Source organism: Phoxinus phoxinus, assembly GCF_949152265.1.
Source record: "Phoxinus phoxinus genome assembly, chromosome: 15".
NCBI lineage: Eukaryota > Metazoa > Chordata > Actinopteri > Cypriniformes > Leuciscidae > Phoxinus > Phoxinus phoxinus.
The window spans coordinates 14,291,918-14,414,655 of NC_136890.1; the positions used below are offsets into that span (position 1 = coordinate 14,291,918).

Below are 122,738 nucleotides of genomic sequence, written 5' to 3' on the forward strand. Positions count from 1 at the left end.
TTAAAGTTAAATAACTGAACATAAACATATGAGCTTGATCAAAATGATCATTCTAGAAGAAAATTTCAGATGGCACTTAGAGGCTTTACATACATACATACATACATACATACATACATACATACATACATACATACATACATACATAAAAAATGTTAAATGATTATGTTTGAGGTCGTCAGTTTCAATCAGACCTAATGGGAATCTCATGTTTCAGGGGTTTTGTGCCAAACATAACAAACCAAGCTTTCAAAAAGAAGTTTCAAATGAAAAATAACGTGCTTATTTCATCCTGCCAATCACAACACACTTTTCTTCACTCCTTCCGGCATCCCTTCAGCAACCCAGCTGCACCTGTATTTCGTTAATTAGGTCCAGGGGGAAAGAACGCTTGTGTCCATCCATTAGAGACTGCAAGAGAAAAAAAAACAGTGAATTCTCTCTTTTTATTTGATCTTAAATAGGCTATATAAACATGTGGACCCGAGAAAAGGCTTTGCTAAATCATGTCATCGTGCTGAGCATTTTAATGATTTTACTGTTTGGTCAGGTATGCAAATCCAGAAATACAACCACACTCAAATGCCTCCGTGTGAAACAGCAGCAGGTGCTGAGCTACAACAGTGTTGGAGTGTGTATTCAGGACCGTTATAAACCATTAACCTTGTCACAGAGTTAGATTATGATATACATGCATGTATGTGTCCCAGCTGCTAAGCTTCATAATAAAGAGCAGAAGTGCATACCCTCTGTCACCACTACTCAAACTCGCTCACATCCCCCAGTCCTCGACAGGTGTGTTTCCTCACTTGATTTTGCAGTCACTTGGGCATCCTGTGTCATGCCTTCAAACTTACACTAAACAACTGTCCAAATGCACGAAGATGGACAGCTCTCATGAGGCTTGGGTGCACTTTATCTGACCGTAGTCTCATTCCTGACAAAATGATGTTAATTGAATGATGTACTGCAATCCAAGGTCATTATATTCAGTTTTGTCTTCATGTTTTATATTAAAATGTTTCCAACAAGTGTTGCAACAAGAATTAATGCTGGAATACACATTTTTGCTCTGATTTACAGTCTGAAGGAGTTGACACTAGTTGCCAAAAGTCAAAGCCAGTCTGCAGATTTTGGTCAGTCACATGCTCTGATTTTTTAACTTCACACAATGATTCCATCAAGTCAAAGCACATACCATGTTTGAAAGTTTGAGTACATTTTTGAACACATATTTTTCATTTGTCATGCATCTCTTAGCCTCAGACGGACCGTGGGCTGAACATCTGCAATTCACAGACAGCAAAATGGTGTCGGTCCAGATCCGGCACACATCTGATACACGTGGATTTCACCCGGTCCAGATGTGGGCAGGATCTGGGCAGACACTATGTTGCTGTCTGTGAATTTAATATTTAATATAATAACCAATTTAATATTGGTTAAATTCTACAGGATTTTAGGGAGACGTGTGTGTCTCGCGTTCTTTAACAGTCCGCCTGGAAACAAAGATGCCGTGTCTGCAACCCTCTCTACATACAAATGTATGATTTTTAATCATAATTTTATATAGCGCATTATACTGTACACTGTAAAAAATTTACCGTAAAATTTACAGTAACTTACTGGCAACAATTAGCCAGTAAGTTACTGTGAATACTTTTTACAGTAAAGTTACTGTACTTCCATTTACAGTATTTTCTGTATATACTGTGAAATCAAAAACAATTAAATACTGTGATTTTAGTTGTATTTACAGTAACTTACTGGCTAATTGTTGCCAGTAAGTTACTGTGAATACGTTTTACAGTAAGGGTACTGTACTTCCATTTACAGTATTTTGTGTATTCACTGTAAAAATAAAAAACAATTAAACACTGTGATTTCAGTTGTATTTACAGTATTGATTGTTTTACTGTAGAATAAAAAAATAATTAAATACTGTGATTTCAATTGCATTTACAGTGCTGTTTGTTTACTGTACAAAAAAACAGTTAAACACTTATGTATTGTATGCAATACAGTACAATTAACAGTAGGTAAAAGTTAATCACTGTAAATTCAGTTTCTTACTGTACAATTTAAATACTGTATCACTGTGATTTAATATCAGCCATCATTAAAAGAATCAACCATATTCTAAAATATTGCAATCAACTGCAGACAATAAGAAAATTGTTAAAAGTTATTTATTTAAAACATTTGGTGAACAGGAATGACAAAACAGGTACAACAGTAAGGGATAATGGACATTGGACAGCGGAGTGTGTTAACTTTGGATAGTCTAATGGCGTGAAGTCCATTATCCCGCTTATTCTACTGTTGCTACATTTTAAAATTTACGACTGAAGCAAATTTTACAAAACGAGGCTAATTCATTACAAGATTTGTAAAGTTACAGAGCAAACTGTTACTAGTTCATTCACTAGTTCCGCATGAATGGTTTCTATGATGGAACAATAATGCAAATTGATACAATACGGTCAAAAAATGGAACTACTTTGAAGCCGTGCAAATAACTGACGCTTTATTACCACGTTCTAAAGAGCAATAAAAAACACTGTGGCAATATTGAAATAAAATAAAACATTGAACAATAAAAAGTGAAATATTATACATTTGCATGAACATTTAAAACAGAAATGAAAAGAAACTAATTCCCATGCCACTTGACAAAGGTCTATGACCTCTTGCATGCCCTGACCTTGGAGACCTAGAATCCCAGTTGGAGGAGATATATCCAGCTGCAGACCCGCAGCACCACCAGTTTCAGAACCCCAGCGCCAGAACCCCAGCGCCAGAACCGGAAGTGAGGGGCGGAGTTATTTACAATGAGACAAGCATTTTGGCTGTTGTTCAGCTAAAGTCAGTTTAGTGTCGATTCAGTTCCGTTGTAAAAATCATCCATTAATAAATTTGTTAATTTCATTTATAAAGCAGTTCTGCAAAAAAAAAAATGTCGTCGTCCACCTCAGATCAGTTCTCATTCAACAGGGTCAGTACAGTCAGATCAATAATATTGTTGAATATTAAGTGTCCCCAACTAAGCAAGTCACAGGTGACAGTAGCAATGAACCTTGGGAGAAACCAGGCTCAGTCCTCCCAGTTCTCCTCTGACCAACAAACGAACACGGTGTCATTATGAAAACTAGAGGTATCTTGCATTTCGTGGATCGAAAGTATCATTGCATACAGAAAGGCCGTAAAAACATGCATATTTGTGTGTGTGTGTGTGTGTGTGTGTGTGTGTGTGTGTGTGTGTGTGTGTGTGTGTGTGTGTGTGTGTGTGTGTGTGTGTGTGTGTGTGTTGAGAAATCTGCTGTGGTTGTCTCACAACATAAGTTTGTATTGCACAATTGTGACTTTTTATTTCACAATTGTAACTATTTCCCATTTAAATTCTCATTAAACACTCGTTTTCTCTGATTTTGCTGTTGTTATTGGCAGGCCTAATACTGCTGTCAAACTGAGTTTTCTTTACTCTTAAGGACAGGCAGACATCAGCTGCTTTAATCACGCACCCGCACACATTCACATATAGAACAACAGACACATCGAGTGTCAAGTCAATAACGCAATGTGTCTGGGCTAGCTTGACAATGGAGCCTCTCATCTATCAAAACACAGAGGCCATCTTTGAGCAGAGGTTTGCTGAAAGACATACTCACACAGGAGAACATACTCATGTGCGAAAAACAATGACGGGAGAGTTGTGGGGTCTCCTGTTACTGTGATGGAGCGCAGAGCTCTCCGAGAATGTGTAACACATTAGCTTCTGGATTTGCCTTGAGTGTGAATGTTATGCAACTGTCCATATGACAGATGAGAGTAATGTCTACACTGGGAATTCCTACATTTTCAATTGTGGTTTCTCACGGATAAATCACATATGACGTTTGGCATCAGATCAAGTGTCTAAACTAAGCCAGATGGGTCTTATTGCAATCTATTTTTTGTATATCGCAGGTTCATCATTTGTGTACAGTCAAAAGAAATCATAATTTTTGCCTCCCTGTCATGACATTTTCTCATTTATTAGAGTTGAATCTTCTTTCCATTCTGAAACCCAGTCTGCTGTTGGATTTGTTCCTTTAATCATGATCTCTATGCTTTGTAACTCCTGTGAAACTTTTTATCCACCTTTCTCTCATCTCCTATTTTTCCCTCTTTGTTCAACCCTGTGGTTTGGGCTCTTTTGATGTTTAATGTGATTTCTCCTCCTCTGTTTAAGCTGTAATGAGCTCTGGGAGAAAAAGAAAGTTTTAGCCTGAGGATAAACACAACTTTACCACAAAGAGGTTATATGTCCAGGATTAGTTGTTTTATAGCACCTGTCTATTACTATGAAAGTCACGGCCAATGAGTTTGGCTTTATATTTCAGATCCTTAAAGTCAAGATGAAAATGTTAATGCAAACCTCTAGAGTTATTGTAAATACTTCATTGAAGCACATTATTATTAATATTATTATTAGAACAGGTTATTTTAAATAAGTTTGACATGAGACCAGATCAGAAAATCTGTGACATTTACAACAAAGTGATTCAAATTCTGAATCATTCTGCTGGCACATGTTCAGTATGTCTAGTCAGCCTGAGGGGTTTTTGTACTGTTTGTTTAAGTTGTTATACTTAACATAAATAATCTACAAAAGCCGTGTGTGATTTAAGCCTGAAATGTGATCATTTTCCAGCTATTAAATGGTGTTTATGCCTAAGGGTACGTTTACACGACAATGATGTAATAATGCGTTTTTCGCATAAAGACAAACAATGTTGTCCAAACGATTCCCATCCACACGGGAAATGACTAAAAAACACTGTATTATGCATGCCAGGCCAGTAGATGGCAATGTCACTTTGTAAAGAAACACTTAGCGGCTACTGAACACTTTCACAAATTCGCATTTTTGTAGTTTACACAGAGACGATAATGGTATCGTTTTCAAAAACCTTTGCGTTTTCAGGCACTCAAAGCGCTGTTGTCGTGTAAATGAAGGGCCAAAACTCAAAACAAGTTTTCCATTTTTAGTTGAAAATGGTGTCTTTTAAACACCCCCTAAATGTCCTGGAAATTTTTATTCAGAGGAATCTAGTGTATGACTTGAGCAATGAAAAACGTCTTGCGTGTGAGCTTGCAGTATTGTGTGACACGGGATGTTTATCAAACATTTTTTTAAACAGACGACATATACATTCAAGCCAGAAACACACACGCACTCTCTCTTTACACAGGTGTCTGTGATCTCTCATTCATGAATAGCTACATATTTGGTTCCAGCTGCAGATGCTGTTTACTATCTAAGCTTGTATGGCAAGTCTAAGGGGTCAGACCTGCTTTTAGGACATTTCTCTGGGTGAGACTGCTTTTCCTTTCTGCAATATCGTATTTTGAGTGCCCACTACAGCTATTCAGACAAATCTTGCAGTTGAAGAAATAGATGAGTGATATCCATAATAATGGAGGAGACAAGCAATACACACAGATGATGGTGATGATCCTGTTACACAATCTCAAAACCAAAGTAAAAGCACGTTGTTGAATGTGTTTATTCTTTACAACTCCCAGTGACCACACCCAGAGAGGACCGAACCTGTCCATGTGTGAATTCAGATCAGACAAAGACTGAAGTGGCCTCTCCATTCAAGTGCTGACAAAAGCCAACTAAACTTGTTTGCACTGACTTCCATTCAAGTTCAGTGCAGTTTTCCAGGCAACATTTGAGGGTCTCATTGTTTGTGCTTGTACGTTTGTATGTTTGGCTAATAAAAGATAATATATAGCACAGCAAACAGAACAATAACCATGTTGTACACCAAAATCACCATCCCTCATCCAGTTCCTTTTGTGTTGCATGGAAACAAAAAATCATATTGGTGTGACATAAATTGAGGCATACTTTTTGTAATATTAACATATTGCTCCAAGCAGTATCATTTTTTGTATTAATATATTATGTGTATTTTTTTGTAGCTTAAGTTAAATTTCTTTCAATAAACATTTTTATTTTTCATTATTCAACAAAACCGCTAAATATACACATTTCAATAAAATGTATCCAAAAAGTGATATACAGATGTAAAATACTGTAAAAAAAAAAATGTTGGTTTAACTTAAAAAAGCAAGTTACCTTGTTGCTTTAAAAATTTTGAGTTCATTGTAATTAAAAATTTGAGTTAATACAATGAAGAAGAATGGTTTAATAAACAGAAACTGAAAATAGTATGTTATCTTCACAAATTAGTTATCGAAGTTGATTTGACAAAAGATAAAAAGTTGTGATAACAAATCATGAAAATATATTTGTTTTTAAAATAACTTCACTGCTAATATTGTTTGCTCCTTTTTATGAAACTGCATATGTATTTCTTCATTTAGCATTTGCTACATGAACAATAACCATATTCTACACCACAATCAGCAACAACAAAAAAATAGTTGAACAAATAATAGAAATATATAGCCTAAGGTTAAATTGCTTTCAATAAAAAGTGTGATTTTTCATTATTCAACAAATTGATAAAACTATATATGTATATATATATATATAGTTTTATCTTTTTACAGTTATTAAAAAAACTACAGTAAACAAAATAAATATTATATATATATATATATATATAATATTTATTTTGTTTACTGTAGTTTTTTAAATAACTTCACTGCTAATATTGTTAGCAGTTTTATATTAAACTGCATGTGTATTTCTTCATTTGTAAAATGCATTTGCCTGAATTGATGTATTTTCTTATTATTTATTAAAAGAAAAAGGATAAAATTGTGCACAATATAAGAACACATCAGCTTCCATGAATGATGTTTGCGGGCTCCGTGTGTGAATACGTGTCTCTGTGTGTGTGATAAGACCAAGAGGGGTGAATCTCTGACTGCCCCGAGACCAAGCAGGTCTTCCTCTCACATTGTGCTTCTTAATGGATAAAACATGCTGTTTCCCCAGGATGCTATACAACTGGGTCAGGATTTCACCATTTGAGGTTAAAGTGCAAGAAATGCACACGCAGCACTACTGCAACATCATAACACCACTATACCACAACGAGATTTCGCACAGTATTAATAATTGGACAATATTACAACATGAAATATTAAACACAAGGTGCATGAACCAGAGTCTGTCTGTCTGTCTTTCACTCGAGGGAGATGTGTCTGCATTCGATGGAGATTTTTGGCGGGAGGATGTGGTGTGTTTATATGAGTGTGTCTGTATGAGTGCCCAGCTGGACTGGCAGTGAGAGCAGAATCGTTTAGCTTTCTAACGGGCAGCCAGGGATGGACGGCCCGCACAATGCCATCCTCTCACGAGCACCTAAACGGACTCTTTGTAGCTCCAGGAGGAAGGATGAGTCGTCTCTGCATCCAGATCCGGCCTAACACACTTCAACACACATACAGGTGTTCAAACAGACTAAATTTGTGCTGTTGCATTTCCTAGTCTCCTTTTTGTTCACTAACAAAATTGGGTCAACACCTTTATTAAGCTCTCTAAAAAATAAAGGTGCCAAAGGGAGGTTTTCACACTGATGCTACATTTTGGGTTCCCCGCAGTACCTTTCAACCCAATTTGAACTATTTATTTTCTTAGTGTGCGAACAGTACGTTTTGCACTAAAAAAACTCTGTTCCAATTCCACTGATGTTAAAGGTTCTTCATGACCATCAATGCCCATAAAGAACTTTTATCTTTAAGAGTAGACAAACAGTAAGGCTGTGGGGGATGTATATTATTGTATTGCAATTTATTTTGTCACCAAAAATACTGATATGCTCATACCAATACGAATATTTAAATTTTTTCGCATTTCGTTTGAACTCTTAAATACGTGAATGTTTCACCAATCATTATTACATTTTCGGGTCTATAGAGACCCGGATCTATATCTAACACGGATGGATCGCAATAATATAAAACTCTCCTGATATTGGAGTAACAATTACAGAAGAATAAAATAAAGCATATTTTGTTACCTTTTGGAGCTTGAAAGGGTTCAGTTTGAGCAGATGTTTTATACTATGATCACTGTCCTCATCAGAGCTCATTTCAGTACATTCAGCATTTGGCTCATATTCGCAATCTCAAACATATTCTCAAAACTTAATTTTCAACACCTTCAAAATTAATATTTTGATCGCTGACAGCTTCTTCACCAGATCCACCATCAAGTGACAGTGACACTAATATTTGATTGCGTTCAGTACTTGCTCTGCAGTAAATCACTGAGCCATTTCAAGTTTGCTGATGATACTTCCTATTCTTTTGTTTTCTGCCTGCGGTAACTATGAGTGAAACGTCACTTCATCATTGTGTATCAGACATTGCCACCTTGTGGAATAAATGTGAATTGCACGTTGTCAAAGATTAAATTATTGTTGTGCTGAAAAAATATATACTTACACTGTTACACACCTCTGGTCGTTAGTGACCCTATACAATTTTTCCAAAAAATGAATGGGAAAACGTTGATTCTTTTAGATTTTTTTTCCTTTTTTTTTCTTGTTATATTGTTTACAATTAATTGATTGAGAAATACTAAGAAGATTTATGTCTAACTTAAAAATATATATATGAGGAGGAGGATGTTGAATGACCTCCCAGGTTACATGATTACGTCATTCTCACAATGGCAGTAAGTCATTCATAACTTATTGATTCTCCCTATTCTTCTTTTTCATGTTTGAGAAATTGCACGCCTAGACCAGCCACTGTGTGTGTGTGTCAAAATTGCAAACAAATCCAAATTGGCTGGAGCTCTTTAGCAGTCTTAAACCCCTTTACTTCTCACCTCTCTTTCTTCGTGTCACCTAGCAGACATCTCTCTTTCCCTTCACACACGCACAAATAGACACACACACGTCTGGCTCATCTGGCCATTGCAGCCTGTAACAACAAACCGCCATTCCCCACTTCCTCCTGACAGGTGCTCCCAATGAAAAGACCTCCAGTGTGAGAGATACATGGCACCCCATCAAAGCTATAGAGTGACAGGAAGTGAGCAGAAACAGAGCGAGAGACAGATAAAGAAAGGGGGAGAGAGAGAGAGAGAGAGATGACCCTCTCTGAATGTCTCGAGAAGCAAAGCAGCATACCAACACAGTCATGCTTTAGTTAACAGAGACATCACTGATCAACCCGAGCATCATTTAAGGGTCTGTACGCAACTGAGCGACTACAATGAAGCAGTCATGAACTCAGGCTCACCTGCACTTCCGAAAGATCACAGGAGCCAGAGAAGAGGCTACATGAAAAAATGTGCATGTAAGAAGAAGCAAAGACGCTACTTCATGATTATGTGATAACAGAACAAGGCTGTTGGAGATAAAGCCAATTCATTATATCATCCATAAAACATATTGATACAGAGGAAGGTTACAGCTAACTATTAGGCCTAAGTATTATGAGGTTTTCCAGCTTTTATAATAAGCTATAGCTCAAATTATTCAATAAATTAGGCACTGAGGTCTTTTCCAGGTCTTGACCTGAGCCAGATCAACACTGCCATCTGCTGACCCTGGCAATGTACTACAAGTTGACTAGTATATGAATATCAATTGGACTGGTTGTGTTATGCAAACCTGGCAACCCTGATACTTTCATCTTGAACTAGCTAGGCTACATTATGATAGTTCATCATTGGACACTGATCCTCACTCGTCTCCATACCCGTGTGACTCTGATCTTCAACCAGATGCAACTGGATAATATTCTGATATTCAATCCAATCTGACTTCTGACCTGTAATGCTGCCTGAATCATAATCATAACTGTTCGCTCGTTGGCCAGAGGATTACCGCACCGTTTTGTGTCTGTCCCTTTAAATGCAAATGAGCTGCTGCTCCCGACACAGGGGGCGGAGCTTCAACAGCTTGTGTCCTTTTACCCATACTGTCTATGTTTTTACCTCACACAGACATGCACTGAAAATGTCAAAAGGCTTGTTCTTGAACTTGCGCGGCACAGAACAGACCGATCGGTGTATATGACATCAAAGTAACTACCGCAGAGCATAGAGTCAATGATGGAGAGACTCAAGAAGAAGTGACAACATGTAGAATGCAAGAGGACATTTCTGAATGGTTAGTTGATGAATTTGTGTAGCTGAGGTGTAGTTAACTTCTAGTCGTCGATTAGCATATTCTGTCTTGATAATCTATAAATCGTGTTCAGGGGACGGGGATTATGTAAATTCTAGGGTTGGTGATGTCACTAACCCGGGAGGAATGTTGTGTAGCCTAGTCCCTACCAGCCGTTTGTTGTAGTCCTTAAAAAACGAAATCTTTTTAAAAGCAAATATCTCCCTTTGCTTTGAACATTGTAACTTTGAATATTGTTTATACTCAAGCAGCAACATTACACACTAACTAAAGTTAAAAAAGTGAAATCATAATCAACCACCCCTTTAAGGAACTGTTACAACTATCCCCACCCCAAACAGCCAGCATGGGAGAAATAGAGAAATAGCTACTTTAGATTATGAAGTCAAATAACTCTATCTACAATATAATGAGCAAGGCCATTTGTTTTTTACTTTCCTTCCAGAAAATCAGTTTTTTTTTTTTTTTTTTTTTATGAAATGTACAATGTTGCTCACAGTATCAGGCTACTCATGTGAGCTCAAAAAAAGTAATGCGAGTGTATGATATTGATGGCATCACCACAGCTCTTTTCTGACTTGTTGAACTAATAATGTTACAACTGACCCTGTGTTACACTCCCCCGTCCAGTTATATGCTGAGAGTAAAGTAGTTATTTTAGTAGGCTATTTAGTTTGTTAATATTTTGAATTATTTGATTTTGAAAATAAATAAAAGGCATCAAATACAATCGAGGATAAAAACACAATAAAGTCCAGGACTTATTTCCATTGTGGTCATCAACATATAACATCAGGACAAGACACTTACAGAATTTGTGATAATCAATAAAACACATAATAATAATGAAAAAAAATAATAATTATAACTGGACCCTAATTCTATTCCGCTACCCTCTCTAGTAACCAGGCCTTAATTTTCTTTTTAAAAGAGTTTATGCTGTAAATAACTTTAATTTGACGGTCCAACTTATTCCACTGAACTGCCCCTATATAGGCAAAAGTTGCTTTCCCTAACACTGTCTTAAAAGTATAAGGACAAAGGTCTGATATGCTGCCACGAGTGTTGATATTGTGTGTATCTTTTACCTTAGTAATTAGACACAACAAAAATTTTGGGACATTGCCAAACAGTATTTTATGGATCATGGTCAGCCTTGTCATAACAACCCGAGACTCAACAGGGAGCCAGTTGAGCTCAACAAATTGTGCCCTACCTACATGAGACCTATGGCTCAGATTCAGAATAACTCTTATTAATTTATTCTGTGCTGTTTGCAGCCTCCCTTTAAGTCGGTTCGTTAGGCCTTCAAACCAAGAAGTACATGCAAATTCAAACTGATTTAAAATTAAAGCATTGGCTAAAATGATCATTGTTGACCTATCTAAAAATTTAGAGTTTCTAGCTAAAAACTTTGTAAGTCCAGTGACTTTACTCAGAACCTTGTTGGCCATATTCCTGCCGTCCAAGTTGTTTTCTAAAATACAACCAAGGTATTTTACTGATGCTTTTGTATCAACCACACTACTATGCAAAATAACCCTGAATTCCGGGCATCTATTCAATCTGTGTTTTGAGCCAAACAAGATGGCTTCTGTCTTATCAAAATGTAGAGACAGCCTATTGTCAATCAGCCAGTTGTTTACAGAAGCTAGCTCCGAGCTCAGTTTACTCTCTAGGATGGATTGTTGTTTATCAGACATTAAAAGTGCAGAGTCATCAGCGTACAGAAATAGTTCACATGAGCAGGAGTCTGCCATATCATTAATATATGTTAAGAATAACGACGGTCCAAGTATACTTCCTTGTGGAACGCCACATTCTACTATACGAGGGTCTGATAATACTCCCACTAAGACCACCAATTGTTCCCTCCCTGATAGGTAAGATCTAAACCACCTACAGGTGGAGCTGTCTGCCCCCAACGCCTCAAGTTTGGCAATCAGTCTGTCATGATTCACCGTATCGAATGCCTTTTGAAGATCCAATAACACCATTCCGCAGAGATTTCCATTATCTATTTCCCTGCGTATGGTGTCGGATAAATATAGTAGGCATGATTCAGTAGAATGTGACTTCCTGAATCCGGATTGGAATTTAAATATGAAGTTGTTATTATTCATATATTCATTAAATTGCTCATTGACCAACCTTTCAAAAAATTTTGAGACTGTGCCTAAAATAGAGACCGGCCTATAATTACCAGGATCGTGGCTATTTCCCTTTTTAAAAAGGGGAACTATCTTTGCCCTCTTGAGGTCATTGGGAAAAACACCATTTTCAACAGACAGGTTAAAAATATGGGAGATGTATGGGGCTATTTGAGCAGCAGCATCGTGAAAAAACCGAGGGGATAACCCATCTAACCCAGGGCCCTTAGACTCTTAGAAGAAAAGGTTCTATATAGAACCTTAAAAGGTTCTATAGGCGCTTCGTATTTGGAACCCCTAAAAGGTTCTACACTCTTAGAAAAAAAGGGTTCATTGGGGTTCTATATAGAACCATAGGGTTCTTTACTCAACTCCAAAGAACCTTTTATGCTAAAAAGGTTCTATAATGAAAAGAAAGAACCCTTTCTTGGGTTCTGTATAGAACCTTTTAGGGGTTCCAAATACGAAGCGCCTATAGAACCTTAAAAGAACCTTTTCTTCTAAGAGTATATCTGTAATAGCTTTTTTTTCCATTTCCTCTACCTCAACCTTCCGTAAGGAGAATGAGTTAGGTTGTGCTCCAAGTTTATTGTAATATGCCTTCACCCTATCAATGTTAAATAACCCATGAGAGGTTTGGAGATTTGAGACCAGCTGTTTTGCAATAGAAGTGAAGTAAGTATTAAAATGATTAGCAACCTCTTTCTTATTAAAAATTTATGTCACCCTTCATTGTTAGTCCTATATTTCTTGGTTTCATGGTATTTGTCTTAGTGGCTCCCAATTCCTTTGAAATATTCAAAAGTTTTTTGGGGTTATTTTTATCATTTGATATATCATTCTTATAGTGGGTTGATTTAGCATCTCGAATAAGTTCCTGAGTCTTATTTCTTGCTTGTTTATATATATAAAAATCATCATGATTTTTAGTTCTATGAAACGTTTTAAGTGCTTTTTCCCTGGTTTTTATAGCATCATGTATAACTTCATCAAACCATACACTTGAACGCTGTTTTACTCTAATCTGTCTAAGAGGGGTAATTTTGTTGATGATTTTTAAAAATGTATCTTTAAATTGTGACCATGCTAAATTAACACATGAGCAATTTACAACAGGAGACCAGTCCACCTCATCAACCATCCTCTTGAAAGTTTCCTGAGAGTAATGTTTAAATGATCTGGATAATACAGTCTTGTGAGAGTAAAAGTTTTTTTTACCATTTTTTCTTGTGCAAAAAGTTATATTATGGTCACTTATACCATAAGTAATAGTACCACTTTGAGATATTTTAGTTTTGTCTGCTACTAAGATCAGGTCAATAATACTTTCACAAGTCTTGCTTATCCTCGTGGGCTGTTTTACCAGCTGTTCAAGACCAAACGAGTGACACATATCCTCCAGTATTTTCCTCGAAGGATGAGCACAGTCCGATACATTTGTGTTCATGTCTCCCATTAAAATCAGTTCAGAGCTCTCTTTTTCTGACAGGCTCAAGAGAACTTGCTCTAACTTGTCATAAAAGGTGGCATGGCCTGGTGGTCTGAAACAAGACCCCAATAAAATGGGATTGGTTTTTGGTAAACATATGTCCATCCAAACAATCTCTAAATCACTAGTAATATCATCTCTACAATTAAAAGCTATATCTGAGCGCACATATACACATACCCCACCCCCCTTTCTATTCCGGTCCTTCCTAACTATACAGTAATTATTAACGGCAATTTCCTCGTCACTTATAGTTTAATCTAACCAACTTTCCGTGAAACAAATAATCCCGACCTCGGATTGTTTGACCAGTTGTCTAATTTCCTCAATTTTAGGTAGCAGACTTCTAACATTAAGATGTAGGAAATGTAAACCTTTCTTACTAAAAATTTATTTAAAATCTGTGACCTTATCCGCCGTTATCGGTCCATCTGTTGCCTCGCTGTTAACAGACGCTGCCATGTGCATGCCGTCCCTGTCCTCACCACTCCGGGGTATATTCACAGTTACATTACGGTGAAGGACACCACATGAGCCTGGCCTGGTGGTCGCTGGACTGCTGCTGCTGAGGCCTGAGCCTGGCCTGGTGGTAGCTGGACTGCTGCTGCTGAGGCCTGAGCCTGGCCTGGTGGTCGCTGGACTGCCGCTGTTGAAGCCTGAGCCTGGCCTGGTGGTCGCTGGACTGCCGCTGTTGAAGCCTGAGCCTGGCCTGGTGGTCGCTGGACTGCCGCTGTTGAAGCCTGAGCCTGGCCTGGTGGTCGCTGGACTGCCGCTGTTGAAGCCTGAGCCTGGCCTGGTGGTCGCTGAACTGCTACTGCTGAGGCCTGAGCCTGGCCTGGTGGTAGCTGGACTGCTACTGCTGAGGCCTGAGCCTGGCCTGGTGGTCGCTGGACTGCCGCTGTTGAAGCCTGAGCCTGGCCCGATGATTGCTAGTCTGCTGCTGCTGAGACCTGGATTTTGCTGTTTAGTAGCCATCAGTCCCAGGGGGAATATATCTGTTGGTTCCTTCCTTCCAATTGAATCATTCCAAACCAACACTGCTTTCTGAAGACAGTGTTTGGACAAATCACTGTTTAGATCTGGGTTAAGATTTACAGATGGGCCAGGATTTAATTGTATATCCCCACTTAGTAGCAGCAAAACTAGTAGAATCTTGTAATCATGCCATATGCTTCTCTTTGTGTATTGTTTTCTATCTTTAGTAGCAATTCCAGTATACAGATCTTTCTGCCAGAAGATAGAATAAACAATATGGTGTCCATGACCAAATACATTTTGTCTTGATATATCATTAAAAGGTACATAATGTGCAGGAACAACTGGTTGATTTCTAGCCAAAGAAAGGCCTTGAGCTGGTGGAACAAGCAGGAACCACATACAAAGCAGCATTGTCCAAATACATCCATTTTCTCTGTACCTTTTGGTTGATTCTTGTCTTTGATGCACGCATTTCTTTGAGTTGAGGTATCTTTGTTGAAAAGCATTGGCTAAAACTGTTACAATCTGATATAAAATGTTGAATAAAAGAATAGGTGTGGAGCCTAAAAAAACACACCTGTTCTCAGCGGCCATCTTGGAAATGTGAGAAATTGGAAATTAGGTTTTATTTTAATTTTAAAATGGTTAAGTTGTTTTTATTATTTGTATAGTTCTTTTTTATGTCTAAATAGTAGGGGTGTAACAATATATCGCAATACAAAAATATAACAATATGTATCGTGGATAGTGACAATATGTATTGTGTATAATTTTTTGTGAGAAAAAAATTAAGTTAACGGAGTTTAGTGCCAGTACTACTACAATAAACTACTATTTATAATGTTGAATATAATGTATAATAATGCAATGGGGGAATATTTGTGGGTCCAGATAATGCCAAATGTCTGATGTTACAAAGTGGCCTACATTATTTTGAATATAGTCAGTGGCAGGGTTCAAGCATATTTGTCTAAAATAATTTGGTATTTTCAGCTTCATAATCATGAATATTGACATCATGTCTTGTACATTCGGTTACCACTACCAAGTCACCTTGTTAATCTTTTCCCATTATGTCTTGGAGTATTGCAATAATATTGTATCATTAGTTCAGTATCGTGATATGTATCGAATCGTGACATGAGGGGTATCGTTACACCCCTAATATATAGTAAATTAACTTTTAGCTTTTAGTTTATTTAGTTTTTGTTATTGTAGTAGGCCTACTTCAACTTAAACAAAAATGAGTAATGTTGGCAAGTAGCTGGAATAAAATAATTTAGGTTTGATACATTTTATTTCAGTAAATGTCAATTCATTGTCAAGTATAAAAATGTGGTTTTAGTTCTAATTAACGATAAAGTAGTGGAGATTTGTATATCTTGATTTCGTTCTGGCACGAAGAATAGAAATGATCATTATAATTTAAAAACAACAACAAAAAACGTCTCAGGTTACAACTGTAACCTTTGTTCCCTGAGAACAGGGAACGAGACAATACGTCATCGACGCTTTGGGGAACGCCTCAGGCGTGACAGGTGTCTGAAATCACAATCAAATCACGGCAATCACATTGACCGGCGACAGCCCGTGAATCATTACGTGAATGATTAACGTGCGACCTGGAAGTATATAAGGGCGCCTTGCAAACATGACAAATCATCCTTCGTCTGAAGGGACTGTTTGGTAGGCAGGCCCCGAGGCATGGCAGGGAGACGTATTGTCTCGTTCCCTGTTCTCAGGGAACAAAGGTTACAGTTGTAACCTGAGACGTTCCCTTTCGAAGGGAACTCGACAATACGTCATCGACGCTTTGGGGAACGAAATACCCACTCCGCCATGCTGAGGGGAGTGCATGCCAGGAGGCAGTGACAACTGTCAGAACCAGCAAATTCAAATGAAATGCAAGAACCACTCACCCTCAGGTCACACTGGGCTGTCAGTGACAGCATTCCCTACGGTCATAGCCCAAGCTATAAGCCTAACAGGAGGAACTCCAAATATGTAATCCGAAGGCCTACCTGGGCCTGCTCAAAGGCCTAGGACCACAACTTCAATTTAGAAGGGGTCCCTTCTAGGGAATGTGGCTAGGGAACCCGAGGGAACCCCAGCCAGTCACTATTCGGGGGAATATACCACCCGAAATGCCACCAGGACGGCCTGACCTGGTGTCACTACGTCGGACACTTCAGTCTGGCCAAATTCCTGTCTGTCTGGAGACAGAGCCTCTGGACATTTGCCTTAGGTAAGGCATCCAACCCGAGGGACTGCGAAGCTGGCAGTGAACCCTCAGCCCGGATCTCAGAGACGGGATATCCCGGAGAGTATGACTCAGCATAGTGCTTTACAACCCTTGCTAGAGAGGGGAGTTTCTCTACTCGATCCATGGATCTACCCAGTGTTTGTGTTTGAAACACTGAGGAGGCCTGTGAAGGCCTAGGGGCTGATCTAACTGGGAGGCCTCACGAGAGGCCTACGACCGTCTGACCAGACTCAGGAGTCCAAACACTCATAGAGACCCTTAGTGAGGGGAGCAATGGACCGACTGGTAGGAACCAGGCTGTAGGCAGAGTAAGAAGTTCCCGGAGGGAACCAGAAGCAGAGGATGAACACTTTAGTTGAGCCAGGGCACGAGCTCGCTTTTAGCAACGGCCTAATAAGGCCAGCTGAACTGATAGCAGGCGGCCACTAGCTTCCAGAACCCAGCATGGTTGGGGAACCACTCACAGGGAGGCCTGGAGGCCTACTACCTGATAACCACAGTATGTGGGAGCTCATAACCAGGAAGGCCTGGTGAGGCCTGTAACCTGATAACCACAGTATGTGGGAGCTCATAACCAGGAAGGCCTGGTGAGGCCTGTAACCTGATAACCCCAGTATGTGGGAGCTCATAACCAGGAAGGCCTGGTGAGGCCTGTAACCTGATAACTCCAGTATGTGGGAGCTCTCATGACCAGGAAGGCCTAGTGAGGCCTGTAACCTGATAACCACAGTATGTGGGAGCTCATAACCAGGAAGGCCTGGTGAGGCCTGTAACCTGATAACCACAGTATGTGGGAGCTCATAACCAGGAAGGCCTGGTGAGGCCTGTCACCTGATAACCCCAGTATGTGGGAGCTCTCATGACCAGGAAGGCCTGGTGAGGCCTGTAACCTAGCGACCACAGTGTGTGGGAGCTCAAAACCAGGAAGGCCGGATGAGGCCTGTAACCTAATAACCACAATATGTGGGAGCCCACATTCAGGAAGGCCGAGTGAGGCCCGTAACCTGACATGTGGAGACTCATAACCAGGAAGGCCTGGTGAGGCCTGTAACCTGATAACCACAGTATGAGGGAACTCACCTTCAGGGAGGCCTGGTGAGGCCTACTACCTGATAACCCCAGCATGTGGGAGCTCATGACCAGGAAGGCCTGGTGAGGCCTGTAACCTGATAACCACAGTATGTGGGAACTACCTTCAGGGAGGCCTGGTGAGGCCTACTACCTGACAGCCACAATACTTGGGAGCTCACATTCAGGGAGGCCCGGTTAGCGGCCTACCACCTGATAATCACATTACGTGAGAACATGCCTTCAGGGAGGCCCGGTGAGGCCTACTACCTGATAGTAGGTCAGGCTAGCTGTCCAGTTGCCTGTCCTTTGGGCTTGCCTACAGGGAGGCCTGGTAAGGCCTACTACCTGATAGCCACCGTAAGTGGGAATTCACCTTCAGGGAGGCCTGAGGAGGCCTACTACCTGAAAGTAATCTTAAACAACTGGTAGCTAAGAGCCCTGAATCTGGGTGACGGTTCGAAGGCGGCCTGCTAAGGCCAGCCCACTGGGGACTCGCCTATCAGGGAGGCCTGGTTGGGCCTACTAGCTGACAGCAAGTCAATCTGCTCCAAAGGTACACTGTTGGGAATCATACCACACCAACAAGTAAGTCCCACAATGTTGGGACTCACTTCCGAGGAGGCCTGTTTAGGGCCTACTACCCATCAGTGAGTCAACTGCCCGAACCACCAAGGCCAGCAACACTTTTTTGAAGTGAGCTGGCCTACAGCGCCCACTTGGGGGCTGCCCATACAGGAGGCCTGCTGAGGCCTACTACCTAATGGCGCAGCCTTCGTTGGCAGATAAGCTGTTTACACAGCGCCTACAGCATTCTGGTACCTAATCACATTGCCCATGGCAGTGTACTCAGCAAAAGCGCTAGCACCCTTTGAGCAAGGGGAGTACAACATACGCCACTCTGCCTCAATGGAGGCCCCAGAGCCAGGGGCCTACCATCTGTAAGCATGGGCGTCAGCTCATGGCAATGCTCTGGCTTCAGGGGAGCGTACTTCGACCAAAAAAGACGTGAAGGCTAGAACTTTCCGCTCAACCCGAGCCATAGTGGTGCGAGGTAGGATAATACAGAACTGAAAGTGAAGGACTCAGACCTGCCCTGTATCACAGGGGAATACTCTCCACCTCACCCTGAGGTTTACCAGGGTGCGGGCCCGCCAGTGGCTCTAGGGGTGACAGAAAAAGTATCTGTGCCCAACCTAGGGGAGTGGGGCTAGTTTGTGAGCCAACCACCTACAACCCGACGCTCGAGCAGTAGCTCAGCGAGGTGAGTAAAGCCTATACTGGCAGCCCATATCCGTATGATAGTTCTGCACGGCAGGGTCGGGCAGACAGACCCAGCCTCTTAGTGAGGCGAAAGGCGGCCTAACCCTGCTCAATAAAGACACATTGTACCGGGGAGGCCTATTTGAGGCCTAACCCAGGATCTTTATAAACCATGCCTCTGCACCACGCTGCATTACACTTGTCGCCCCAGAATGCAGAGAAGGGGGCGGGCCTTGGCCTAACGACTCCCATTGGAGGAGGCTGTCATACAGGGATGCTAGGAACCTATATTCACACAGTGAAGGTTCAGAGGCAGAAATGCTTAAGCAGAGCGCCTCCACTATCCCTGGCACAGCCTAGGCCAGCTACAGAGGCGGCCCTGGTGAGGGCCAGCCTGCAAGCATAGATCTACCTGAGGGCTCGGAGGAGCCACAGCCTTACTAGAAAAATAGTTATTATTTCATACAACTGGCTGCAGAATCGCTCAGCCCACTGAAAACCCAAACAGAGCTCAAGGGGGCGATGTACTCAGGAAGGAAGTCAGACGGTCCCATGGACCGGACCTAAGATCTATCTGAAGCACTAGCGTCAGTCTATACTCCAAGATGAAAATCCTATGGGAGGGAGACCAACTACTCTACCCTGAGGTGGCTAACAGCCCGAGGGCTAAGATAGTCGTTCTAGCCACCTAAAGGGGGACTTCAGGGCCCTAATAATCCAAAAATGTACCTTACATGACCCCATAGCTCTATACAGGGAACGAGGTCTGTAGAGAGATACATTTTAGTGTTAGTTGCACACAAATTACTCTTAAAGAAGACCACTCAGCTCACCTGCGGCGTGCGAAGTGAAGACTTACCAGACAGTTCTTTATGAACATGGGGTCTACCACCTATACATGCCTGAAAGAGGCACTCTCCTAACCAAGCAGAGGCAGGCCAACAGAACATTGTTCTAACCATGAGCCCAGCCTCAGGCCTGATGTAGAAAGTGTCTGGGGAGTCGGGGAAGAGAGGAGAGGGCTAAGATATAATCACGCCCTCAGGGGGAGGTGATCCATGCCGATGCTGTGTGCAATCGTGCTGGATCACCTCCCTCAGATCCCTCTTCTTGCGGGAGTTGCACCTCTACAGCGATCTACTCCTCCACGGAGGAGGCGCACGAGAGGCGACACTGGCTCTCTGGCCCTGTCTAAGGTCCCCGGACCATGATGGGCCAGGCCCTCCCGTCTGTCTGGGTGTGGATACGGATCTCAGCGGTATGTATTTGTCCTAATACAACTGAGCGCGCCCTCGCCTCTCTGAACTTTCCAGCCACCGCCTACACGGAGGTGCCAAAAAGCTCAGAGGGCGAGGGCGAATCGAGGAGAAAGACTTTCTCTCTTCTCCCCGATGTCGGCCAGGTTCACTCCGTGGCGCAGCTCAGTAACCGCCTCAGGGGCCCCACCCCCTGGACGAGATCCCCCAGCAGATTGGCCTGGTGTACCTGCAACACCACCATGATGTGCAGGGTAGCACCGGCCTGACCCGCTGGCGTGTATGCTCTGCCATTCAACTGGCAGGGTTTGAGCTCTCAGTGTAGACGCCTGTCCAGACACGAGATAGTTGCAAACGTCTCGTCAATGGGCGGCATCGACACATACCCATGCTCTCCTATCACCTCAACATCAGTGAGACTAGCCCGCTGATGTCGGTGGACACGGGCAGAGTATGGGTTCTTCCATGTCCTCTCGATCTCAGTATGAGATCGGGAAGAAATGAAAGGCTCACCTGAGCTAGTGGTTTTATGACTGAGGAAAAAACGCTCTCATAGTGAGCGATTTTCCCCCAACGTTACCATAAAACCACCAGTTCAGCATACACGGGGCAGGGTGGCTGAGAAGATTGATTATCACCACCCTCATCAGCCATCTCCTGTTTGTCCGGAAAAGCACTCACTGCTTAATCTCGTCAGCCGCCGCATCGCTTGAGAGGATTATACCCCTCTCAAGGCGATCGGCGGGCTTCATCTGGGATCCCTTTTTTTTTTTTTTTTTTTACACCCAGATGCTGAGCCCTCTTCTCTCAAGGAGAGGGTCAGACGAGATCGGAGCGTTCTCAAAGAAAAACGCTCGCAATTGTACAGGCAGTTCCCTCAAGAACTGCCTGTGCGCGCTCTTCCTCCAGACAGAAAAAGCACAGTTGAAAACACTCCGCCTTCTCAGTGCATTTCATAAATACCTGATTTTCAAAAGCGGTTACAGACAAAACAGTCCCTGAAGACGAAAAGATGATTTGTCATGTTTGCAAGGCGCCCTTATATACTTCCAGGTCGCACGTTAATCATTCACGTAATGATTCACGGGCTGTCGCCGGTCAATGTGATTGCCGTGATTTGATTGTGATTTCAGACACCTGTCACGCCTGAGGCGTTCCCCAAAGCGTCGATGACGTATTGTCGAGTTCCCTTCGAAAGGGAACTACAGGTAGCATCTTTTCAGTGCTTTCTACAAATGTTTTTTTATATATATATATATATATATATATATATATATATATATATATATATATATATATATAATTATTGATATCTTTGATCAGTATGTGTATGTGTAATTACAGCATTGTATCATTGTGATATACAAGACAAAAGTTTATAATAGATGTTCAGTTATCTTCCTCAAGAGGGCGTACAGGACTAAGAAAGTCCAATCTTCAATATTGTGCTGCATTCACAAGACATTTTCTGGACGTTTTGTTCTATTATATTTTGTTTTGTTCTGTACAAATTGCGCACTAGGAGACTATAAAGGATAGGGACCAGCAAAAACGCACTTGTGTAGCTTTCGTTTCATCCTGCCATGTTGATGAGAAATGATAATAAATCCAATTTTAGCTGTGTTACATGATTCAAAAGGCTACACATATGCTACATGCTTGCCCCATTGCCCGATAAAGAGTAAATCTAACTAGAGACAAAACAGAAGTCCTGAGCTAGCTCTTTAACATTTGAAACAGTTACAGAAAAAAAACAGATAAATCTCAGACAATCCTCTTAAAACTGCACACAATAAGAAACAATCAACACCTTACACATTTTTATTTGGCAAGTGCTCATTTCCTATTTGACAAATACCTGTCAAGGTCACAGAAAAGTGAAATGATGGCAGATTGTTGAAAAGTGCCATAAAATAAAATAAAATAGAGTCATCTCCAAACTCTAGAATCTTATAAAATAATGAAATATGAAAGTAAGGCTTATTTTAACCCCCATTAAGTGGGGATATTTTACAGATTCACAAAATGAGCAGCCCAGACACTTATAGGATACAAATAATTTGTTATATAAAATATAAAAATATGATGCTCTGATTTTTCTTTATCTCCATAACTTCTACACTACATCAGAAGTACTTCACTATGAAAAAAAGCACAGAAGCTAAAATGTCTGCCAGTAAAACAGTACCTCTTAGAAATAGTAAATTTTTGCCATAAGGGCAAAAAAAAAAAAAAGGATCAAACATGCATTTGTACATATTTCAAAATAATAAGACACTTAACCAACTTAGCAAAATATATAAGATGTAACACACAAGTGGAGGTGGCCTGAATCATTTGAAATATTCAAAAATCTTCCAAATAACTTTACAGTAGATGTGCAAAAACCTATAAAAGGTTTTACTCTTGAAATTACTCTTAAGATTAATAAATGACTACATCTGTAAACAAATTATACCAGCCTCTGTTTATAATAGCCTTTTCACAGCAAAAGGCTTTTTAAAATATCTCTTTAAAAAAAAAATCCACATTTGTATTCACACAAACAAAACATGCTGAACAAACAAAATAATATACAATATTTATGATATAGATTTTGAGCTGTTTGCAGCCTCAACCAAGAGCAAGATAAAAAAAAACGCTCCCTAAAAAAAAAGTCTTAATGTCTTAATCGCCTAAACAGCAGCAAAATAAATATGTTTTCATGTGGCCTGGCACATAACTTATTTAAATAAAACCAGCCGCAACCCACTGTTTGCTAAATTTGCAAAAATTGCATTTTTTTTTTTTTGAGAAACAAGTTTTAGGAAAACGGGTCGACAAAAAACATTTATTTAACAAATACAATCTTTTCAATTACACTTTTTAAAGCTGCGTTTTAAATAAAAACTTAAGTATTTTTTATTTTAATCTTAAGTACTTTTCACACTTTTAAATTAACCCTGGGTCAATCTAAACCCCAGGTTAATGGAATCCTGGGTTATCTTCACGTTTCACACTGCTCATAATTTACCCAGGGTAAAAAGTTATTCCTGGGGGTTTATTAATAGGGTTGGTATCGAGGACCGGTTCCAAATTTCCAACAATCGTGACTTTGATGAGACGCTTATTTCGATTCCACTTATTGATTCCTGTGTGTGCAATTTCATGTAACCATTCAATCATAACAATACACGAAAGAGAACAACATTCAGCACTTGCATGTTTTTTGTGCTGCGCACACATCCAAACGCGAGCACGCTTGAACGGACAAATGCACACAGAATTATCTGTGTGTCACAATATCCTCATAAACGCAAGAAAACACTACCAGTATATTGGATCTGTGCATTCGGTCTTAAAGTGACAGAAGCCTAACACAACTGCTGCTGTTTAATTTGAACCAAAGAGCAAAAAAAACTTTTGTAACTTTAATAAGGATTAATCTAATGTTATTTATTTAAAAAAAAACTATTATAGTGCTGTCGAATCGATTAATAGCGATTAATCGCATCTAACATAAACATTTGTGTTTATTTTAATTAATTTTTCTGTTGCCTACCGGAAATTAGTTTTTTTTGCGTTATTGCGTTTTTTTGTGCCATTGTTAAATTGTTTATTTTTTCTTATTTTATTACTGATTGTTTACTTGTCTTTAATAATGTTTGAAATTTATATGAGTTAGTACTTGTTTTTGCTGTGGTGTTTTTGTTAAACCATAAGGACACACCAAACAAACGCCAAAGAACTAGCGCTGATGAAAGCCGACTGTGTTGTCGCCTGCATAGGGGCAAAAAATCTGTGCTTGAACACACCAAACCGAATACAGGCGACTGACAACTAACACGTGTGTTCTGCGCTTGAGTGTAAAGGAGATAACCGCCTATTTAAGCAGATATATTCATCTATATTCATCATTCAAAAAGGGAGATCGAAACTAAGACTGCTGGTATATAAACCATAAAAAAGTAGCGCTTGCTAATAACCGTTTTGAAATCAATCAATCAATCAATCAATCATGCTGATCACATTCTTTATTCCACTCAGCTCATGTTATTATGAAAATATCAGTGCATTCGAATGCTCAAGTAAGATGATGTAAAATTAGATCAGCCTTCTGTCTGTGCGTCATGACTTCTGAGCTCGCTTTCTTCACTTTTGCTCTTATTCTCGTGCACTGACACATTCGCTAAACTAAACAGCCAATCAGAGCCAACCAGGCGACGTCCGACTAGAGCCAACGGTGCGGAACACACCGAAAAAACTAAGTCAGCCGACGCTCAAAAGCGGCTCGACGTTGGTGTGTCCCTGGCTTATAGGCAAAAGGTCCTGTATGCTCCTGAGTTTTGTTCAAGGTATTCAGATGCAACATAATGTTTTGGAAAAAGACACAGAATAAGTAAGTTTGATATCTAAATGTTTGACTTCTTTTCTTTTTCTTTTTTTTTAACCTTTTTAGAATCGAATCGAAGAATTGGAATCGACAAGCAGAATTGGAATCCCAAACATTTAAATGATACCCAAACCTATAAACCAATGTTTCACTCATTACAATGACTAAACCCTGGGCTAACCTATTTGCATATTTGTGGTGAAAGTGTCATTGATTGGACGGACTCAGTATTGGCTATAAAAGGCAAGAATGAAACGGTCTCTTCTTCACTCCAATTGTCGCATTCTCTGTCACAATTTTACAGTTTGACTAATTTGATTAACCCTGCTAAACTACAAGTGTACAACTTTCCTTTGCCTGGGGTTAAAAGCTAGCTTTAGAGCCAAGATAATGTGGGGTTAAGCTTAATGTGAAAAGCCTTTTTAAATCACTTCCAGGGTAAATCTCTGAGCCAATTAATCACATTTTCAATTAACTGTCGCACAGTGTGCTTATATTTAGACTTATATGCATTACTGGTATTTTGAATCTATTATCATAATACTGAAAAACATTGCATTTGGATGTAACAATTTGGCTTAACTGAAAACTGAACTGTAATAACCAAACAGCTCTGGCAAACATGTTGGTTTTACTATTCAATTAACTATTGACTCAGGATGTTAAAAAAAAACATTTTTAAATGTTTATTACTTTTCAGTAACTGTCAAGTGTTTTTGACTGACACTTTCCATGCTGGAAGCATCCAAAGCGCTGAGAGCGAAATGAAAAGTTCAGCATGTTTAGACAGCCAACGGCAGCAGGGAATTTTGTATCTACAACTGTACAACAAAATGGTTTCTTTAAAACTGAATTTCTTACGATTATTTGTGGCCGAGCAGATGATGGCAGTTTACAATAGCGTGGCGTTATAAATGTATTCACCGTCTGTATCAAGGTTGGTATGTTAACAAGAAAAACACAAGGCATCAAAATATTGCGATACTAACATATTGCAGAATCCCTGATTCCCACCATCTAGTGTCCATTAATTTGTGACAACATTCCATATTTTGGGAAAGTGTTTGGTGTGAGAACAAGGACTCATCTGTGCGTAGACTAAGGAAAATTGGCATCTCCCCTGTTATCCAGTTGGTTCTGCATCTGTGTGATTTTGGCCAGAACCTCCAACTCCTCGTCCTGCCGCTCTGTCTTGTGGCTGACCAGCGAACGGTAAAAATGCACAGCGAAAACGATAAACACCAAGCCAAAGGGCACCATGATGGCGGTAGAGACGATAGCTGCGGCTTTCCCCGGGGTCATATCAGTACCGTTCGTTTGCGGGGGAGGGTCTATATTCTTCAGAGGAAGGAACTTCACCCAGCAGAGAAGAACCACCTCTGCGAGAAACAGAAGGGTGCCTATGACGGTGGAGAAGGCCCAGGCCAGCTCGATGTGACGGTGCATCCGCTCGTGTGGCGATTCCTTAATGGAGTTGAGGTTGTGGACGTTGCTCACGGCTTCCAGGTTGGGCAGGATACATGTGCTGATCATCAAGGCAAAGAGGTGGACGGCCACCAACACTGTTGTGCAGGCACTGAAAGCAATCAATAGGCCAGGAGGGTAATAGTGATCCTTCTCCAACTGCACTTCCACCATCGCTACCTGAAAACACACGAATCGGTAACATAAGACATCACAGTCGACCTCAACAATTGGTTTAAGCAAAAACTTCATTCAGTTTTGTTTGATTGATGCTTAGAACGTTACAGCAATACGTTGAAGATACAATAAAAAAACACATTCAACAAAGCCAGGGACGCCAAGCCGTCTTAGTTTTTTTGGTGTTTTCTGCTGGTTTGTTGATGTTAATCATGTTGAATCGGCGTCAGGTCGTCGGTGAGAGAGAGAACTCTGATTGGCTGTTCAGTTTAGCGAATGTGTCGAGAATACGAGAATAAGAGCAAAAGTGAAGAAAGCGAGCACAGAAGTCATGACGCACAGACAGAAGGCTGATCTAATTTTACGTCATCTTACCTGAGCATTCGAATGCACTGATATTTTCATAATAACATGAGCTGAGACCACATGCACAGCTTTGAAGTCACTCTATGTAATTATATTGAAAATTTTTCCTATAGTTTTTTTTTTTTTTTAACCAATTGTTTTAAATGAATCATTGACTATTGACAGATTTATTTCTGGCATAGGCTACATCAAGAAATAAGAAAATAACCAAATCTTATTGTAGTACAGAACTAAATTAAATTACATGGCAGCGTTGTTTTAGTATCATTGAGATACTATTATAGTTTTTATTAATATTTTGAATTAGTTTTTTTAGTTAAGGTTTTAGTATGTTTATGATTTTGTCATTTGTATTAGTTTTTTGTTTTAAATATTTATTTATTATTTATTTATCATTTTTATTTCAGTTTAGATAGTTTGGTATATATAAATAAATATATATATGTGTGTGTGTTTGATGGTTTTAGTGAACTATAATAACCTTGCTATCAGATATTGTTAGATTAAAACATTAATGCTATGCAACGTTTTCAATGTGTCTGGGTCTGGATTTGGCATGGCAGACACATTTTAATTTTGCAAATAGGGCCTAGCTGGTTTTCTCATGCTTCTGAAACACCACAGACGACCACAAGTCCCTGAATAAGGCAGCACAAGTTCACAGCCACGGATATGAAAAGACTAAAAGTCAATAGCAGGTTATAGTAGAAGTGCTCTACTCTTGTGCAGTGAGTACATCTAAATAAAAAACTACCAATGAAATGTTTATATATTTACACCGATCTGTAAAGAGACAGACGTTTCCTCCAGCCACTCCTACAGTTCATTTCCTGTGCTGAGCGCTTGTAGAAAAGAGAATAAGCTCAAGCACAATAATCACCCTCTGAAAAAATATTACACCTTTTGCCAATCACTTTTACACACACATTCCCGGTAAAAAACATATCTGGTTCTCAGGTGGATCGAGGATCTGTTCAGCAGGGAAACAGTAGTTATGAGAACAAAATAAATGTGCTTATCAACTTTTAAAGGGGAAGAGACAATGCTTCCCATTTCTTTCGTCATTGACATCAAAGGCTGGGCTGTGTTGCATTCAAACTCTACAGATTTTTTGTAAATGAATCTGTGTGAATAAACACATTGCATGACATGTCCTCATATTAAATATTTGGACATTTTAGTTTACCTTAGTAGGATGCATTTTGTGTTGGGTCACCATTTCTATATAAGCACTAAGGCAAAACGTTGTTGTGTATTGTGAAAAACTCTACATGCCATCAGGGAACAGCTGTATTCATCTAAAACACAAATGTCAATTTCTTATAAAAACTAATTTAACAGAATTTCAAGTCAAGCCAACTTTGTATAGTGCTTTTAACAAAACAACTTTACATAAATTAATGGCGTAATGTTTATAATACCGCCTAATTGTCCACATTTAGCACAGTTAGTTTAGCAGTCAATCACTGAAGGTAATTTTGTGTAAAATGATAACAGAACTACTTCTACTTAGTACCCATAGTTATATTTCACGCTTCATTTGCAAAGAAAGCACATTTCCTGTTGCCATGATGTAATGTTATGCAAGGGATCTTCTAGTAAACGGAAATCTGTCACAGTGAAGATATTGGGGCCCTTACAAACATTCACCGTAACTGCAGTTGTTGCCAAAATGCTATTGCTACTACAGTACTACTTTACAATTATAATTATTAATATGACGCCTCCTCTCAACATTGTAAGAAGTTTAATATTTTGTCTTCTTTTTTAATATTACTGGTGGTCAATACCAAGTTCCCTATGAAAATGAAGACCTCTTTGTTTTACTGTAACAATTACTGTAGTAATTTTGCTGTATACTATGATTACCCAAAATAAAGTGGTAAAATACTAAACAAATTAGTTAAGCCTAAAGCCTTGTCAATTGAATTTAGGGGTGTTTGGTTATAAATTAATTGGTGTTTTAAATGAAAATATATTAAATTAACGAATCGTTGTTGTTGTTTACTACCATGCACAGGCTCATGCTTTTAGTTTAGTTTAGCAATTGCGTTCAGGCCTTCAAAGACAGACTACAGCAGAAGCCAATAGCATTCGAGTCCGTTTTGTGAAGCAACATTTTATTGGTTGTGCCAGCTGAACGAATACGCCCCATTCGCTGAACAAGTCGCTGTTTTCCACGAGATTTTCGGAGCTGCACTAAAAGATAATTATTTCCATGAACTCATGACAGCTTAAAACGATCAAATAAGCGAGACTGACTCAGCAGACGGACTGAACGATAGTGAGACGAGGTTCGTTCAGGATGATGCTTCATAGATCGTCAGGTAATCGATTGAGTGAATGATTCAATATTCCTAACACACACGCACACATACATCCCCCCCTACTGGCATACCGATGTAAAGTACAGAAAGGGCCACAGAATCGTTGAACGAGAATGAATCTTTTTAGTCAACTGATTCAAAAGATTCGAATCAATGGAATGAATCAAAATCCCCACCACTGAGGGCACCACCAACTAACACTTTTGCGAGTTATGTGGAAGTAAGACTAACAAGGCTAATGTAAAAGGCTAAACTCTCTTCCCTCTGATTACGCTATATCAATGACAGGTGTCGTTTGCATATCAATGTGATTGACATGTCACGCGTCATATTACAACGCTATAACTCCTAAAAACTTGCCAGGCTTCCGAGTAATGTACGTTTCTCCTTTACATACAAAGTGTCAAGTAATGACTTTTATTTACTCACCATAGCAAAGCCGGAGAGCAGGGCAGAGGTTCTGCTGGTCGCTTTAAGTTTAGCTCGACTCAAGTAAAGTTTTCTCCATGACAAAGCTTGAAGTGAGTGCTCGTTAGAACTCATTGCGCGCGTTTTGATGTTAGTTCAAGAGTTATGAAACTTTAGGTTTTAATCTGATATCGCCTTTGTATCTTCTTGATTACCCTTCGTGCGTTTCCCGGAGCCCTTCAACCCGATGGGATTTAACGTTACTCGGCTTGTAAGATGACTAACTCCAGTTACCCTGTTCTACAGCCTGCTCCACAAGAAACTACAAGTCGAGCTACCCACAACGCACCGCTGACGATCACTGCGCAGCTGACGGTTTGTGGGATTTGTAGTCCAAAACATTTTTCATGCTGTATTTGAACTGTCATGTCCTAGAATTGATTTTATGTTGCTGCAGAGAGTATATACACACAGACACAGACCGGGGCCCCAACAAACACTGCCAATTGGCCATATTGATATAGTGTTGGAGCTGGTCAATCTGGTAGCCAATCCTCACTTATTTTACATTCGATCTGTAAGAAAAGACCGTGAAGGTAGAATTAGCAGAGCAATAGCACAGTTGTGCATAAAATATTGCAATCCACACAACAAAATGGGAGACCTGTAAGAGTTCAAAAGAGGGCTAATTGTTGTGTGTCTCACTGGGTCATCTGACCAGGAAAGCAAGTCTTTGTGGTGTATCGAGAGCTATGGTATCCAGGGTAATGTCAGCATATCAACACGTAGAACAAACCACATCCAACAGGAGTAACTGTCGACGCAAGAGGAAGCTGTCTGAAAGAGGAATATATATTAACCAAACCTTAGTCACTCGTGCCAATGCCAAATGTTTCATTGGTGCCAACAGTGCAAATCTTGGGCTGTGGACAATTTGAAAATGTATTGTTCTCTGATGAGTCCACCTTCACTGTCTTTCCCACATCTGTTTTATTTAAGGAGTGGAGACGCCCCAAAGGGGCTTAACACCCGGACTGCTGGTGCAATATCATGGCATTCCCTACTGTGCTTAATGGGTGCTTCACTGCCAAAGACTACAGAACCATGTGCACCTAATGGTTCAAACATTGTACCCTGAAGGTGGTGCCTTTATCAGCATGATAATGCAACAAATACACACAGCAAAACTTGTGACGGAATGGTTTGATGAACATGAAAGTAAAGTTGAACATCTTCCATGGCCTGCACAGTCACCAGATCTGAATATTATGGAAACACTTGGAGGTGTTTTGAAGGAGCAATTCAGAAATTGTTTTCTTCCACCTGCACCACATAGTGATCTGGCCACTGATCTGGAAGAGGAATGGCTTAAAATTCCTCTGGCTACTTGAAATGAGTGTCCCAAGATGAAATATATGTATACATACACCATTATTAGATTTATTTCTTATACCCAATGTCTGTCTTGCTATTTTGTTTTTCTAACAGAAAACAAGAATCTGAACATGGCATTAGGAATCTGTATGATGAATGATTAAGGTAATCTCTCTTCCTCCACTTTATTTTATTATTTTTTATGTTTTTACCACTGTTTATGAATACACAGCAAAATATAGCAGCTTTACTGCATGCTGTTGTGTGGAAGATCCTAAAATTATGTTTTATGTCTTATCTGCTTTTAAAATGTGCAATTTGGCATTATAGCCATTACTGTGGCATCTGTAGTAAGAAGACCATCATAAGATGCACCGATACCACTTTTTCCAGAAGTCCAATACTGATACTTGCATTTTTGGTACTTGCCGATACTGAGTGCTGAATTTTTTTAAAAACATTGGGTAGAGTAATCAAAAGAATAGGAATCAAATTAGTCGGCTTAATTCAATTAGCAAATAGATATTTCCTTCAGTTATTTTCACATTTTTAAAAGGCCTAATTATGTCTTTTAGGAACTTCTGTTACTTTCACCACCTCAACGATTGTGCGCTCAAAGTCCCCGTCTTTTTGCACCGTTATGTAGTTGTTGGTTATTGTATAACATGCAGAAAAATGGATATGCGTGTCAAGGATTACAGACCTGCCGGCTGTTGATGTGATGTGTTTAAGATAGCAATACTGTCACTGAAGGATACTTTTATTAGCTTTATTTAATAAAATATTATGCAGTAGCATATTGTCTTCATCAAAATGAAATTTAGGCTGTTTAATTTTAAATTTGACTGCGTTCTTTCATTTCTGAAATTTGAATGTTTACCTCAGTTAGAAACGACTGACTGGACATACATTTTTATAGCTATTGCTAGTAGGCCTCTAGTCGTGCATACACCTTGCAGAATGTTCATTATTTTAACAAAATAAGGGGTCATACAAAATGCATGTTATTTTTATTTAATACTAACCTGATTAAGATATTTGACATAAAATATGTTTACATATAGTCCACAAGACAAAAAAATTATCCTGTCAAAAGTTTACATACGCTTGATTCTTAATACTGTGTGTTGTTACCTGGACGTCCCACATTGGATTTTTTGTTGTTGTGATGGTTGTTCTTGAGTCCCTTGTTTGTCCTGAGCAGTTAAACTGCCCAATGCTCTTCAGAAAAATCCTTCAGGTCCTGCAAATTCTTTAGTTTTCCTGAATATTTAGCATATTTTAATTTAAAGGGCACCTATTATGACATTTAAAATGTTCCTAATGTTGTTTAGGGAGTCCCCAACAACAGTTTTACGTGCATGCAACGTCAAAAAACACTTTTGTTTTCGTATAATATGCATTTATTTTTACCTGATTTGCTCACCGACTCCCAAACGATTCGTTCAACGACTAATTTTTCCAAACCCCTCCTTTGCGCGACGCTAATCTGCGTTGATTGGTCAGATGACCCAGCAGTGTTTACAGAGATAATACTTATTGTTTAACACGGAGTACAATGATGCTTTTATCAATTAAATTGTGTTATAATAATGATTATAGTCCACTGCTTTGTAGTTTGTAGTAAAAAACTAAAAATAAGATAAAGAATTTAATGTTATGTTAGCGAGCATAGCCCAGAGTTCATATAGTAAAAGCACAATCAGTCTTTGTTTGCATTAGCCCGATGCATAAACATAACGTTTTTACAAAAAAAAAAAAAATGCAGTTACGTTACTACAAGGTATTACTCTATTCTTTAGACAACTCCGAAAACAACGACAAACACTTCACATATCTCAATACTATTGTCATTTAAGACCTAGAAGCTAAACGGTGCTTGCACAACAAACTAAATAATTATTAAGCATGCTACATAAAACATAAATGCAACAATTATTAATAACACTTACAGGTTGTGATACGGAGGAGGAAGCTGATGCAAATACACTTAGAACTGAACCTTCCTTCAATATCAGCCGGCTCGTGAATCCAAGTTTGATTGCATTTAAAAAGCAATCGTCTTCAAAATGGCGTGAACAAAGCACAAGGCTCGGACTATACTTCTGTGGTATAGTTGTATATATGAATTGTAGCCACTTAGTCTTCAAATACTCCTCCTTGGGCAGATGAAAAAAGTTGGCTTTTGAGTCGCACTTCAGAACACAGCGTCTCGTCGCCATGATGTTTCCCTGCTGGCCTTGGAGCGCAATAAGTGGGCGTATCGTATTCAAATAACTTGACAAGTTGACGTCATCTAGTCAGAGAAAAAGCTTCGGTCTTCTAACGATTCATAAAAATGACTCAGAGTCGACTCTTACTTTTGAAAGACAATAACTTTATATACGGTGCACTTTCATATTTCAAACTTTGCAGGATGTTTTTGTTCACTTAGATCTATGTTACACACTACATGAAAGGTAAATTTCAAAATTCCATAATAGGTGCCCTTTAACCCTTTCCAGCAGTGACTATGATTTTGAGATCCATCTTTTCATACTGAGGACAATTGAGGGACTCAAACACACAACTATTAAAAAAAAGGTTCAAACATTCACTGATGCTCCAGAGGGAAACACGATGCATTGAGAGCCGGTGAAGCCATTGGGTGAAAACGTTTTGAAATTGAAGATTGAAGGCAAATTGTACTTAATTTGTCTTCCGGGAAACATGTATCTTCTGTTGCTTCCGAAGGGCAGCACTAATATATATATTTAAACAAAGTATTAAAATTTGGACATCTTCATCCTGTTCAAAAGTGTTCACCCCCCGGCTCTTAATGCATCGTGTTTCCTTCTCGAGCATCACCTACAGCCTAACTTCAACCTTAGAATAGCTTTGGTAGCACATCCCAATATATTGTGGGGTTTAACTGGTTTGGAGAAACAATCATGGAAATAAAATATTATAAAAAATATAGTATGCAAAAATAATGAAGCATTGTTTTAGCCAATCTTGTATTTATAATTGAAAAATGTTGAGTTTGTATGATACCATAATTATTTATTTTCAATTGATTCATCCATTGAGTCTTTAGAATTTTAGTTTGGAGGGCGTAATTCAAGTATTCTAATTAAGGTGTTGATTAAAAAACACGAATTAAGAAAACAAATGTTGTTGTGTAATTGGACTTTGAAATAAAATATAAATGAAATTTTTTTTTTACTAGTTGGCTGCCAAGGCAACATTTCTCATTTTCATTTAGTTTAACTTGAGGTACTAAAATAATGAAAACTATAAATAAAAGTGAATACAAACACAATAGATCTTTAAAATACAAATAATTATGACAAAAACTCATTACAAAATGACTAAAATGTTACAATTTTGCTGTGTGACAACTAGCCCCGACCTCTCCTATAATGTCTGATGTTTTTATTTATATATATATATATATATGGAACCTTTTATTATAAAAACTGAACTTTTAGATTTACATTATACTAGCATCTGTGTGACATCTTATTGTTTTTCATCTTTGAGAATTTCTGAATAGATGCAAGATGTTGAACAGGTTGTTCTGGTGAGTTCAGTCTTAACATTTAATGAATAAAAAACTTATTTAGTTAAAACAACATCTACCCAAATGAGGATGCCCAAATCTGCCATTCAGCAGATTGGGTTGCATGGACTGATCCAAACAAAGCCCACTTCCTTAAATCAGACTTATTTGAGATTTCCTAAATTAAACAGAGGCCCTTAAATATGATGTATTTGACCATTGTCATTCAAATGAGCACCCCACCATGTTTCACTGCTGCATAAGACTTTCGTGCACTGATGGTTGCAGAAAGGCAAGCAACACATTAGACCGAAGCAATCAAACCCAAGTTAACCGATAACTTCCTGTATTTGTAAGAGGAAGACAACATCAGACCCTCTGAATCACTCGCAGAGCGAGACCTTGCTCTCGCATGGTTATGTCAGTAGTCCTTTTGTGTGCAGCAGTGCCGCCCCTCCCCCCCTCAATCTCCCACCCAGACCCACACAGTACAATGTGTGCTCTTTGTAGGCAAGCCTGTAACTGGACGCCAGGTGGTCTGTGATTGGCTGAGTCGAGGCCCTCTCTCCCCCGTCTTCTTTTTCTGGTGCATATGCATGAGATAGCAGGCTGGTGTGTGCCTGTGCAGCTGCTTGTTCCAGACAGGAAAAGAGAGGGAGAGAAACAGGAGCGAGACATTGGGGAAGGTTAGAGGAAGAGGAAGAGGAATAGAGAAAGGAAATCGGGTGAGGAGACGGAGGGCGACTGTGATTGGGGGGGTTGTGGTAGCCATGTCTATTTTCTGTTTGTCTGGCTGGCTATGAGATCAGGCAGCCATGGCCATGTCACTGAGCGCCGACGATGAGGATTACGACTCGGACACAGCCGAACAGGTCAGCACACTCTCTCTCTTTCTCCACATACACACAAACAATTAGCTGCCTTCTCAGGTTCCCTTCCTTGTAGCACCATGCCCACATTTTAAACAAGGCATGTTTTTTCTTCACCTTCCTTACCATCTTTCTTCTCTCTCCTTGAAACAGTTAGTAATAGGACAGTGTAGGACTGTGGATTACTAAACGTGTAGTAATAAGACTGGAGAGGTTTCCATGCGACATGAAAGAAAACACATACAATAGAGAAGAGTGGTATCACCACTGAGCCTCTGTCTTATTGTTTGTCTCCATTGAGCTTCAGCTATCAGTTTTGATTGGTTTGACACATGCATGCTTCCTTCAGAAAGACTTGCTTTAAGGAAAAAAGCATGTTCCTTTTACTTTACCTTTGTGTTTGGATGTGGTTTTTACTGGTTCGTCTCATTTGTTTGGTTGGGAGAACTGAAATGTTGTAGATGGTTGACTTTTTGGGTTGTGATGTACTCTGACTTTCACACATGTGCAGGGTTCTTAGGGAGTGAAACCTGTAATAAAGGAAGACTAAAGTTCCTCTAAGCAGCAGCATGACTGGACATGTGTTGCCCTTAAGTTCCCTTCCCATGATGCATTGCTGCTCAAACTGTTTTCTAGGAAATGGAACATCATGCTTGGTTTGTTGTTTTTAAGTGCAGACAAAATCCAGACTAGGAAACTGTTTTTCTTTTGCACCCATTTGAAAGGTTAAAAAATAATTAGATACACATAGGTGAACATTACATGATGATTTGTGCAACAGTCTATATATATATTATATATATTGTCATAATCAGTATAGATAACAGTCATATAGAACACATATAAACATATATTTTGGTGTGAGGTAGCATGCACATATATGGATATCACTGAACCAAGTAGGCCACGTGTGCTTACTAACAATGTGTGCATTTCAAATCGCCTAATCCCTGTTGTGATGTATAACTGGTTCTTGAATCTTTAAAACAGTTTCTTTGGCTGTTGAAGACTGGGGGAGGGGAGGAGCAAAGTGTGTGTTTTTTGGGGGGGGACAATGGGGGGAGGCCTGGCTGCTCTTGGGCCCCCTGTCTGGGTTCATCTTGGGTAGTCGAAGTCAAATGATACTTTTGCTAAGACTCTTTTTGGTCAAAAGGTGTGAAATTTAGGTCTATTAGTGAAGTGATGTAGTAAGTACATTTCACTCAGAAGTCGCTTTCAAACCTAGCAACTTTCTGTCGGTCAACATAGTGAATCCACCTGACCAACTTGAACCCATTACGAAATCTGCATGGGGAAATCTTTCGGCCTCATACGAAATTCCTGATCAAATGGATTCCTCTTGAAATTACTGAATTTCTTAGAAAATTGGCTAAACACCGGTAAATGTGACCGCACCTTAAAGCTTTAATAGATTAGACTGATTTACACAAATTGCACAGTGCTTTGATCTTCAAATATTAGTTTCTTCAACAGAGCACCTCAACAAAGTTCAACATGTTTTCATTGACTTGGTCCTCACTGTTGTGCAGAGGCGGTAGTTTTCACTATTCTGCAAGATCACTGGTTGCAATGAGGCCTTATGTCATTTGGGTCCTTTGACTTGTGCCATGGCATGGGCATTATAAATTGCCAAGAATTAGACATAAACTCTCTCCCATGCCTATAAACAAATTCACACACACTGTAATTATGCTTACATTGATGTGTACATGGGATGATGTGTGGTTGTTCTCATCTACAACATGAATGAGTGTTTTAGGTGAATAGCGTGTTTGTTTGTGATGCATTCAAGTCACAATGTGTGACCAAACTTCATTTCCCATCATTCTTTGTGGCAGCACATATATATTAAATAAAATCACTTGAATGGACCTCACAGTGTAATTATTATTTCCAAACTCATAAATGGGACCTTCCGATGAGGGCTTGAATGCCACCGCAACAGATGATGCTTGTGGATTCTCCAAAATGGAGAATAATTATGGGTGGACTCAGTTTGGAAAAAAAACATGTCTAGGTGAATTGCATGCTGACAGGAATGAAGAGCCTTGAGGAGGAAACATTATGTCCTTAGGTGTAGACCATTGTGACGGAATGATTAATTCAAGAACCAATATCAGATCATAGATTGAAGACTATTGATTGGTGGAATATTACAACCAGCCTTCAGAAGACATTAAAAGAAATGAGGCTCCTCAGAAAGTACAGTCTGTGGTATTTGTTTATTCATGTATTTTGCTGGGCTCAGAGGTATCGATGTAGATGGATCTAAAGTTCACACCCATTGATGTTGCAACGTATAATGGAAGAGTAACTGGAGAACATCTGAATGAGCTGGTGTCTAATCTAGGATCAGTCCAAACAGTCATTTGTTTGAGGGAGAGATTACGTCTTAGATCCTCATACATGTGTATCCTCTGGACAGCTGATGAATACTGGCTGCGATACAGCATTCTTTTTGAAATGACTATCTTTCATATTGGGTTCCACACTCGGACAGCAGGAATAGAGGTCACAGCTGTGATGTATCACTCCAAAGCACAAAAACACTGTTGTGCTCTATAGTAAGCATTCTTATAGTCCGCAGACTGTCCCGCTCTGCAGTTCCCTGAATCTGTTGTGATGAAACATAGTGCCAGGGAATGGTTGTGTTCTAGTTGTTTTGGTGTGAAGGAAATGGTGTCGTATGGAAGAAGACAGGGTTTTGCAATGGCAGGAATACCTCTACTGCAGTATTTGCTTTCAATGTCTAAAACATCCCATTAAGATGAATATAACACCATTGATCTTCGTATTTCAGTTTTACAGTGCTTCTATTTAGTCCCTCAGAGGAAATATCTCAGATGAAATGCAACTGGAAACGAAATCATAAAAAAATGACGTTAAACCCAATCGCCAACCACTTCCCCCTTCTGAGCCAATTAAATGTTGAATAGAAGTATTCCTTCACTCCACCAGTCAGCAAGAACTGCTGTGTTGCTATGGTTACATTGCAGAAGGACAGACTTCCAGTACTGCACTGCAGTTTTGTGCTTGTGTTGTAATGTATTTATTATCTGAGCTGAGGAGGCAAGACAATGACACTGTTTAAAGGAGAAAGCTGATATTAGGATTATTTTAGAGAGGATGATGATGATGATGCTAATATCAGTAACGTTAAGCAAGATGCTGTACAGTGGGAAAGAAAAATGCAAGCTTGACGTAATAAAGAACAAATTGTTCTCACACATATGCATCTGTAGCACCGGGTACCAGTGCAAATCCCTTTTCTCCTTTAAAAAAACACTGCATGAACCCTTTGCTAAATCTGCAATTGGATTGTCAGTCACTTTGGATAAAAGCATCTGCTGAATGTAATGTAAATTAAGATTAAATCACATTACTATGCAACATAATTTACTCGCCAAGAAAATGTAAATGTTGACCTAATGCCATTTTTTCAGTATATTATATCCTGTATGTTATACAAGGCTATCTGTCAATACAATTTTATCTTGATTTGGCGTTGGCAATTTCATTTATAGAAATTGTAGCGATTGCACTATATGACTCAGTGAGTCAGAGATTAATATACAGTAATGCTAGACCAGAGTCCCGAACTTTGGTTTCTGTATTTGCAACTACGTAGTATTTTAAATATTATTACGTGTCCAAAGTACTATTGCACACGATCTCCTCTGTAACCAGAACAAATTTGCTGGAATCCACCATTTCTGCTGCTTATTACTACATTAGAGAGGAATCAAACAGTGATCCAAATAACAGAGCAGCATAATGACATTTTTAAAAGGGTTATATTTCAATAGCTGAGCTGCATATGCAATTCAACAGAGATGCACAGTCGAGTAAGAAGTGATGATAAACGAGATTTCCAACATTTGAAAGCTATTAAGGGTGGAAGAATAAAGGATATGAACATAGATTATTTTGATTTGAAGCATATAGCGCATAGTGCAGTAGATTCATTCAGGGATGGTGGGTGGGAAAACAAGAGGAACTGGAAAGAGCTTTGAAACAATGGAGAGCTGTATAATGTGCAGAATGAAGTCGTTACAGAAGAGCACCTGTGATACTCAAGTATTTCTACCAGTGAGCTAATCACATTTGAACCAGGTGCCTGCGCCATTTTTTTATATATTTTCGTCAAGCAAATGGTATAAAGGAGACCATGTGGGCTTCAGCTATGCATTTGTCTTGCTAGTTTTATTAGCGACATTAAACCAACAGCCAACTTGGCCTATTAGCATCCAACAATACAGCAAAATGAGGTGTTTACTATCAAACCTCATATAGAACCAATTCTGAACCAATTTCACCCCTGCTCGCAGGTGTCTTAAAATGTACACATACAATGGCAAGTTTGAAATGCAAATGTAAAACAATACACTAAATAAAAGAATCATCAAAATTGTCAGATTGTACTTTTAAAAACATGTAGGAGATTCTTCTGTTTTAGGCCTCAAATTAGCCTTTGGACTGGAGCTGGACCTTATTTTAGTATTTTATGGGAAGCAGGTCTTCTACATGGGTGTCTTCTACTTTATAGTTTAATTTTCATTCTTTTTTTTTCTTCTAGCAACGGCTACCTAACAGACCCAAGCCTAAAATGGCTGCATCAACAGCAACAACTCCAGCAGCAACCACATCTTCATCCACTGCTACAGCGGTCAAGCTGCCATCCAATCGAACCTCCTCTGGAGCTCGCCGCAGGCGCACACGATGTCGGAAGTGCGAGGCATGTGTGCGGACGGAATGTGGAGAGTGTCACTTCTGTAAGGACATGAAGAAGTTTGGAGGACCTGGTCGAATGAAACAGTCTTGCATTATGAGACAATGTATAGCGGTAAGAAAATAAATTCAAACCAACAGATGATTCATGAACCAAATGTAATGCATTAAATCACAACCCCGTTTCAGAATTCCTTAATTGAGAGACACCCATTTTTAGACTCAATATGATGTAGGAACAGTCTTTGTGAGGCTTTAGCCAGACCTCAGGGCTGTTTATCTTAATTTCATTGAAATTAAGGAATTGGAATTCCTTCAGAATTCACCTTCACTTACTTCATAGAGCAAATGTATGAAGAACTGGCAGATTTTACAGACGTTTAGTCATTCATCAAACTGAGATCCAGAAGGTATGCCTGAACTTTACAACCAAATTAAGTTAACTGTAATCCAGTTGAATAGTCAGTTTAATTTTACTAACCATCACCTTAAAATGTGTTTACCCTAATAGGCGTGTGTTATTTTATTAAATTCATGTTGATGTTGATATTCTGGATGTTAATGTGTTGGCATGTGGTTCCACAGCCTGTGTTGCCGCACACAGCAGTGTGTGTGGTGTGTGGTGAAGCCGGTAAAGAGGACACACTTGATGAGGAAGATGAAAAATTTAACGCCATGCTCATGGAGTGCTCTATCTGCAACGAGATTGTCCACCCAAACTGCCTCAAGGTCAGACTGACCGAACCCTAACCTAACCACTGACTTAAGAACTGTTCTAAAGTAAATGGATTGCAGTGTATACTGTGCTCTTTTGTTTTGCGTGGGCACAAAAGGAAGGAAGAGATTAGACGGTGTGCATGTTAGTGGGTGGCTCTGTTTTTAACACCCTTTAGTTCCCCTTTAGTGTGTGGGGGTGTAATGTATTCACATTACTTGGCTAAAGTGTGTCTTCATAAATGTTCTTAGACATCTCTTCTGCTCTAAGTTTGGTATCTTGCCTATACAGGTGAAGGATGCAGCTGGGGTAGTAAATGATGAGCTCCCTAACTGCTGGGAATGTCCCAAATGCAATTATGCTGGGAAAACTGGAAAAGTGAGTATTTGGGGAACACCAGTACAGTGGTTTGGTAGTATAAAAGTTGAGATTCCAATATTTTTTTTTAAATCTTTGTGTGTTTATCAAAGTCCTTTTATTATGAGTTGTGGTATGCAGTGATATGTTTTTGTCACTTTTTTTTCACTCATTTCCTACTTTTTGAACTTGTTGCCTCACATATTTAGTTCCTGTTTTAGTTTCTTACGAAACGCATTAAGCATCACTCAAATGACAAGGCCATAAGCAAACTGTCAAACCAGATCTAGATGCAAATAAAATGCAAATAGTCGTGTTGTGATCATTTTATCCGTTAAGTAACTGACAGGTTGTCAAGCTCTTTCCCTCAATGTAAACTCTGGAATGTTTTAGCAATTAAATAGGAAATGTCATATATCATGCCAATTCATGCTTGTTGAACAGTTTATAATAATCATAAGGTATAAAGTTGTCTTTTGTATTTTCTTGCCACTCTTTGGCCTGCAAGCAAAAAAGGGGCCCAGGCTTTAAGTACGCATCCAACCTGCCAGGGTCCCTGCTGAGGGAGCAAAAAGCAGGTCGTGACGGTAGAGAGGAAGGGGACCAGACATTGACAGGTGCAGCATCCATCAAAAGAAAGAGTGAGAGGGAGGAAACTCCCAGGCTGAAGACTGAGGATCTGCCCTCACGTCTACCCCCACTCTTGACCCCCAGTGGCCTGCCAAGACCACGATCCGATGTTCCCAACTTCTTGAGGAAAAAGAGGAAGTTATTTGACGACGATGAAGAGGAAGAGGAGGCTAGTTCTAAAAAGAAGGTAACATTTACACAGACAAGCATTATTTGCATAAACAAATCTGCTGTAGATTTTCATTTAGTAACTTTGTTGACACATTTTTTAGCCGAAGAAACCCTGGAGGTCTGAAGAGCCTTTGATTCCCAAACTCTCTCACATGAGAACAGAAGAGGAGGAAGACAACTCTGATGAGGAGGAAGAGAGGCAGGAGAAGCGAGAACTGCCTCGTCGTTCATTTAAGAAAGACTACAGCACAGTAAGAAAAGAGGAAATGCATGAAGAAGAGAGACGGGAGGAGAGAGATTCACCTTTCAGATCCCTAAAAGAGTTTAACACCCTAAAGAAAGAAGAAGACCAAGAAGAAGACAAAGACGAAGATGACGAGGAAGAGGAGGATGAGAGTAATGGCAAACAAGGCAGGGACAGCAGCCCTGCACCGAAGAACCATTCTTTATCGCTTGAGAGTGACGCATCGCGGTGCAGCTCCCCAAGGGCAGGGCCGAGCAGTGAAGGCAGTGAGACGCAAGAAAAGGCACCACGTCCTCGGGCGAGGCGACACCGGCGCAAGCCCCCTAACCGCCAGCTTAGCGCAGAACTCAGCAAGCAGCTTAACATGGAGATCCGTCGCACAGAGCATTCACTGGCCAATGAGAACCAGCAGCCACTCAAGAGTGAACCTGAGGACAGCGAGAACGAGGAACCAAAGAGAGGCTTACGTAACGGGACTACAGGGAATGTAGGAGGAGGAGGTGGAGGAGTAGAAAGGGGAGCAGGCGGAGAGGGAGGAGGGGAGCGACCACACTTACGAGCAAGGGAGATGAACGGGACGTCTTGGGAGCTGCGGCACTTCTACCCTCCTCAAATCACCCCACTTGGCTTGAACCGCAGTTCACCTACAGTCAGACCACTTCCTGCACGTTCCCCTCCCAAGTGTGTTCAGATGGAGCGGCATGTGATCCGGCCACCTCCAATTTGCCCTCCACCTGATAGGCTACCACTAGCTGATGGGCGTAATCACATTGCTCCCAGAGAAGCGTGGTTGGCTATCTTCAGTCACTTGAGCCATCGTGAACTTTGTGTGTGCATGCGCGTGTGCAGGACATGGAATCGCTGGTAAGAAAAACCTAAAGATTTCTTATCTCTGGTCCTGTCCCAAATGTCACCCTCAACTCTTCCGGTCCTTCTCAATTAGTTTACAATTTGGTGACATAATGTTGCAAGGAAAGTTTAGTTTACAGTGTATCCCAACTCTATTCCTAGTGGCTCACCAACAGAACACATTTTCGAACTCTTCCTATTCAAACACCTGTTTCAACTCATCAGCTCCAAGACTCTAAGAAATGCATGGATCACATAATGGAGACATCCAAAATATGTACTGTTGTTGTGCCTTTAGGAACAGAAATACTGTGCCTTTAGGAACAGAAATTGAGAAATACTGGGGTAGCAGACCATAGTAAAATCCCATTTCAACCATGAAATGACAAATAGGACGGCCTACAGCAGGGGTGTCCATTTCTTCTTACGGAGGGTCACCTTCCTGCAGAGTTTACCTTCAACCCTCATTAAACGCACCTCAACCATCTACTCAAGATCTTCAGGTATTCCAAAAACTTCCAGGCAGCTGTTTTGGAGAAGACTGAAGCTAAACTTTGCAGGAAAATGGCCCTTCAACAGCAGGATTGTACTGGCCTGGCTCCGCCCTCCTACGTACTTCCGCTATATTTTACTAGTACGTCGTCTGGGTTTGCGGTATATTCGCGGGTTTTCTCCGGCCAATTTTTACCGGTCCAATCAGCGAACAGAGGGAGTGGCTGAGAACGATGACGTTGAGGTCGTGCGCTAGTTTGAGTTGTAGCAATTGGTTATGGCAGATCCAATAGTTTTAAATTTCAACAGAGTACCTGCCTTCAAGGAAGTTAATGCTTGTCAATGGGAAGTAGCCAGACTCTCTGTACAAATTAAATGTACGAGAGTCTGGTAGGACCAGGCTAGGATTGTACACCCCTGCCCTGCAATCTCATGGACTTAACAGACATGTGCAAGCAAAGGCCATGAGAATTGGAAGTACCATTTGGGGACAGGTCCTATGTACAATTATTACAATGACATATTATAGTTGGTCACTTTTAGCGCTATGGATTTGTGGTTTTAATTAACATCTTTTTATTTATCCGTTTAGGTGTTGTGACAAGAGATTGTGGACTCATATCGATTTGAAGCGTTGTAAGTCCATCACACCACTCATGCTGAGTGGGATAATTCGCAGACAGCCCATCACTTTGGACTTGAGCTGGACCAACATCTCCAAGAAGCAATTAAGCTGGCTTATTAACCGACTACCAGGTCAGTGTTCATGTGAGCAAGTATGTAGATCCACGTCATCCAAATCTGTGCATCTATCACTAAATGCTTGTGTGTTTGGAAACAGGACTGAGGGTGCTCCTCCTATCGGGCTGTTCATGGGTGGCCGTTTCGGCTCTCTGCACATCCAGCTGTCCTCTACTGCGTACTCTAGATCTGCAGTGGGTGGAGGGGCTCAAAGACCCCCAGATGAGGGACCTACTATCCCCTCCGACTGACAACAGACCAGGTATTATACAACACTTAAGATCGATATCCGCATACCCAAGACCCAGATCAAATTCATACAATACAGTGACTTAATCAGATGGCATATTCTCTAATTTGGCTTTCTCTAACAGGTCAGATGGACACACGCAGCAAACTACGGAATGTTACTGACCTGCGTCTGGCTGGTTTGGACATCACGGACTGCTCTCTGCGTCTCATAATTAAAAATATGCCTCTACTCTCCCGTCTGGACTTGAGTTACTGCAACCATATCAATGACCAGTCAGTAAACCTGCTGACTGCTGCAGGGACCACCACTAGAGACTCCCTAACCGATGTCAACCTTTCTGGTAATTACACGGTTTAATTATTTAGTTACAAATCCAATTTGTAATACTATAACACATGCTTTCAAACTCTTAATATTCACAAGTTAATATCCCTTTTTCACCAACACAGTGCTGGTGCCAGAGCTGGACCAGTGTCCAATCTTGAACTGTTGTTTCCACCAAAGATAATTTGGCGTCTTATTGTTCCCCTAAGGCTAATTCACACTGCTCCAACATAGGGCTGGGCGATAAAACGATAACGATAATTATCGCAATATAATTTTTCTCGATAAAACGATATCACGAGTTCGATAAATGTTCGATAATGTTTATGCGGCAAAAGCGGAACGAAACTCATTTGAACCGCGCGCCACACGGACCGTTTATCCGCTCGGCTCAAAGTCCAAACGGGAGCGCAGCGCGAGCTCACTAGAGCAGACGCGTTTACTCTGGTCGGTGTCTGTCACGAGATCCAGTGAGAAGCGCTTGAATTCAGCGAAGGACACAAATGTCTCGGTGATTTAAACCAGTTTAAAGGGAGATGAACCGCGCTGACGAACAGGAGAAACACTGTGCGCATCGATACAGTCAGAAGCTTTTCCGTCTACAAAGTCCCATAATTTACCACGGATGTAACGTTAGCCTAATATTAACTGCACCATGAAATGTGGGATATACATATTGAATTGTATTATATTATTAATGTAGACAATGTATTAAAGGACTAATGGAATATAATTACATTATTTAATAATGCATTTAGGCTACTGGTTTTCATACAAATATCATAGAAACCATAAAGTAATATTTTTGCAACTGGCCCCTGATGATTGTCGCATTGGTTGTGAACTGGTCTCGAACCAAAAACATTAGCAGCTCGCAGGCAAGAAAATGCAGCCATCACTTAAAGTTTCCAAAACAACAACTCAGTCTTGCTACACTGATAGTCTGACACAAACAATTCTTTCATTTTAATCAGTGAAGCTGTCAACTCAGGAAGCGCCCAATGTGGGCAGGTTACGTCATTTGGCTCATAAGATTTGTGGGCCTGTTCAAAGTGAGATCCCCAGGCACCAGCACTATTTCAGTGAAAAATGCATAACTGTGTGGTGACCTATGAAAAAAAAATTACTTAAATGTTAAACCTGTGTACCACAGGAGTTGCATTGGTTTACTTAGGACCTTAGGAGTCTAATGCTAGCTTGGAAATCCAGACCTAAATCTGAAAGAATTTAGTAGGGACGCTTTTGTCCCTACCAAAATCCAGTGACACTGATTTGTCCCTAGCAATAATTTAGATAAAAAATGTAATATATTTTATATATATAACCACTGTTGTCTGGTTGGGTCTTGTGGATTTTATGTATTACTTATTTTATTTAACCAGGAAACATCTAATTTAGATTAAAATCTCTTACAAGAGCGTACGTACTTGAAAAAAATGGCCAATTACACAAACGGTTTATAGATCCGAGTCCCGCCTCCTAAACGCACATCGCTAAACTGATTGGCTTTGTGATTTTTCTTTCTAACTCGTGAGAGGCTGTAGCTAGATTTAGTTGGCAAAACTCATCCGAAGGAAACATAGGCTCGCAAAACTTTGTAAGCGAGGGAGAAATCAACAGTTGCTCAAGTATACGGGCAAATCGCGTCAAATATTCACTTATATAGCCTACTGTATGATAATCGCGGGATAAGTGGCACACATAATCGTTTGTGAGAGAGAATGTGTGCAACCCTACATTATAAGGACAAAGTCTCCCCACAAAGATGGCAATATCCAAAATCCTTGTCCATGTGGGGATTTTTTTTGTTCTTGGGGAAAAACGCTTATAAATCAGACAGTGATGTTTTTTGAAAATGTAAAAATGCTGAAAGTTTTTTGTGATAGGTAAGGTTAGTCTAGGGGGGTAGAATACACACTTTGTACAGTATAAAAATCTTTGTCTATGGAAAGTCCCCATAAAAACATGAAAAAATAACATTGCTTGGTCTGTTGAAGGCTTGGTCTTGTTGAAATGAGAGGCCTGTTTTAACAAATCATCCCAGTCTTTGAAAGAAGTTTAAGTGCTCTTAGGACACTGAAAACATGGCTCAGAGCAATGGTCACAAGTGACGCTTGACAGTATTGCTGTGTGCCATGTCCAACAGGACAAACTGGACAGTATTGATGTGAAACAAAAGTGCTAAGAGTTCATTTCTGTTAAAGGGATAGTTCACTTAGTTAAAAATTAAAATTCTGTCATCATTTACTCACTCTCAAGTTGTTTCAAACCAGTTTCTTTTGTCTGCTGAAAACAAAAGATGATATTTTGAAGAATGTCGGTAACCAAACCGTTGATGGTAACCATTGACTTCCATTGAATTTTTTTTTTCTTTCTATGGAAGTCAATGGGGTCCATCAACTGTATGGTTATCAACATTCTTCAAAATATAATCTTTTGTGTTCAGCAGAAGAAAGAAATTCATACAGGATTTTTCAATCAGTTTGAGGGTGAGTAAATGATTTTCATTTTTGGGTGAACTATATCCCTTTAATGAAAGATACAGACATGTGTTTGGTTTCTTCAAGAAGCAAGGAACAAGACAGTATTGCATTGCACTACAAACGGAGTAAAGTTAAATCTCTGTTAAACTGCCTCCTTGTCTTTATTAGTTACCTGTAACATTACAGAATTAATGAATTAACGTATTGTTAAGGTCAATATAGACTAAAAACCTTAATACATAATCCTATTCATTTCCTGATTCCTCCGCTTCTGGGGATGTCCCCACCAATCTCAAAATCAAACCTACGCCCTTGGGCGCCACCAAGCATGCATTTGAAAATCTCACTGCACGCAATTGGCTAACTCTACAACCAATCACAACAATACACGTGGTGACGTATCCAGAGCGACGGAAAAGAACGATTCGAGCGTCTTCTGTTCCTCTTTTAGAGAAAAAAGGCAAGTCTAAATCTTTAATTGTAGTGCCCAAAGCCGTTTCAAATGTGATTGGTGCAGCTCAGATACAAGGACATATTTAATGAGCATCATTACTCGACACCAAAGTAAGGCCGTGTGTCCACCAAAGCGTTTTTAGCCAGCTGAAAACACTAGGCGCTCCGCTGAAAACGCCGAGCTATGTGCGCTTGAGAGCGTTTTGGCAGCGCAGTTTTTTTTTTCAGTTGAGACGCTTCATTGCTATGATACAGAATATCCGTTGGTCGGTGTGGAATTAGTCCCGCCCCTCCTTCACTGTGATTGGTCGGTTGGGTAAAAAGTGACCGTGATGAGCGCGACGTTTTACCCAAAGTTGAACGTTCTTCAACTCTCGGCGACCTGTAAAAAACGGCGAACGCTCAGCGCTTCAGCATGAAAAAGACGCTCAGCGCCTCGTTACGCTCATGGAGTTTTAAAAACGCGGCGCTCCCATTGAAAACAATTGAAAAAACACGGCAGCTGCGTGAAAAAAACGCTTTGGTGGACACGGCCTAACTCGCTGAGCAAATTCTACTTTTGCTCTCACGAGAACTCTGGATTTCCAGGGTAGTCTAATGCTGTAAAACTCTTAATTCCCCCTCACTGATTACTGATCTTTTCTTTCTGAATTCTCTCTTTAGTGTGCAACAGGGTCACTGATCAGTCATTGAGTTACTTCAAACGCTGCGGAAGCATCTGCCGCATTGACCTGCGATTTTGCAAGCAGGTGAGCCGACAGGCATGTGAGCGCTTCATTGCTGAGATGTCGGTCATCGTTCCCTTCAAACTGCAAGAGGATAAACTGCTCCAAAAACTACACAGCACCCCCTAGTGTCTGGGAGGAAATGAACACCAGTCTAAAATGATACCATGTATCAGGTGCACTCATGTGTTCGGACTGAAACTGGATTCGCACTCTTAAAAAAAAAAAAGCACTGCAACACGTATGTGGACAAAGCGTTTGGTCATCTTCCTTTCAAACCGGAGAGAAGAGCTGACATATTGTACTTAAAGGCACATAATTCTGCTCCTATTCTGAATGGTGTATTCTAATGATGATGGACTTTATTATTCAAATTCTGTTAATCTTTAAGAGGAGATTTATGTGTTATTACCAGGATATTGTATTTAAATGGTGGTGTAGCAATGGGTATATATACACACAACATCCACGTACTCACTGGATACTACACACACTTAATCAATAAGAGAGTAAGCATGATTGTACATTATTCAAAACCCTCCAAACAATTTTTTGTACAAAAGATGTATCAGTTCAGATTTCTGTGCTATATTTGGTTCAGTCCTGGATATATGTTTTGTGTTTTATTTTGTTTTTTAATATAATGGAATTTTTAAATATCTCTGTCCATTTTATGTAATCAGTATTGGAATGTTCCAGTCTGATCAGCATTTTTCAGTCATGAGTTTTGACTGCTTTGAATTTCAAGTACTTGCTGTTCTTATCTCAAACAGGTAAAGAAGTGTAATTTGTTATTATGAGGTCTATTTATAAACCAGTGCCATATTCCATCTGTTGTTTTACAGTTGTAACCGGCAAGCCTTCAGCGATCGGTAGGCTATATTTCATAGCTATGCCTGTGTAGAGCACAGCTCTACAAGTGTTAGACCAAACAAATTGCTGATTATTTAATCTTGTTAGCAAGTCATTTGTTTTGTTCAACATATCAGGTTTTCCTGCATTTTTACCCCATGAGGTCAACAAAGACTTTCGCTGAACCTCCATGCAGTATTTGTCTGAGTCATCATGTGATTTTTATTCCTTCCACAGTGATTATTATTGTAAAATGGTAACTGTTATGATGACAGATGATTTTAATGGTGTGTATTATTGTGAGTTTTGTCTCAGGATATTTACTGTCAGAAAGAGGGAGTCTGCCATTTGATCTAAGCCACCATACTTGTACCACTATAAATTAAGGCGTTTTTCGCCATCTAAAACATTCTAATGTACATTCGGCTATTTATATTTGTATGTAATTAAAAAAATGTACCGTGAGGAATTTGAAAAGGGAAGTTGTTTTTCAAATCCCCCCCAAAAACAAATGTAAATGTGCTTGAAACATGAAATGTAAAATGTTGCTTGAAGCAGGGAACAATTTAAAGTCAATGTGAAGTGCCATTTGCAATCTGTTTTAGTTACATAATCTTAGATATTCCCTAGTGGGAAATATTAAGACATTTTCAAATAGTCAATTTTGATTTCACATTGATTTAAATAATGAACCGGAACACAAATTGACATTTAATAATCACAATGCAGTACAGTCCAGTGAAAATCTTTCTTAGCACTTTTATTTAAGTATCACAAGTAACTAAGAACATTTAACTCGTTTATTAATTCTATATTAAAGAAACAGCAACTGACCAAAAGAAAAAGTTATTTTTTGTTAAGAAAAATAAACGTATCTGAATAGGCATTTACACAGGCATTAAAGACATGTCAGACGTAACTGGTTAAACAAGGATGTAATGAATCTGAATATAGATCTAAATGTTACATGTAACATCCCTTATAATCTAAAATATAATACCACAAAAAGAGAGGCTGGTATTGCTGTGGTGCAGCTGATGCTTGTCAGCGCTATATGCAATGTGCCATGATGCAACTTCTAATCAGGTTTATCATACACATTAATAATGGCTACAAAATATGGGTAGATCATTTGTTTGGGTCATCACTCTGAAGTGAGGTGACTTAAGGTTTTACGACTTACGTTAATTCAAGTACTAACAACAACTCTAGTGCATTAAAAGACAGAAATGCACCGTTTGGCACCCAAATCATCCCTCTTTTTTACACCGTGCATAATTTTAGAAGTTACGGTTACTTTTCACATACATAAAATGTACATTTTCAAATGTTATCGATTTAAATCAGTAATATTATACCTGTTTATGGTCCAACTTTTCAATTATGACATTTACCCCCTACACTCAAGTATTTGGTGCACACAACTAAAAAGTTCCATCCTCTGTTTGTCACCACTTGCGCTGGTTTTCCAGTCACATATTAAAAAAAACAGCAAATGCCGCTTATAATTTGTTGAATGGTACCACTGTCAAGTTATCAGGAGGTACAATGTTACTTGTAGGAAAAGCTTTGTTCAAAAATCCAAAAAGCTTCACAATACAAACAGGAAACAAAGGCCCATTCACATGTTGCAAAGGAAATAAGAGAGCAATAGGAACATTCGGATACTTCCATCCTGAGTTATGGTGCATGATAATGAGTAATATATTGTTTTCTTTTGAGTTTCTCACAGTGCTTGCATGTGACCTGCGAGCAGAATGTCTTCAAAGCTGTAGGACATCAAGTCAAGGCTGTGCGGTGTTGTGGTTGAACAATTGCATATTATTACAGAGCCTCTTAGAAGAGCTTGTGGAATGTTTTTTTACTGAAGCATTTAGTGACAAAAGCCATTGTGGCCCATCGTCTGAAGTCTTCCTCAAACGTCGTGAAAAATCAAGCAGAGAATTGATCTTCCTCGCCAATTCGATGTGAAGACGGGCACTTGCTGGGTTGCGTCCTCCTCACCGAATCCTAATGCAGTCTTGCAGGTGGAACAGGACGTATTCCCAGAAGTATTAAGACTTGAAAACATGCACAGCCCTGATAACGTATTGTCTGCATATAGGGCATTCGCTCATGCGCTTCCCGCATTTAGTGCAGGTGACCATGTGACCGCACTCCAGCAGTACACAGTCAATGACGGCGTCCATGCAGATGCGACACAGGCTGTCGTCATTTGATAACTGGGCCCTGCAACTATCTGCAGTGAGAGAGAGGAAAAAGAGATGAGCCATTAAACCATCTGCAAATCCATTTGTAAGAACATAATTTTTAGTTTATCAATTCTAACCCAGACAGCAACATAGTGTCGGCCCAGATCCGGCCCACATGCACCAGATGTGGCCCGGATCTGGGCCGACACTATGTTGCTGTCTGGGGAAGAACCAATCACAACCACAGATGGCCAACACTCAAGATCCCTCCAACTAGTGATGCACCGGAATCGAATGGCAATCAAAATAATAGACCGAAACAGAATTTTTTTTTTTTTAACTGCATTTTTCAGCCTTGGCGGGTCTAAATCAGAGCCTAAAAACAGTTAACTGTGTCTTCAATGACACAGAACAGGTTTTTCAATGTAAACACTCTCTAAATAGACATCCTTAATTGTTGTGCTCACATCTTTTGCAGTGTCTCATGCACGACAAGGAAGAAAGGGGCCCGTGTTTTTCCATTCTACTGCTCTACTTTTCCATTGTTTTTCAATATAAACGCGCTAAAGTAGGCGAACGTCTTTAACCGCTGCGCTTATGTCTTTTGCAGCGTCTTGCGCATGACACTGCATAAAAGCACCGTTTATGTTAAAAGAAGTTTTAAAATGCGCATCTGTAGACCTTGCGCTTTGACTCATTCCACTGACCTGCGTCTTTTTAACAGCCAAAATAACATGTTCTGTTTGATCCGGCCCTATGACTGATTTATTTCCTGTGAACTACACCATGAACAGCACACCCAGTTCAATTACAAAATTACCCAAAACCAATTACCCAAACTTTATTTTCCCGTTTCGGTAAAAACATTAATTTCAGTGCATCACTACATCTCACTGTGCAGTTTATATAAACTCTAGCCATACAAAATAATACTTGATGAGGGGCATGGATGAAATGGGATAATGGGGGTAAACCGTCACATAAGATACATTTTTATGACCACAAACCCTACCAATAAAATTTGTATTACAGTATAATCATGTATGGCAGTGTAAACAATGGCACTTTACATTTTTCATTTTCTTTTTTCTTTGAGAATACATGCTATCTGGCAGTGGCCATGCAGGGAGGGGGTTGAAGTGCAATGACATCACAAACTGCAGTGCACTGGTGGGTGTGACCAGGGAGCATTTCCACCAATCACAAGCCTTACCTCCGATTCCACCATTGCAGATTGGAGGGGGATAAGCTACCACTTAAGTGGGAGGAGCAAAGCACAGCTATTAGACTCAGCTAGGAGTTATTATTAGTTAAACAATTTAATTTACTGTGTAAGCTGGGCAGATCATTAATGAAATCAACCTTAAAAACAAAACAAAAAAGCATTTTCACTCTTTTAATGACATTTTTTTATTCAAACTGTGAGGTGAAATCATTTCTTACCTGCAGTGATGGGGTTGCTCACATTTTCCACTGAAAAAAAAAAAAAAGCATGCTTTTATAAAAAGGAATATACATATATTTCAGAGTCTTTTTAAAGAATTTTTAATAAAACTATTAACACTATTCTCGATTCTCTCACAATTGGTAGGTATGGCAAACGTTTATTTTTAGACTGTTGCTTTATTTATGAAGCAGTGTTAGTGCAGAGCAGTGTTAGCACTCACTAGATTTGCGATTGTCCTCGTTCTCCCGGTAAAGCCTCCTGACGCGCTCCACCAGCTCCCACTTCTCACAGCAGCCGGAGAAGCTCACGAAGTTCCTCGCAAGGATCTCCTTCAGCTGCCTGACGGTCAACTGCTCCACGTCACCAAGGGAGGACAGATCTGACAGAGAAGCTCTCGCCCGCCGCCGCGTCTGAGGACTAACCTGATGGTGACGGGACATTCTAGTCATGTTATATAATCTTTAACCCTCATATTGTCCGTTCAGAGTCAGACTCCATTTGATGTTTCCCTCAAAAGCATTGTTCCCTTCCTCTCACTGGCATGAGATTTTGTGACTTTTGTTTCATTCTCGATCAAAACACAAAAAACTGAAACATTGGAAATGAACAGGAAAGGCGAAAAAGTATGTTTTTTTTTATATATATATATATATATGTATTTTTTTTTAAAATCAATAAATCCAGCATTAATCTGAATTTTTATACAGAAATTAAGCCCTGGAGCTAAAGCAAGAATGCAATGTGGCACAAACATTCTCTCACACTCACACAGACGTGTGAATGCAACAGGCCGTATATTTGTATAATATTTGGCAAACAAAATCAGCCACAAATGCAGATATGAAGGGGTGAGACCTAACACATACACAAATACACATGCACACACACAAACACTTTCGCATACACACACACACACCTCATTTTATTTCTGCTTATTGCTATTGGTTTTATTTACATTTTTTTTAATATAATTTCTTATTCTAAAGGTAATGATTACATTTAGTTTATTGAAATAAATAATTTGTGAATACAATTTGACTATTAAGTTTTTTTGTGGCATTTGCGTTATATTTGTACAATTTTGTGTGGTATTATTGCAAAAACAAACACTTGTTTTCGGTCTAACCAGCAGATGACACCTAGATCTATATCCAGAAACTAATTTTAATTTAGATCATCATTAAAGTATTATTTTTTTCAGAGAATTTTAACATTTCATATGCAAGCTAATGGTGTAGAGTAATTTTGTGGTAAGTGGGTAAAAAAAGTACAAAAATAAATGCCAATTCAAAATATGAATACTTTATTAAATAACACTGAATGTAACAGATAAATGTGATGCTTTTTTACTAACTAATTTACTTGAATTGACATTTTAATTGTGTTTTAGTCAAATGTGTGGAGATGATATTCTTCTTCTGACCAGCCCAAGAAAGTATGTATTACAGTTCTTGACAATGATAGTCCTTTCAATTACCAGTAAGAATATGAACTTACCTCAGGCGTGTGCTCTGCCTGGTCGAGGTTAAGGAGTGAGACTGAAGTGGAGTCCTCAACATCCTATCAACAAGGAATGTTTACACAGAAAGAATAGAATTAGTCATCCACGTTAAGAACAGCTTTACAAAGGATTCACCATTGACTGCCACAAGAAAACAAGTCAGCCACGTATCTTTGTTACCACATCATTCAACCCTCTTGTTAATAGTGGTATAAATGGAACGAAGTACACTTTAATCCAATGCCAAAACTGTGCAAACCAGTTTATTTTTGCACAGGCATTTTGAACAAAGATTTGTGCACATCAGTGCATTCTGGGTAGGATTGCATCAGCCATGCATAAGTTCTTAGGAACGTAAAGTCCACACTACAGGCACAGTAACTACTAGCTAGTTTGTAATGAACTCTGCACTTTATTTGGTTGCACCATTTGTTCAAGGTAGCTAGTAAGTATTAAGTTCTCTGTAAAGTAATGCTTGTAAAAACTAATATGGCATTTATCCTCAATGATCCAATAGCAGCCTTCAAATTCATGAGCAGAAGTTGTTGAAATGCTGGGCATTTCTGTTTATTCTTGATTTTAACTTATTTTGGCTCATGTAGCTCATGGTCAGAACCAATACAGTTGGCTGCTTCATCTTTCAATCAACTAAAGTATCTCTGCAAATTCAATTACACTGTGCCTTGTTTACAAAACTAAATGCTCTGAACAAACATGTCCCCGATGCGATCCGGGACATGAAGCGATGCGATCCTGAAGACGCAAAAAAGCGGTTTAAACTGGACATGCGCTGGTCAAAGCGAACATTCTTTCACTCTTCCATTTGTTGTCGACAGACTCAAGCGCCGGGAGTATGTCAGAAACTGAATGTGCATCTGTATACTGTATCCAATGTAGACAGCAACAGTGAATAGTGAATATAGTGGGTCCTATTTGCTTTTGACGCAATGCAAATATCAGCCGATAAAAAAACGAACGCCAGTGGCCGTTATGATGCAATATAACCATTCGTCGATCTCTTGCTCTGGAGGCAGTGATATGCAAATGTATTTGCCTGTGTGACGTCACAGATCCCGCAATATCAAAACAAGCTGTTTTTGGAGCTTGATTAAATAAATGCTTTGGTTATAATGAGATGTGTTAAGACCATATGTCAAAAGATTATGACCCCTTTAAAAAGGATTATGCTATAATGGTCACATGACCTCATCATATTGCACATTTAATTTAATGGTACCTGTATCTTGGGGGAAAAAATATAATTTTGCACTTTTAATCCAACAAATACACTAATTACAAGAGTAGATAAATACAATATAACAAAGTTACGCAAAGTAAGGTCTAACAGTAGTATTCATTTCATTTACAGAAATTCAGTAATTAAATTTAAATAACACTATAGTGTTCACTGTATAAATTTAATATAGATTATTCTTTGTTAAAACAGTTTGAATGTAGTTGTAGTTTGAATAACATTAATGACATTATGTCAACAGCAGGTATTTATAGGCTGCTGTCACTTTAAGGCCTAATGCACGGATCCATTATAATGATACACATCCGTTTTCCTTCTCAACTGTTTAAGTTCACTTAAGACATAATCGACTGTCTACTTGCCGAGGTATTTTGACTATTTTGTGTTATTCCAAATAGCCATGCTCACAGATTAGAAATCACGTGGACACACCTGATTGGACTCGGAGCTGTTGCTCCTACTGATTGGTTCTCCTTGAGTTGGAGAGAGAGCTGAGAGAGGGGAAGTGGGCTCTTCAATTGAAGGGGGTGGGCTATACAGGGGGCGTGACGGCAGAGAAGGCGTGTCTGGATCATCCTCACTTTCGCCACCTTGATGGCAAAGCACCAAGTCCACAAGATCCTCTTTCTCCCTAAGGATTCAAAGCATTCAAACAATGATAATGTCATAGTATACCCAATTATTAATAATGCTCACATACTGTTGCCTGTGTGAAAGTACCTGCAGGTATCAGTGTTAATATTGCGTAACGTAAGGTACTGCCGCAAGTCCTTGACACGCAAGCGCATGAGCTGTGGACGCTGGAATGAAGTGCCCTTCAGCAGCTGACAAGTTTTGCATCTGCGCTGGTTTTCCTGAAGTGCTGAGCACAGCGAGCAAAAACTCTTCTTACAGTCACAACAGATGTGCTACGGTGGAGAAAAAAGAGGGAATTTGTGCTTAATCAAAAGGACAAAATGCAAGGCTTTGATAAAATTACAGTCTCTCAGTCATCTCAAACGAAAGAGGAGACATGAAGATTGTGGATTATTGCCTAACTCTACTATATATTTTAATAATGTCAGAAGGTACTTACTACCCTTGTAAAAAAAATAAGTGTGCTTAATTGTACTGAATGTGCATTTGTCGTGTACTTCAAATCTTAAAAGTATATATTTGAAAAAAATTGACTTGCAGATAATAATGTTCAAGAAGTTAAAGGCCACGTATGTGTACACTTTCATTACGGTTTCTTACCACACTTAAAATCTGCACTTTGTAAGAAGTAAAAATTAGAACTTACTTAAAATAGCATTTTAAGCTTTAAAGTACACTTATTTTGATGTCACTTATTTGAAATGCTTGTCAGTACATTTTATCCATATTTTAAAGACAACAGAATTATGAAATTACTTACAAAGAAGTCCTACTTAATTGCATTTAATATAAAACTATGATACATTTTTATTTAATTGCAAATAACTTGCAATTAAGTGTCTGAAAACATTACATTCAGTTTGCACTTAAGCATGTTCTATTAAAGTATATCATTAAAAAATAAGTCACCTTTTTAAAAGTCATCTTTTTCTAAACTGTACTTCTTTTTCACAAAGATAAAGGCCCCATGGAATCAAAATGAGAGATTTGTGCATTTTACTCTATGTATATTAAATTTAAAGTCCTCAATATGTAGAAAAAAACAAGGTGGAGCAGTGCAAGTGATCTATTTTGTAAAATATTAAAAATATAAAATATAGAGTCAAATATTTTATGGCTTAAATGAGAAATTGTATGTATAATGTATTTGTCGGCTGGATGATTAACATAATCTTGAGTCTAGAAACAAAGTTGAATTGAATATATGCCACTCTACCTATAAAATTAACCAAATAAACTTTTCAGTAGATTTTAAAAAGATTTTTCACTCTTCGTCTTCTGGGAAAATGGGCAAAAAAATATTGAAGACGCATCTTGCACTCAGGCGAATATAAAAATGTGTGTCCCCTACCTTAATAGCACCACCCAGCTATATTTGTCCGGCTGTGATTTACTGTAAATTTTGTTTTACACGTACAAGCCGTCAACATGATCCCAACTTACAGATTCAGTAGGAAATACATCAACATCAAAAAGAAATTTGTGTTTGTGCAGCCATTTCATGGGGTCTTTAATCTGATAAATGCTTTTAGATTTAATGTGCGGAACAAATTAGATTGTATGGCAATGGCAGGTGTGCAGGTCTACCTACCCTTCTCCTAAAGACAGAGAAGGCTTGTCTACAGGCCTGACACACCAGGCTGGTGTTGGTGGAGTTGGTAGGTGGGTATGTGGAGTATCCCGCAGTGGGAGCGAAACGAAACGGCCCCGCACCTGCCCCGAAACCTGGCTGCTGCCCTCTCACGGCCCCGGTACCCATCACTTCATTCAGCAGACCACAGCATGATGCCCACATGGACGAGGCCCCCGCCTGCACGGAAAACAATCACAAGAGACTTTAAAAGGGTTTCAAACCTTTGAGGTTGTATTAAGACTAGTGCTGTAAATATATATATATATATATATATATTACATGTGTCAGGTGTGGATGCATCTAAATAGGTCCTCTTTTATGTCTTATTATGCTGGAATGGTTTAAAAGCACTTGAATAAATGATTGGCTGATCATAGGATAGGGCCAATATGCAGACCATCCTCAGTCGGTCGCTCTCTCGCTGTGTGGAGCTGGTGAGTGAAACCCAGATAGTTTGATCATCACGTACTGCAATGCATGCTGGGTTAATTGCATTAAATGGTCAAGGTCTGGTTGAGTTGCAGTAGTAGGGTGTTGAAATTAGCATTTATGCGCAGTAATTCGCAACGGGAGTAACAAACATGCTCAAAGCAGTTGATCAATCACAACACATTGGTCCAGCCAGCCAATCAGAGCACATTGTGCTTTCCGACAGGGAGGCGTCATAAGCTAAGTTTCCATCCACCACTTGTCGAATTATCTGAAGTTCGGAAAAAAAACCTCATGCGAATAAAGCTGGTGAAAGTGTGTTTCCATCCAACGGCTTTAAAGCAAATAAAAACCTGTGCGTAATGACGTCACATGCTGTTTTGCGATCAAATTGGTATATCGAATTGATTTGAGACATTTTAAAGTGTTTCTATTCATTTTCGCACTGAATAGCATAAAATTCAAGCCAACATTTGCGAACAAAGTTTTGCTAGACAAAATGCAATTCATTATTTATTCTGCAAATAACGTTTCCATCAGCGTTTATCGCATAAGCCGTATATCGATCAAGATAAAATTCGATGAGACCGAACGCATTTCATTTGAGTCGATATTCATGAAATTCAATCGAATTTTACTGTTTCCATAAGGCATTTTTCATTCCATATCACTTAATTCGGATAAAAACGTGTGGATGGAAACATAGCTATGGACGTTTGGTCGTGACGAAACTTCAACTCAAACTAGCGCACGACCTCAACGTCATCGTTCTCAGCCACTCCCTCTGTTTGCTGATTGGACCTGTAAAAAATTGACCGGAGAAAACCCAAGAATATACCACAAACCCAGACGTAGTACTGAAGGAAAATTTAAATTGAGCGGAAGTGCGTAGGAGGCCGGAGCCAGGCTATAATAGGTCCCCTTTAAACAGAAAGTATTAATCACTGAAATGAACATGTTATTTTTGACAGCCCTTAAGTCACATCTAACATGTAGATAATTGCCATTGTGAGAGTGACACTGACTTGTGCATGATATAACAATGGTAAGTCGGAGCTGCTGTGCATTATTTCCCCATTCAGAATGTCCTGCCCAGAAATAGTTCCAATTGACTGGGATCAATCTCATTACAGATGGATGGGAACAGGGCTAAGCCATTACAAGGGATTAGTGTGCTTTAAATGACTTCTGACTGCAGCAAGTGCTCTTAGGCACACTCAACAGAGAGTAACCATGGCGTTTTAATTTTCATGGGGAGCCAACAGGATAATCAACTCCCAATTGTCATTGTGTGACACAGTGAAGGATCGGTCCTGTTGCTGGGTCTCGCCTCCCAAATAATGAAAACATGAGAACAGAAGAGTTAAAAACAAACAAACACATTACTTATCATTGCATCTAACAACTGAATACTGAGATGCACTACACAAATTATATAACTCCTGGATGTTGATATATATACACACACATATATAAAGGCATGAAAGATTTAATCAATCCACAGAATCACACATATATATCACACAGAATCACATATAATGCATGAAACGCTAAACTGGAAATCAGCTGTTACTTATCGAGCTGATAGCAAATATAGCAGATTATTACTGCTAGCATGATGCACAGCCAACAGAGAAACAAGTTCAAAAACTAAACAAGCATTATGAGAAATGACTGTACCTTCATAGCAGCTCAAAGACACCACGGGAAGTCACCCAGCTGTATGTAAAGGCAGCCTGGCCATTGCTCACAAACGGCTAACGTTAACTCTTCATTTCACAGTCGCTGTCAACAGCCGCACCAGGAAGATCGCGATGTGACCGTGAAGAAAGCGGTTTCAGCCAATCACAGTGGTGGATATCCTGTGACGCAATACCAACCAGCCAATCATCTCGTACCTCTAGTAGTGCAGCGGAAGTTTGTGCATTTCCATTTAGTTTCTCAATTCTCATATTCTGCAGTTTATTACACTTCATGCAATGGAATTATTTGTTTCATTTGCTTTCGTGATTTTAGCATGATATCTTAACCCCATACTAACTAGTTCGCATCCTAGAGCCTTATTATTTGTTGGACAGAATTATTATATGAGCGGAAAGTTAGCGTTATACTTATCACCATACAAAGTGATATTACAACATAAACAGTATTTATTGTGGTGTATCACTTATTAACACTTATTTTAAGGAATGTTTATTAACATATTATTTTACTCGGATACTGAATAATTAATGAGTGTCACCTGAGTCACAGGTCACTGTTGCTGTTCCAACAGATGACAATCCATAATTGATCATTAGTTTTAAACTTTACGTTTAAAGCTTAGCTGTATAATCAGATTCAGAATTGTTGTTTAGTGGTATACGCTATGTGTTGTCAAAGTGTAAGCTAGATGTTGGTGAACCTCTTTAGTCTTTGTGGATAGTTTTTTTTTAAATCCCCAGAATTATCATGTCCCCTTCAGGTTGTGCTTATGTACAAATGTGAAGGGTAACTGTATTTTGAACAATGTAGGCATAGTCATAAAATCCACTGACATGAAAACAATATTATTTGATATAAAAAGAGGTGAAAAAGATGTACAATTCATTGGACATAATAAACACAAGCACATTAATTTGAAAAAAATATCCTATAAACAATTTTTTCTTACAATTTTTTCATGTATATTAATAATTTACATATAGTTAGTTTTTTTTTTATATTATTATTATTAATGTAATACCATGGCATGGGCATGGCATGTAAATATTAAATATTTGCGACCCCTACTGTATGCATAAAATATTTGCGGGCATCGATTTAACGATTAAACGTAGACTAAACTTATTTGTCTTATGAATATTGATAATTAGCTGAAAACCTGTGAAATTATCATTAACTCTGTGTTGGAATATACAGTACACGTTGTTAAGGAATCGGAATCGATTTATCAGCACTCTGCAGCGCGTACTAAAACGAGTGGTGTATTTTCACTAAATCTATTGAACCGTTTTGCAAAGCTGATTTATATTTTAACGATTTAGCATAATCGGGTTGAATGTCTCGAGTGTCACTGAACTGAAACCCGTCTTTTTCAAAGACACCCGACTCGTAACGGACTCATTGAAACGAATTGTTCACAAGAACCGATACAAAGAACTGATCATTAAAACATAATCGATTCGTCTGTGCTCCACATTGCGTCCTGAAACGTAAACGGAACTGGAGGGTATTTTGAAGAGAAGTCTCCGGCTGATTGTCAGCAAATGATCCATGTGAATATATTCGAATATGTCGATGTTTGAATAATAACCTAACGCATCAAACAAAGTGGTTATGATTATAACGTTTGATGTTCACACTGAAGAAAGGCTTCAAATCGCTATGACTGCATTGAAACACAGTTGCTATTTTACCGTATTATCAAAAAATAATGTAAGCTAGCTTACCACATAACAGCATAGTTGTTGTTTTTTCTATTAAATTAGAGTATTTACTGCACCGATATACTTCATTTTATTGATATTTAAGGAATATAAGTCCCGAGAGGCAATGGCCAGTGTGCATGAAAGTCTGTATTTCAACCCCATGATGACAAATGGGGTTGTTCATGCCAATATCTTCGGTATAAAGGATTGGGTCACTCCATACAAGATCGCAGTGTTAGCTTTACTGTATGAGATGTCCACAACCAAACCAATGGCACTTCTAGACAGAAGACGACTGAACAAACTCATCCTGCCTTTACAACAGGTATGTAGCATTGCAGGGATGTTTATGTCTACCCTGTATGACCCTTAAAAAATAATGTAATGTTTATGCACTTAATTTTCTAGATTAAACCGTACTGTGCATTTTTTATTTGTGTTTGTGATGACCAGGGTGCAGATTTGACCCTGGAGCAGTTTGTGAAGATATTAGAGGAGTGCTGTCCTCGCATGGTCAATGCTGTTAAACTCAAGTAGGCATCTTCTCTTTCTAAAGAACTTTTCTACCTGGGTAACTTTTTATGTATTAATCGTATATATAATTGTCACCTTCTGTTTTTCAGGTTGTTGTTAATGGCTAGTGGAGAGTTGCAGGACATGGAGCACTTTTTTACTATCCTGCCTAATGCTTTCAGTGACTCGGAGGCATTCAAAACTAGCGTTGTTGGTACGTATAATGTGTTTTTATCAGGGCCGTAACAAAAATGACCATCAAATATTGCCCAATTTAAACGGTCAGTTCACCCAAAAATGAATATTTCTGTCATTATTTACTCAGCCTCATGTCATTCCAAACGTGTAAGCCTTTCATTTATCTTTGGAACACATGAAGATATTTTTAATGAAATCAGAGATATTTCTGTCCCTATGATCATCCTCATGCTAGGAATCACCCACCCTAAAATTTAAAAGACAATTCTATATTTTTAAGTATAAGTACCTAATTAATACTGTGTAAATATTAGTATTATAAATGTCAATTATGTTACATTGCGGTTTTTCTATTCTCTGTAGTATGGTTAAATGTATTATTTAAATCAAGTTATTTTTAAATGACTATTTTACAAATGTTATTTATTTCAATTAAATGTTATTTATTTTAATCGAAATGTATTAATTGTAATCAATGTATTATTTTAATCAAATTTATTTATTTAGTTAATTTGTTTAATTTTTATTTATTTATAATATATATCTTTTTGAACTGCTTTTCTTTAAACTTTTCCACCATTTGTCCACCTATTAACCCATTTTAACTGAAGAATCATATTATGTAAAATGTGTCAGATGAGATCATGTTCTCCATTGAAGTACATTGATCACTTTCTAACAGTATAAAAGATGTGGAATACAAAATATCATGATTTTTTTCTTCTTCTCAAGTTAGAAAACATCTGTGATTCATGTGACACAGATTCATCTGTGAGTCTGACTCTAAACCTTTAATCTCTTTGTGTTTGTAGGTCTGTTCATGCGTCAGATGCTGCTGGCCTACAATAAACTGTCCTTCAGTCAGGTGTATAAACTGTACAAGTCCCTGCAGCAATACTGCAATCTTGGAAATCAGCTCGAGATTTCGGCTCTGCCCACAGAAGACATGGAGCTGACCAGCAATGAAGACCCCAGCGCCGACCGCATAGACAAAGATGAGCTGGACACTCCATCTCTACACCAGTCCGAACTGAGGTCAGAGGGAATCATGTGTTTTCATGGAATTCACCAAAAATCAACACTTTAAAAAACCCGAAAAGAGTCAGGTTAAAAATGTATTGTATCCTGTCTTTTATTGTAGCTGGTCAAAGACTAAAATATGAAATGCATGAGAACTTTGCTGTTTCTTCATCCACATCCACAAGGATGTTTTGGGTTGTTAGGTTTTTTTTGGGGATCTCATGCACTTGACTCTTGCAGGACTGAAAAGAGGAGCAAGAAACCCATTTTACCCTCACAAGGGGTTGAGAATCAGACATAACAATAGGTAGAGATTATTTACACAAAGTACAAACAGCAATAAATACTACTTACACCAAGTACAAATATTTTTAGATATATTCTGTTCATACTCAGCTTTAGTTATTTGCAAAATAACTCCGCTTTAATGTGCAAAAAGTTACTACTTTTAATTCTTAAAAAGTTAAGAATTCATGATATTTTTTGTGTCAATTCAGCGCATTTTGCAAATAAAATGATGTGTCAAATTGGTTATTTTCTGTTTTCATCAGATCTGATGAGACCCAAGGTCCTTCATCTCAGAAACAAGCAGAATACTTCCTTGCACGACAGGTTTGTTATAAACTAGAAGAGATGTGGCTTTAATAAACACAGCTGTCTTTGATTCCTTTTGCCCTGTATGATTGCCATCTTGTTTTTTCCCAGGCGTACCTCCTTAAGAACGATGAAAACAAGGCCATGTCGCCAGCTAAGTTACAGGACGAGCTCAACAACATTCTCAAATTTAATCCTGATTTTGCCGAAGCTGTAAGCTGAACTCCTTCCTTTCAAGAAACAGATGATGAATCTCTTTTCACTGTAACTGAGCCTCTCTCTGTCTCTCCACAGCATTACCTCAGCTATCTGAACAGTATGCGAGTGCAGGACATCTTCATCTCCACTCACAGCCTCCTGCACTACTTCGACCGCCTCATTCTTTCCGGTGGAGAGGGGAAGAGCAATGGAGATGAAGGCTATGGCCGCAGTTTACGATACGCTGTCCTTAATCTGGCAACCTTGCACTGTCGTTTTGGACACTAGTGAGTATTAGTTGTCTAGATTATGTTTTTGAGCACTACATTGTGTCAGGAGCATTTTATTTTGGCTGCAAAAATCGGAATTTTAGCCTCTGAGTCTGAACTGAACTGTTGTTATATGACTAAAGCTGATTTCTATGGTTGTGTTTGTGCAGTCAACAGGCTGATCTGGCTCTGCAGGAAGCCATCCGCATCGCACAGGAAGCAAATGACCATGTGTGTCTCCAGCACTGTCTGGTAAGAACAGTTTCTCTCATTCCTAAATTTGAAAGGTTATTAGAATTATCATAAACATATGCAAACTCTACTTTACCTTTATGACCTTTCAGTGACATGCGCTTGTCTCAGTTTGAAGTGTTTGTGTGTGTTTTCAACATTAATACTAATAAGAAATGTTTTATTTCAATTACTACCCCATTTCCATAAAAGTTGGGACATTTTGTAAAACTTGTGGTCTGTTCATTCTCTTGTAACTTCATTTAACTGAGAAAAGTACAGAGAAAAGATTTCCAATGTTTTCACTGACCAATTTAAATTTGTTTTGTTTTTGTAAATATAATCAATGGTTGATTTCTTTGTACTTTTATCCGTTAAATAAAGGTACTATCCGTCCTAAATAGTATTCGAAAGTAGAATTAGTACGTCCCAAATCGTAGTGTGTTGAAATGAGTGTTCCAAAGTCAAGTCAAGTCAAGTCATCTTCATTTATATAGCGCTTTTAACAATGTAGATTGTTTCAAAGCTGCTTTACAGAGATAAACGTATAATTTAAGGTAACAGATTGTTTTGGCTTTATAGCGGTTCTTGAATGGTAAATGGACTGCATTTATATAGCGCTTTCACAGACCCAATGGCCACCAAAGCGCTTTACATGTTGCCTCACATCTACCCATTCATACACCTACGGCGGTGTCAGCCATACAAGGCGCCATCCAGCTCGTTGGGAGCAGCTGGGGTTAGGTGTCTTGCTCATGGACACCTCGACATTTGGTCAGGTGGAACCGGGGATTGAACCACCAACCTTCCAGTTTGTAGACAACCTACATGAACCACTGAGTCACTGCCGCCCAAAGACACCGGATGGTCTACTATTTGCGGTCAGAATCCGAAGTGCAGATCGATGCGCACTCTAACAGCTGATATTTCCCATAACCCATCGCGCGTTGGACGAGGATTCGGTTAGAACTACAAAAAAAAAAAACTACAGACATGGAGGACGCGCGAGTCCGGCGGTTTTGTAGAGAGGTTTAGATAAAGGGGTTTGAGTGATTAATTATCAGTGTCTAACCTGACGAAAATGTATTTATTCAATGTTGTCTACATTATATTGCATCCACAACTTTTGTGAAGACACGTTTAGCCATTAACTTTTAAATGCATCATTACATTGAAATTGCAAACACATGAGGAGTGTCTCCGTATTAAAGACCCGCGACTGGCAGATGAACGTGCTACTACATTTCTCTCCGAAACGGTAGGAAATTAAATTAGATTGAATGGAGGATTTTAACTGTGACAAGATGATTGACAGGTCAGTTTACGGTGACAGGATGCACGCGACAGACCTGTCCGCTAAAGATGACCAAGTAGTATGTCTCAAAGCTTGCCAACTCAAAAGTATGTACTTTTTCTTCACAAAAAGAGTACATACTTTTAGGGCGTAATATAAGTAGGCGAATTGGGATGTAGCCTTGGTGTGCATAAGAGACGTCTTTCAAAAACGTAAAAATCTTACAGATGATCAACCCTCTACAATGCGAGTAAATCACTCACATATGCTATAGTGATGTAAAGTCTGATTAATTTCCACGAACCTGTTCTTGCGGACAGTTTGTTTCAAAGCACCGGTTCAAAAAAGCCTTTAACCGGTTCGGGTGTCTGTAGAGGTTTGATGATAGTGTGTGTGTATGTATATTATGCTTAAAAGTGTCTACTGTATTCTTATTTTTTTCTCATTTGTGATTTTAGAGTTGGCTGTACACACTAGAACAGATGAAAGGATCTGATAGTGTGGTATTAACGGAAGACTCTGTGAAAATTGCAGCTCACTTTTGCCTCCCTGTAAGTAGCTCATTAAGATGGAACCATTTTAATGCCCTTATAATAGGGAAGTGCTTCGCATAACCGCAAGACATAATAAATGGCATCAAGCACATTAATTCAGCGCATATTAATCTCTTGCAAGGTTATTATACAATGAAATAAATAATGAATGCTCCCCATTGTGTTTTGCAGTATTTAGCTTCTCTAGGCATTCAGTCCCTGGTCCAGCAGGGAGCAAAACAGGGCATGCCTGCCAACAAGCTGCTGGACGCCCTGCGAGGAACCGACATCATGCACTGGAAGCAAAGCCTCTCTGAGCTGATAGAAATCAGCCTGGCACAGACCACCTCCATATGGAGAATGTATGGCAAAAGGTTAGATGACACAGATACCTTCTTTTTATGAAATTTAAAGGTGACATATTATGCCCCTTTTCACAAGATGTAATATAAATCTATGGTGTTAACCCCCCCCCCCCCCCCCCCCCCCGCCCCCAAACGCCCCCCTCACCCCCCAACGGCGTGAAAAAAACACGCCATGTGTGTCCCTTTAAATGCAAATGAGCTGCTTCTCCCCGCCTCGGTTTAGAAGACGGCCGGTCCTTTACACGAGCTTCGGGTACTCCGGCAATAACCAAACATGCGAATAATCTCACTCATCCAAAATCTCTTCCAAAGCTTCACTGAGAGACTCAGGAAGAGGTTGCGACTTTAAGATGCACCTGGACGTTTCTGAATACATTTATGTAGTTGTTGTGAAGTTACATTAATTCATCTCATCCACTTGCATGTACCGTCATGTTTAACTTTTACAAAAGTTGACACAGTTCTCTGAGGTCAGGTGAGTTGGTAGATGGACCGGGGACCCGATTTTAGCACTTAAACGGAAAAAAGTCCGATTTTCACGTCCCCTTTAAGAGAACTCTGAAATGAAATGAAATTTCTTTCAATCATATGTTAATATGTCTTCAAACAGACTGTAAAGAGCTCACACTTCCATTCTGCATTGATGTTAGTACTACATCTCATACAGTTGTGCAGGTTTTAATGTTTTGCGTTCTCTGCAGCACTATGGCACGGCAGCAGGCTCAGCTCCTGTTGAATATGAACAGTCTGGAGCCGGTGAACTTTAGTGTGCAGCAGAACAACACTGAGGCCTTTGCCGTCGCTCTCTGCCATCTGTCTGAACTCCATGCTGAGCAGGTACCTGACCTCTCTCACAAGTACATGCACACAAACGCTTCTTGGTGCATACGCTTGAATTCATGTATTGCTGTGTCAAAATGTATTGAATGCTAAATTGGCATGTTTCCCAGTTCCAGTTGTGATTCTTTTTTCCGTCCTCAGGGCCTTTATGCTGTTGTGACTGACATCATGAAACACTTGAAGCAGCAGTTTCCTCCCCATACCCAACATGCCAAAGTACTGCTGAACAAAATATAGGCTTCATCAAGCACAAATCAGCAGCAGCTATATTATTTTTCTCTCTCTTTCTCTTTTTAACAGCTCTGGATGCTATGCGATCTGAAAATTCAATTTGAAAAGGCTATGAATGATGGGAAATACCATTTGGCCGAACCTCATGTCACTGCTATCTCTGCGTTAAACAGCACTGAGGGGTTGTACAGGTAGATAACAGCACATATTATACTCTTCTTTTTTTTTTGTAGATTGACCTGTACAAGTGATTGTTAATGTCCTTGTCTGTTCAGGAAAGCCCAGCTGCTGAAAGCTCTGAATCAGACGTCTGAAGCCTCGAAGATTCTTCAGCAGCTGCAGCAGCAGTGTGAGAAGACTAAGAACACAGAGATGATCATCAGGTATGTCTTTATGAAAAGAAAAGTCTGAGGTCACATTGGAAATCTGGGATTCAAGATCTAATTGAAACCTGGAAATAAGTGATGATTTAGTGTTCAGAAAAAGGGAAGTCAGGCTGGAATCAAAATTGACTTGCTCTTTCTTACTGCTGCTGAAAATTCAGCTTTGTATTTATCGAATATATGCCGCCCATGAGCATAACTTGTTTAAAAAAAAAATAGTTTTTAACGTTCATCCGGTTGTGTGTGCATTTCAACCTTGAAATCTTTAATCAAACTGTCATAACTTGCTCTTCATGCATTATGACCCACTTCTCTCAGCTGACTTGTCCGAATCCTGAATCATTTTCACTATTGGACTTTTAGAGCTCACTGTATATTAAAAAAATCTTAATGACCCCACATTTTTTTAAGTGTATATTTGAAATCTTGTTGGAGCGGCAGTGTCCCCATGTCAGTTTTGAACTCTCCAGTGTGTTTGTGTGGCAGGGTGATGCTGGCCTCTGCAGAACTCCACTGGGACTCGTCTGGATTTGCGTCAGGTCTCCCGTTACTCTTACAGGCTCTTGCTATGTCACGCCAACACAACCTGCAGAGCTTGACCTCAGAGACGGTGTTACACCTGGCATTTACACAGGTACACCAACAAGAACCTTCCCAGTTTGTTGCTCAGACACCTGATAATGAATGACAAAAGCTCACAAAACATCTCCCACTTCCTTGATATCACCTAAGAATTCACTGAAGTGTTTAAGTACATCTGCGTGTTTACAAATATGAGTGTCTGATATTGATCATCTCTCTTCGTAGCTAATGTTGGGGATTCCTGAGCAGGCTCTTGCACTGGTGCAGGACGTGTTGGAGTCTGTTTTGGCTCACGGTTCTCTGATAGACAAGGGCAGAGCTCTGCTGCTGGCCGCTCGCTGTCAGATGACTTTAGCAGGAACTGCTGCACAGGAACACAGACTGACTGGTACTGCCTGAGTCCTGTTTGACACCCATCTCACTGTATTCAAGTCATACTTCATATGTTTAAGTGATGTATCTTTCTTTCCTGCAGCACTGGAACAAGCCGTGCACACTTTAGAGGAGGCGGCTGTGTATTTCTCTCGTCTTGACTGTAAAGAGCGTATGAGAGACATACATTATCTACAGGCACGCTTGCATCACACTCTCGGCAACGTCTCTCAACGCAACAAATACGCCATGCTCTTCCGCCTGCTGGATCAGGAGCTGCCGTCGTCCGGGATGACTGTGGTCAATCGTCTTTAGGAAACGTCTGCTATGGTGTTAATGGACGACACCAAACATTGTACCGTGTGCATACTGGAAATAAATTTTATTTTGTATGTGAAAACTTATTTCTGACCCTTTTTTTTTATACATGCAGGGATGGGGGAAGCAACTTTGCCAAAAAAAAAAAATGTGTCGTTCTCATTTAAAATATACAAAGTACCATACTACTATGATGTTTATTTTTTGGTCATGTACCATGGTATTCATTAAATACTTCAAATCGAATCTTAAAATAAAAGAGTAGAAATTATGAACATACACAGTAGACAATAACAAAATAGCCTGGCATTATATGAATTAATGCAAATTTAAGGTGCTGAGCTGAGCTCTGACCATTCAATGTTCCTTCATGTGTGACTGACAGCTTTCTCTACCGAATAACTTTCAGACACGCCCCCTTTCATTTCGATACGCCTACTGTTCTTCTGACCAGCAGAACCATATTTGAAGTTTTTCTCCCAGATTTCTCCACATATTTCTCCTCCATCATGGAGGCGCTTGGGGGATACCCCACCAAATCATCTGCTTCTAGAGCAGGACTGTTCAAGGTTTTACTGAGTGTGGCCGTGTGCATGGCCTCACTGTACCTACTGCAGAGTAAACTTTCAAAGTCGCGAAAAACCAAAGATTTCTACTCGTATGAAGTGATGGACGCGAGAGGCAGGGCTGTCTCACTGGAAAAGTATCGAGGGAAAGTAAGTTGCATTTTTGTTCCTGTTTAAGTGGTTTGACTTAATTTGTTATACTTTTGAGACACATAACGTTAATTGCCCTAGTTTTGTGCTGCAGTGTTTTGACTCGAGGGCTCGCTGTCTCTGATAACAGGTCTCTCTGGTTGTAAACGTGGCGAGTGGAAGCGAGTTAACGGAGCAGAATTACCGGGCTCTGCAGGAGCTTCACCGAGAGCTCGGCACATCTCATTTTAACGTGCTCGCGTTTCCCTGCTCGCAATACGGTGACACCGAATCGGGCACCAGTCGAGAAATCGAGGCTTTTGCCAAATCCAACTACGGTGTGACGTTCCCCATCTTTAGCAAGATCAAAATAATGGGGTCTGAGGCGGAGCCCGCATTCAGATTCATCACAGGTAGGTTTTACCTGAGGATCATCTTCATTCAATAACTTTAAAGGTTTACACACACACAAAAATGCAGCACCTTTGAGAAATAACATCAAAACGATTTACAGTCACAATTAGCTGAAAACTTATGTGTTTTCTAGATTTATTCTTTAGAGCGGGGAAGGGCGACCCCTTATGGGCGCTGCCATTTCGACATCACGTGACCAGTTCCTACTACTTGATTGTTGTATGAAATTATTAATAATAAGCAGTATGTTCATTTTATATAGAACAGTCAGTTTTCAAAATACAAAGCATAAACATAAAAGTATGTTAAAAGAACACAAGGAAACCAAACAAAACGCCTCGCATAACATCAGGAGCTTGAGGTGGGTTGTTGGTGCATCCTAACTCATGTATTCAATGCCATTTTGCAGTATAAATGGTGTGAGTTGTAAATAGTGTGAGCAAGCTCAACTGCCGCTCTAGGCAAAACACACACTTCACACTCACGAAAACACAATCTTTAAAAATAAAATTTTACGAATTAGCTCAAGATTATTACACACACACACACACACACACACACACACACACACACACACACACACACGGGGTAAGAATTGTTGCTTTATTCCAAATACTTCGAATTATGATCCACAAATAAATGTAAGGAGATTCACAAAAATTAGGCTAAACATTCACTAATATACTAAAAGACAAATCTGTATTTTAAGAATTTCCCTAAAATGAATGGATTTTTTATATTTGTTCATTTAATTTTTGAACTTTCTTGAATGCTGATTTCAAATACACCTGTAGCTGAAAAAAATAAAGCACTGTTTATTTCATTTGTATATTATGGTTGTGTATATGTAATGTGTATCTTTGTTCTTATTTCTTAATAAAGAAATAAAATGACAAAGATTTTTATCTTCAACACTTTGGCCTAAATGTCTGCCATTCTTATTTTTATATATATTTTGATACCTTGTAAGGCTTTATTTTTAAAATAGGGACATTAGTTTGACTGTAATGCACTTGTATAATAATAAAACCAACATGCAAAAAAGAATCGTGATAAAATCGTGGTATGATATTTTTGCCATATTACCCACCCCTAGGTCTCGTTAATTTTCATTGGAGAGCTGGCGACTTCCGGGGAAACGAGTGACAGTGACCATTGGCGACAGAATGTAGGCATGTCGTGCGACAAAAGTTCAGAATATTTTAACTTTATGCAAATTAGCAGCGCATTTTGCGAGCGACAACCAATAGGAGTGAAGACTGTAGCTGTTCAGTTCACACTACCAGCAACTTTCTCGCATCATGTCGCCAGTGGCTGGTGGTGAAAGTTCATTTAGATTTAGAATAACTAATGGGGTGATAACTAATTCCAAACTAATGTCCAAAAAAAGATATATATATATTAAAAATGTCTCTTCTTTCTTGCCACCCTATACGGCTGTCTAGTTTACCTATAGGTACACGTCGTCCCTGGTTCACACTGAAAATTCCAATAATTTTCTTTTTTTAAATGTGGACTCTTCTTCATGCACTCAACTTTCTTTATGCAGTGGAGGGCGAGGTGCTGTCATACTCTGATAGGAATTGGGACACAACTTATGTCAGCTCATTGCACACAGGGAACCCTATAGTACATATTAATAATATTTGGATAATTAATAATATTATTATTAATAGTAATTTTATTAACTCAATATTCACAATATTTATATATCTAAAACTTTTTTTCTAGATTCAGTACAGAAAATGCCGAAATGGAACTTCTGGAAGTATCTTGTGAGTTCGGAAGGCCAGGTGGTGCGTTTCTGGAAGCCGGAGGAGTCCATAGAGGACATTCGAAAGGAAGCCACGGCCCTTGTGCGGAACATAATACTGAAAAAAAGACAGGAGCTATGATGTGCACAACCCCCCTCAGAGACTCAGAAGTGAAGCATTGTGCACATTTAAGTGCGTATAGATCATCTGTGGTAAAATGCGGAGGGCTTCAACTGCAGTGACGTCAATGAGAATTCATCATTCTGGTTAATGTGAATGATACTGACAGAAGATGACCGCTTGAGGCCTTGCTTTGTGTGCTTGTGTATTTAATAAAATTGAAAATGTTGTGATTGGTAGTATGATTTTGCAAAACAAAAACACCTTTTAAATCTGTCTTTTTTAAGTTTTTGTGATCAATATGCAATAATGCACGTTTCTGATCGTTTTTCTGGTATGTCATCAATCAGTCATACAATGTCACTCATCAGGAATAAAAGGAAGGTATTGCAGATAAAATGCCTATTCATCATTTAATGTAATGATGTAATTTAAGAAAATAATTAACAAACTTGGTTATTATAAATGCTTATTCAAGAAGAGCTGAATTTGCCATTGGCCAATGGTAAAATAGTAACAATGAATCTAAAAATTGCAAGGGATCATCAGTGTGAGTAAAATAATGTTATGCATAACATTTTAAAAAATACATCCAATTTGGTTACAGTTATATTTGTGTGTTTGATTTGTTTTGGGTTGTTTTAAGCCTTTAATCCTAATCCATCATCAAAATTATGATTGTGTGTTTATAAGGAATGTTGTTTGTGTATTTTAAGCTCATTTCCTCTGGTTCCTAAAAACCATAATGCCTAACACAAAAAATTGGTGCATATTTAATCATTAAGCCACTTAGTTGCTGTATTTTGTTATTGTCATTTTCTTGTTTTATCTTCGCTGATTCTATGACTGTCATTGACAGTCCTTTGCCACTTGGATAGCCTAAGTTGGTTTGGATTTTTAAACACTTGTCTTCTATAAAACAATTTAAATCTAACTGATATGATAAAACTACTAAAAGTAGGCCTACAAACTAAAAGATTGTCCAATGATTAATTTTCGTCTATGTCCACTAGATGGCAAACTCGTGCAACTGGACAAATCTCCCTCACACACTTTCACGTTGTCCTTTTTTTACATTGTTAAGACTTTGCTGATAGATTTGCTCTTGCTTATATAGCCTATATATATATATATTTTTTTTTTAATGTTTGTGGTACTTTGTGTAAAGGGAAAGAAATTCGAAAAGAAAAGTACAATCTTTGTAGAATTCGCTAAAAATAGTAGGCTACATTGAAAGTAAACGAAAGGAAGAAATGTTTATAATGTCTGCGAAAATTACGTGAGAGAAGATTTGGGAAAATCCATGTCCTGTGGAACTTACCTTTATTGGCTCATGCCGACTTCAATTTCTCATTCGGCCTAGCCTAACATTTAATTGCTAACCTATTAGGCTTATTTATTTTATAACCGAAGCTTTGTGCTTCACTCGTGGCTAATATTCACGTAAAACAGCATTCACACACAGAAATGGTGTTTTGGCGTATACCACCACCGGTTTTGCGGTTGTCAAGTTGACCGTTACAAGAGCAGGCCTATGCATGAACTAAGTAGTAGCCTAGGCCTATAAAGTAATTACTAGGATAATGTATAGGCCTACAAGTATATACTAGGCTTATATGTAGGTCTAGCCTAAATTTTATAGTTTAAGCTACATTGTAATATTACTGAGAATTAGTAGGCTATTTAGCATTCTCTAAAGTATGTAGATTTTAGATGTAGGCTACATTATAGCATTCAGAAATAAATGTAATGTGTACAGTGTGAACTTTAGCAAACTTTTTGGTCAAAAAGGTTTGGTCAAAACACAGTTTTGTTGTATACAAGTGGGTTGTTGTTGTTGTTGTGGTTTTTTTTGGGGGGGGGGGGGTATTGTATCCCCCCTTTTTTAAATAAATATTTTGCTTCTGTCCAGTGTTTTGCATTTTTATATATCATTTGATTTGTTCAAGATGTTTTTTCTCTTAGAGGCCATAAGCAGATCTCTTAGAAAGCGACGGCCCTTTTGTGCGGTCATTCTTCATCCTCCTGACTGATGTGACAGAAAGGCCGAAATGGCGAAGAGACTTTACAAAGATTAGAGTAATGAGTTTGATGTCCGTCTCTGCCAACTCTGTAGCCATCACCTTCCCTGCCCTCGTGTTTCACGGATTCAGCCTGACCTAGCCAATCTATCATGCTGTTTGTTATTAGAACCGAATGTTCTTAGAGGAAAACCATCCTCAGAACTAAATGTACCAAGTGTCCAGACAAGTAAAAGCATGCATTCTTAAGCTTCAAAGTTCAGCCTGGTGGGGTTACCGCTGCCTGACTGTGCTCTGACATTTTGTGAGCTCTGATCAAAAGGCCTCGCTCGCTTTGACAGCACTGAAGACCCCATAAGGTGCATCGCTGGGCATAAAAATCCATGGGAACCTTTAAGACTGAGCATAATGAATGAAAAATACATGGAAAATATTTTCTTGCTGGCATGTCAATAAAATTAAACAGTTACAATGTCCCTGTGTTAAGGCCTACATAGCATATATTTATATTCTGTGGAACGCAAAAGGTGACTTTTAGAAGACTATCTTTTGATTGGTCAATCATTATGAGATCATCGCGTGATGTCTCTGCGAGCAGGGTAAGCGGAGGAACGGTCTTATTATTGGGAGATATGAGGGTCAGTGGCTCAACCATTTGACAAAGCATAACAGCTAACTTGGATCACGTGTGCCTTTATTGATAACCAATCACATTACAGCCTGACGTCATTGAATTTTGTTCAGAGTTGTGCGACAGACAGTCACTGTTTGCGAATACCATAGAAATGAATGAGAAGAGCCGTAAACTGAATCATACCTGTCGCGCAATTGTCTGTGACCTCTCATATAAAACAGCATTTTTTTCAGTGTAAACTCTAAAAATAGATCAATCCAAAACTAATGTTTATGAGCAAACATGTTGAAGATTAGCCGATGGGCTGTCGATTCATTAAATGGGAAGCTATTTCCTCGAAGCGGTTTCCTAAAAGCGGTGTATTCAGCATAGTGAAGCCTCTCCTGAGTCTCCTCCATTACCATTAAAAAACAAAACAAAAAACAGCCCCTTTAATTGTTACTCTTCTTTCGGATAAGGTTGCAGGCTTCCCTAAGTGGTTTTGGCGGAGGTATGGAAATACATATGTTGACAGGCAGGACATAAATGATTGGACGAAAATGTTTTGATATATGTACATTTTTATATATTTAGAACCCTTCTGTTATTGATTGCTATCAGGATGTGAAGAGATCCATTATAACAAAAAATGGCCTACCCTACCTTTAATGTACAGTAGGCTACTGGTCAAAAGTTTGGAAACATTAAGTTTTTTAATGTTTTTGAAAGTAGTCTCTTAATCTAATTAATTTGATCAAAAATACAGTAAAAACACTAATACTGTGAAATAGTATTACAATTTAAAGGAAGCTTTAAGATAATTAATCAATATTTCATTAATATTAAAGTCACCATTAAAGCAGCACTCTGTAGGTTTGGAAATGTCTTCGCTGTTTTCTCGCAGGTTTCGTTTTAGAGCTCCCCCTATAGTTTCGGAATAGATATTTGAGAAAACTGTCGTAAAACCATTGGCAACTTTCCCCCCTCCCATCTTCTCCCTCTGGTCACGTGCATTTGTTTTCAGAGAAGCCGCCGGCAAATGCACGGAGCCATGTCAACTGAGGTATGTATGATACTCAGAATGATATCATATAAATGTACGTGTGCAGTGCCGTACAGCAATTCGTTACATCGCGAGACTTGATATCACGCAATACTTTCTGACGCGGAGGCCCGCCGGCCCAAAGTTGCAAGTGTGGTTTTTCCGCTCACAGGCGCTCGGGGGGTGCGAGACGACCACCATTCAACCCGAAAAAAGTCATATGACTATTCCAATGACTCCGAAGCTGTTCGGTTAACGTAAAAAAAAGTTACTTAGAGCACCTTTAAATCAAAGTCAAAATCAAAATCAAAACTTCTCCTCTTGCAGTGACATCTCTTCTCTGATGATGCGTCACTCACATCACAGCAATACCAAACAATCCAATTCATTTCCAATGGACAACATCAAGTCCTGCCCTAAATTTTCACTAAGTTTCACTTATATGTCACAAAAGGAAAGAAAAGACTATTGCAACTTCTGTTTTTATGCCAACTTACGAGTACAAGTACAATGATGTCCACTTATTTATTTTGTATTCGTGTAATAATAGTAGTAAGACAAACATTGTTACAGTCATGCCTTCAGCGAGATACAAGTTTGTAAATTTGCCTTTATATAAAGGATTACATTTCGGTCCGTTCTTTACACAAAGCTATCGTGTGACTTAAAGGCGTGGCATAAGGCCCTTTGCACAAGATCCCCAGAGTGTGTATGTGAAGTTTTGCCTCAAAATACCCCATAGATATTTTTATATAATGTTAAAGTTGTCACTTTTTGAGGGTGAGCAAAAACACACTGTTTTTGTGTCTGGTGCTCGCTTTCAAGAAGAGGGCGGAGCTACAACAGCTTGTGTCCTTTTACCTCACACACACATGCACTGAAAATGTCAAAAACTTTTAGCCTTTTATGTTCAAACCAAAGTCAGAAAGATGAAGAGACTCAAGAAGAAGTGACAACATGTAGAAAACATTTCTGAATGGTTAGTTGATGAATTTATGTAGCTTACGTGTAGTTATATTCTAGTCATTGATTAGCATATCTGTCTTGATAATCTATAAATCGTGTTCCGGGGGCGGGGTTTATGTAAATGTTAGGGTTCATGATACCACTAAACTGGGAGGAATGTAGTGTAGTCCCTATACCAGCCTTTTGTTAGTCCTTAAAAAGCAATTTATTTAAAAGAAAATATCTCCCTTTGCTTTGAACTTTGAGTTTTGTAACTTTGCAGATGTTGTTTATGCTCAAACACACACATTAACTAAAGTTCGAAAAGTGAAATCATATTCAACCACCCCTTTAAAGACTGGGAATGAGCAGCTTTTATGATGTGGTTTTATAGTGCTTTATATTGTAAATATGAGTAAATAATGACAAATAGTTATAATTTGTGGGTTAACTGTCCTTTTAGGAACAAGCATTTTTTTTTTACCTTTATTTAATTTTTTCAGTAGGTTTTGTTTCCATCGGGTGGCAGACGAGGAGTCCGGCAGTATTTCTTCCGCAGTAGCGTGGGTCTGTATGCTTGTCACATCAACACAGACCATGACATGCATCATTCCCAAGACCATAACAGAACTGTCTCGAAAGCTGTTACAGCATCACTGTTTATACAGCCAAATGTAACTGGGCAGAACAGCCTGCACTTCTTCTTTGAGATCACAGTGACAATAACAAGTGCACACACTGCTGAAGATCTGTTTACAGATGTTTAACACACACACACACTCTTTATAACCACTATCATATACACACACTGACAAGAACCATACAAGCCCGACTCCATATCTGAGTGGAACTGGGCATCTGCGTCCTGTTACATGTCTCTAGAAAGATAATATGACTTTTTTTTTTTGAAGGGATGGTTCACACAAAAATGTAACTTTTGTCATTATTTCCTCATCCTTATTTTATTCCAAATCTGTTGCTGTTATTTTTTTGCCAGAGGTGCAGATAGAGATAGATGCAATGTACACTAAGTGCAAATAGAGATAGATGCTATGTACACTAAGTGAAAATAGCAGTATTTTCTTAGCGATATATGCTATTTACACTAAGTAAAAACAGTATTTGCTGTGCACTAGGTGTAAATAGTAGTTTGATGCTATTTAAATAGTGTGAATAGTAGCAGGTACTTGCAACTCACTTTAGTAAATGATAAAACAGTATGCAGTAATAACAACATATTCAGTGTATATGATTCAAATCATAAATGGATGCCACCTTATTGGGACATTACTTATCCCATATCTTTCAAACCCACCCTCCTCTGTCTTTACCCAACCTCTAAAACATTATTCCTGTTAGGTACTTTATTTATAAACTTTACTAATTTTCTAATATTTTCTTATTTCTTAATTAAATTAAATGCCTCTCCGAGCTGATGTGCATCGAAAAAGGGAAAATAATAAGTTATGAGAAAGCCGGAATTGAACTCGTGGTCTTTCCATGTCACTGCTGCTGTTATCAGACAGGTTTCTTTTGTCATTTTGTCTGGCTCAAACAGACTTGATGTAACACTTGGTGTAAATAGATACTCCGTATTGTTTTTCTATGAAACTTAAAGGGAGAATTTGAATGTAATAGTTTATAGTTACTACTCCAATCAAGCTATCAAACAAAAACAGCACCATAAAAGCAATCCATATTATTTGTGTGCTATATTCCAAATCTTCTGAAGCCAACAGTTTTGAATAAGAACGTATCATCATGTGAGGTTGGAGATCAAATGCCAATGTTTAGCGCATGGTTCATTACCAAACGCAATTGACGTCAAATCTGCGTAATTTTTTATCTGAAATGTACAATGAAGGTGAAGATTTTCAGGCAAATTTGGTCTCTTCCTCACAAAAACTATATTGCATGGCTTCTATGTAGGATGTTATGGTGTTTTTGTCTTGAAGTGGCATGCATGAAATAAAAGTTGCAATAGTCTTTTCTTCCCTATTGTGACATCTATCCAAGTGAAATGGCTTTTCAAACAAGAAAAATGGCGTTTCAAACAAGAAAAAAATGCAAGGGTATGACTTTATTTTGTACATCGAGAATGTATTGGATTGTTGTAGTTTGCTATTGCTGTGATGTCATTTGAGTGACAGGTTGTCCCGCCCTCACACCAGTAAACACGTCATCAGAGAAGTTATTTTGATTAAAGATTATGAAGGCACATGAATAAATAAAAAATAATGCTGTGCACAGACTAATCATTAATAATAAATGCAATATTTCATTAAAAAAACTGAATTGACCATTTTGACTTCATGGTGATTTGAAAAGAGGAATTGTTGCTGTATTTAAAACATTAAAAAAATTGTTGCTGTGTTTATTTGCATCAAAATTCTTTAAAAAATAATTTTCTCTAAAAAAACTGCAGTGCACATGGAGGTGAGTAAGTGACAGAATTGTGATTTGTTTTGGTTGTTGAACTATTTCTTTAACACTTCAGAAGAGCGTGTGTGTGTGTGTGTGTGTGTGTGTGTGTGTGTGTGTGTGTGTGTGTGTGTGTGTGTGTGTGTGTGTGTGTGTGTGTGTGTGTGTGTGTGTGTGTGTGTGTGTGTGTGTGTGTGTGTGTGTGTGTGTGTGTGTGTGTGTGTGTGTGTGTGTGTGTGTGTGTAATATTCCCTCAGGCTGTCACAGATCCTAGCACAACCACCATCATAAAAAAATCTCTTCTCCAGCTCATCAATCATCAGCAGATGGGCACCTCACCAACCTCCCACAGACACTTTCAACCATCAAACGCTTTCACGCCGATTTGCCATCTCTTAAAAATAAACAAGAAAATATTATTTTGCCACGCCCATGGTATTATCAATAAAAGTTTATTACAGAAGCGTTTAACAGTCAGTCTTATAAACTGTTTAATACAGGATGTTTGAAGCACAGATTAAGAGGACACTGTATGACACAGACAAGAGACTTACACATAAACAACATGACAAATAAACTGCCCTCTATCAATAACCTGCCACTGACTGAGTGTATTAGTTTGCTTAGCATTGTGGGTATTGACACAGTCATGCCGTTTATGAGTAACAGATATAGCATTACGCAGGTTAAACATCCCAGAGAAGCACATTAAACCAAACCAATTACCAAGCCTGGTAATCGTGATCTATAAAGGGCCAAACAACAAATGCAAAGACAAGCCTTTCTAGAAGTTCTTAATAGTCCAGATTTTTTTTATATTCAGCTTGGAAATTTAAAAAGAGGTTATTTTGCGTATAATTTGAATTTGTTGAGGCCCTGAAGATCGTCATTGTGTAATATTACATATAATATAGTCTGAATTAACGACAACACTGAGAAAACATTAAGATAACATTAAACAAACACACACACAAAACTGACACATTTAAAAGAATACATATATCATACATGGCATGTAACTATTTGATCACCTGGGATTTACCCCTAAACAAGTAAGTGCTGGTTAGTACAGTAACTATTTGTTTGGCTCATTTTTGTTTCAGAATTACGTAAAAACGTTGTGTTACAAGACGACGATGCTACAACAAGCGTTTCAGTCACAAACCTGATGAAAACAAGACTAAAGTGCTCGGGTAATCAAAGGCCATGGAACAATCATTAGCTCTTTAGCTCAAGGTCCATTTATTTTGACATGAATTACTTATCTGCCAAAATTTGATTTAAAAACTCTGTTACAGCCAAGGTTATTTTGAGCATGAGGTTAAGAACAGTTAACAAAATGTAAAGTGTACCAGACGTGACTAATCAAGACTAGAATGTAGAATAGGTTTTAAAACACACCGTACGGAAGTAAAACGCCATATTTCATTGGTCCATTCCAAAGGGAACAGCAATGCTTTGACACAGCAAGACATATTTTAAGAGGTATATTTAGGATGTAGACTATGACTTAAACATACATAAGAAGCTATTATCATTCAGTAAACTTTCATATATAGCAAAAAAGCGTATCTAATACAACAAAAACGTATCTGTGTTGAAATGTACCTGTTGTCTTCTAAGATAGCTTTGTTCACCATTAGTAGACAACAAAAACAAGCCGCTGGCAATTCAACATCATTGACAGCTACACGGCAAGTGGTGCGTGGGTATTCACGTGAACATTTTGGAAAGGGGGGGAAAATGCAAAAGTCTTGACATAGCAGTTTTGCTTGCGTCACGTGACGTGGGTCATCTGTATAGTCTGTTGAGCTGGTTTCATGGCTTTTGTTGGGAGATTAGTAGAGCACACACAGAGTGGTGATAGGTCCAGTCTGCTGCGGCAGAGACGGCCTCAGCAATGCAACTCTGACAAATACGACCAAACCTGACCCGACCCCACAAAATTCCTAACCATACCTTAGTTAAAAAGCGGGATCCATAGAGCTTCACATCCACCGTCGGTATGCATCGGCCAGTCTGGGATTGACTCTGGGATTTGTAATTCGCATTTTTTTTCCCTGTCCGTCACTGGTTCTTTGTGACCGAAGAGGGGCGTAAGAAAGCATCTCTCTGTGGCCGCCTCCAATGAACCCCCACCTTGAGTCAAGGAGCGTCGTCTGCCAACACAGTAAGTCAATGGTGAAGCTTTTAGAGCGTTTCAAACTGCCGTGTTTCACCGTTTGCTGTGTTCAGGTGGTTAGGTGGCTCTTTATATGTGTTGCTGTTGGTTCACACATAACCACAATGGGAAGGTCATGGAGCTGTGGTGGAGGAGGGAGATGGTAAAAGGTGTTGATTGGGAGAAATGGTACAGAGAGAAGAAGAATCTCTTGCTTGCGCTCTCCCATTCTTTCTTTATCCCATCGTCAGATGAACGTGATTGGTTCACCTCTCGCAATGGCGCAGGGTAAAGCTACCTGAACTTTTCTGTTCCCCAATGCTCCATGGCTCCAGGTCCTCCTCTTCCTCATCATCCTCCTCTTCTTCGTAGTGGCTGGGTTCTTCAATGGAACTCTCCATGCGGTAGCAATAGGGCTGACCCTCTGTGTACTCATAGATGGTGGGCAGACTGCTCTTTAGACTACAGCGTCGCCGTAGGGACACCAGAAGAGACTGAGAACAGAGTAGAAACAGTTAAACAACTCTGAGATAACGGTTGTTACTAAAGTCCTTTTAAGGCAAGTCATTTCACTTGTCGGCCATCTTTGAAATTTCTCTCGGGCAGCTATTTCAGTCATGCAAGTACAGCCCCCATCTATTTGAATGGGGAAACATCAAATTCTCCAAAGCTGATCACCAAGCTTACAAATAAATTGAAATTGAAATCACCAATGAAACTATTTCATACATTTTTATTTCTAAATGCTCAAATTATGACAAAAAACTGCATTTTTCAGGATGGACCAGCCAATGTGCAGTCATGAGCTTCTAATGGCAGCTGGAGTGAAGCAATGACTTTATATTGGCTCTTTCGTTTAGAAGGCGGGACTTATTTCACCATATGTGTTACATTTTCTCCCATTCATAGTAATATGAGTGCACCGCTTTTCTATATATAAAGTTTTTGCTGTTACACATTGTGCAGATTAAGGTAGGGGTGTGTATTTTCAGGATGGGAATGTTACAGAAAGTCTATGTGCTCTGGATGAGATAATCTTACGTAATTTAGTTCTTATATTAGATGGGATACCAGCAGTACTTGAATTGACAACTGTTACCTACCCAGAAACTTGGTTTAAAAGGTATAAAATCGGGTTTATTTATCATATTCAACAAAGGTCAAACTACATGAGAAACATAATGGTAACACTTTGCAATAAGGTAAAATCTTTAACATCAGTTAATGCATTAGGTATGATGAACTAACAATATCACTATTTATTAATCTAGGTTAATGTTAATTTCTTCTTATTCATTTTTAATTCAAGTTTGTTTATAATGCAAAAAGTAAAAGAAAAAATATTAGTATATTAAGACAATTAACATGAACAAAGATTAAAAAAAATACTGTAAAATGACTTCATTGTTAGTTCCGGACACCTAAAGAGTTAACTAATGTTATGGCTCTTCTCCTCAGGGAAAACTAGTCCCATCCAAATAGAATTTAATTAAATGGTTTGCCCTGTCAGTTGAAAAAGGTGATGGAAAACGTGTCAAACAAATATTCATCTTGCATAATGTGATTCACCCAAGAAAAACATGTTCCTGGATCAACATCCTTGATGGTCCTAGTTCAACATTACAGCGAGGAATAAGATTATGCTTACGGCTGGGGTTAGGTATGATATGTAGACAAAGATCTTGTCTTTAATATTAGGGGTTAGTTAGGCTTAAGGCTAGGGCTATGACTTTTTGTTCAAAGAATACCACTCCAGGAGCATCAAGGATGTCCTACTCGGCTAATTCTGTGCCTCATATCTGGCAGCACAACCATGTTTTACACAAAATTAAGTATTTATCACGGTGTTAATACTACATTAAGGGGGACTGTGATTGATTTTAAGATTCTGTTGTTTTACCTGTGGCATGGTAAATATGTCCACGTTGTTGCCTAGGTCAATCCAGGCAAGACAAGTGAACATCTTGGATTCTTTGAGGGCTTCAGACAGATCTTTAAGGATGCCCAGAGTCAGACGGTTCCCATTGAGAGCCAGTGTTGTGAGTTTGGGCAATGCACCCAGGAAGGGCAGAAGTAGACGTAGGCCCTCGTCCCGGAGCTCAGTGAAACTAAGATCTACGGATATCACAGCGCCCCCACTGGTCTGGAGGTAATATGCCACGTGCCGTATGTCACGAGTTGATAAAGGAATGCCAGAGAGGTCCACCGAGTCGCTGCAGAGCTTCTTCTGAAGTGTTGTTTTAAGACTGAAAATTGAAAGAAATAAAAAAATATATATTAATATATACTGAGGAATTACTTATAAAAGATACAAGCATTAGGGATTTGTTGACTCTAAATCTGATCATTTATAATGCTGCAACTTTAACAAAATAGAGGTTGCGGATTTGGGCTATATTAAAATCCTTCTTTTCTGGCTAAGAGCAAGAGCTCTTTAATAACTTTGTGTTTCCAGTATTTTAAAATCCAGAGACAGGAGAAAGGAAGAACACTGTGGTGGGGTCAGTGAGTGTTACATGTACTTTATTGTCTAGACTTTGTCCAAAAAAGATCAACTCCGAGTTGCAATCATTTCAGAATTCATAACAATCTATCATTTTTATAATGTGCTGAGTAAAAGTAGGCTACACTTAATCAAAACAAATGTTTTTCAGCATATTTACCTGTATGGATTGCATTAAGATTACATCTTACCCAACAATTAATTACAAATGTAGCAATTACAGTACTTTGTAGATTTCAAGTCAATAAAAGTGTAAATCATTTAAATAGAATATGTAACCCTGGCTTCTTTATATGAGGATAGGTAAAGGATAGCTCTCAAATTGTTGGGACTTTGCAACAAAGACCCAATAAATAAAATGTGTTGATTTGGTGACTGACAGTATTTAGATGACAGTTCTCAGAGACATATCTGAAATTGAACCCTGTTATAACATTTAGTGTTCTCAAACTTGTTCTTTGCCATTCAGAATTTGATTATTTCCGTAGTGGTAGGAAAGTAATTTCACTGTTTAGTACAATAGTTTTTTGTGAAGTAGCTTGTGGGAAAAACGCTGCGTATATAAAACAGAATAAACAATAAAAGACTGAGTACACAGTTAGTTATTGCTGTCGTGAGAAGCACCTGTTTGCACTGGCATGTATGTGCATTTCATCTTTCCTGCATCAATATACTGATAAACATCTATTGAATGAAAATTATCCTTTGAAATTCTTTGCTCAACGACTTCGTCATATATACAATTCATGTGCACATATCCTCTAGCTTCAGTAGCTGGCATCGAGAGCCTTTGCAGAAATCAGATAAGAGCTTTAAAAGCTTTCTTGTCTGTTACGAGTCTTTGACTTGGCCAATCCAAACCGCTTGTTTCTTCCCTTTGAGTCAATTGCTGAGCGTTTAGGCTAGTTGCAAGGTCCAAAGTCATGAAAAGACTTCTCAGGTACTCTCTGATGTGCTTTCAGTCCTGTAGGCTTTATGACGGAAGGCAGATATGCAGCCCATGATGCTTATACTGCTCTTTGATATGAGGTTATTTGGCAAAGCTATAACTATCTGGCACGCTTCAGTCATGCAAATACATTTATTTTGTGAAGCTTCTTTCTTTGAGGACTTGGGTAGAGACAAGTTGTACAGTGTTTTTTTTTTATCTTCTCATGTACTTGAACATAGATTTGCTTGCAAATGAATTAAATTGCTAATATTAGTGCAAACTGTTATTTAATGTGTTTTTATGTACAGTTTTCGACCAAACTTGCATAGACTAAAAACATTATTGGACACAAACAAATTTGGACACATGAATTGGTGTGAAGAAGTCATTAATGAAATGGTTTGTCTTTATTTTGACTCTAATTAAAAGGACGACAGCTGAAGTTGTACTGGGGAAACATACAGTCTAGAGGAGATAAAACCTCCTAAAGTATTATTTTCTTCTCAAATAATTTCTGAAGTAAGGTTCACAGTCAGAGTTCACTATTGTTCTGCCTAACTGTGGATTCCTGCTGCTGATGAAAGCTGCTCTGATGATGTTGCAGGCATCAGTGGCTTTCTACTAACCCACAATAAATCTTCTTTTCACTCTCAATGTACAGTTGCTAAGAAATTCATATTTAGTTCAATGTCCAACATTTAACTGAACTGTACTTTTTGGGATTTGAGATTTAGACTAGTCAACACTTGCTCCTTTGAAAAAAAAAAGAAAAAAAAAGATTATATTAGAAATATAACAGAAATGATAAAAAGATACGAATGTTCATTAGAAGGTGTAATTCAATGTCAAAATACTTTCTCCTTTCCCAGTCTTTGCAAATTCAAATATATGCCATTCCTTTGTGAAAAAGAAGGGCACTTAATTATATTTGTTATATATTTGTCAAAAAAACAAACAAAAAAAACTTGCCAATAATATAATATTAATGAAATGGAACGCCACTAAAGTGTACTTAAGGAGAGTACAATTTCAAAATGTTTCTTTACAAATTTAAATACACCTTAAAAAATTCCACTTTGTAATAATGTCAAATGAAAAGTTTTACTTTAAAAGTGAATTTCAAATCATTAGGTTTAAATAATTATTGCTTTAAAGATCTTATATTGATGTGTTGACTACCATCCTAAAGCACATGTACAAGTACTTGATTATAATTTTAACTGTAGAGTTATTTGACATTACATTTTAAGTTAATACTAAATTTCAAATTCATCATTACAAATGTGAAATTCCAAATATACAAACAAGTTTCAATAGAAATGGCATTAAATAAATATTTTAGATAACTATAAATATTTGTCAGTACATTTGACAGTACACTTTAACCATATTTCAAGACAATAGAATTATAATTTAAAATTACATATGAAGATATATATCCTACTTAAGTGGGTAAAATAACTCAAGTTTAGCTAACTGCATTATAATACATTTAGCAATTATATGCCTGAAAACATTACATTCATTTCACAATCAAGTATAATCTTTTAAAGTGTATTTTTCCATAATAAGTACTATTTAAAGGCATGTTTGTAGGTTTTACACTGTGTCTGTGGTGCTATTAAAACTGATCTGATAGTATTAGGATCTAGACTAACCTGCTAACCAATGGTGTGAGTCTGAGACGTGGCTATATCTTTGACAGGGTTCAGGAAAACATTTTTAAAACATTATTTTTGCAATTCCATTTGGTGCCAGTAATGGCGCTAAAATTGTACACTTCACCTTTAAAACCAAGTTAAATATATCTGCTGACACGTAAGAAAATAAAACACATAATCTTTAAAGAATAAAGTGAATGTTAGGGGAAAAAACTCCTTTCAAAACAACAGTACCTCCCCTCTACAGTCCTCTATCAGAACCATTACCATATCCTTGCCAGTCTGTGTGCTTCATTTTGACCTAGTTCCATTAACAGGATCAATTCAACAAAAATACAAACACAGACATACATCTGCTTGAAAATCACTCAGCTCCACAGATGTACATGATACATTTTTCATGATCTGGGCCACACGGTAACAATGCACAGTTTGAAATGGAAATATGGCGAGTCTTGCAATATACACTGCCACACGAACCACAGGACAGAGATCAAAAGAATATTCATTTGCCAAGGAAACACACACACCCACACTGAGATGCAAATGCATTATTACAATCCTCTCAAAGGCTGATATCTCTTCATGAAATCCTACTGACAGTCTTCCTCTATTTTCCCATTACTGGTAGCAGGTGGCATCGCTCTTCTGTGTTTGCGCCCAAATTCAATTTCTTTTCTAAATATAACTTCAGGTCCAAACCCCCTGGGGTTTATGCTTTATACGAATGTCCAAAGGCTATATTTTGACAAACAGTGGTTCTTTTAAGCTTGCTGCCTCATTTCTGCTAACTTACAGACCAATCTGCTCTGCCTTTAAACAGTGACATTTGAGGGATGTCTGTGATTAAATAGCAATAGGTTGGCCCATGAAAAGACTGCGTGCTTTGATGAAATGCTGAAGAAGTTCTTTGAAGATGCGTTAGGAATCAATTTAGATAAAAAGTCAGCTAGGGAGGTGCTTTTGAGAGAAAATAAGGTTAGCCTGACCTGCCAAACTTGCTTCAAATCTGAATTATTTAAAGGCAAGGACAAATTGGTTATTAAAAACCAAAAAAAATTTTTTGATTTTGCCATTTAAGCATGGTAAAAATCTCAAATTAATCATCATTTTATCTAGTTGTGCAGTAAAACATTTAAACAACCTCAAAACAGGATACATTTACTAGAGGAACACAAATGCATATAGTATTTTTGGTTACACTTTATTTTGATGGTCCACTTTACACATTCTACCAACTTGTCAACTAACTCTCATTAATAGTAGACTGTTAAGTTAGGGTTTGGGTAGAATAAGTTGACATGTAGTTGCAAAGTCACTTATATAGTCAGTAGAATGTCTGTTGTGGAGAATGTCTACTAACAAAATAAACTGTTATTAGACAGTTACTAAAACTCTAGGAATGGTAGTTGACATGTAGTTGCAAAGTTACTTATAGTTAGAGGACTGTCTAAAGTGGACTGTCGAAATGAAGTGTTATCGTATTTTTCTTGATTTTAAAGGGGTCATCGGATGCCCATTTTCCACAAGTTGATATGATTCTTTAGGGTCTTCGTGTAAAGTTTGTAACATACTTTGGTTAAAATTCCTCAATGGTTGTGTAAAACAACACCCTTTTTACCTCCTCAAAAACAGCTCAGTTCACAGCGACCCGTTTCGATGCATGTCTCTTTAAAAGAACATGAGTAACTGCTTACCCCTCCCCTCTCTTCCGTGGGGTTGTCACACAAGACACGCAAATGGCTGAGGACGGAAATATGCTAATACGGTACAGTCCGTCAGCGGTCGTGGGCGGAGCATGAGCAATATGACATCATATTAGTCAGAAAATCCAAACGACTCGATTATTTAAGAGTGTTTAGGCTTTTTGAGGATAAAAAAAAAAAAAAAGAGTGAATGGATTTTTTTCATTGTTGGTTGTGTCCATACACACATTTATATGCAAACACCATATAAAAGTGAATTTTGCATCTGATGACCTCTTTAAGCATAATCTCACTAAATTGTTACATAATATCTTAATGTATTCACATTATATTTTTTATATTAATTGTATTTTATCGATCGATCGCATTTTTTAATTGAGTGACATACTGTATGCATGTTGTGACTTCCAGGTTTTGAAACAAACATAAAAATGTGCCTTTTTTTCCTCTGCAGGATGGGCAAAAATCATTTTAATGTGTTATTTATTGGTTTATTTTTCTCGCGACTGGGTGCCAGTTTGAATTACAGTCACTTCGGGCTCACTTCGCGTTCCTTGGCAACCAGCGGCTATGAGTGACATTCATTTTCCTTACTGTCAGCTTTCGTACAATCACAGAGACTAAGCATTCTGGCAGACAGCGCCAATGTGTGTTCCCTTCGCAGCACATTTCCAGTCTATGGAAGTATGTGAGTTTTGAAACATGTAGAAGACGAAATTTTGGCCACGCAGATCTGAAAAGATTTCCTCCTTAGCACCTCATTTTCTCCCTCTAGCCATCCCTGACGTGTCTGATTCAAGTCATCAATGATGCAAAATATCTCTATTATTAATTCTGCCCCAAAGGTACATTCTGTCTCTTCACACATGCACAAACTGCATTATTTAATACATTAAACTGTTAGCCCCACTAACTATATCACAATCACAGAGAAAAAAGGAAAAATATGTCAACATTTCCTTTAAAGGGGGGGGGGGGGGGGTAAAATACTTAGTTTCAGTCAATCTCATGTTAATCTTGAGTACCTATAGAGTAATAGTGCGTCCTTCATATCTCCAAAAAGTCTTTAGTTTCATCATATTTATAAAATAAAAATACAGCTTTCCGATTCTATCCTGAAAAAGCCGAGGTCCTTGATTCTGGGCGTGGGCGGAGCTATAGAGTCAAGCGGGAGCATCCACAACATACAAACTGCATCCACTGTTCCAGTAACACTGGGTTCTTTGGGAAGCTGAACAAGGTAAACTTTCCCTCACATCCCAAAACACACTTTTTTGGAGACATTCTTGACATCAACCATTCCTATTTAGCGCTGCTGATGATGATTTCCGGTAGTAGCGCGTCGATGAGCGCGGTCTTTCTCTCCTCTGGTCGACGTGTGCGTGAACGCGCTTTTCCGAGAGCAATGCTCATATAAGGAGTTCCACTCTGGTCTACGTCATTAGATCTACGATAGAAAAAAAACAGCCGAAACGTGTTGCAACCCGGAAGTATGATTTTCAGCACAGAAATTCTCTGTTATTCGTATAAAATAACTTTTCAAACTTTGGCCATTATTAGCATGAGAATCCATCTCTTTAACACTGCAAACAACTCTGAATACATGAAACACCATTGTACCCCCGCTTTAATATTTTATTATTCTGACACCTGTGGCAATGAGAATTTACCAGGGGAAAGTAAACAATCTTTTCTGCTTTACTGCATATTACACAATCAGTAATCAATGCGCTCTTCTCATTCTCACATTCTAAATTGCTTCATTTATAAGGAAGGAAATCGTGTCACGGCAATCTCATTTTGTTCACAAATGGTTGAAAATAGGCAAACATAGCACAGTATCTCCTAATAGTGAAACGGTTGTTTATTAAAAAGCAAATATACAAATCTGTACACAAAAATGTATTATTGCATTACTGCGGAATCCTACCCAAATATGAATTTCTCATTCAGTGATCCGTTTAAATGAACAAAGGAATAAGTTAATAATATGCTAATCAGAGGCACGGGAAACCAATCAACTGCGTCAAACCAGCAGATTTGACATCTTAGACTTTAAGGCACATGTATGGAGTCAAGCTCTATTTTCTCAGATACAGCCTAATCTGACAGACTTTTTCTCTAGAAACTGTTCTGCTTTGACAGTGAAAAGACCTAAACAGTTATGGCAGTCGAGCATGAAAAGAAGATAGCATTAAGTGGGTAGTTGTAACCAAACATGACTCTTTACATTCAACATGTGTGTTTATCTGACAATGCTGGTCTAAAAATGGGACATATGAAAAGTCTTCCACCACAAAGCAAAAATTATTTTGAGTGTGATAATTTAGTAAAGCCAAGTAGAAAAGCTGGTTTTCAGGGGCTTGCTCTTCATCCCTGAATAGGTCTGAAATGTTTTGAGAGGTGAGAGGTGATACAGAGGATATATTGAAAGCTAAAAACTAACCAAGCAGAATGAGTGACAGAGAAAAGGAAGACAAGTGCTACAAAGACATGCCTCCCACCGCTGTTGGCATGGCAATGGCTGTTTTCTACCTGAGTGGATGCTTTCACACCTTTGATCAGCGTGAGATTCAGACTTACACCCGCCTCCAGGAGCAGATGCTGGTCTTTATATGAAGGCCTGCCAATAACACTTATAGCCTTAACGGAGCAGGTATACAACACACAGAAGTATAAACACTGCCAATTGCCACTTGAGAACCGAAACACCAATCGCTGACATTAAAATCACAAATAAGGGTTTGAAACAACATGAGGGTGAGTAAATGATGACAGTGTTGTCATTTGTTTGTGTAAACTAATCTTTAAAATCTCTGATTTACTGCAGAGAAATAAACCCTAGAAATCGTACGTGTGTCTCCTCCACTAGAGTTCCAGAAAAGATCTACATTTTCAACAGTGTCACAAACTGCTTATTTTTGCCAACACGCCACTTCACAATCAAAACCATTGCAACAGGACCTCAAACATAGCTTATCACATTCTTCCAAAACCAGATTATTTAGACCACATTAAGTTTATAGCTTAAAAGTTGTATGCAGGGAAATTTCTAAGTTCACCCTTTGCTTTTGGGAAACAAGTTATATTTTGCTTGGCGACAGTGCAAAGAATATTTTTTAGCCTTGCTGCATACATTTACAATTTCACGACCCTGGCAAATGGTTACATCAATAAATGAACACACAATCAGTAAGCAGTAATCTGTTATTATGCTAGTCCCTAATTATTAATCAGGCAGGACCACTGGGTGAATGTCATGTCACATAATTAATATTCATAAGCTCTCTATTTCTCTTGTTCCGTGGAGTCTATGCCTTGTTGATTATGGAAACATTCTAGTTTTGTTGGTTCACTCTCTTAGGCATACATTTACATACATTTTAAGTCTTTGGCCCTATTCGCTCTGAATTAGTATTATCTGGGGACCTCGTGTGATTTAGAAATTACCCTCCCACATATGAATTTTGTGTGGCGCATTCGCATGGGATAACCGAAGCCTGTGATTTTACTCGATATTACTGACTTCACCCCCGGATATGATGTCAATAAAGGCTATTGCTTGTAAATGTCTTGTTATTATAGGTCTAACTGTATGATATATCATAAACAGAAGAAAGTTCCTTACCGCATGCTGCTATACATGTCATTCATTTCAATCTAAGCATTCTTTTATCATTATTTTAATAATTCTTCTGATGGTTTTCAGCTTTCTCTTTCTGCAAATTGTATACAGTAGTTGTATGGTGTATAGCGATATGACCCAGCACCCAAAATACTATCAAAACAGTCCAACGCAGCCTTCATTTTTCACGAAAGATGGATAAAAAATCTCACAGGAAACAAAAACCATGAAAAAATTATATACGACTCCGCCAAATCACAGAGATGCCGATTCGCACGGGACTAATATTATCACGGGACCTCTGTGTTCGCCGAAATATGTTAGGTCATTTGCGGGGGAAATTTTACTTCAAAGATTACAGACATGGCCGATTCGCACGGAATAGGGCAAATAGGGCTTTTTTTCTCTGAAAACTGAGCTTTTTGAAGACGCACTCCCAAGTCTTGAAAATTTGAAAACGTTGTTTTCGTGTTGTAGTGTGGATTGTGAAAATGGAGGTATTTGAAAACTATGATGCATGTTTTATCACACATACTGTACCAATAGATATTTAAGTTTTTACCGGTATCTGCCTGATATGTGCTATTCACCTTCACAGTGTTGCTAAAGATACATGTTACTTTTTACAATCTTTATATTACATTCCTGCAAAGGTCACAGAAACTTTCCTCACAATTGTCCTGAGTGGCGTCACCTGGTGGAACCCTCCACGTCTTCCGTCCAAGGCCTGTAAGACGAGGCAGCCCTGGCTGCTAAAGCTTACAGTGCCACTGGACAGGTCACCCCCGACCTGCATGCGGTGGCCATCCTACAACTCAGTTCTGAGCCGGGGTTGATGCAGGAACTAAACACGGTGACTGATTTTGCCCTCTGTGCGAAGAAAGTCAGAGCGTGGGCCCTCTGCCAGACGTTGTCCACCTTGGTGGTCCAGGAACTCTGGCTGAACCTTACGTAAATGCAGGATGCCAACAAAGTCCGCTTTCACGGGACCAACTGGAGGAGGCAGAACCAGCCCTTGCATTGATGTGTTCTTGAGATGCATGCCCGATCAGTCAGCCCCTTTACTGGGCTAGATGACCCATATGTTGTGATTCCCTCTTGGTAGTCCCATATATTCTTCCATGGTACGGTTTCCCTGTCGGTAAACCAGTGTCTTTCCCTGGGCAAATTCCAGTGATTCCATCCCTGTCTAGGCAGGACCTACAGCAGAGATCTTCTATATGTAGCACTCCCCCACAGGTCAGTCCACATGTGTATTTCCACATGCTCCTCACTACGGGTAAGATGTGGCCTCTGTAGCGTCTCTCACTTGGACTAAGTATGTTTCCCCAGCGTTGACAACACTGGTCATTGCTGAAAAAAAAAATAGGAATAAAGAACCAAAGCACTCTTCTTGTGAAGTGACATACAGGAACAGCAGCTACAACCTTCTCTTGACCCTTCCCTGTGCCTTGTCCCTTTCATCCCGTTGGCATTGAGGACTATTAACATTTGGGCTTACATGGGGCGCTGGGTAGGTTACAACTGTATGAGGGCAGTTGCCAAAAGCCCATGGTACAGCTTGCCAGCATGTGTGTCTCCAACTTTCGTAACACCGTTCCATAGAAACCCCATTTGTCAGTCTTTGACATAATGTTTAACGAGACTAACAGAAAGGGAACATCTGTTACTGATGTAACTCTTGTTTCCTGATGGAGGATTATGTCCCTCCTGCCACATCCCTGAACCACCCCGCTGAATGGTCAGGATCCCTGTCTCGGCTCCTCAGCAAAAAACCTGAATGAGTAATTGTTTGCCGCCATCTTATTTACCCGTAATTACGGGGGAGTGGCTTGGCATGCAAATTCCACTCGCCAATTCCATTGGCCATTTTTCTACAACTAAGAGGTGCTTGGGGCTCCCAAGTGCGAACCCATGTGTCAGTCTTCGACATAGCGTCTCTGTTCCCTCCATCAGGGAACAAGGGTCACATCAGTAACCAAGACGTTACTTGAGCATCAAATCAGCATGTTAGAATGATTTCTGAAGGATCGTGTGACACTGAAGATCGGAGAAATGGCTGCTGAACATTCAGCTTTGCCATCACAGGAATTTGAATTGAATACATTTGAAATGTATCATAATAGAGAACATGTATTACAAAACAGTATTGTAATGATATCTCTCAAACTTATTTTTGATCAAATAAATGCAGCTTTGGTGAGCATAAGAGACTTTTTAAAAAACATTTTAAAAATCTCACCAACGCTAAACTTTTGGGTAATTTAAATACCTCAGATTCGTCATTGCATTCATGCATTAATCTCTGTGATGAATTACAATCCTCAGCAACTGCAAAAACACATTGCAAATAGAAAATGTTGATGCAAGGTTTGTAGAATTAATCACACAGCCCTAATAAATGTGAAAGCAAAAATAATACATTAGGCCGACCGACAGATTGTGTTTGTGTATGTCTGATCATGCATGTGTGCAGTCTGGTTAAATCAGACAGTCACATAGTCATCGCCGACAGTCGCTTTACACTGCCAATCAAAGATATGAGGGTTTCAGAATGATGATCCTCTCTCATGCAGATTCACCACAAGGCCTGTCTTACACCCTTGATCACACCCTAAATCATCACCACACACTAAAGACCTAGCACAACATGAAATCTTACTTCTTTCATCGCCACTTGGATCTCTCTCTTCCTGTTTTGCATTATCAGACTGTTTTGCTCCATTTTTCCTATCATGCAACCCTAATTTTACATTCATAATTTCCCCGACCCCTCTATAATTACATTATCTTCAGTCACCATTCACAAGTTAAACCCCCCAAAAAAGTCTGATGATGTCTCTACAAGACAGGAGCAAACTAATGCAGATCCATCAAAAGTGAACAAACACATATAAATCTGTCAATTCTAATATAACCAACCCTATTTCTTATTTTGTTCTTCATTTCCATGTAAATGGAGCTCGATTACAGTGATATGGCACCTAATAGGACCAGCATGCATTCATAAAATTAAAAATAGTGGATGAACAGGCACACATACAGTATGACGTAACCTATATAAAAACGCAATAAATATTAATTTTTATTCTTAATATCATACAGTTTTACTTCTCAAGTAAATGCATCTGTTTTTATTTTGATTTTTAGGTATTGTACTGTAAAAAAAAAGAGAAACAATACTGATTGAGAAATCATTTTTTGAGGTTCTCTGTGTGTCGTTTAGTCTAGTCCTTTGCTCTAAGGCCATACACTCTTAATGTCTCTCTCTGTCTCTCACACTCTTTTGAAGAGCATGTTCCTCGGTCTGTGCCTGGTTTCTGTAGTGGAGCAGCAAGGACCTGCAGACTCTCTGTTTGTCAGATTGACTTATATGAACACAAAGCTCTAGGGAGAGTATAACATATCCTCCAAAACAGAGCTCCTGAACACACACACACACACACACACACACACACACACACACACACACACACACACACACACACACACACACACACAATCTTGTCTGAATCTCTCATCACACATAAGGTTGGCACCACTGCCAATACAGCCAAATTAGATGCACACATGCACACACAAAAAAACACCAAAAATACCACGGTACTATCAGGTTTTTGGACATGTATGACCACAATAGCATGTTTTATGAACATGTACCATGGTATTCTTTTAAGTAGTTTGGAGTACCATGTAAATAATAGAAGAGTTACGGTAAAATTAATAGAGCTTGCTGGTATGTGTCGGCGACGACACAGCCGGTTCTAAAGGGTTAAAATAGCATCTGAATAATGCGTCACTGACTTTAGACTAGGTTTTTCCTGGTCTGTGGAGGAATTGTTTTCTCAAACTGCAAAATAGCACCAGGGAACATTTGCGGAAAAGTCTGCTGTGCGTCGGGTGCAAAATAGGAATGATACATGCGTCGGCGTACAAAGTAATTTGCGATGGGTGCAAGATAGGGCCCTTAGTATGAAAATGCCTTTCTCTCTCTCTGTTTGTCTCGCTCTCATCCACTTACTGCTTTATCCTCCCGTGAGAGCCTAAAGGTAATGGAGCAGGGCAGTGGTTAATTCAGTATGTGGAAAAACTGCATTGAGCAGAGGAAATGGATTGAAGGTGCACATAATGGCCATGTGGGTGGTACACGTACATTTATTTAAGCACACATATGCAAAATAAATTCTGCAACCATTGACTGGTGCGCTTGTATAACACACTGCAAACTGGTTGCTCTAATTAATTTAATTAATCAGGTGAAGTGAACAGATTTATGTTGGATAACTAAGGTTCGGGAGTATTACAGTCGGGAGTACGTTACAAAAGGCATTCATGGCTCTCTCTTCAGACAGCACTTCCCAGATCGAGCAGCGGTGCTGTTAAAAAGACTACCAATCAATAGCCGAGATGAAGGGGGGGGCGTGGGGGAGGGGTGCTGATATTGATGGGCCAGTGGTGGCAGGCCAAACAAGCTGTGATTTGTTACACTCATCTATAATCACACGGTTTGAAACTACTACCAGATTTCTGTTCAATAACTCATGGAACAGATCTGTAGTTTATGCAAATTTCTTGAGATTTCCAAGGTCGTAAAAGGGAAGGAAATGGAAAATTGATGTGGACCACTGTTATCTAAAACTAAAACTAATAAACTACTATCAAAATCATTTTATTATAAATAAAATAGATGTAAATTGAAATAAATCTGAAATAAAATATAAATATTAGATGTAAATTTAAATGTAAAGTTAGTGTATAAATAAGAGAAATAAATAAGAATTGTTACCTTGGCAACTAACTCTAATAAACAGAAATAAAAAGTTGAAATACTAAAATGAAAGCTAAACATATTTGCAACAATAAATTAAATGTATTTTTCACATTTTATATAAAAAGTGAGATAAAGCTTAACATATTTGTCTTGCAGTTTACTGAGTAGAAATTAACAGAGGATTCAAGACAGTGTTTATTAGTATCCACAGGTAAATCCTAACAGAGGCAGGAGAGCAAACACAACCATAATATTGATGAGACCTGATAACACTGAACTGAAACAAGGGAACTTTACATACATATGTAAATGAGGATAATTAAAGAAACACACCTGAACTGAATAACGAATCACATTAGTGTCCATTAGACAGTGCAAAACGAACACAAAGTCCAAACAAAGAGAATCTGTGACAGTACGCCCTCTCCCGGAAGACAACGTTCTCAACGTCCGAAACAAAAAGGATGAGAGAAGGAGTGTGGGGGCTCTGGGGGTGGACGAGGAGATGGTGAAGGGTTGGAGAGGAGTGGGCAAAGGGATAGTGAGAACAGGTAGACTGGAGGAGGCTTTGGTGGAGGGTGAAGATCCAGGAGGGGGATGGATAACCGGTCAGTCCAGTCCAGGGTGTTGAGAATGGTGGATGAATCCAGGGGATTGCCTTGAACAGGGTCGTGCGAATGGAGAACCAGGCCACAGCCACGAATGCGCACCACGTAGGAGGGAGGAGCCATGGTGTGAAGATGTTTGATGTCACCTTGTGATGGTGGTGGAGCCCACAGCGCAGACGGAGAGCCGATGAGGTGGAGAGTCACTGAAGACCTAGGCGGCCGTAACGGATCTGTAGCTGTATCCGGAGGGCAGAGGTGGATCTGGAGTGACGGAGCCTGAGGGAGGATGAAGCTTGCCGAAGGGGTGGAGGACCAGAGAGCAGCGAACGGCCTGCAAGCCCACAGTGGAGCTGTGGCGATGTCTGACCCAGGTGGAGCCGAAGTACAGAGGGAGCCCGGTGAGGCTGAATAGCCGATGGTCCACGCTGGAGTCGAGGGAGGAAGAATAAGAATAAGTGGCGGGGCTCGCTCCACGAGGACTCCCACGGCAATGGACGATTTAGCTGGCTCGCACACCTGGTCAGACGGGGTTGCCCTAGAGTTCCCGGTCTGTCCTGTCTCCCTTGAACTCTCTTGCTTGTCTTGTCTTGGCCAGAGAGGCCATTCTAAGTTCCCAAGTCTCATCCAACTTGGACGGTCCAAGGAAGCCGCGATAAAAGAATATGCCTTGCCACTGACATCACTCATGAATGTCCTGCCTGCCCTGTTTCACGCGATCTGCCTTGTTTGTCTTCAGCCCCGCCGTAGTGGTCATTCGTTCCGCCTACTCTGTTGTGGTTGTCTTTTGCTCCGATGTGGGGATCTTCAGTCCCGTCTGCTCTGCTGCGGTGGACTTCTGTTCTGCCATAATGGATCTTCAGCTCCACTTAAATGGAGCTTCTTCAGTCCCGTCTGCTCCGCCCTGGTCACTAGCCCTGCCTGCTTGGCCTTGGCCACATGCTCTGCCTGCTACGCTCTGTCACCTCGATCCACCTCAGTCTCCAGTCGTGCATCCACTCCATGGACCTGGCCCTCCGACCCATCCCCAGGTCCGCCTCCACTCCACCTCCTTCCTGGACTTATGTGACGGTTTGAGAAGCGCTTATGTGATGGGTCTGGTATATGCTCCTTGAGGGGGAGGGGGTCTATGTAGCATTGTGATAATATAATCTAATATTTAATTGTCACGTTAAGGTCTTGTTTTGTTTTTTTGTTTTGTTCCCTTTGTTCAGTTTTCCCACTCTTCATTGGTTACTATGGATCATTGTGCGCTACATTGCAGCCACTCAACCCATGACAATAATATAATAATATAACATAAAAGCTGTAGTAAATAGTATATCTATTTTAGCATTCATGCTGAGGGATGGAATTAAATAATTTACTCCATATCAGCATATTCTGATGTTTTGATGTTATATAAAACAGAGAAAGTTTCTCACCAAGCCTGGGCCTTTCGCCGGGTCATACTTTTTCTAAGCCACTTGGAGTGAGGGGTCAGGTGGTAGATGAGCTGTCTGCAGATTTTATCAGTCGACTTCAACGTCTCTGAATCCTGAAAGAACAACATGATAAGAAAGGCACAATAAGAATGAAAAAAAAGGGTAATTTGATTAAACTTGACAAGATAAATGTGGGGCCTGCAGCATGAAGTTCTCATATTATGCGAGTTAACAAAATAATTCACTACATAAGGAGCAGATCAGGGCAGTTTCTCATTGCAATCTTTTTTCTGAAGTTTGATGCACTTTTTAGATCTAAATTTGGATTTGGACAAAAATACATCAGAAAAATAATCTTCTCTGAGACTGAAAACAGTAATCTCCTCTGATATATAATCCAGAGACCGCCTTTGTGTCATTTTTATTTTGTCTTGTGGTTTTGCAAAAATGGCCGTCTGAAGCTTTGAATTTGTACCAGCCAAATCAGACTAATTCCTCAGATATAGATCTGTGAAAGACAAGACCGAACAAATACATTTAAGATGATTAATTCAAATCATCTTTAAACGAATTAGCTTTTTTTGGCAGGTCAATCTGTCTCGGTCTGTTCTGTCTACAAGTATCTCGATTAAGTGTATAAGAGAGTTGTCATTGAATGTGACACTTTTGTGCCTTTAAATTAAATTATAAAAATAATTGATTTTAATTTCAGAGAAAGTCCATTTTTATTTACATCTATAAAATGTCATCTGAACACTTGTTGAAGTTTGTCTGCCTTGAACAGTGGCAGTATGGTTGTTGTAGTTAACTTTACCCATGATTACACAGGACCAGAGCATGGTCGCATAGATGACACAATTTGTTAACTCCGGATTTAAAATCTACAAAATGTATTGCTGTGGATCGCTGCTGTGGATTTTGATGTCACAATACAACTAGTCTCTCTAAACCAAAATTTCACTGTTGCCTTCTATTAATAACTTGCACCCTGCTTAGATGGAAATATCTGGACCTCCCACTGGCACAAGCGAGGTGATGGTTTCACATTTAGAGATGCAAACCTTGTAAGCACTGACTGTAGGAGGTGGAATAAATCATGTCATAAAATATTTATGCTGGAACAGGTGTGATGTTAAACCAATGGCATTTAATACCCTTGTGAAACCAATGCCCATAACCAGGGGTGCACATAACTGGTACGCAAGTACGCATGCGCGACAAAAATCAGGAATGCGTAATGCCACTTGTGTTACTGCGCGCCTTTGCGTACTTTAAGGGTAACTGTCGCCAAAATGCAACCTAGGCAGTGTTAATATAATTTTTTCACTGACGAAAACTAAATAAAACCCAGTTTTAAATGACGACCACGTCAACGAATAAAAACTAGACGGAAATTAGGGAGGGACGATTGGGGAAGAGATCCAGTCAGAACTGATTTGCGTTTGTGGAAGATGCGCACATTTGAATTGTAATGTGCTGATCTACCCGGCGGCTCACGCTTGATGCATGTCTCAAATCGTTAAAAAATTTAAACGTCTGGGATAAAGAGAAGAGCAGATATGGATAGATCTGAATAAGAGTGACGACGAGAGCTGTATTCGGTATGTTTTTCTGTGCGAACACACACAGAGACGCGCGCGCGACCAGAAGCGTGCAGTTCTGCAGACAGCGCGCTGCGCGCAAGGACTGAATTGAGCTCTCTTTCGCGTGTGAATGGACAAATACACACATTATGTCTAAATGTCAGTTTTGGAGAGTATTCACGTAAACACAGTCGGTTATGTCTTTACAGTATGCACAGTGCATCAGTGCAATTTGATCTGCACACTCGGTCTTAAAGTGACAGTGCGTAATAAACCTAATACCTTCTGTACACTTAATATTGATCAAACAACAAAATAAAAAGAGAAAATTCACTGCTCTTTAATATCTTTGATAAGGATTCATTATATTTAATTTATACAAATAAATATATCTGAACAATCAAATAATACTTTAAATAAAAATTTTCCAAAGGTGTTTTTTATCATTTTAGGTCAGGTTTTTTTTTCACGCTGATGTAAATTTAAGTGTTAAATTAGTTTGGTTTTAGTTAGTTATTTTATGCTATAAAAACGGGAATGTGACGTCATGATTGACAGCTGTGGCCACGCTACATATGGGGTGAGTACCAAACACCATCTCCTGGTACTCACCTGAGTAACTCACTGAAAAAGTTATGTGCACCCCTGCCCATAACTTTTCCTCTTTGTAATTCAAAATGAAAATTCAATTCACAGCTGCAAATTTAAACTAAAAATTTAGTCTGTAATATTTAGACTGCAAACCAGCTTAAAGTGGACACTAAATGTGATTTTAAAAAAGTACTGTGCATTCAAATTAAGTCAGCTAATTTTCAGCTCAAAAAAAGATCCTTTTTATGCTAAGCTTATGCACCATATTCACAAAAGTGAGTCTGGCTACAATTAATGTTTTATTAAAGCTATTTCTACCTGTGGAATTTTATATACCATATTTGTTTTTGTTATTTATTTTTTTTATATATAAGATGATCATATAATGGAGAAGTGCATTATAATTGGGCATACATTATACATCTGTGTTGCAGAAGTTCACAATTTAGCCCACAGTCCCAGTAAAGTATGCCAGATTGTGATGGTAAATTGTTTGAAAGGCCATTTTCTCCACATAAGAAAATTAAATCATGCTTTGGTTCATCATTATTATAACACAAGTCAAAATTATGAAATAAAACGTCATAATTGGACTTTATGTAAAAAAATTACTTTATGTAATAATTAGGGGAGAGTGGTGCCAGGGGGAAGTAGATCCACCCCTTGTTTCTGGAAAACCATAGAAGAAATTGGTCATGTGACCACATCATTTTGAAAAGCAATCAATTTTACTCATCCTCCAAAGAAGAGAGACACATGGCATGAGAGGTAGCACATTTTAGCTCAAAAAAACAGTTTTTTTCCTTTCAAAGTAAAATTTATATGATTAAGGTTTTTGGATTGTAGTGTCTGAACAAGTATAGACAAGTTTGAAAACATTTCACACATGTTTTAGAGCTTTAGCAGGCTATACAATGAGTCTATACAGTTAGCATGAAGTTAGCTCTTAACTGCTGGATCATGCTAGTTTTTCAAACTTGTGGGTCTGGGGTGATTTGTGCCAAAGAGTCTGTGTTAAGTTGTGCCAGATCCAGACCACCTAGACCTACATACTCACAGGGGGATAATCTGGAGAAGTGAGGAGATGGGCATGCCTCATCAGTGTTTGAGTTAGGCCAACCTGCCATTTGTTTAATTTAGCTAACACTGATTTCAGTTTTTTTGAGTTTGCACAATGTTATTAAAAATAAGTTTTATTACGTTTTTAAGTGGCCTAAGTCACAATAGGATGTTTAGAAATTAGCCTAGTCACTTTAGACAGACAGCGTAGCGTTCTATGTTTGTCAACAGGCATCTATTGCCAAAGCCTTTTTGCCCGAAATGATTCACAAATATCATATATTGTGTTGCTATGGTACTCTAAATGGTTGCTAGGGCATGGCTTGATAGCTTCACAATGATCCTGAGAGACTGATTGGTCGTCTGAGTAAAATGAGCCTGTCCTTTTGTCTCTGTGACACTGTGATCCAGAGTTATGTTCAATACAAAATCCCTATGCAATTCACCATAGTAGAAAAACGGTTCTAACAGTTTAATAGGGTGACAATATTTAAAGGTGCATTAAGCAACTTTTCATGTTAAAAATACCCGTTTTCTAACCCATACATGCTTAAACAATTGACTGATGGGCTGAATGAGCCCTTCTCTGATCACTGAGATTGTCTGTATAATCCTGTAAAGTAAAATAAATAAGAGGGATTCGGGCCGGAATTTTAGAGTGGGCGTGACGTCATGCGTGTTCACGGCACGCTCACATAGCTGTGTCTGGCAGGTTTGTGTATTCGCCGGCATTCTCCATAGAAGATGGATTGTAAGAGACCTGCTTGTAGTTCATTTTCAAACACCAACGCAAACTCCACGTAAGATAAAAAAAAAGAAAACTTTTATCTAGTGCAACCAAAAGGGCCAAATTGGACTCAGACAGGCGTCGGAATAAGACGAGAGTAAACATAGGGAAGGCTTTCAACAAATGGAGAGATCTCCGGTCTGCTCTAGGGCTCAAACGGGATGCTCAGTTGGCTTTTTTCTTGATAAAACGGTAAGATATATCCCATTCTCTAATGTCTGATACGGCATATATGAGCGTGCACATCTCTGGCTGCAGTTTCGCTTCCCGCCAGAGGTGGCATAGTTCTGCAAAAACTCAGAATCTTGCGCTATGCACCCTTAAATAAACCTTAAATGAGTAATTTTGTATTAAATTTGTCTTGCTTTTATGTAGCATTACAGTTCATAAAATTAAAATGTTTTACTTCAGAAATCACTGGCACAATTTACCCCAACGTATTCCCCCAAAGGCAAAACTTACCCCGCACCAGGGGCAAGTTGTGCCACGAGACCACTTTTTTCCCAAAAGCTATATTTCTGAAACAATTTATTTCAGATCCAAAGTTATTGTTCTCAGGGATGCACCACATCCTTAAATATGTACATCCTTAAGTTGAAGGCATTACTGTCATGGCCTCACTTTAAAGTCACTTTGAGTAGAAACTGGCACAACTCACCCCACTCTCCCCCTATGGCATTTTATGTAATTACTTAAAACTTTTTTCTCGAGTTCACACTTACAAATAAGTCAGATGGAATAAATGGTATGCATATTTGGCGTGCTGTCCGAGGAGAGGGCTCCGGGCTCGGTATTCGGCCCGAACCCAGAGTACTCCCCCCGTATTCCTGGCTGTAAAAGAGAGCCAAGGGTGAGGAGTCGGGGTGGTGGAGGGATGCTGGAAACTGTCAAGGAATGTTAGGTGAGTTGACAGAATGGATATATATGCTTCTTGTCATGCTGATTAGGGTAGACGTAATTGTTTGATGACAAGTAATTTGCATTGGTTATCTGATCGTGCTCCTCCCGAACTTTGATTATAAAACATCATATCTCATAATCGTGACTTAGTATCTGTCACGGTTCCAGCCATACCAATCAACGTCAAACCCTGCAACTCCACCTCTCCGTTCCAACTCACCCGAGTACTGATTTCCCGCACCGGTCACTAATTAACCAGGACCTGCATATAACCCCACACTCACATTCACTAAGCTGTCTGGTCCAGTTTCTCACCTACGTGCAAGACTTTCCTAACTCCCTTTATCCTATTTCCTGATCATCATCATCGGTCACATCGGTCTATCATGCAAGTAACAAGAGCTATTTAACTCAAGTTAAGTCATTCCTATGTCTACTGACACTCTGTGACATTTACTTGGGTTCCTCCACCTATTCTCTTCAATAAATACCTGTGAACGATCATCCTGTTGCCTGTGCTTCCGTGTTTTGTGACAGAAGACCAGACCGCAACAGTTATATGGATCCCGGGACTCCTTCAGCCTCGCAAATCTGTTTGCCGACTTCGTTCACCAGCTTCGCCAGTCACTCCTTCCTAGAGTCGCCGCTCCGGTTATTGATCACACGTCATATATTGTCTTCGGCAAGGAAAATCCTCCATGTCTGAGTATGTGGTTCAATTCACAAGTGTGTGGAATAACGGTGCGCTCATCACAGCCTTACGACCGGGGTTATCACCATCCCTACAATTGCATCTTGCTATTTATGACGACAGTTTTGGCTTGGAAAATCTCATCCATGATCTATCCGTGTGGCCTAGCATTTAACTGCCTGTGAACTGGAATTACCTGCACTGCATTCTCTGCCCACTGCAGTCTCAGCACCAGCACAACATCCTTCAGCATCAGCCATAAAACCCATGCAAGTTGACTCCTTTCGTCTATCTTCTGCAAAAAGACAATGAAGCATTCAACAACACCTGTGTTTCTACTGTGGAGCTGAGGGGCATCTCATGTCTGATTGCCCTGTTTGTCCACCTCGCCCAGAGGCGAGTAGTATGAAGAAGAACCCGAAGTTACCACCCTGCTACACATTTCTGTGTCAGTGATGTCTGCTCATCATTTCATTTCAGCAAAGGTCATTTACTTGGGCTCTGCAGGAAATTTCATTTCAAGAGACTTCATCAACCGTTTCCACATCCCGCAAATCCCTTGCCAGAAGATGAATGTCCACTCATCCTGGGGAAACCACTCAGACGAGGTATTATTACCCACTGCACTCAATCACTCACTCTTTGCATTGGTGCCATCCATTATAAAAAGACCTCTAGTGCTGGATGGATCAACGGCCGACATGGGCTTGCGAACTCACCCGCCGTATTCCAGACCTTCACGAATCAGGTGTGATCATCTATATCAATGACATCCTGATCTACTCCCGGAACGAGGCAGACCATCGCCTCCACGCTACGCAGGTCTTCCAAAAGCTAAGGGAGAATCACCTTTACCTCAAGTTTGAAAAAATGTGAATTTCAACGCTCCTCTATTCAGTTCCTGGGCTATATCATTGATGCCAAAGGTATCCAGATTGACCAGAGGAAGGTGGACGCTGTCCGTAACTGGCCCATATACACCGCCATAAAGGAACTCCAACTATTCCTTGGTTTTGCTCATTTCTATTGCTGCTTCATCTTAAAATTAAGTACCTTTATCAGATCCTCTCACCACAAGTCTCCATCTTGGTCTCCAGCAGCCACGGAGGCATTCCATCAGCTCAAGTAGGTGTTCACCACCACCCCACAATGGGTGTAGGAGCAGTGCTATCACAGCAGCAGGGTGATCCAACAATGCTCCATCCATGTGCCTTTTTCTCCAAGAAGTTATCCCCAGCGGAGCAGAACTATGGCATCGGCAATCGGGAACTTCTAGCCATCAAACTGGCTTTGGATGAATGGCGTCACTGCCTCAGAGAAGCCAAATACCCTCGTCAGGCCAGATCGGCTCTATTCTTCACCAGTTTAACTTCACTGTAACTTACCGTCCTGGAACAAATAATCAAAAAGCTGTTGCTCTTTTTCTGTATGCATGCCCCTGACCAACCATTGGGCCCTAGATGACCAGATCGTGGAAGCTAACCACACAGAACCTGTTCCACAGGGAGGTCCTGAGGGATGAACGTATGTTCCATTGGCTCTGTGACTTTCCCTCATGGACTCCGTACACTCTTACCTGAGGTCCGGACATCCAGGCAGCCGACAAACCATCTCGCTCATCCGCAACTGTTTTTTGTGGCAAGGCACTCTCTCCAAGGTACCACGCCATCTTCCTACAAGGAAATGACATCCACTGCCCATTCCTTGCCGAACCCGGTCACACCTAGGAGTAGATTTCATCACAGACCTACCAACCTCTGACTCATTCACCTGCATCCCTGTGGTCATAGACCATTTCTCTAAAGCCTGTCACCTCATCCCATTGAAAAAACTCCCATTTACTTTGAAGACTGCTGAAGCCCCGTTTAACCACGTGTTCCGGGACTACGGCTTACCAGAAGACACCCTTTTTAGACCGTGGACCCCAGATCGTCTCAAGAGTTTGAAAGGCATTCTCCTGCCTCATAGGTGTGTCAGTGAGTTTACCACCCTCAATCGAATGGGGAGACAGAGAGGAAGATGTAACTTCGTTGTAGATGTCACAACGAAGGATCAAACAGCTTGTGAACCGATATACAACTAGTTACAGTCACTTACCGTTAAGAAAAGCTAGCCTATTCAATGTCCATTGCTCGATATAAAGTAAGCTAAAAATATTTCTAGAGAAGAGCATTTTGCTAAATATATGCTCTGTACATATTTATTATGTTTTTACTTAACCCGTTAGTGATGTCTTTATAATAGGCTATGTTTGAATAAATCTATCAGTTAGCCATTGTTTAAATGTTTATTTTTATATTGGATTAGAAACATTTTAGGCCTAAAAAGATATTAACATTCTATATTTATTCGATATAAAAACTGCCTTTATGTGCAATTTAAATGTTTGTACACCTCAGTTTTTTTTAGTGTTGATTATTAAATAAATTGTACTGGTCAGTTGATTATAAACGTTATTTTTGGTTTCCATTTCGTTTTTTGGATAAATTAAAATGTCAATTTCTGTTTATTTCGGTACATCACTAAAATGCATGAAATAATTAAAGTATTATTTCAATACAAGAACAAGAGTACAAGAAAAAATCTGTATAATATTATAGATAATTTTTAATGGACTAGAATATGAGATAAACGGACTTTGGCTTTCATCAGAAGTTTCTATTGTACCCTGCAGCTGGTATGGCTTACAAATCAAGACTTCAGCAAGAAAAGGAAATCAGTCTCAGAATGCCCTGTGGGGCTGATTCAAAGATACTGGATAGCTGTTGGGCTGACTCAAGGTGCACCGACGCTTTTCTGATCTTCAATCATATCATACTTTCAGCATATCAGCAAATTCAGACAGTGTCTCAGACAACGCTCTGAAAATCTTTCAGAGTTTTTATTCATTTTAGGAATGTTTGTGACACAAGGTATTACAATAGAATGTTTAATCTCATCCGTTTTGAGTTTATCAAGACTTCATCAATCAAGTCTTTGTGATTTGATTGAACAGACTCAACTAACCTTCTGAAAGGCAGACTAGCTTTTAAATGAATGCATGAAGAAACACTATTAGGTGCCTTAGTTATCATTAGTTATGCAAATTGGATGCCTTAGTTATCATTCCCAGTCTTGTCTTGCGTTTCATTTGTGAGCCATGTGTGGATTGCAAAATTGTTTGTGAGCTCAATTTGATGGCTGCAGTAAATCAGTACACTATATGCAAACACATTTCTTTTCATTTACTCTGAGTAGCAAAGTGAAGAAATTACACGCTCAAGTGAAACTGAATGACTCACCTTCTTTGGGCACTGCATGTCTCTAGCCAGACTCAGCAGGAGCTCATGAGATATGGGGTCCACCAGGTTAAGGAATGATGCATTCTTATAGAGGATATCATTGAGGGACGTACCCTCTAATCCCAAGTCCTGAAACAGAAAAGAAAACACAAAGTCAAAGTCGAGTCAAGTCAAGTCAAAGTTTATTTATATAGCACAATTTATACAGCCAAAGCTGACCAACGTGCTTTACAAAACATCATGAGACATGAACACGACAGACATGGGGAAGAAAAATGTAAAAAATAGAACATGAAAACAGACAACATTCATAAAATAAATACCTAAAAAAAAAATTTTTGTAGAGATTATACAAATTACTGATTATTAAAAGCAAGTGGAAAAAAGTAGGTTTTCAGCCGTGAAAGGAGAGCACAACGCACAAAGAGAGCACATATTATCAGTCACTCACTCAAGATGCCTTTTCTGACAGTTTCATCATGTAGCTATGCCTCTGAATTACATACATACACATGTGTATTTTTGTCCTTGAATTTATGCTGAAAACTATTAAAATATTACTACTATAAACCACATAAATATACACTGCTATTCAAAAGTTTGGGATCTGTAATTTTTAGATTTTAAAATAAGTCTCTTATGCGCACCAAGGCTGCATTTATTTGATCAGTAATATTGTGAAATTGTATTACAATTTAAAATAACTGTTAAGGTCAGCCGCAAATATAACCCTGTCCACACCTTTTCAGAGCTAATTTTTCAGAGCTGTCTTTAGTAAATCCTGACAGTAGTTTGTACCCCTAAAATGTATGCTAAAATTTATATTAAACTATAACTACCATAAACTACTTACTGTAACATATCTAGTTTAGTCAAGAATCTCTAGGGCGCAGGCTGATCCTGTACATGCAACCTGCAAGCGATCGTTACCACATGGCACAAGCTGATTGGCTTCTGCTGATCCTGCACCCAATGAGATTGCTTGCTCAACATAGTCTGGTTCCTTCTTTGCTGTAAGCTAGTCTTCCAGCATAATATCAGAGTTCCTCTGAAACCCCTCCACCTCCCCCAGCTTCACCTGCCAAGATCTGCTACTGGATTTATGCATGTCTGTACATATCTTACATCAGGGATAGGTAACTCCGGTCCTGGAGGGCCACGGTCCTGCAGAGTTTAGCTTCAACCCTGATAACAACTCACCTGCCTGTATCCATCTAGTAATCCTGAAAACATTGATTGCTTTGTTCAGGTGAGTTTAATTAGGGTTGGAGCTAAACTCTGCCCTGCCCTCCAGGACCGAAGTGGCCTATCCCTGTCTTACATGCCCAGTCTGAAGAAGGGCCGGTGCGCACTCCAGAATCAGGCTCGAGGACCTCACAATCTGGTGAAAGAGCAAGAGAAAGGGGAGGACCCGTCTCCTGCTCTTCAGCCAGATTGACGCGCGAGCCACACGATCTTGTCATCGAGGACGCACATGCTCGCTCTTCCCTAAAGAAGGCGAGTGAGGAGCGGAGCACTTTGATAGGAAATGACTCGCAGTGCTTGCACTCCTAAAGGACTGATATAGCGCGCTTTTCCCCAGACAATTAATACAAATGTCATGTGGATCATCCTCAGAGATGGGCCGTGAGCAAAGTTGGCACGCATCTCTTTTAGGATTCTCTCATCATGAGTCTCTCTTTTTTTCAACTCTTTCAGGGAAAGAGAAAGAGAATGAGAAAGACTTTATTCCTGCCGACAAAACTATTTCCTAGCAAAAGGCATAGTTTTGAAATAAGCAGCACACACGGCACACAATGCGGTTCTGAAGACAAAGGAACCTGAAAGCATGAAGGCGCAGATGTGTTTGCCACATACAGTATGTTCACAACCGGTCAAGCAAAGATGTTTTCCCATAGCGTGTAAATCAGCACAGCATTGAGAGTAGCTTTTGAAAGGGAACTAATGAAACTAAAAAGCACACAAATGTATTAAACTGAGAGAAAACGTATTAAAGAATAGAAGAATTTAACTAAATATTTTGCTTACAGACCGTATGGGTTAAAATGTGAATAATTTTTTTGTGACCCTGGATCACAAAACCAGTCATAAGTCGCACAGGTATATTTGTGGCAATAGCCAACAATACATTGTATGGGTCAAAATGATTTTTTCTTTTATGCCAAAAATCATTAGGGTATTAAGATCATGTTCCATGAAGAGATTTTGTACATTTCCTACCGTAAATATATCAAACATTTATTTTTGTGAGTGAATGCAGCACAATCGCGAACATAAATGGAAAAGTTTAAAGGCGATTTTCTCAATGTTTCGATTTTTTTGCACCCTCAGATTCCAGATCTCCAAATAGTTGTATCTTGACCATATATTGTCCTACTCTAACAAAACATACATCAATGGAAAGATTATTTATTCCGCTTTTATATGATATATAAATCTCAAAAAAAAAAAAAAAAAAAATGTATGACTGGTTTTGTGGTCCATGGTCACATTTGATCAGTCCATCATTAATTTACATGACCCATGTAAACAACTACGATGTTTGCAATGCATCTTTGCAATGAAGTTTTTCTATATTAAATGAGTTAAAACACAACACTGATCTCCATTTAAGCCATTACAGAGAACAATGTTCAAATTTTATAATTTTTAAACAAATTAGCTATCAGAAGCATATCTGATTTGTGATTTTACTGACTTGAGAGAATATTGTCCATGTCGGATAACGTAGGATGTAGAATCCTGATTAATTTAGAATTTTCTCACCTTTTAAAATCTTTGTATATTTATTCTGTTTCTAAATTTGTGTTTGACAGCTGTCCCAAAAAGTCAACCGGCCGACCGGGAAAGTCGAGAACATAACTTTCATGTATTATGCAACTTTGATTTACATAGACGAGAATAACTCTAGAATGGCAAGATCGGGGTGTTTCTGAGACAGAGTGAGAGCCGCAGACTTTCAGTAACAGAGAGGGGGATTATGAAACGGCCTCCATTGGGTTATTAATATTCAGAGACCATATGCTTTTATCTATGGTGACTTGCATATTCGGATGGAACAGGTCTTTGCACTCAGTGCAGTTGGAGTGTGCATGCTTAAATGTGTTTAGCTGCAGGGAAAGAGACGCCCACACCTACCCACCTCTCTGTTCCCTACTCTCCTCCATCCATCTGGCACCAAAAAAAATGTTTCCCCCATTATGGTGTGTTGAATCTCAAAAGAGCACAGGGGTCACTTCAGCTTCTGGAAAGCCCAGCTTAGACCAGCATGAATTTCCATAATGAATATTGGATAGTGCTGGATTGATACTTGAGCTCGTTTCATTCAACCCAGGCTCATTGGAAAAATGTGCCTGTGGCGACATTTCTGCTAAATGATAGTACGTTGCTCTGTGCACATTTCACAACACTTTCAATGTGAAATGTCAAATGAGTGGTACTAAAAGTGTGTTCAGTGAACAGGTGAAATCTGAAAGTGAATCTGACCACATTTTATTACGTTGGTTGTCGTTCAGTGGGCCTACATATTGTGGCAGTTCGGAAATTAAATGTTCAGTGAATGAATGGCGCTAAAATGTTAATTCTTTATTGCATTTGAAAATAACATAGAAATACACCAAACCCTACCCTAACCTAACCGATTGTGTTTAGAAAAAGCAAACATGAGCTAACCATTTTAGCTTCAAAAAATTGTTTTTTACTGGCTCTGGTGTTCATTTCAACTGGAAACTGCAGTGAACTGTATGTACAGGTATGTTTTCCAATGAACATTTGTTGGTTTCCTTGGTGCAAATTAGTAGCTATGCATTGTCTGTAAAAGCTAATAAAAGACTTTCATTTATAGAGTTAAACTGTGTCCAAGTAATGTAAATGCCAATAGTGTTCTATGAAATCCAGACAGCAAGTGAGCAGAATATGAAAAAAGCACGTAACAAGATGTGTAGAACCAGTTATGTGCACATACACGTCTCAAAGAGTGGGCAAGATGGATGTTTTTTTTGTGAGTGTCTAATGATGCTTGACTCTTTACCTAAACAAACCATTTTATCTTAGTATGAACAAACCACACTGAGACACATTATTGTGAAAGTCATCTCAAATTGGCCTCAGGGGTTAGGGAGATGGTGAGTCACATGATGATAATAAACCTTTTAGGATTTGAAATAATTCCTGTTACTGTGACTTCCAAGAATCCTAATAATAACATCTCTATGACAAGCCTTTTGAGAAAGAGACTTGGGTAAAACCGGAAGACAGCTGCCTCGAGTTATATCATACGAGATCTGGGGCTGTCAACTGTTTTTTAAGATGCAGTCCGGCTAGCTGGTATCTCTGTAATATGCCAAAAGAATTATTCATCAATGTGAGATCACTAGCAGTCCTGTCACCAACACACATCTAGAGGAAGACCGGGCAAGATGCCCCAGAGTAGGACGTCCCGCTCTGCTTCAAATTCCACTTGACCAATTAAGTGCATTTACTATTGCATCTAAGTGTACATCTGAACATCATCTTTTGTGGGATTTATTATATCTGAACAGGTTTGAAGTTCCTTTTCAGTTGGTTAAGCACCCGTTCTTAGTTTTCTTTTTTTTTTGTCACTGAATAATAATGCTCTCCGAATTTACATCACATACAATCAATCAAATATGTTAATGTCTATTTGCACATTTAAATAATTAACTAATATATGTAAAAACAATTAATGTTATCTTATATTGCAAATATTTTCACTAAAATATATAAACTAAACTGATACTGAATAGAATATTTAATTTGGTATTTTAGGGGCCGTTTACAAAACACAATTTTAATAAAAACGGAAATCTTTTTATGCGTTTTAGCCATTCATTTACACAACAATCATTGTTGAACAATGGCATTTGGGGCCTGAAAACTGCAAATTGTCGAAAACGGGTTTCAAAATCCACGTTTTTGAAAACAATACTGTTATTGTCTCTGTGCAAAACGGTGACGGCATATTAAGGTTGCGTCTGAAAACTGAAAAATGCTGCCTTCGAAGGGTACATTCCAAAGTAAGAAGGCATCAAGGCAAGTCCTAAATCCAAAGTTAGCTTCACTTCCTGTCTCTTGAGATACCTTCATCTGATTGATTTTTGATATAGCATAGATGTATATTTCACTGCCTTTGATATCCCACAATCCTGTGCTTTCCGACAGTTGAGCTAAAGAAAGAAAGAGGGCGTCTGAAATTTGCGGTTGGTTATCAGTTTGTGTGTAAATGTATGTTTTTAACCAACGTTTTCCACTTTTGATGTCATTTCTAGTGAGAAATGACTATTGTAGTAGGCTACTTAAATATTTGCTTATTTATCACCAAAGCTCTATTTTGCTATAGAACATTAAACCGTTCAATTCACAAGTTCACACTTACATACAATTAGAGGGGGTAAAGTTTAATGCGTATTTGGCGTGCTGTCCGGGGGTGGGTTCCGAGCTCAAAGTTCGGCTCGAACCCAGAGTACTCCCCCCACCCCCCCACCCCTATGTTAGTGGTCTGTTAGTGACCTATGTTAGTGGTTAGGACTAGAAGTGTGGAGAAGGGGTGGTGGAGGGATGCTGCTAAACTGTCAATGTATTGAGGTGAGACTGCTGTATCTATATATACCTCTTATCATTGATGGAGTGCTCTCGTCTCCACCACTTAATTATCTGAACGTGCTCCTCCCGAGCTTCGTTAATAAAACATCATTTGGTGAGGTAGAAACTTTTGGACAGAGCCTCCATGTTCAGTCTGTAGGCGAGTAGCATTACTTTACAAAGTGACATCGCCAACTACTGGCCTGGCATGAATAATACAGCGATTTTAGATGTTTTGCGGATCTGTGAACAGGGATCGTTTTGGCAACGTTGTTGTCTGTTTGTATAACTTTTCAAAAACGTTTTCATTTTTAGTACATGGTAGTTGTGTAAATGTACACTTATATTGCTTATTTTTCTAAATGTATTTATACAACTGACGCATTCCTGTAAATGTAAGTGTTTACTACAGGGCGCCTCTGCTGCTAGAGGGTCCGCATAGTCCTTTTTTTTAGCTGTAACAAATAGCAAATGTTTCCATTTATTTCCCCTAATAGGCTAATATATTGAATGATGCATCATCATCCTGCACATGTTAAACGTTGCAATTTATCATTTGTACATGTTGTTGTTGTACAGGGGGTTATCCTATGTTCTCTTATCAGTTCCTTCCATGTCCACTGTAATTGTGTTAGGTCCTGTTAGCGGCTCTGAAACATGAGACCTATTTTAAATTCTCTGGTTCTTGCTAATGGGAGAAAGCCTTAATAAAGACTGAGAATGCACACAGAGGACCACACCGTGAATCTCTGGTGACATGCTTGTCACCGCATAGGTATCCAAGACTATCTCTCTGTGTAGATTAAACGCTCTCTGCTCTGGGATGTCACATTCTCAGTCTAATTAACAGCACATCCTGAGAGAGGGAGACTATGAAAAGAGGACTATAAAAAACAAAGGGATGACAACAGGCAAACTGTGGAGGAACATTACATAAAAGACTGAATACATGAGAATAGAAGGCACAGTGTGAATAATAAATATGCACAAGAGACTAATAGATATAAGATATCTACAGGCCTGTGCATGTCCTGTCCTTGATTCGTATGGCATGTTGTACATAAGAAAATGTCTAACTATTTTTTTCTGTTCATCTTCCAAACCATGTTTTTATCACTAACGGTACGCCTATAATAACCTTATAATAACCTTTGTTTCAAAATTCTTGTTAAATATATTAATATATTTGATAAGACAGCTAGCAACAGATCCATTTATAATTGGCAGATGCTTTTCTAATCAACAGGATAGAAAATCCACAAAGCCAATTTAGATGAGCAAAGCAACAGCAGAGAGAGAGAGAGAGAGAGAGAGAGAGAGAGAGAGAGAGAGAGAGAGAGAGAGAGAGAGAGAGATGGCTGGATGGATCTTTGGTTGTAAAATAATGGAAGAACTTTTTAAACTCCATTAAATGAGGAATAGCTACCTCATATGGTCCATATAATGATCCAGGCGACATAATAAAAAAGTCTTAACATTTTGGATTTTTTTCAGTGAATTTTTGTGTTTTTTTTATGTTAAAGGTGCAGTAAGCAATTTCTGAGCAACAATGTTGATCTTTGAAATCAATCCAAACAAACACACCCCTCCTTCATTGATCCTCCCCCAAAATGCACAAACACACAATTCAAGAGTAAAGCGCAGAAAAAGAACAAGGATGAACAAACAATGAACATACGTACACTAGAGAATATATAAGCAAGAGTTCATTGTTAGTCGTCAGCAACACACCAGCTCCAGATAAACAATGACACTCACTACTGTCCTGCTACTATAGCTAACACTACAACAACAGCATATCTTGGTTCTGTGAAAAATCAGAACCAATGTTACTCACGTATGGTGCAGACACAACGTAACCTCAGCGTCCGTTTTTGTGCCTTGCCGCTTTAGGTCTCTCCAGCGCTGGAAAGCTTTTCTAATATTAATGTGGGCTCTAAAGCTCTTGCCTGATCATAACCCTTCTTTTTCCAGTGATATTCCTCATATATTTTTTCTTTTGTAATGTATCTCAGCCATCTCTCTTTCTACAATATTTTAGTTAAATCTCCCTCTTTCTCACTCTCTCTCCTCCCCCCCCTCATGAGTGGACACACCCCCTACTGCTGATTGGCTACAAGTGTGTTGTGGTGCTTGGTCCGATACACTTTCAATAGGGTATCTCAGAAATGTCTTACTGCACCTTTAACATACACTTTCCTGTCCCAGCTTAATATAAATAGACAACAATACTGCCCTGCAAAGGCAAAACGCAGTAAACACATGCAGCAACCAATGAGGCGGGGCTATCTGTTTGTCTGACCAATGGTTGATGAGGGGAGTGTTGAAGAAACCTGTTTGAATTGAATACGACAATTGAATACTACAAATACAATAATCGATTTAATCTATTCAGCATCTAGGCATGCCTTAAATTTAATGTAACATACTACATTGTTTATTTACTTTATTGCCTTTTACAAACATAAGCTTTAGACTTATTCTTACACATACACATGACACACTTAAGCAAGTGACCTCCTGATCTCCTCTGTCATCAGCGGTCAGCTCTCTCTCTCTGCTGCTCTGTGCTACTCGTACTCTGTGTTGAATTTGAGCATACGGGTCACACTGACAGAACAAATGTATCATAGAAGCATTCAGGCATTAGTATTAGGTGTTTGTGTAGAGTCTCGACAACAAATAATAGCAGCAACAAATCCAGGGAAATTATTTCTTGCAAGGTGACTCACTGCAGAGTGAGCTGCACAGTCGGTGTCTGAAGTGGAAATGCCATTTCACTTTACTAGATACATTATACGGGTCAATGACACATAAGGATGTCTGAGATCATGAAGACGAGAAATGTTGTTTAAAAAACACGTGGCATATTTTTAGAAATATAACTTTTGTATTCACGGTAGATTGATTCATATGTTTGAAAAACATCATAGCAGTTGTTACACCCAAAAAAATAATGTAAAAAAGGGGCAACGTGTCAAGTGGTGCAACCGTCAAGTAAAAAGTATTAAAATGTTTTCCTTGCAAGAAACATGCAGGTGAGTGTGCACAACTTGGTTTTATTTATTTCATTACTTAAGTTGATTTACTTGTTTTTATTTATTTTTATAGTCTATACATCCATATATTGTGAATTTTGAGACACAAAAATGTATTCAAAAGGTCATAATAAAAAATTTAATTGACAGAGTCATGAGAATCTAAATGGACATTTGAATGTTTTCTGGTCACATGACAACAAAATGGCTCCCTGCATGTTGGTTACGCCACACTGACTTTCATTTGGAAGACATATTTCTCAAATATACATTTTTGGGGATTTTGTTTTTTAGATGAATACATGCTTGTTTTACTTTATAATAGTTTAATAATATTATTTTAAGAAATAATGTTTGAATTATAAATAATATATTACAGTTATAACAAAACAAAAAAATCACGTCAACATTTCTTTTTTCAAGAATTGAAATCTCCAGAGCTACATTAAGCCACACAAAAACATCAGAATGACTTTTAATTTAGAAAAGGAGAACATGTTTACCATATAAGAGGTGATTTCTGCATGAATTTAATTGTATGATGTCTTTGTGTGTTCAGGCAATGATGCACTTGTGCAATATTTGCGTCAGTGATTGCAAACATGATCTACAAATGCAATGCCAATCAAGCAGAGAGAGAGTAAACTCATGCATGTTTTACAGCTGCCCGTGTCAGATGCACTTGTTTATTAAGCACAGCTGGACATTTGCACTCACCTTCCTCAACAGTTTGAGCACGTCCGTCGCATCTTCTATCTTCCTCTCCCGGAGGAGCTTCTGAATCTCTTGGACCCAGGCGACTCGTCTGACATACGGGCTGTGGTTGGCTCTCCTCAGAACCCCCGGCAGCTTATCCGACCTGAGCATTAGGGATGTAAACAAGAAGTCTCCGCTCCGATCGCTCTCTCCCGTACTGTCTAGATGCTTCCGTCGCCTCCTTGAAAAATTATCGTTGTCGAGACTGTTTTGTCGGCTGAGCCTAGAGCCCATGATTTCAGTCACGTTAAAAATCACAATGTTACTCTAAATACGACCTTTTTACCTCTCACGGCGTAACCATAGCAGCCCGGACGATAACGCCCAGTGGTCTCCACATCGGTCCGAACTTGTAGCACACTCGGTCTGCTTACAGTCAGTCAATGTCTCTTTGTGCAGTTCGCCCGACGACACACCACACACGCAGTAGTTTTAGCTGCGGATTTTTCAGTGTTTTGTTCTTTACGCTTTACAGCTCACTGTTGTCAGTGGGACACGTCCGCCTGATGTTCTGGTTGGTATTCAGTGGATGATGGTGATGCTCTTCAGCACCGCGCGTGGATCATTACTGAGCTCTGCTGTCCTGCCATTGGCTCGCGGTGTTTCGTGTATGTGCCCCAAATGCCAAGAGAAAAAGATGTGGTGGTGTGAAATTAAAACATTTTAATCGAATTTTAATTGAAGTTTTTAGTAAAAAAAAAAAAAAAAACTGAGGGTGAATTAAGTGATGTTGAATATGATGTCCAATTTGAAAAGAAACTAGAATCAGTTCGACAAAAAACGTTTGACTTTTGATAAATTTGCCTCTCAGATGTTTAAAAAGTCAATTCAATGATTTCTTAGTCAAACTGTTCTCAGATTTGTTGAAATTTCAGTTACACATGTTTTCTTCAAATTCATCCAAAAATAAATTAGGCATATTTATGCTCTCATTATTGAATTTAGGGTAGGCCAAACACTTTTCAACAAGGTCTCATTTGTACAAATTAGTTAATGCATTAGCTTAACTAATGGGACAGATTTCACAGGAAATTGCATAATTCCATTCCATCATGCGCACTAAATCTAATAGCTTTTTCTGGATGCTTTTGGGAAACGCACCCAAGTATTTAAGCTTTTCGAAACTCGAACCATCTCTTCGCAAAATGATTCACTGTTTGCAATGCACTCGAAATACCAGAGGCTGGCAGCACTTGCTGGTCAAAAGGGTGTAACGCAGTAAACTCACATTAACCAATTGCTAACCTTTTTCAAGAAAATGTAAGCTAAATTATTTTAATATATATTTTAAAGTATTTTAATGTTTACTGCTTGGTTTTGTGTGTTAGGCAGGGCTTGGCAAAATAGGTAGGCCTAGGCCTATTTACAAGTTAGAAATTGTACAAATCATTAAATTAATGCAAACCTTCATTATAAAACTGACGAGATCAGGATCAGGGTCGTTAAGCGTTCACCAGCTCAATGCCATTTAGCAACGAGCCATCCGAATTTTGAAATGTTTCGAAATTACGAAACAATTCGAAACAGTAGACGTAACCAAGGCCGTTTTTTAGCGGCTCTAGTCTGGATGTAACAAAGCCTCGTTTGCTGAAATCGCGTGACTTGGCGAGTTTGACAAGATCGAACCACTGATTGGAAACAAAAGATTTGTAAATGTTTCAAACTAAGCTTTAGGAGGAGGATTTCAAAAGCGCCAGTCACTACTAAGATGAGCAACTGCCACCATGGGTATGTAGGTAGGCTACAAACAGATTGTTGCGAAGGAAGTGCAGAGTCAAAGCCCACTTCAGTTGGCCTATCACCAAAACAGTGATCCTCCTTGTGTAAGGGTGCTTTCACACCAGCCTCATTTAGTTCGGTTGAATCGCACTAGATCGTTGTCCCCCTTGGTGCGGTTCGTTTGGGCAGGTGTGAATGCAGCAATCGCACTCGGGTGTGCGCCAAAAGCGGACCAAACAAGCGTACGCTTTTAAACGAACTCTGGAGCGGTTCGTTTGTGGTGAGAACGTGATCCGACCTCGAACAGACCCAACTGCCAAAAAACTGCGCATTTTTGGACTAAACCAGCTGCCGTAGTCAATTGGAATTTTCCCGCATGTTAATTCTGACCAATCGAAGTGCAGTTATGGCAATACGTTCAAGACACATCTGGCCAACGAGTGATGTGGATGTTCTCACGTGTTACTGCATTTTGGTTCGTTTCATCAACTCACTGGCAGTTTCGTTTAGTTCGGTTGAATCGCACTAGAGTTCGTTGTCCCCCTTGGTGCGGTTTGTTAGGTGTGAATGCAGCAATCGCACACGGGTGCGCACCAAAAGCGCACCAAACAAGCATACTGAGACCTCCTCAGAGATGTGGTCTCGGTTCATTTGTGGTGAGAACGTGATCCGACCTCGAACAGACCCAACTGCCAAAGAACTGTGCATTTTTGGGATAAACCAGCTGCCGTAGTCAGCTGCGCTGTGCATTATGGGATGAGGACTAATGTTTGTTGACAGTTTGCACTTTTAGCATGGCAGCTCGCGGACAAACTTGGAGTTGTGAGAAGGTGCGGAGCCTCATAGAAATTTGGTCTGATGACCATATTAGGTCCCCAACTTTCAAAAACTCACAAGAACAGCAAAATCTTTGCTTTGTTTAGCAAACAGCTCAGGGAAAGGGGGTTTCATAGATTCTGTTGGAATTTTCCCGCACGTTAATTCTGACCAATCGAAGTTGCAGTTATGGAAATACGTTCAAGACACATCTTGCCAACGAGTGATGATGTTGTCACGTGACTGCATTTTGGTTCGTTTCATCAACTCATCAACTGATTCGGACCAGAGCAATCAGTGTGGTGTGAAAAGGAACCAAAACGCCTAAAAAATGCTATAAAGTATAATTTTTCGCCCTTGGTCCAGACCAAATGATCCGAACTACAGATGTGAAAGCACCCTTATTCACCGCTAGAGGGTAAAAAAAAGAAGCAGGCTATGGAAGAATGCGTGGTTTCCGCCACAGAATAAAACAATTTAGAAGATAATTGCGACTTTTTATCTCGCAATTCTGACTTTATAACTCACAATTGCGAGCTTAAATCACACAATTCTGAATAACATAAAAGTCAGAATTGTGAGATAAAAAGTCTAATTACCTTTTTAATTTCTTATTTAGTGGGGGAAACAAGCTTCCATATAAAAGTTAGGCTACTTATGGCGCTTTTCCACTGCACAGTACCAGCTCGCCTTGGCTCACCTCGCCTCGACTCGACTCGCCTTTGTTTGGTTTTCCACTGTATAAAAGTTGTACCGGTACCTGCTTCCAGGTACTTTTTTTCGTATCACCTTCAGCTAGGTTCTAAGCGAGCCGAGGCAGGCTGAGGCGATACTAAAATGTGACGTGACACACGGCAGACTGCTGATTGGTCAGAGATAATCGTCACTATTCACTGCGTCATCATTGCACGCGCCAGACGGAGCATCCTGATTAACCCCGACATTTTTTAATAGTTTTGCCAGAGATTGCGTGATATACATTACTAATATTATGTAAAACAGCATACACTCGATTTCCTCCATTGTCCTGTGTGTGTGGGTAGCGGGTGGGTGTGTTGCGTCGCTATGACGACCAGGTAGGCTACTATTGTGGAAGTACTATATGCAATGGAAAACGGAGCGAAACGCGAGCCCAGCCGAGCCGAGACGAGGCGAGGCGAGTCGAGTCGAGCTGGTTTTGGTAATGGAAAAGCGCCATTAGTGCAGGGTGTAAGTAATTTGAGGGGAAACAGCTGAGACATAGATACAATACAATTTATCAACACATGAATTGATCAAGTTATAGCACTGAAATGCTCTCTAACCTAAAAATGTGTAATAAATAATCTGTTAATGGAAAATGCTTAAATCCATGGTCTTCTGTTGGCATTGAATGACCATGACATATTTTGTCTCGAAAGCCTTATAGCTGATTATGTGGCCTAGACGGTCGCTTAAGCTTTTCTTATTTAGCTGCTGTAAAGCTTTTCGTTATCTGTTATCTTATAAGTGACATGACAGATTGAATAGACCTTAGCAACAGACCTTACTGATGTCCCCGTCTGATTTGCAGACTTGCAGACTTTTTTCACTGCTGAAACTCCATCTGTCTTTTATTTCCAATGTGAAGGCAAGCTATAGCCTTTGGACACACAAAATGAGTTACTGAGGTTTGGTTGTATTGCTGGCTGTAGTAGCATGAGTGGAATATGCCAGTAAATATATTCTCACAGTTATTTGGCTCTGCACATTTTGCTTTACAAATGAGTGCTTCTGTTGTGTTGCTACTCCATGTAAGTAAATAAAATTAATATATGTTCATACACACTACTTCATATGTCATAATAGCTCTGATATGCAGTGATGTTAGTGAAATTAAGTGTTATGGTTTCATATTATGTGCAATCTCAGCAATCCCAGTGGCTCATTAATTGTTCATTTCCAAAACATCTGGCTGTCCAAGTAACTGCTCCCCTTAAATAACTAAAACAAGACTGTACATATATCAGAATGAAAGCGAGATTATAAGCGTTTTTAAAAGGGTGTTATGAGCATGTTTAATTTATTAATTCAATTTGTACTAAGATAAATAAGGGCTGAAGTTGTTTTAATTGTTTCATACTGACTTGATTGACTGTTCGATTGTCAGCATTAATGGGATGAATTAATCAAGTAACGTGTCATGATATGTTGTCAAACTTATTTCCAAATCAAATCTGTGAATTCCTATTATGAGTAGTTCACTTTCTCTCTCTTCCCCTGAAACTGTTGATACATAAATACTCATGCACAGACACGCTCTTTATCTATTCTCTTAATTAATTGAAGTTTTATTGCTTGAAGGGACTGCTGAGTGACAACAAAGCATATTAATAAATCCGGAACAGTGTGTGGCACACAATGGGAGGAGCTGAAGACACGCTGACACGCACTTAGTAAATTTACTAACTTTGGGACAAAAGGTCTCTTGAACAGGTCTAATGATGCTTCATGTGTCTTGTCACTGAAAAAGTGCTGACCTGCTGTTTTTACAGTGGCATTTTTACGTAACTGAGCTCTTTTACGCCAGTTTCAAGGTCGTGGAATTTTC

General features: G+C 39.2%; 6 protein-coding genes across 18 annotated transcripts; 3 read left to right on the forward strand and 3 right to left on the reverse strand.

The window, feature by feature from the left end:
- Nucleotides 1-22,383: 22,383 nt before the first annotated feature.
- Nucleotides 22,384-29,926, reverse strand: orai1a (ORAI calcium release-activated calcium modulator 1a). The gene is made up of 2 exons (XM_079636654.1): nucleotides 29,712-29,926; nucleotides 22,384-26,592 (listed from the first exon to the last, which is right to left on the reverse strand). The coding sequence occupies exons 1-2, from the start codon at nucleotides 29,823-29,825 to the stop codon at nucleotides 26,047-26,049; spliced, it is 660 nt and encodes a 219-aa protein (XP_079492780.1). The 5' UTR covers nucleotides 29,826-29,926; the 3' UTR covers nucleotides 22,384-26,046.
- On the forward strand, nucleotides 29,102-49,765 carry kdm2ba (lysine (K)-specific demethylase 2Ba). 9 transcript variants are annotated; one of them, XM_079636647.1, is made up of 12 exons: nucleotides 29,102-29,282; nucleotides 29,997-30,065; nucleotides 31,179-31,229; nucleotides 40,051-40,317; nucleotides 40,788-40,931; nucleotides 41,209-41,295; nucleotides 41,783-42,091; nucleotides 42,177-43,183; nucleotides 44,253-44,416; nucleotides 44,502-44,663; nucleotides 44,776-44,994; nucleotides 48,578-49,765. In XM_079636647.1, the coding sequence occupies exons 3-12, from the start codon at nucleotides 31,221-31,223 to the stop codon at nucleotides 48,766-48,768; spliced, it is 2,559 nt and encodes an 852-aa protein (XP_079492773.1). In that variant the 5' UTR covers nucleotides 29,102-29,282; nucleotides 29,997-30,065; nucleotides 31,179-31,220; the 3' UTR covers nucleotides 48,769-49,765. The 9 variants fall into 9 exon arrangements, with proteins under 9 accessions (XP_079492773.1, XP_079492775.1, XP_079492770.1 ...); XM_079636644.1 differs by having other exon boundaries at nucleotides 29,145-29,282; nucleotides 41,774-42,091; XM_079636648.1 differs by lacking the exon at nucleotides 29,102-29,282 and adding an exon at nucleotides 29,717-29,803 and having other exon boundaries at nucleotides 29,926-30,065.
- Nucleotides 49,766-50,230: 465 nt separating this feature from the next.
- On the reverse strand, nucleotides 50,231-60,458 carry rnf34a (ring finger protein 34a). Of its 4 annotated transcripts, none has more exons than XM_079636651.1 (9): nucleotides 60,265-60,455; nucleotides 58,114-58,332; nucleotides 56,607-56,794; nucleotides 56,319-56,517; nucleotides 54,628-54,690; nucleotides 53,351-53,552; nucleotides 53,127-53,156; nucleotides 52,897-52,938; nucleotides 50,231-51,730 (listed from the first exon to the last, which is right to left on the reverse strand). In XM_079636651.1, the coding sequence occupies exons 1-9, from the start codon at nucleotides 60,268-60,270 to the stop codon at nucleotides 51,546-51,548; spliced, it is 1,134 nt and encodes a 377-aa protein (XP_079492777.1). In that variant the 5' UTR covers nucleotides 60,271-60,455; the 3' UTR covers nucleotides 50,231-51,545. The 4 variants fall into 4 exon arrangements, with proteins under 4 accessions (XP_079492777.1, XP_079492778.1, XP_079492776.1 ...); XM_079636652.1 differs by lacking the exon at nucleotides 52,897-52,938 and adding an exon at nucleotides 58,435-58,586 and having other exon boundaries at nucleotides 60,265-60,390; XM_079636650.1 differs by lacking the exon at nucleotides 60,265-60,455 and adding an exon at nucleotides 58,435-58,586.
- A 1,308-nt stretch (nucleotides 60,459-61,766) lies between these two features.
- anapc5 (anaphase promoting complex subunit 5) lies at nucleotides 61,767-70,068 on the forward strand. Of its 2 annotated transcripts, XM_079637726.1 has the most exons (18): nucleotides 61,767-62,001; nucleotides 62,098-62,319; nucleotides 62,448-62,527; nucleotides 62,618-62,721; nucleotides 63,518-63,740; nucleotides 64,277-64,337; nucleotides 64,431-64,532; nucleotides 64,614-64,804; nucleotides 64,957-65,038; nucleotides 66,770-66,862; nucleotides 67,037-67,218; nucleotides 67,911-68,046; nucleotides 68,191-68,265; nucleotides 68,350-68,471; nucleotides 68,556-68,663; nucleotides 69,150-69,297; nucleotides 69,471-69,633; nucleotides 69,721-70,068. In XM_079637726.1, the coding sequence occupies exons 1-18, from the start codon at nucleotides 61,903-61,905 to the stop codon at nucleotides 69,930-69,932; spliced, it is 2,403 nt and encodes an 800-aa protein (XP_079493852.1). In that variant the 5' UTR covers nucleotides 61,767-61,902; the 3' UTR covers nucleotides 69,933-70,068. The 2 variants fall into 2 exon arrangements, with proteins under 2 accessions (XP_079493852.1, XP_079493851.1); XM_079637725.1 differs by having other exon boundaries at nucleotides 61,982-62,319.
- A 301-nt stretch (nucleotides 70,069-70,369) lies between these two features.
- gpx8 (glutathione peroxidase 8 (putative)) lies at nucleotides 70,370-73,526 on the forward strand. Its single transcript, XM_079637499.1, has 3 exons — nucleotides 70,370-70,651; nucleotides 70,782-71,043; nucleotides 72,776-73,526. Exons 1-3 carry the CDS (start codon nucleotides 70,445-70,447, stop codon nucleotides 72,937-72,939), a joined length of 633 nt encoding a protein of 210 aa, XP_079493625.1. The 5' UTR covers nucleotides 70,370-70,444; the 3' UTR covers nucleotides 72,940-73,526.
- Nucleotides 73,527-80,394: 6,868 nt separating this feature from the next.
- Nucleotides 80,395-118,171, reverse strand: lrrc75ba (leucine rich repeat containing 75Ba). The gene is made up of 5 exons (XM_079638182.1): nucleotides 117,596-118,171; nucleotides 108,240-108,368; nucleotides 99,348-99,460; nucleotides 84,022-84,367; nucleotides 80,395-82,615 (listed from the first exon to the last, which is right to left on the reverse strand). Exons 1-5 carry the CDS (start codon nucleotides 117,866-117,868, stop codon nucleotides 82,388-82,390), a joined length of 1,089 nt encoding a protein of 362 aa, XP_079494308.1. The 5' UTR covers nucleotides 117,869-118,171; the 3' UTR covers nucleotides 80,395-82,387.
- Nucleotides 118,172-122,738: the final 4,567 nt, after the last annotated feature.

Excerpts from the sequence above, each read along its gene's own strand:
- kdm2ba (XM_079636641.1), top strand. The coding sequence starts at position 35,421 with ATGGCCATGTCACTGAGCGCCGACGATGAGGATTACGACTCGGACACA. Across the intron at positions 40,318-40,787 it reads TTATGAGACAATGTATAGCG|CCTGTGTTGCCGCACACAGC; the intron begins GTAAGAAAATAA and ends GTGGTTCCACAG. Across the intron at positions 43,184-44,252 it reads TGCAGGACATGGAATCGCTG|GTGTTGTGACAAGAGATTGT; the intron begins GTAAGAAAAACC and ends TTATCCGTTTAG.
- anapc5 (XM_079637726.1), top strand. The coding sequence starts at position 61,903 with ATGATTATAACGTTTGATGTTCACACTGAAGAAAGGCTTCAAATCGCT. Across the intron at positions 62,320-62,447 it reads TCATCCTGCCTTTACAACAG|GGTGCAGATTTGACCCTGGA; the intron begins GTATGTAGCATT and ends TGTGATGACCAG. Across the intron at positions 64,338-64,430 it reads AATACTTCCTTGCACGACAG|GCGTACCTCCTTAAGAACGA; the intron begins GTTTGTTATAAA and ends GTTTTTTCCCAG.
- rnf34a (XM_079636650.1), bottom strand. The coding sequence starts at position 58,455 with ATGCATCCACACCTGACACAT. Across the intron at positions 56,795-58,113 it reads TCTCTGTCTTTAGGAGAAGG|CACATCTGTTGTGACTGTAA; the intron begins GTAGGTAGACCT and ends TCTCCACCGTAG. Across the intron at positions 53,157-53,350 it reads CGAGGACAATCGCAAATCTA|TGGAAAATGTGAGCAACCCC; the intron begins GTGAGTGCTAAC and ends TTTTTTTTTCAG.
- gpx8 (XM_079637499.1), top strand. The coding sequence starts at position 70,445 with ATGGAGGCGCTTGGGGGATACCCCACCAAATCATCTGCTTCTAGAGCA. Across the intron at positions 70,652-70,781 it reads TGGAAAAGTATCGAGGGAAA|GTCTCTCTGGTTGTAAACGT; the intron begins GTAAGTTGCATT and ends CTCTGATAACAG. Across the intron at positions 71,044-72,775 it reads CGCATTCAGATTCATCACAG|ATTCAGTACAGAAAATGCCG; the intron begins GTAGGTTTTACC and ends CTTTTTTTCTAG.
- lrrc75ba (XM_079638182.1), bottom strand. The coding sequence starts at position 117,868 with ATGGGCTCTAGGCTCAGCCGACAAAACAGTCTCGACAACGATAATTTT. Across the intron at positions 99,461-108,239 it reads ACATGCAGTGCCCAAAGAAG|GATTCAGAGACGTTGAAGTC; the intron begins GTGAGTCATTCA and ends TTGTTCTTTCAG. Across the intron at positions 82,616-84,021 it reads ACATATTTACCATGCCACAG|TCTCTTCTGGTGTCCCTACG; the intron begins GTAAAACAACAG and ends CTCTGTTCTCAG.
- orai1a (XM_079636654.1), bottom strand. The coding sequence starts at position 29,825 with ATGAGTTCTAACGAGCACTCACTTCAAGCTTTGTCATGGAGAAAACTT. Across the intron at positions 26,593-29,711 it reads TGCTCTCCGGCTTTGCTATG|GTAGCGATGGTGGAAGTGCA; the intron begins GTGAGTAAATAA and ends GTGTGTTTTCAG.